General features: G+C 32.8%; 2 protein-coding genes across 2 annotated transcripts; both read left to right on the top strand.

Annotated features, from left to right (window-relative positions):
* Positions 1-43828: 43828 nt before the first annotated feature.
* On the top strand, positions 43829-135948 carry LOC124539459. Its single transcript, XM_047116855.1, has 8 exons — positions 43829-44036; positions 112056-112412; positions 113266-113762; positions 115055-115156; positions 118839-118947; positions 119777-119923; positions 125295-125429; positions 134347-135948. The coding sequence occupies exons 2-8, from the start codon at positions 112196-112198 to the stop codon at positions 134475-134477; spliced, it is 1338 nt and encodes a 445-aa protein (XP_046972811.1). The 5' UTR covers positions 43829-44036; positions 112056-112195; the 3' UTR covers positions 134478-135948.
* On the top strand, positions 76004-78758 carry LOC124539204. Its single transcript, XM_047116502.1, has 2 exons — positions 76004-76207; positions 76329-78758. Exons 1-2 carry the CDS (start codon positions 76100-76102, stop codon positions 78756-78758), a joined length of 2538 nt encoding a protein of 845 aa, XP_046972458.1. The 5' UTR covers positions 76004-76099.
* Positions 135949-144179: the final 8231 nt, after the last annotated feature.

Below are 144179 nucleotides of genomic sequence, written 5' to 3'. Positions count from 1 at the left end.
AAATACATTTTTTGCGCTTAAACTACAAATGCTGGACTAATAAAGATCGAAAAATTGAAAGGGAAGAGCGGGTCAAATAAATATAAATAGTTCAAAAAATTAGTACCTACTAAGGCTTTGAACAAGCTAAAGGGTAGGTATCACACATCATATATTTTAGCGTTCACACACACACAGATATAAAAACGGAATACCTACAGGCACAAGGAACATAACATGATATTCCATCTGAGTTCCCAAAGTTGGTGGTTGGTGATTGATATTTCTAACGATGGCATTGTTAATCAACGATGGTGACCACTTACCATTAGGAGGTCCAATTGGCCATCACCCTACTCAATCCATAAAGAGAAACCGATTCTGCTGCCTTTCTTTCTAGTTCTCTGAACTGAGGTTGCAGATTTTTGGTAATGAAACGAATAAGTATTTATTTACTTTTAAAATTGTTATAGTGTTACAGAGCAACCCTAGCCTTCAATACGGTGTTATGACATTTGATTCTATATCATAATTTACATCACATTATTATTGCATATATCAATGTAGCAGGGGCTATTGAATTTACTCTATTACATACAATTATTATTGTAATTAATTGATCAATAATTTGTTAAACTGTAATTAATATTATTTTATATAGCATGGAATTTAATACTGGCATGTAACACTATTTCTTATTTTAAATATGATTGAGCTGTCATTAGAAAACAATTGTACGATAGCGTGGAATTCTAACAAAAGATAGAGAAATTGGAGCATCATTGTAAAACGATAATATTATTTGGCCATCCCAAACTACTGAAATTACAATAGTGTGTAGAAAATTAATGTGATACGATTTCATTATAATTTATGTAAGCCTCAATGCTTCAACTTTTACGTTTAAGGTACCTAAAGGTATCGTGCCCTTATATTACTTTTGAAGAGAGAGCGTATTAATCTTTTAAATCTTGATTTTTAAGAACTTTCAGGTGGGTAAGAAACTAAATTTAAGTTTTTAAATAAAAAAAATGACATAAATTTATCCATGAAACACATCTTACATGACACTATAATTTTGTTACAAGCTTATTATTGTATAGTAAAAGGAAGCGTAGTGAAACATATTCGTGTACGATCGTCATTGTCTGACAGCTGATGGGAATACGAACAGCTGTTGAATTTTATTGAACACTTTATAAACTATAGAATGATTCAATAGAATTTGTATATTGTAATAATAAATTTATGTGAAGTCAGTGATAATAGTGTTGCCATTGTTGAAAATAAATGACCTAAAATGTTGTGTTTATCATATCATTTTAATGACATATTTAGCAAAACTAATAATAATAATGACCTAAAAGTGAGATAGAGCTGCGATTGCCCAGTGGTTAGAAGGCGTTCATCTTAACCGATGATTTCGGGTTCAAGCCCAAGCAAGCGTCGCTGAATATTTATGTGCTTAATTTGTGTTTATAATTGATCTCGTACTCGGCGGTGAAGAAAAATATCGTGAGAAAACCTGCATATGCCTAAATTCTGCCACATGTGTATTCCACCAACCCGCATTGGAACAGCGTGGTGGAATATGTTCGAAACCCTCTCCTTGATGGGAGAGGAGGCCTTAGCCCAGCAGTGGGAAATTTATAGGCTGTTACTTTAAAAGTGAGATAGTAATCATCTAAGCTATTTCCTTCTTCTTCTCTAGTCAATTAAACATCAAAGAGTTCAATTGACTAAGCGTTGATTGATCCGATACATGCAGACTTCTTCACGATTTTTTTATTCATCATTTATCATCGAGTATAAAATGAATAAAAAATATTTCATTTTATCAAGAAAGTAAATATAATTTTGTGTATATTTGAAGAAATACTAAAACCAATATCAATTCTATATTTAAAATTAGTAGTTATTCGAAATATATTTGTAATATTCTCTATATTTTTGTACAAATACATATATAATTAATCGTAGTTAAACACCTGTTTATATCAAAAGGTTTTGACGGAACTATGTTTAAATATTAATTACATTGATGATAACAGACTTCGTTCGTATATTTATTTATTGATAGACATTAAACTATTAATAACGAAATGTTACTCTTTGTTGTAAAATTAGTTGGTTTTCTAAGTTTTGTTTACATATCAGTTTATTAAACACTAGGTCTAAAAACTAATAATAGAAATTTCGAATGAAACTTCTATAGCATCTATATTTTAATTTGTATGTGTATTATTTATAAAGTCCGTGAAGGCGGACGGGCGTATGGGCCACAACATTTTTCACCTTCAGATAATTCGTCAAAAGTCCAAGTTTCAGCCACATAAGTAAGATGTCCGAAAATCTAAAACAGAGCAATTTTTAAGAGATTTTTATTCTCGCACAACCACTCTATGGATCGAACTTTCACCGACAGCTTTTCCGAACCGATAACTTGGGAACTTTCATCAAAAGTAGTATACCTACTCATCCTCTCAGGTTGGCAAGGCCCTGGTGTTGCAGAATGTCCAATGTAATCATTTGTCATCAGGTGAGCCTTCCACTCGATGACATAAAAAAACACTGCAATATTAAGTATTATTTAATGAAAGAATAAGTTGTACCAAGCAATCCACGCTAATGCAAAGCGGACTACTACGAGTAGAAAAATCTGAGTGCGAGAGATAAAGCATGTACATTATCCACAAAATATCTAACTATGAACATGTCCTACTTATTACTAGATAATCGTGAGTATAATGTTGTGGGTCTGATACGAAAGCGTGTGTGCAAAGCAACAAAACATGAATAATGAGTGCGACTATATTTTATACTATAGATATTTTTTATTGATAAAAATCAATTTGTGTTTACAAAGTTTTAATGTTATTCAAAGTTATAACAAAATTTCTTCTGGCTGTTATTAGTATTATCTTTAAAATTTACATTTTCTATTTTGCAAATAATAAAAATCAAAGAAAAGATGAAACATTTATAAGTCATTCTAGTTTAAATTAGTTTAACAAATGATTATGAGCGAAAAATACGTATAACATGTGGGCTAAAGAGCATGCTCCTTGCATCAAGGTTTTCATAACACATACAGTGAATATGTAAATGAGCACACTAGCAATCAAGTATGGTTACAAAACATAATCAAAATTTTCTTTATATATATAGTAACTTGTACAGTAATCATTAGCAATTAAGAAGGCCATAGTTTTTATGATGATATACATATGTTGTATAATATGTCTTGTGAAGTAGTTTTATTTTGAATTACTGAAGATTTAAATAACTTTTATTTTTATTTAAATTTGAAAAGCTATATACTGTATATAAATAGCTTCACAGCATTGAAGTGGATAAATCTTATAATATTACGTACATAATATGCCTTCTTGCTCAGTGTCCATATAAGCATATAAGAAAGCATGCTTGAATACTAACAATAAAAAAGCCTATTTGAATTGCCTCAGTTATTGACATAGGATCTTTTATAATGACACCTTAAAGTTGTGATCATACAATCATGAAAATTAAATGGAAAACTGTAAGACCATACATAGTCTATTTTATTTGGCGAATGAACAAATGAACTAGCTAATAGTACGTTGGCGATGTAAGATTCCATACATAACCAATACGCCAACAACATTGGCAAATAAGATGTTATGTCCTTTGTCCTATAACACGATCTTAATCTCAATTCAAACTGGAACACAACAATCTAGCTTTGATGTATGGCTGTGAGTATATAACGATGAGTTGGTGGTACCCAGAAGGGCTTACATAAATCCTACAATGATTTAAAATGAATATGGCATTAGTTCTGATAATGTAATTAATACATACAATTATTCAACACGTGTTCTTCATTGTTAAAACAAAGTTTTGACAAAATTTAGTTCAACAAAAACCACCGGTGAAATCTAATTTGCTCGTTGTGAATGCAATTATTTTAACATTTAATTATTACGATTCATATTTAAAATATATTTTGTTGTCAGCGGAAATGGACGCAGTATTAATTTAGTCAATTTATAACGTCATTGCTTTTAATATTAATGGATCCCAAATAATAAAATTATGCGGCAGTATATGATACGGGCTTGAATCACTTTTATTACATCGACGAGCTGTAGGTGGCAGCATAACCAGGTAACTACCATCACGTAGATCGAATCGAATCGTTTTTTTCTACGACGTTATATTGCTTTTTCAAATCAAATAAAAATAAACTTTATTCAAGTAGGCTTTTACAAGCACTTTTGAATCGTCATTTTACAATTAAGTGAAGCTACCACCGGTTCGTAAAGTAGATTCTACCGAGAAGAACTGACAAGAAACTCAGTAGTTACTCTTCTTCAACATTTAAAAATACAACGTCATGTTAGTTAATAGGTACAATTATTTAAATTAATATATCGTGCTTGGATGTCAACAGGTATTAACTCCACGCTTTTTCATTATCTATAAAATCTGGTATCGAATAATATGTTTTTTTACCAATGTATTTTTTAAAAACAATTTGAATTTCCGAACGGCAAAGTTAAAAATGTCTGCGGAATTTTATTATAGAAGCGGATACCTTGCCTCAAGAAGGGTTTATTGACTTTGCGGAGTCGGAAACTTGGCGTTGAAACTTGTTATCACAGATGTATTGTCAAAATTGTTATTGATAGTCAAAACTCAGCGAGATTTTCATAAAAGGAATGAATAAAGAATAATAATAATTTATTATTGGACATTTAATTTACACGATTGTTTATCATCTATAGTCATTAATTATCTTAAAGTCTCATTGGTTTTTGGAATCTAATAATAATAATAATACTAACCCTGTGTAGCACAATAACAGGAGTGTCAAATTGTTCTACGATCAATGGGTAAAACTTAGTAGGTTGAGTTTATATATTTATTTTCTCAAAACGACCGCTAATCAATTAGTCCCGAATCCCTTATAATACTTTTTATTCGTAAAAATCACGACGATTTGACAGGTATGCTAAAAGCCATATACCAAGTTCCACCACAAGGTATAAAAATATCGTAACGTTAAAATAATTGTCACACCTTATTGTTTTATTATCTGTGCATAATAAACTGTGCGCTTTGTAGCCCGATCGTAATTCTTTGTAATAGTCCATCAATGACATCGGTGCGTTGGATTCAATTCATAAATAGTGTTATAACTTCCGTTAAGATTAAATTATGTGTTTCGTTTTGTGAAATTGGATTTCTTAAGTGGAAAAAATTAAAATACCCGTCTGGAATTAATGTCTCTTTTGGTTTGTTCATATGGTTTATTCTCCCTTTGAAGAGTAGATTTGGAACTCCTACTACTCTACTCTAAAATATAGTGTTGGATACAAGTGTGAGAGAATTATAATTTTTTTTATTCAATTTAAGGTAAGACACAAGGAGGTTAGAGTATTTGTTTTTTTTTTTTTCAAGAAAAGATTTTTTTGTAATTAGCGATCGGCCCGGCTTCACACAGGTACATTACATTGATATACTACAGAATTTGTGTATATACGAAATAACATAAGAATTTTTTATAATTATCAGTGTTTCTTTACTATATTTATTAGGAAGAAATAAAACACGTTACTTCAACGGTGACTATCAAAGAACAACCTTATTTATTTTATACAGATTATTAAACATATATTATTGAGTGCTTACACACCTAATACACCACATGGCTAATAGATGGCGTTATTGGTTTCATTTGATGTATTAATTTTAACACCCCCACTACATCACATGAAACCGTGAAATAAAATAAAAATTAAAAATGAACAAGTCCCAAAGCTTCAATGCATTGGTAATGCTTTGTTGCACCAAGTGCCTTTGTAAGAACATCAGCTGGCATATCAATAGTACACATATATTTAATATTTATAAAATTATTATTGACAGCATCTTTTAGGAAATGATAACGAATGTCTATATGTTTACTTTTTCTATGTAAAGCATGATTAACAATAAATTTTTGAGCACTTTGACTATCATTGTATAAGGTAATAGGATATACATCTTGATTAATGACTTCAGATAACAATGTTCGCAAATACATGGACTCTTTACATGCCTCTGCCATTGACATGTATTCTGCTTCCATACTCGAAAGAGCCACAGTCCTTTGTTTTCTGCTTTCCCATGATATGACACCCCCTGACATGATAAAGCAATATCCTGTATAAGATTTACGGTCAATATCATTATTAGCCCAATCAGCATCAGCAAATCCCAACAACTCAGAGTTGCCCTTTACATACCTTATGCAATAATGTTTAGTCCTCTTTAAATACCTGAGAATGCGTTTAGCATAATTCCAATGAGTACTAGTGTAACAAGAATTAAATTGACTCAAAAAACTAACACTGAAGGCTATGTCAGGTCTTGTTAACACAGACAAGTACATGAGACTGCCTATTAATTGTTGATATGGAATATTAGTATCATTAACATTATCATTTTTATCAATATTTAGTTTTGTCTCCATAGGTGTACTAGCCTCTTTGCAATTTAGCATGTTAAATTTAATCAATAATTGATCAATGTATTGTTCCTGATCTAAGGTACAAACATTATTCTTACTATCAATATTTACTCTCATTCCTAAGCACTGCTTAACTTGTCCAAGATTTTTAATTTGAAATTTAGAACTCAAAACTGAAATTAAATTATCTGTTTCTATTTTACAATTTGAATACACAAAGAAATCGTCCACATACAAGGCTATAATAACTTTAACATTATCATGGAACTTTGTGAATATACATGGTTCTATATGACTTCTTTTGAAGTTTAATTCTGTCAAACACTGATCAACTTTTTCATACCATGATCTTGATGACTGTTTCAATCCATAAATAGCTTTATTTAATTTTACAATTTTCCTGCTATTATTACTATCTAAATCAATTTGTGGATAAGCCATATAAATATTTTCTTTCAAAATACCATTCAAAAAAGCAGTTTTAACATCTAAGTGAGTAACATTTAAATCTAATTGTACAGAGAGTGCAAATAACAATCTTAAGGTACTGTGACGCACTACAGGTGAGAATGTTTCGTCATAGTCTATTCCTGGTTTCTGGGTGAAGCCCTTTGCCACTAGACGAGCACGATATCGAATATTATTATCACTACCAAACTTTCTTTTATAAACCCATTTACACTGAACTAAAGTTTTTCCTTGAGGCACTTCACTCACTACTACCCAGGCATCATTCTCTTCAAATGCTTGAAGTTCCTCTTTCATCGCAGCAATCTAATCAAAATCAAAATGTTACTCTTCAAGTTTTCTTGGATTATGACATCCCTGCTCACAAACACACACTTCTTATTTGGGTCGTAAATCCTATACCCCTTGATGTTTTCAGCATAACCAACCAGAATATGTGGTTTAGACTTAGTATTCCACTTAAGTCGTTTTTCCTTTGGGATATGCACCATAACCTGACTACCAAAAATCCGGATGTGACTAAGATCTGGTTTTCTTTTAGTCCATAACTCAAATGGTGTCATATTCTGCAAACCTGATGCTGGTGACCTATTCCTAAGGTAAACAGCTGTATTTATGGCCTCAGCCCAAAAATGCTTGTCTAGTCCGGCATCAAACAACATGCAACGAGCCCTTTCCACTAAAGTTCTGTTCATACGTTCACTAATTGCATTTTGTTCTGGGGTATATGTGTTAGTCTTTTGATGTACTATACCGGCTTCAGCCAAGTAACTGTCAAACAATGCATTACAGAATTCCAGGCCATTATCAGTTCGAAGTATTTTAATCTTCTTATTCTGTTGATTTTCAACTAAAGCTTTGAATTCTTTAAAATATTTAAACACTTGGTTCTTGGCCTTCAAAAAATAAACAAAGGTCAAGCGTGAGTGGTCATCAACAAAAATCAGAAAATACCTGCAGCCACCAATTGAAGTCACCTCCATGGGTCCGCACACATCTGCATGAATGATATTGAGTACTTCACTGCTCCTTGTGCCCACATGATTGAATGGTAATCGTGACTGCTTCCCTTGGCAACACACAACACATGTACCTTTATCTATAACCGCTTTGTCCTTGAAGTCTATACCCACAACTGCACCTTTTTTCATTTTATTAAGGTCACTGCTATTCAAGTGGCCCATTCTTCGATGCCATAATTCGCTCTTCATACTATCAGATACCGTAAACAAACAGTTGTGTCTATTTTCCACATTAAGTTTGTAAACACCATCAACTAATCTGGCCTCTCCAACCAGTTGATTTTTACTGTTATAGATATAACAACAATTTTTCTGAAAATCCACTCTGTTCCCATTTTGGATCAATTTACTCACTGATATCAAGTTCGTAGCAACACTCGGCACACATAACACGTCCTTTACTGTGATCGAGTTTTTGTTTTTTGACGTGACTGTAACAATATCAACATCACCCGAGCATAACACAGGCATCACTGCTCCATTGGCTGCTGTAATCTCCTTTATACTCGTATTTTCTGATGTGTTCCGAATATTGTTTACATTTGAGGTTATGTGCACACTCGCACCGGAATCCAAATACCAATCATTCTTTCCGAAGTTTCCGCTTAAGAACACGGCAGTAAACACATTATAATTGTTTGTTTTTGAATCTTGAACTTGTGTACACTTATTTTTGTAGTGCCCAATCTGTTTACAGCGATAACACTTTATGACTTTGTTTTTGCTATTGCTGACATCTGACGCTACGCCATCTTTGAACGAGTTTAGAGTTTTATTGAACGACTTCGATTTTTGAATGACACGGTGGCGTCCTTTAGTATATAACGCTGTTTCCGTCGAATCTTCATTTCCGTTCATGTCTAATAATTTTGATTTTACAACATCCGCCGTAATGGCGATCCCTGAATGCTCGATGGCCATTAGCATTGGAAAATATTTATCAGGCAAACCCGCCAACATTAGACAACCAATCCATTCATCGTTCACTAGAAAACCAGTTCTTGATAATTTCTGCCCCGTTTCAATAATTTGCGTGATGTAACTTGTCATAGAATCTGAAGTTTCGAGACGTATTGATATTAAATTCCTCAATAACATAATTCTTCTCGAAAAACCGGAGTCATCAAACATTTGTTGTAATTTCTGCCATAGTTCCTTAGTAGTGTTAGCGCTCTTAACATGTACATATAGCGACGGATCTATAGTTAAAATCAACTTAGCTTTTGTCATGGCGTCCTCTGCAACGTTAGCTTCAACTCCTTCAGTCTTGAGAAAATTTAGCTTTCCTTCAAGTACTAACAGGTTTTCGGCGGCAAACGCCCACTCACTGTAATTCTCTCGACCTTTCAGTTTCGGCACATTTGCAATGAACGAATTCGTACTAAAAGCCATTTCTGCTAACTACTAAGACTATAACTTTACAACTTTTTACTGACTAAAGTTATTTCAAATGGGTCTGGGCCCATAACCTATTAGGAAGAAATAAAACACGTTACTTCAACGGTGACTATCAAAGAACAACCTTATTTATTTTATACAGATTATTAAACATATATTATTGAGTGCTTACACACCTAATACACCACATGGCTAATAGATGGCGTTATTGGTTTCATTTGATGTATTAATTTTAACAATATTGACCGTATATTACATACAAAAACCACCGTGTTAAATAACTTTATATATTAAAAAAAAAACTACATCAAAATCTAAGCATACATATGGACAGACAGCAGTAAGCGACTTTGTTTTATACTATGTATTGACAAAAAGCCAAGTTCATATCTTGAATCGAATTATAGAAACAATTATTGCTAAAATTGAGTTTTGGAAATAAAGTCGTAGAGACAAAGATGTTTTAACATATGGTATCTTATTTTCAAAATCGTATGTATCACTATCGAAATAAATTGAGGAAATATAAGAAGTGGGAAGAATAAATTTCCCTCAGACGTGTGTTAGCGGGAATAATCGAATTGCACACAGCTCTGGCTCCCTCACGGATATTGGTTCCTGCATTCGATGTTACATTTGTGTAAATGTTCGAATTTAGTTGGAATAATTCTGTTATTTATTTCCGACGAACATTTTTTTTTTTCTATATTGTTTTGATAATTGAAAATAGTTCTACAATTTTGTATTCGATCGTGGTGGTTATTTTTTTTCCTTGTACTATATATGTACCTCGTGGTACTGAATATACAATGCTATGTTATATAGGCCTATATATATTAGCAGTATTAATTAGATTGGTCTAAAGAATGGCAAATTTTCTTATCGGTACTAATATATATAACTCCAGATTGCTTAGCGGCTAGAACACGTAGAACCAAAGATTATAGATTCAAAGCCGGGTGAAAAAATAAAATATTGGGTTTTTTTTTACTGTAATGTATTTATCTATTATGTTTATATCTGCTATTACAACGTTACCTCCTTCTATATCTGTTTCTTACTACCTACCTTTGTATTGCCTGGAAAAAGTCTCTGTTTTAGCGATAAGGTCGCCTCTTGTGCTTATGTCTTTAACGTGACTAAATGATATGTTAAATGATGTATAACAAAGAGTATTATGATTTGAATTGATTTTAGGGTTTATGTTCTTAATCGTTGTTTGTAATTCGTCTCATGCTCGGAAGGAAAACTTCGTGAGGATTGCGATTGATGAAATAAGCATCAAGGTATCTGTAAAAGTAGACGTCCATTATCCAATTGGGGATATTGTTATGGCAATGTTTTGACAATTATCTCTAACCGTTGGGTTATGAACTGGGATGTTGTTAGTCCCTAAACATTTGTGCTGTTAACCCTTTAATTGACTGTGTTTTATTCAAAATTAATTCTTTTTTAAACGACTTCAAAAAAAGGAGGTTCTCATTTTCATTATTGTATGTATGTAGCTATGTGTGTATGTTTGTCCACGATTATCTCGCGTTCGGGTAAAGCTATTTGGATGCGGTTTTCAAAAAAGTACTTGTTACATTCAGGAGAAGGTTTTAGTGCTTTAACCGACTCGATAAAAAGGGGGTTCCTAGTTTGACCCATAATTATAATAATATTGATTATCACATAGAAGTTTACACATCATAATATAATTATGACGAAGCACAGAACTTTTATATAGGTAAGTTAATTTTCTTACATAAATAATGTTTCAACGAGGTTTATTCTCTACCTTCTATTGGATATATTGTTATTTACGCTCCAAGATTTTTATTTGTTTAACTTTAAAGGGCTCATTACAACATTGTCTCTTAAGTTGATTTATATCAACGTTATATCTCTATCTTTGTCTTTTTCTTATGTTTTATCTCTATCGTTTTAATTTAATTATTCAAAATCTCAGTTCAACCGCCATGATTATTTTTATTCTAGCCGTCGTATCGTTCCGTTGCTCTCCAATATTGAGCCATTTACTCCGTAGAACGTGTTCACGTCAATCCTTCGTGCCAGTTCGTTCCCACAATATACTAGAAATTTTATTTCTAGCTCAATATATTGTCTTTTATAAGTTCTGACTCGAAGTGATTGTTTGTGGGGTGAGATTTTCTTAAAGCATGCAGTGTGAATAATGGGACATGTGAAGTGGTCATCATCGACCAATAGTGATACTTATTTCGTTCTTACCAGAATAAAGGTGTCCTGTACAGGGTCAAAGTTAAAAATCTTTATCCATGCTAATATTATAAATGCGAAAGGAAACTCTGTCGGTCTGTTTGTCTCACTTTTACACCTTAACTAGGTACTGGACCGGTTTACATGAAATTTTGTAATCCAATAGTCTAGCCTGAGAAAAAATATATTTGTAAATGGTTGAAAAGGTTAATGAAAGGTTGTTTGAAAGTATTGACATTTTTAGAACTAGCAGCATAAAACTTATATTTTAAGCTGTTGATCTACACTTTTAAAATATCATATCATGACACCACTAAGGAGTTTTTTTATATTCTACGCGAGCAAAAATGCGGGTAATGGTTAGTTCAATATAAATGCGTTCCACTTGCTTATTGATAGTTTAAATTGTCACTACACAATTACTCTCCTTTCAAACTAAGACAAGCTTTTATAAGGCTCTACTAACAAGTAAAGTGAACAGATTATGTATTATTGAATTTTATATTGATTGAAATAGACATACACTTTGTACTTGATTGTAAATTCGCATATAATTAACAAAAGGGAACATACTAGATTCCAGTGTAAATAGGACCTACATAGAAAGTAAATTCAACGTAAACACAGATCTAAAAACATTCGCACGATGTACTATCGCAAACACAAAGCATGAGCTGTTGAAATAGACAATGCAGATATTAAATTTCTATCCATTTTTGCGTGAAGCGATGCATAGTACAATCGATTTCACAGTCGAATCGCTAGGTTTCTCAATGACGCTACAAATCGTTCTAAGATAAAAGCATTCATATTGTGTACCTACACAAGTGTAGGCCCGATGTTAATGAGTGGAAGACCTAGTTCTGATGTGTTAGTGTTTCATTGGGATGGAAATGTTTTAGATTTCTTTTTTTGGAAAACAGTCCAGTCAAACGAGGTTTTATATCTGGATAAATCGTTATTTATTTTAATGGGTAATAAATATTTTACATTAAAATTGGATCTGGTAGGTGTTGAATGTCGGTCATTTTATAATGTATTTTTTGGTCGGCGATCGCTGAAACACCTAGTAAATAACCAAGGATACCCACTAACCCACTTCTCCTAAGGCATCTGTTATATCAAATGGTTCCTTTGTTAACATTAGGTCTTCTATATATGATATATTTATTATTTATATAACTAGTTAGTAAGTACTTGATATTTTTTTATAATTGGATTTGAATCTTGTATATGTGTATATAGATTCGAATGTAAAAATGGACTTAAATAAAATGAATTATTTGATTGAGAAAACTTACAGTTATTTCAACAGCATTATAATATTTTGAACACATAACCGCTCCAAACTTCTTTAAAGGATGAAAATTACCTAACCAAAATAGCTTATGAATATTTTCACTCACAAAGACGCGTTCTTCCGTGTAAAATTATAATTATCAGTATGATTGATTGACACTCGACACACAACACACACTCGATAATGTCTGTGTGTGCGTTAGTCGTCTAAGAATAGGATAGAAAAATATTTTTTAAAGTGAATAGATTGAATAGATCTATGTTCTACTTGAATTATTGGAAACACAGATTTCTCTTTTTTTTTTTTAAATATTTAATATACTTATAGTTTTATAATATTTTATTTGTTTTGTTTATTGTAATGATGCCTAACCCAAAAAAAATGAATATGATGCGCGTTTCAGAGAACGTTTTCAGAGAATGTTATTTTATAACTAGCAATGCTTCCCAATTTCATCGGTTTCATTTACACTATTAATGTAACAAGCGTGAATGTGTTTGCTCTTGTAACACAAGTATATCGAAGTATGAGTCGTGTAGACAGTTTAAGAAATACATTTGTATTTTTTAGTTCTTATTAGTGTGTTCAAATATAGTGCAAAATAAAAGATAAAACCCTTATCACTGTCTGCTTTGAAGCCTAACATGACTTACTGTGAAATCTTGGATGGTTTTGTGCGTCTTGTTTAGCTATTAGTCGTTACTCAAACACAATTAAATAATAACAAAAAAAAAAACATATCATTTTTTGACTATTAATAACTACTACACTAGCTAGTTTGTTCTCATTTTTCGGGTTTAATTGTGTGGTTTTACGTATAAAAAGTAGTCTATTGTGTAACTTGGAACTTAGCCGGCGTACGTAATGAATTTCATCAAAAATAGTTCAGTCTTTTGGACTTGATAGAGTAACAGATAGATAGATAGATATAGGTCCTTTCGCATTTATAATCATTTCATAATATACCAAAAAGTCTTACCGCTGTCTGTTCCTATGTATGCTTAGATCTTTAAAGTTGCGCAAAGGATTTGATGCGGTATTTTAATACATAGAGTTTTTCGAGAACAAGTTTTTGTTTCAAGAGTGTTTTTGTATATAATATGTAGACAATATATTAATCACTGATCAGTTTAGAAGCTTCTAATGTTATGTCGTAAATTATAGATATAACAAATTCTGTAGTATATTTAGTATCAGAATTGCACTAGTTCGAAGCCGGGACGGGTCGTTAGTATTAGTATACATTAACTAAATGTTAATTCACAATTCAAATTTCTTATAAATATAATCTAAAAAAAATTGTAGGTCCAGAAATCTATAATTACATAAACAATTTGGATACTTGTGATAGATTTATGTAGAAAAAGCAAACAAATGTAACGATTTTAAAGGGTTTTATTATCGTACTAACTTATTCGAGACCATTCTAGAATACAAGTAAACTCATTTGGCACTAAAAAAAAAAAAAAAAACAGAAATCTATATAGCCAGTAAATATTATTAAAGGCCTATTTATTGATAAGTCATTTTGTTAATATTAGACAGCTCTAATAACTTGTACCATTTTTTAAAGATAATCTTTTGATTTTATAAAGATATCCGAGTGAATTAAAATTCGGGCGTGTAATATGAATTCTACCGAGCAAGTTAAATATGCTTTAATTTCCGCCCGTCAGCGTCAAATAGAGCTGTGACAGCCAGCCACAGAGACGGTGCTGTAATCGCGAAGTACTTGATGTCAGTGACCTAATTACAGAGGCACAGAAGAAAGAAAGTTTTGCCAAGAAAACCTCCCACTATTTCCTAAGGATCAAGCCACTCGATTCATATGATGTAAAGGTTGCTATACACAGCGGCTAAAGGCAACTGGACCTAAAGATGGTAAACTAGATAAACACAACTTCCTATTGGTCAAACAAGAAAAGTTGTTCTAGAGTTTTCGTACAGTGAACTGTTCCATATATTTTATCACTGCATGTTATAAAACAAAGTCCTCCGCTGCCTCTGTCGGTCTGTTCGTGAAAAACTCCAAAAGCAATGAACGGATTTCATGCGGTTTTCACTTATAGATACAGTGATTAGGTAGGAAGGTTTAGGTATATAATTTATTAAAGTTTTTGTGTAAATAATTTGAAAATAAATAACATAATAAGAGACAACATCACATACATTACTCTGATCCCAATGTAAGTAGCTGAAGCACTTGTGTTATGGAAATCAGAAGTAACGACGGTACCACAAACACCCAGACCCAAGACAACATAGAAAAGTAATGGTAATCTACATCGACTCGACCGGGAATCGAACCCGGGACCTCAGAGTGGCGTACCCATGAAAACCGGTGTGTACACACCACTCGACCATGGAGGTCGTCAAAAATGGAACGAAAATTGCTATCATGTCGGAAATAAGCTAGACGCCAGGGATTATATCCGTGCGAAGTCGGGACGGGCCGCTAGTAGACATATAAAAACTACTATAGTAAAATGTGTTTGACGTCGCAGCTTTTCCTCCTTCACGTTCCTAAGTCACCTTTGACAATTAGGATTGCTTGTAAGTGTCAATTAAAATTTGAAATCAGAATATACATCATTGAAATAGGCTCCTAAGAACACTCGAACAGTCATTTAACAAGATTAAATTAAATTTAAAGTTACAAACAGTTTGTTACGTGAATTGTATTGATAAAAAACGGTAAGAAATTGAAACGAAATTAAATACAATTAAAAAGAGTATTAAATTATTAAATATTAATTTTCAGTTTTTAGTATTTATTGTTATAGCGGCAACTGAAATATATCATCTGTAAAAAAAAAACAGTTTCTAACTATCACAATTCATGAGATATAGGCTGATGACAGACGGACAGATACACAGTGGAGTCTTAGTAAGTAGAGTCCGTTTCACTCATTGAGTACCGACCCTAAAAAGAAAGATAGTTGAGAAGTATTAAATCTGTATCCAACTATTTATGGAAAACGTTCGTGTTTTGAAATCCAAGTAAGAACAGATTCCACAACTCCCGTTTAGCGTTAATCAGTGATTCCCCTATCGTCATTTCATCCATTGGTCGCTTCCCCCAACGACATTTGTGTGAAGATTACAAGTTATTTATTACAGCGAGGGGACGGGACATTGTTCTGCTTAATTCTATGCTTGTTCACGCTGGGTGTTTAATTTGTCGATTGAAAATTAATGTATTGGTTTATTATACAATAGAACACACCAACAAAAACATTTCTTGTAAACAATACATTTTAAGAAGGTAACATGTACCAAAGTTAAAATGAAACGTTTGCATAAATATTTTTGTTACACTGTTCTTTTATAGGTATAATTTAAACATAAGGAAAACTACATTTATTTATCTACTTGTTTTGAGAAATATAGAAACGTTTACAAAACGCCTAATATGAAAAAAGCCTAAAAGATTGTTAAAAGTAAAAGCGTCGTTTCAAACTGTACTTATCTTTTTTATTTCCTTGACCGCCAAAAATATATCTTAAAGTCGATTCAGCATTTTTTATTCTGACTATCCATATACACTAGCGACCCGCCCCGACTTAATACGGATGCAATAATGAAATTAAATATACTACAGAATTTGTTTATTTACGACATCACATTAAAAACTTGTAAAATTATTAGTGTTACTGTACTACATTGTCCATGTATTATATACAAAACCGTTCCTCTCAAATCACCCTATCTATTGAATAAACCGCATTGAAATCCGTTGCGTAGTTTTAAAGATTTAAGCATACATAGTGACATAGATACAGAGAAAGTGACTTTGTTTTATACTATGTAGTGATAGCTAAATGGTTTATTCATTGATAGAAAGCATTTAATCTTGTTTCAAAGTAACAAAGAAAAATAAAAAAAGATTTTGTAACACTTTTAAGATCACTTCAAAAGGAAAATATATTTAATTCTTTGAAAGTATTCTTTTGAATGCACTGAAGAATATGAAAATTGGATTTTTATCAAGTATATTTTTTGTATTAATTTATTGTAGTTCGTGTAAAACTGACTGAAGATAGAGCCAATAGACTTCCTATGTTTCATTTATTTTAACAACCCAACTCGTCAAAAATGGTATGTCTTTTAATTAGGTATTTACAAAAATATATAATCGACATATTAAGTCTATTGTAATAGATTATACACATATAGAATTTTTGATACATAGAATTTTGTTTTTATTATAAAGGTGGCTGGTAAGTGGACCAGACAAGTAGAAGTGCTCTAGGAAAGACCGCGATATTTGTAACGGTCTTGATTAATGATTCCTTACATCGCTAATGCACCACCATCCTCGGGAACTAAGATGTCCTTTATCTGTAGTTTCACTGGCTCACTCAGACTTCAAACGATGACAATAAAGATTGTTGTTTTTCGATAGAATATATGATGAGTGAACCTCCTATCCAGATAGACTTATTCAAAGCCTATCACCAAGTATAAAAGAGTTAATATTACAGTTATTTAGTACGGGAGCAAAGCATTCATAGAAAATGAAATATCGAGCCCCACTAAATAAAACTAAAAAACATCCATATAATATGTATAATAAATATCTCTTATTAAATAACTGTAATAATAAAAATAACCATGTTAATTTAAAAACTTATAAAGAGTTAATATGTTCTAGAGTTTGTAAACCAATTTAATTATTATTAGTGTGTTAATTTTTTCTTTATTAAATATGTTTCAAGTAACAATGTGTGTTGCAAAAAAAGTTGTTAAAAATTCCATATAATACTTTTTTTTATAATAATGGTATATAGCAACGAAGCCTGTAGCAAACAGGTCAGGTCACGAAGGCAACAAAGAGGGACATGATGGCATAAGAGAGCATCATGCCGTTTGCTGTCATGTCATATAATTCGGTCTTACCCCTAAGGGTTAAACTATTAATCAAAATATAAATTAATTACACCCTGATTATATCGTTTGTCCAATTAAGAATTTCCGAACGCAAAACTTTCGAAGTTTCAACTAACAAATTAATATCTTTGATCATTACAAAAAGAATTTAAATAGGTCATTCTGATCAAACATAATCTTCAATATTCACAACTTTCTTGTTTGTTGACTTTAAAATATAGTTTCTGAACGATTGTAATTATTTTCGAATGTATATATCAAACAAGACGTTGAGAATACAGACTGAAGGCTATTTAAAAGTTTCGATTATCGAATGTAAATCGTAAATAGACAATTAATTTATGAGTTTCATTTTCATATTAGGAAATATGATTGTAAAGATATATAAAAGCTGATCTTTATCAGGACAATAGTACAGTACAGTAATAGCCTGTAAATTGCTATTGGAGCTGATTCATTTGATGGTGAATAAACATATAACAGAATTTCGTTGAAATTAGTCACATGCAGGTTTCCTCACAATATTTTCCTTCACTATCGAGCACGATTGCATTATAAACACAAATTAAGCACATGAAAATTCAGTGGTGCTACCCTGGATTTGAACTCGCAATCATCGGTTAAGATGCACGCGTTCTAACCACTGGGCCATCCCGGCCCATTCATCAGGATAAGCCATTTCTTTAATATTTATAATACAGGCGAGTCTTCAGATGTGGCGGTTGCAGTTAATTACGCCACAATAAAAACGGCGTTCAAGATATCCCGTAAACAAACCATACGAAGCTGTCAAATCTTGTATCCTCGTTATTGAAAAGATTGCGTTAGCTATGACTCGTATATATATAAATAGTACAGTCAGATTAAGAAAACCTTCGTCAGTTTTCAAATTCATTCCCTTATCAAGTCTTTAACTCTTAGTACCGTTTGAATCTAAACATCAATTCATTGCGACGCAATATGTCACTCAAAACAGATTATCACTCATACTGAGCACACGAAAATAGATCTTAAGGTGACGAACCTTTTCTTACCCCGACTGTACAACGTTTCGTAAGGGAGGATTAGGATATTGGGAGTCGTTATAGATCTATTTAGTCAAGAAGGTGCACTTCACGTTAAATTATTATCGATGTATGTGTGTGACGCTCGTGCTTACAAGATGTCTTAGTGTGCGTGACACGACTAACAGTAATTATATTATAATAATAGGTTGGGGAAAAAGTTTCTTCGTATTTTATATGAAAATTCAAAAAGTTTTTTTATAGTTTATTTACATTTGACTAAAGTATGTAGGTGCCATTTTGTTCCATAACTTTTTGCCATCTTGTTGGTAGTGACATGATCCCATTGCTGTAAAAATTTTGGGGCTTCTGATCGAAAAACTGCGACAAGTGGTTTTGGCAGTCCTCTCGTGATGTTAACCTGACACTGCCTAAGGAATTCTGCAGAGACCGAAACAGATGAAAATCTGAAGGTGCAAGGTCAGGACTATACGGCGGATGCATTAATACCTCCCAGCCAAACTCTCGTAATTTTTGTTGAGTGGCTAAAGATGTGTGAGGTCTAGCGTTGTCATGGTGAAAAACCACACCCCTTCTGTTGATCAATTCTGGCCGCTTTCTCTCAATTTCTTGCTTCAATCTCATCAATTGTTCGCAATACAGTTCTGAATCAATGGTCCTGCCGGGCGGTAACAGCTCATAATGAATGATGCCCTTCCAATCCCACCAGACACACAGCATTACCTTGTTGCGAGTTAATCCGGGTTTTGCCACAGTCTGTGAAGCTTGACCGGCCTTTGACCACGATCTTTTTCGCACGTTCTTGTCGTATGTGATCCACTTTTCATCACCAGTTATCAGTTTCTTCAAAAATGGTTCGGTTTCATTACGTCGTAATAAAGAATCACAAATGAGTACACGGTTCATTAGGTTTCTTTCAGTGATTTCATGAGGCACCCATATATCGAGCTTTTTTGTGTACCCAGCTTTTTTCAAATGAGTCAAAACGGTTTTGTGGTCAATTGCCAGTTCATCAGCTACATCGTAACTACTGATATGCCGAACTTGCTCCACTTTTTCAAAAATGGCATCAATTTTGTCCGTAACAGGGCGACCAGAGCGAGATGCATCTTTGATATCAAAATTTCCGGCTTGAAAACGCTTAAACCAAACTTGCGCTACTCTCACAGATACTGCATTAGGTCCATAAACATCACAAATTTTTTTCGCGGCTTGAGTTGCATTTTTGCCTTTTTATAGTAAATTTTTAAAATGTATCGAAGTACTTGATGTCAGTGACCTAATTACAGAGGCACAGAAGAAAGAAAGTTTTGCCAAGAAAACCTCCCGCTATTTCTTAAGGATTAAGCCACTCGATTCATATGATGTAAAGGTTGCAATACACAGCGGCTAAAGGCGACTGGACCTAAAGATCGTAAACTAGATAAACACAACTTCCTATTGGTCAAACAAGAAAAAGGGTCTAGAGTTTTCGTACAGTGAACTGTTCTATATCTTTTATCACTGCATGTTATAAAACAAAATCCTTCGCCACGTCTGTCTGTATTTTTGCGAAAATCACCAAAAGTAATGAACGGATTTTCATGCGGTTTTCACTTATAGATACAGTGATTAGGTAGGAAGGTTTAGGTATATAATTTATTAAAGTTTTTGTGTAAATAATTTGAAAATAGAACGACGATTTTTATCATGTCGGAAATAAGCAAGCCGCCAGGGATTATATCCGTGCGATACGGGACGGGCCGCTAGTAGACATATAAAAACTACTATAGTAAAATGTGTTTGACGTCGCAGCTTTTCCTCCTTCACGTTCCTAAGTCACCTTTGACAATTAGGATTGCTTGTAAGTTTCAATTAAAATTTGAAATCAGAATATACATCATTGAAATAGGCTCCTAAGAACACTCGAACAGTCATTTAACAAGATTAAATTAAATTTAAAGTTACAAACAGTTTGTTACGTGAATTGTATTGACAAAAAACGGTAAGAAATTGAAACGAAATTAAATACAATTAAAAAGAGTATTAAATTATTAAATATTAATTTTCAGTTTTTAGTATTTATTGTTATAGCGGCAACTGAAATACATCTATAAAAAATCAAGTTTCTAACTATCAGGATTCATGAGATATAAGGCTGATGACAGACGGACGGATGGACAGTGGAGTCTTAGTAAGTAGGGTTTTACACATTGAGTAGCGAACCCTAAAAAGAAAGATAGTTGAAAAGTATTAAATCTGTATCCAACTATTTATGGAAAACGTTCGTGTTTTGAAATCCAAGTAAGAACAGATTCCACAACTCCCGTTTAGCGTTAATCAGTGATTCCCCTATCGTCATTTCATCCATTGGTCGCTTCCCCCAACGACATTTGTGTGAAGATTACAAGTTATTTATTACAGCGAGGGGACGGGACATTGTTCTGCTTAATTCTATGCTTGTTCACGCTGGGTGTTTAATTTGTCGATTGAAAATTAATGTATTGATTTATTATAAAATAGAACACACCAACAAAAACATTTCTTGTAAACAATACATTTTAAAAAGGTAACATGTACCAAAGTTAAAATGAAACGTTTGCAAAAATATTTTTGTTACACTGTTCTTTTATAGGTATAATTTAAACATAAGGAAAACTACATTTATTTATCTACTTGTTTTGACAAATATAGAAATGCTTACAAAACGCCTAATATGAAAAAAGCCTAAAAGATTGTTAAAAGTAAAAGCGTCGTTTCAAACTGTACTTATCTTTTTTATTTCCTTGACCGCGAAAAATATATCTTAAAGTCGATCAGCATTTTTTATTCTGACTATCCATATACACTAGCGACCCGCCCCGACTTAATACGGATGCAATAATGAAATTAAATATACTACAGAATTTGTTTATTTACGACATCACATTAAAAACTTGTAAAATTATTAGTGTTACTGTACTACATTGTCCATGTATTATATACAAAACCGTTCCTCTCAAATCACCCTATCTATTGAATAAACCGCATTGAAATCCGTTGCGTAGTTTTAAAGATTTAAGCATACATAGTGACATAGATACAGAGAAAGTGACTTTGTTTTATACTATGTAGTGATAGCTAAATGGTTTATTCATTGATAGAAAGCATTTAATCTTGTTTCAAAGTAACAAAGAAAAATAAAAAAAGATTTTGTAACACTTTTAAGATCACTTCAAAAGGAAAATATATTTAATTCTTTGAAAGTATTCTTTTGAATGCACTGAAGAATATGAAAATTGGATTTTTATCAAGTATATTTTTTGTATTAATTTATTGTAGTTCGTGTAAAACTGACTGAAGATAGAGCCAATAGACTTCCTATGTTTCATTTATTTTAACAACCCAACTCGTCAAAAATGGTATGTCTTTTAATTAGGTATTTACAAAAATATATAATCGACATATTAAGTCTATTGTAATAGATTATACACATATAGAATTTTTGATACATAGAATTTTGTTTTTATTATAAAGGTGGCTGGTAAGTGGACCAGACAAGTAGAAGTGCTCTAGGAAAGACCGCGATATTTGTAACGGTCTTGATTAATGATTCCTTACATCGCTAATGCACCACCATCCTCGGGAACTAAGATGTCCTTTATCTGTAGTTTCACTGGCTCACTCAGACTTCAAACGATGACAATAAAGATTGTTGTTTTTCGATAGAATATATGATGAGTGAACCTCCTATCCAGATAGACTTATTCAAAGCCTATCACCAAGTATAAAAGAGTTAATATTACAGTTATTTAGTACGGGAGCAAAGCATTCATAGAAAATGAAATATCGAGCCCCACTAAATAAAACTAAAAAACATCCATATAATATGTATAATAAATATCTCTTATTAAATAACTGTAATAATAAAAATAACCATGTTAATTTAAAAACTTATAAAGAGTTAATATGTTCTAGAGTTTGTAAACCAATTTAATTATTATTAGTGTGTTAATTTTTTCTTTATTAAATATGTTTCAAGTAACAATGTGTGTTGCAAAAAAAGTTGTTAAAAATTCCATATAATACTTTTTTTTATAATAATGGTATATAGCAACGAAGCCTGTAGCAAACAGGTCAGGTCACGAAGGCAACAAAGAGGGACATGATGGCATAAGAGAGCATCATGCCGTTTGCTGTCATGTCATATAATTCGGTCTTACCCCTAAGGGTTAAACTATTAATCAAAATATAAATTAATTACACCCTGATTATATCGTTTGTCCAATTAAGAATTTCCGAACGCAAAACTTTCGAAGTTTCAACTAACAAATTAATATCTTTGATCATTACAAAAAGAATTTAAATAGGTCATTCTGATCAAACATAATCTTCAATATTCACAACTTTCTTGTTTGTTGACTTTAAAATATAGTTTCTGAACGATTGTAATTATTTTCGAATGTATATATCAAACAAGACGTTGAGAATACAGACTGAAGGCTATTTAAAAGTTTCGATTATCGAATGTAAATCGTAAATAGACAATTAATTTATGAGTTTCATTTTCATATTAGGAAATATGATTGTAAAGATATATAAAAGCTGATCTTTATCAGGACAATAGTACAGTACAGTAATAGCCTGTAAATTGCTATTGGAGCTGATTCATTTGATGGTGAATAAACATATAACAGAATTTCGTTGAAATTAGTCACATGCAGGTTTCCTCACAATATTTTCCTTCACTATCGAGCACGATTGCATTATAAACACAAATTAAGCACATGAAAATTCAGTGGTGCTACCCTGGATTTGAACTCGCAATCATCGGTTAAGATGCACGCGTTCTAACCACTGGGCCATCCCGGCCCATTCATCAGGATAAGCCATTTCTTTAATATTTATAATACAGGCGAGTCTTCAGATGTGGCGGTTGCAGTTAATTACGCCACAATAAAAACGGCGTTCAAGATATCCCGTAAACAAACCATACGAAGCTGTCAAATCTTGTATCCTCGTTATTGAAAAGATTGCGTTAGCTATGACTCGTATATATATAAATAGTACAGTCAGATTAAGAAAACCTTCGTCAGTTTTCAAATTCATTCCCTTATCAAGTCTTTAACTCTTAGTACCGTTTGAATCTAAACATCAATTCATTGCGACGCAATATGTCACTCAAAACAGATTATCACTCATACTGAGCACACGAAAATAGATCTTAAGGTGACGAACCTTTTCTTACCCCGACTGTACAACGTTTCGTAAGGGAGGATTAGGATATTGGGAGTCGTTATAGATCTATTTAGTCAAGAAGGTGCACTTCACGTTAAATTATTATCGATGTATGTGTGTGACGCTCGTGCTTACAAGATGTCTTAGTGTGCGTGACACGACTAACAGTAATTATATTATAATAATAGGTTGGGGAAAAAGTTTCTTCGTATTTTATATGAAAATTCAAAAAGTTTTTTTATAGTTTATTTACATTTGACTAAAGTATGTAGGTGCCATTTTGTTCCATAACTTTTTGCCATCTTGTTGGTAGTGACATGATCCCATTGCTGTAAAAATTTTGGGGCTTCTGATCGAAAAACTGCGACAAGTGGTTTTGGCAGTCCTCTCGTGATGTTAACCTGACACTGCCTAAGGAATTCTGCAGAGACCGAAACAGATGAAAATCTGAAGGTGCAAGGTCAGGACTATACGGCGGATGCATTAATACCTCCCAGCCAAACTCTCGTAATTTTTGTTGAGTGGCTAAAGATGTGTGAGGTCTAGCGTTGTCATGGTGAAAAACCACACCCCTTCTGTTGATCAATTCTGGCCGCTTTCTCTCAATTTCTTGCTTCAATCTCATCAATTGTTCGCAATACAGTTCTGAATCAATGGTCCTGCCGGGCGGTAACAGCTCATAATGAATGATGCCCTTCCAATCCCACCAGACACACAGCATTACCTTGTTGCGAGTTAATCCGGGTTTTGCCACAGTCTGTGAAGCTTGACCGGCCTTTGACCACGATCTTTTTCGCACGTTCTTGTCGTATGTGATCCACTTTTCATCACCAGTTATCAGTTTCTTCAAAAATGGTTCGGTTTCATTACGTCGTAATAAAGAATCACAAATGAGTACACGGTTCATTAGGTTTCTTTCAGTGATTTCATGAGGCACCCATATATCGAGCTTTTTTGTGTACCCAGCTTTTTTCAAATGAGTCAAAACGGTTTTGTGGTCAATTGCCAGTTCATCAGCTACATCGTAACTACTGATATGCCGAACTTGCTCCACTTTTTCAAAAATGGCATCAATTTTGTCCGTAACAGGGCGACCAGAGCGAGATGCATCTTTGATATCAAAATTTCCGGCTTGAAAACGCTTAAACCAAACTTGCGCTACTCTCACAGATACTGCATTAGGTCCATAAACATCACAAATTTTTTTCGCGGCTTGAGTTGCATTTTTGCCTTTTTATAGTAAATTTTTAAAATGTATCGAATTTCTTCTTTAGATTCACTCATTTTAAGAACAACAAAAACAAATGAAAATCACACAAATTCCTAATTTGAATTTGGAAGTGCCTTCTTTAAAATTAAAACTTTTTAATGATACCAAAACCAGCCAGATACAAATGGTATAGCCAAAAAGATTTTATTACAAGATCATACATACTATATGCGAAAAGACTTTTTCCTCAACCTAATATAATGATGACATCATATTAGAAACTTCTTAAATTATCAGCGATGCTTTATTATATTGTGTATGTATTATATACAGAACCTTTGTTCTCGGATCAATTGAAAAACTCACATCAAAACCCGTTATGTAATTTTAAAGATCTAGCATGCATAGGGTCAGAGAGCGGCAAGCGACTTTGTTTTATATTATGTAATATAGTGATAACGAAAAATATAACATAGATGAATTTGCCTCTGCGAGTCATAAAAATAAATCGCACCGTATAGAACTATATTTTGGTGGATACATTACGTGTATTAGCCACAAAAATACAGCAGTAGCGAGATATTGATTATTTTAAGAATCGTTAAAATTCGATGAGTATATTTTAATGGCCAGTTTAAGACAACTTAAGACTGATTTATTATTATTCGTTCAACTATTTTAACGACTTCTGAATTAGAAGAACAGTTTTAAAATGAGGTTTTTTCGTTTTTTATTACAGCTTTAAATATAATTTGTTTTTGTGGCGAGTGTGCTTTGTTTTACTGTCATATTATAGAATAAAGATTAACTGGCAATTCTGAAGTTATAGTTCTTTATGAAAAATAATGTGCGTGATTTTGTCATGAAAACTTCATGACGCCAATTAAGTCAGGCCTTTCGAAATAGACAACTTATCATACGTTACTCTGAGTTGTTTGTTTTTGTTTTTCATTTTAACTTTAAATTTGAAGATAATCATGAAATACAGAAGAATTTGTATTCATAAAAATTATTATTATTATTTTATTGTTACGGTTTAAGTTATTAATGTATATATTTCTTTGTAACAATTATTAAAATTAACATATTAATCTTGATGAAATCAGAGATGCAACTTAAATATATTAGTATACTTGCATGCAATTAAAAACTATTTATAATTGCGTCGAACAAGTAGGAATACTCAGGTATGTATTTAAGGACGCACTTTATATTATTCAGCTTGGTGCTTTTTAATTACTTTTGAATCTTTATCTAATAAATTTACATAGTAAATCCGGCAAATAACTCATAATTTAAAATAAGAAGAAATTCTACGGACTTTTAAAAAAAATTTTAATGAAAATAACTGTAAAAATGTTAATAGAGCTTATTCGAATCTAATTCATAATTATCAACAAAGATAAGAGTTTGTTTAACATTGCGACTCATAAATAAGAAGATCAAAAGACTTCAAACGTAAAATGAATGTTTAATACGATTTAAAGTAGTTTTATTAGAGGGAACTTCGCTCTTAACGCTTTTTATTCGCAAAACCACTGATTAAAAGCTAACTACATTTTATAATTTTCCCAGGAGCGCGTTAATAAAATTGCAATTAAAATCTTTATCGTCACTTTTATAATCTTTCCGTTTACAAAAAGAAACTCTTCATTGCTACCAAGTTTCTTGGAATTTCAGTTTGAAAAAAATGAGAAATATTTTTAATAGTGAAAAGTAGACTTTGATAATTCAAACTGAATTTAAAACTGTTATTTCATTAAACAGGAAATAGTATACGTATTTCACGTGTTCATGTTTTTTATGATAGTATTAAATATATGATTTGTTTATTTATTTTGCATAGATGTAAAGCAATATTGTAGGCGAATTCAAATAATAAAAAATTAAAATCGATCCAATTTGATATTATATTATAGTATATTCTATGCTGAGATGGCCCAGTGGTTAACACGCGTGCATCTTAACCGATGATTACGGGTTCAAATCCAGGCAAGCACCACTATATGTGCTTAATTTGTGTTTATAATTCATCTCGTGCTCGGCGGTGAAAGAAAACATCGTGAGGAAACCTGCATGTATCTAATTTCATCAAATTATGCCATATGTGCATTCCACCAACTCGCATTGGAACAGCGTGGTGGAATATGTTCCAAACCCTCTCCTTAATGGGAGAGGAGGCCTTAGCCCAGCAGTGGGAAATTTACAGGCTGTTACTTTACTACTTTACTTTACTATATTTTATGATACGCACAAGGACATTGGCGCTTTAATAATTATGACCCATTCCTTTTAACACCAATGCACTGCCAACCTTTTAGGCTAAAATATTATGGCTTTTTTTCCTGTAGTTAAATTAACTCACTCACCGACCGTATGACATTTTTTCATTTTGACTAAACCAGTATACACTTGTCAAATACCAACCAATGTCTCTAAAACCTTTAAGGAAGTGTTCTATACGGAATTTGATTACTGTCGGAAATGAACGTGACATACCAGTATGCTTTCGTTTCAGAATACAATGTGACAAAGCGAAAAAACAAAGTACGGACGCGGTATATACTGACTTAAAAATAATAATAAACATCTATTGAGCAAATTACACTACTTTCACACAACATAAAAAACGAAACATAACAAAATATCACTTATCCTAAAATACATCAAATAGAAAAAAAATAATAACTAAAAATACAACTACAACATAACAAGTTTGAGAGTAAAAATTAATAATTAAAATAATATTAAACAATAGTGTGCAGCAGTGTAATTTAGCCAAAAGAAGATCCACTCAGTGAAAAATAGAAACATAATTGCTTCTACACTGATTTTCAGTGACTTCGTATATACATGGAAATGAAAAGTATGGTTTGTTAATTATTCAAGAAATAAGCTATGGACATCATGACTCGTAATACAGTATGGTAGAGTTTTGTATATTCTGTGCGAGTGGGTACCCATTTGTCCCCTATTATTTTACCATACAATAATGTGTCATATGAAACAAACAGAGGTAACTATTTGCTTGATATGTCGTAGTCTTCATTAAAGTAATTGGTAGTGCCACGCTGTATACCTTCGGGTTACAGCCGAATGGGCCGGCACGCCCGGGGAAGTACCACTCTCTCACTTAAAATCGGCGTAAAGTGGTAGCTATGCTACCGCGTTTTGTCCGGTAAGTGAGAGTTCCGGAGGCCCAATCCCCCTCCCCCCCAAAACTTGATGGTTGTGCAGAATTTGGTTAAATTACCCCAGGAGGGTACCATCAGCGACAGCGGTGGAGAATCCCTCTCTGGGCATCCATGCTCAGGACATACACCACCTGAGCAGGGATGCCCAGGCTGCCCTCCGAATTCTGGGGGGGGCAATTTTGCGCTCGCCACTGTTCGGGGCAAGCGGAGCAAGCATCATAAGGCAACCCCTACCACCCTCGCTGTGGACTTCTGCAACAAAAGGGGACTCAACTCCAACCTCAACGCCGTTCACTACCATCTGGAAACGGCGAAGCCGGCCTTGCTCTTTCTAACCGAGACCCAGATATCTTCTCCTGCCGATACGACTTTTCTCTCGTACCCTGGGTACAAATTGGAACATTCTTTTATACCACGAGCTGGGGTATGCGTTTACGTCAGAGATGATATCTGTTCTCGACGCCTCGGCAGCCTTGAAGGACAGGACCTATCGATTATCTGGCTGCGTGTAGACTGCGATGACCATCCGCGAATCTATGCGTGCCTTTATAGGTCCCATAGCGGTAATACCGAAACCGACCGACTGGTTGAGCACGTCCAAATGGCTACAGATTCCGTACTGCAGCAGATTCCATCCGCAGAGATCATTATTCTGGGTGACTTTAATGCTCACCACGCAGAATGGCTCGGCTCACGCACCACCGATCATGCGGGTAGATCTGTTCTGGACTTCGCTCTAGCATATGATCTGACACAACTGGTCAACTCGCCAACGCGAATACCGGATGTGGAGGATCATACACCTTCCCTGTTGGACCTTCTGCTGACTTCGCATCCGGATGGCTATCAGGTTATCGTCGATCCCCCTCTGGGCTCGTCTGACCACTGTCTCGTCCGGAGTACAGTGCCGGTTGTGCGGTACTCACGGCCTCGCTTTGTTGGGTGCCGCCGAGTATGGCACTACAAGTCAGCAGATTGGGATGGGATGCGGTCTTTTTTTGCATCGTACCCATGGGGGCAGATTTGTTTCTCGCCGGATGATCCGAACGCTGCTGCTGACTCTGTTGCCGATGTGGTGCTTCAGGGTATGGAACTATTCATTCCTTACTCTGCAGTACCCATCGGTGGCAAGTCCCAGCCTTGGTTTGGTCGCTTCTGCAAAACGGCATCCCGCCGAAAGTGGGAACGCTATCAAACCTGGGCTAATGCATCTGCGTCTCGTGATGTAAATACCAGCGCATTCAAAAAGGAATATAACTCTGCCTCTAGGTTCCTCAAAAACGTGATTGCTAGGGCGAAGACGGAGTACATTGGCAGAATTGGCGAGAGACTGGTGCGTCTCCCTTCAGGAACACGAGCGTTCTGGTCTCTCGCTAAGGCTGTCTTAGGGAATTTCTGTCAGCCCTCTTTTCCATCTCTGCACAGGGACGGTGAGTCATTGGCCCATACCTCGAAAGAGAAAGCTGATCTTTTAAGCTCTCTCTTCGCGTCGAACTCGACTCTGGATGACCAAGGAAAATCTCCACCAACAATTCCGCGGTGTGATACCACGATGCCGGAGATTAAATTCCGCCAAAGTGCAGTTCGTAAAGTGCTTCTTTCTTTGGACATTCATAAGTCGAGCGGACCCGATGGTATCCCTCCAATCGTGCTACGGACATGTGCTCCCGAGTTGGCACCGGTATTAACGCGTCTTTTCCGGCAATCCTACACATTAGGCGTCGTCCCGAATTCCTGGAAGACAGCTTTGGTGCATCCGATCCCTAAAAAAGGCAACCGCTCAGACCCGTCCAATTAGCTCCTGCAGTACCTAATGGAGAATCAGCTGATTAGTGACCGCCAGTACGGTTTCCGTCGGGGTCGCTCAGCCGGTGATCTTCTAGTTTACCTTACTCACAGGTGGGCTGAAGCAGTTGAGAGTAAGGGGGAGGCATTAGCAGCCAGCTTGGACATAGCGAAGGCCTTCGATCGCGTATGGCACAAAGCGCTTCTTTCGAAGCTTCCTTCCTATGGGCTTCCCGGGAAATTATGCAATTGGATTACCAGCTTTTTGGCAGATCGGAGCATCAAGGTCGTTGTCGACGGTGCATGCTCTGACTTAAAATTCGTCAATGCTGGTGTTCCACAAGGCTGCGTTCTATCACCCACTCTGTTTCTTCTGCATATCAATGATTTGTTGCAAATCGGGAACATTCATTGCTATGCAGACGACAGTACCGTTGACACCTTATACACCGGCCGAGCTAATATTTCTCGGGAAAACGTCGAAGAGAACCGGAACAAACTTGTGTCTGAAATCGAGTCTTCATTAAACGAAGTCTCGAATTGTGGCCGGCTAAATCTAGTCCATTTCAACTCCAAAAAGACCCAAGTTTGCGCGTTAACCGCTAAAAAAACACCATTTGTCGTATCTCCTCGATTTGAGAACATTCCGATAGCCGCTACAGGTAGTATCGGAATACTTGGCGTTGATATTTCGAGCCTCGTTCAGTTCCGCGGTCAATTGGAAGGCAAAGCCAAATTGGCTTCAAAAAAGCTGGGCGTGCTCAGCAAGGCGAGATAGTATTTCACGTCGGCCCATCGCCTAAAACTTTACAAGGCGCAAATTCGGCCTCACATGGAATACTGTTCTCACCTCTGGGCGGGTGCTCCCCAGTACCAGCTCCTTCCATTTGACCGCATCCAACGTAGAGCGGCTCGAGTTATCGACGATCAAGCCCTTTCCGATCTCCTTGATCCTTTGGCTTTGCGTAGAGATGTCGGATCACTCTGCATCTTCTACCGAATTTTTCACGGGGAATGTTCCAAGGAATTATTCGGATTAATCCCGGCTGCTGAATTTCACCTTCGGACATCTCGCCAAAATTCTAAGTTTCATCCGCACGACCTTGATGTCCGAAAATCCACAACAGCGCGATTTCTCAGACATTTTCTGCCTCGCACAACCACTTTGTGGAACCAGCTTTCGCCGGCGGTTTTTCCGAACCGATACGACATGGGATCCTTCAAGAAAAGAGCGTACTCCTTTTTGAAAGGCCGGCAACGCACCTGCAAGCCCCCTGGTGTTGCAGATGTCCATGGGCAGTGGTAGTCACTTTCCATCAGGTGAGCCTCCTGCTCGTTTGCCACCTATGCCATAAAAAAAAAAAAATACTAACGGAAATCAATATCACTATCTTCGGTAATGAATGTAAAATTTTCTAATATAATTTATATTTTAAATCTATATTAATAGTGTAAATGTAAATGTAAATCTATCTGTCTGACGCTCATTCACGGCTGGCTCGAATTTCATGCAATTTGGTATGAAGGACACATGAACTGCAAGAAAGGACATAGGCTACTTTTTTATCTATCACGTGACAACCAACACCCTTAAATGCGTGCAAAGCCGCGGGTAACTACTAGTATCAATATAAGTTAGCGATAAAATACCAACTTAGTAATGTCTATATTTGGTGAAGAATAATATTTACCTGAGTTAATATTGCCTTCCTATCTATGCACACATACATAATAATAACTTTAGCACAGTTGACGGCAAGGACTTCATAACTAACAAATATCATACACATTTTAATAATAAACATTCAGTTCTTTGATGATATAAACATATCCTCTCCAATCAAACAGAAATAAGACAAACATCAACTGAAATACGATCACTAGGAAACTATAAAATACAAAGTGAACCAATAGATACATATCATACGACGCTACTAACTTTTGCCGACATCAAGCGCCGACAAAAGCCGACAAAAGCCGACACCGAGACTGTTATCTAAAATGTGATCAGTCATGTCGCTTAATTGGAAGCCACATATGATGTTCTTAATAACAGTGTATGTAGAAGATTATTTTTTGCGTGAAGCAACAATCAAAAGGCCTTAAGGTATAGGTTTTTAAGTAAGTTTGATGGTTGTTAAGACCTTTATATTTGTGTGTAGTATACGAATAAAAATTCCAAATTTGAATTTCTTGATTTCATGCAAGAAGCATTTCACTAACTTATTGATAGTCAAAGTGAATACCAACGCAGTTCGGAAAGGTACAACCCAGACTAGAAAATAAAGCGAAAAAATCTCAGCAGGATTTTTTCGCCAGACATTTATATTGCATATATTATAATGTAGTCCTGACCGATTTTGGTCACGGGTGCTAAACTCAAGGGATACCAGCGAACTACGCAGTGCATATTAAAGTACACAAACATACGAGCACACTTTATTTTCTTACTCTCACAACTCGATGGAAATCCGATTGACGAGAAAACATCATAGAAATAGTTTCAATCCGAATATTATGAGTATCAATAAAAATGACCACTCATCGCTAATATTTAGTATGAACGAAATTTCGATTTTATTTTGCAAGTTTTTTTTTTTAATATCATATTCTAATACTTTATAAACTCTGGCAAACTTTTAGTAATATATCTTGACTGGTATTTTTTATTGAAGTCTTACAATTTTAGAAATAAATAAAATCGATGTCTTTGTCTGTTATGTCAAACCATTTTTAAAATATAAGCAGTACCTATGTAACAAGACAAACATTTCTTGTTAGTCAGTCTGTCTGTTTGTTTGGGCAAATTTTAAAAAAAGTTGGACTGATTTCATTGGCTTTACGTTGGCAGATAACTGACGTTGTCCGAATTAATAAAAACTAGTTATATTTCAGAAAAATAATTAGGGTTTCGCGCAAAAATTTAAAACCCCAACCAATTCTTAATTAAATCCGGTTCAACAACGACACGTGAAAAGACGCGGGCCTCAATGGTTTATATGTTAACACACAGTCAACGCTGAAAACGTTTTGAAAATAAAAGTGGCCAACTGTTGGCCTGTTGGTTTGGTAACTACTAAAGTAGTATGACGTTCGACGAGCAAGCGTTACGTTCAAGCGTAGCTGTCACGCTACACGAACAAAATAAAGTTTACCTGTTTATTTTAGTGCTTTCGTAGTGCGACATTCTATCTAGATATATAAATAATCAAAGGTCACATGTAAAACTACTGCCAATATAAATGTTCTAATTTTAAATGTTAACATTTAAATATAGAATGTAAATACATTGTGAAGTATTCTGCGAAATGCTCTACCCATACTATTCGCAATTCAAAAACATGTCATCTTTTGAAAATGGAATACAGGGCTATAATAGCCATTAGAATAATTTTATTTCTTCTAAATTAGGGACTCTACGCTATCTTTTTCAATTCTAGCCTTATTTGTAAGTAATCGCTTTTAAGTAATAAGGTCGTGTCTTTTGAGGTATGTAATTTTGTATTTCTTCTATCAGTATTCTATTTATAAGCTTTATTAGGTAGACGTTGAAATGGTATTGGTGAGTTTAATACATTTAAATTGGGGTAAATAATAATGCTTAATAGCGCTCTGTGGAGCGTTTTAAACCATTTATTTTAGCGGCGAATGAGTTTATTACATTAACAATTTGAACAGGGAGCCAGTTTTAATTTCGAGTGACCTTGCTTCTATAATAAAACACTCGTCGCTATAATGATTTAATATGTTCAAATCAAATCAAAATGTGCTTTATTTTAGAATACTTTTAGAAAGATTTTTTGATTCGCTATACATAAACTAAAAGTCTGGTATAGTACAGTATAGTATATAACCCTATAAATAAAAATAGTCATTATAAAATGAATGAGCTGAGATGGCCCAGTGGTTAGAACGCGTGCATCCTAACCGATAATTGCAGGTTCAAACCCAGGGAAGCACCACTATATATATGTGCTTAATTTGTGTTTATAATTCTTCTCGTGCTTGGTGGTGAAGTAAAACATCGTGAGGAAACTTGCATGTATCTAATTTCATCGAAATTCCACAATTGATGACCACGTACAATTAGTAAGCCCATTCGCTGGTCAACCTATTTAAAATATATATATATTCAAAAGTAAAAGTGTAAAGTAATTTACTATTAAATGTTTGTTGATTTTTACTTTTGAATATTAAAAATAAATTTAAAATAAAAAAATAATAGTTCTATAAAATCATGATTCAAAAGTTCTTGTTTAATCTGACTTAAATAAAGTATATTTTATATTTATTAATATTATCACCATTTAAAAGTGAAACTCCAACGCGTCAGAAACTCAGCAGTTTCTAAATAACAGTAACAGTTAGTCACAAGATACTCGTATATATAGATATACGAGTATATCCAGTAAACAAACTTAACCAATTGATTTCTATCACCCTCTACCCGGAAAGAATAAGATAGAGTAGTTGACTCAAAACGTCGTATCTATTTACTTCGAAAATAAACAAACTCACTGTACTTCACTTCAATCGAAACTTTGATTTCTCTACTTCTAAACTATTCTTTATGGAATTTTAGATTAATATAAGATAAGAAGTTACTAATATTTATTTTTGTTTTGATTCCAAGTTCTTGCTTAGAGCTTGTGTCACTTTTTATAGGTTAAAAAACTCGGCCAATTGCATGAAGGATATAGAGAGATAAGATATTTATAAAAGATAATAGCAAAAAATCGCGTCTATTGTATATTGTATATATCCCTCCTAAGTACTTATCCTGCTTTTTTAATGTTTGTTGTTATGGCGGTAGATGGACAACGGAAGGTAGAAACTTATTTAAAGGTGTGATTAATAGTTGATAAAAAAAAAAATAACAAAAAGTAAAACCGATTTCAAACAAAACACTATTTTAAAACAAATAAATATGCACTAAAAAGTAATAAAATAATTGCGTTTTAACATATTTTTTAGTCATTGTTATCAAAATATAGCAATAGTTATAACTACATTATATAATCGTGAATCGACTTTTAAGTAGTCTTATATTTTTCATTCCATTTAACTTAGGAGGACTCTAAAAATGTTGTAAGAACTATTTACTAACTCCTAGTAATTGAGGATTTACACCTTTCATCATCAGCTCTTCTAAGAATTAAGGCCTTAATATAATTGAAGTCGCTTAAAAATATAAATATTGTTTTGAAGTGTTATAGTTTATGTTTTGATTGAGAGTATATATTGTTTGGTTGCCGAAGCTGTTTTGAAATTGCTGTCACGCACGTGAAAATGTGGTGGATGATAAAGGACCAATATACATTTGTATACAATATTGTTCATTTCGCAATGAAGAAAATAATAAAAAAAAATCATTCATTTTCCATATTCAGGGATATTACATGCCGAGATGGCCCAGTAGAAGACGTGCCTCTTAAACGATGATTGCGGGTTCAAACCCAGGCAAGCACCACTAAATATTCATCTGCTTAAATTGTCTTTATAATTCATTTCGTGCTCGGCGGCGAAGGAAAACACCGTGAGGAAACCGGCATGTGTCTAATTTTATAGAAATCCTGCCACATGTATATTCCACCAACGCGCATTCCAATAGCGTGGTGGAATATGTTCCAAACCGGAGAAGGTTTCAAAGGGAGAGGAGGCCTTAACCCAGCAGTGGGAAATTTACAGGCTGTTGTTGTTATTTTGTTCAGGGATACATTAAACATTAAGCTCTCTCAGTTATCTAGTGACTGGCTTACAAGATAAACCTGGGTTCAATCCTTGCGTCAGGGCACTGAAATGTTATTACGAAAAATTCTCAACAGCAGCCGGAACTTTAAAAGTTTGTCGGTTAGTTTGTTAGTTTGGAAGTTTGAAGTTAGTTATATGGGAGTGTTTACTCCAGACTGGAAGTGTTAAGTGTAGTACCGTGTTCCGGGATGTCGATAAATTAAATCTATCAGAGGAATTAATATTTACTGCCGAGCCGAGATTAATCATTGGCTAGGCGGCGTGAATGTTGCTCATCCTGGCTAGCAGCACTGATTTTCTAGAATGAAGAATATTTGTAAAACTTTGCGTGTCGTATACATGTATGCATTTTACTTGGTGGTAGGGCGTTGTTTGCACAATGGTTCCACCCACTCATCAGATATTCTACCGCTAAACAACAGTATGCAGTATTGTTGTGTTCCGGTTTGAAGGGTGAGTGAGCCAGTGTAACTACAGGCACAAGGGACATAGCATCATAGTTTCGAAGGTTGGTGGCGCATTGACGATGTAAGGAATAGTTCATTTTTCTTACAGCGTCATTGTCTATGGGTGATGGTGGTGGATGATATAAATATATATGTATCCACCAACTCGTAGAACAGCTTAGTAGAGAAGGCCTTAGGCCAGCAGCGTTATACAGTTATATTTATGTTTTCTTAATGAATTCAATAGTATTTTATATTAACACTAGTTTGCGTTCTTGGCTTTGATTGCGTTTCAGGGGTTGGTTATTAAAGTAGCCTATGTCCTTTCTCGGAGTCCAAGCTTGTTTCACAGCAAATTTCACCGAATTCGGTTCATTGGTTTGGTCCTGAAAGAGCGGCAGACAAATAGAGTTACTTTCACATATATAATGTTAAATATAAATTAGATCATATGTATGGTACGTATACCAAGATTGTATTTCTATTTCATAAAATTAAAGTGCCTCGAACGTCGTTCACTCAGCTCGATTGTATTAGTGTAGAGTGTTCCAGCTTCCAGTCAGCCCGTGGTAAAGACAGGTGCAATTTTGTTGAAAAGTTTGCCAAAATAATAAAAAGGACATAATCGCGGCTGAAACGCAAGTAAACATAAAAAAATTATAACTTACTAAGGTAAAACTAAAAGCGTACAAGCCATAGTGACTTCTATTATGCACTATGACCATGATTTATATGTTTAAACTATAGATTAAATATAGCTATTTTGTGGATACTGTGATGTGTCATGTATATGTTTATATTTTAGGGGGCAAACGAGCAGGAGGCTCGCCTGATGGAAAGTGATTACCACCGCCCATGGACATCTGCAAGCAGTTAGCTTGCAGGGGCGTTGCCGGCCTTTAATATGTATGTATGTAATTTTTTTTATTGTTTATATATAAGTATGTATATTGTTTTGTAATTTCTAATTATGACCTTCATGGTTTTCTGATTGACCTAAAGGTTGACAGATATTGCTTACAGTAATTAAATCCACTATTTGTACAATTTATTTTGTAATGGACAATAAAGTGTTTATATGTATAAAAAAAAATAAAAAACAATATTTCATTTCATTATTATAATAATGATGAAGATTGTGAAGCAGTGTGCAAGACAAATTATAGTTCAAAAGTGTGTCCACCAACACATTCTCTGTTTTTTTTCTCATAATCTAACGGGAAACTGAACGGAACTTTTCGTTTTTTACTAAGAACGTGAGTATCATGAATTTTTTGACGGAAATCTCAAAAATGTTTACTTACTCAGAGATCGCAGAGCCTCGGGCCTTTTAAATGAGCTACTAGACTGCGCAGACAAATAATTTTAATAAACGTGTAATGCGAGCGCATAAATTAATTTTAATTTATTTTGAATCAATGATTTCCGAGAAATTAGAAATGACTGAAATTATAACATAATGCTATGAATTATAAATAACATATTACAAAATATGTCATATTATGTATGTGTATTTATTTATTTATATATATGTGTGTGTGATTATAATAATCCTGTACGTATACCGGCTGCTTCAATTTTGAATTTTTTTTTTTGTGTTAGTGGATGGGTTGCTTTATTTAGTTTAGACTCAGTACGTGGGTATTATATTAGAATAGGCAGCCATCTTGCCAATGTCGTCAAACAGAGACATTGACATTTTCTTTCAAAATATGAACCATTGCTTAAAACAGCCTGTAATATTACCACGGCTGGGCTAAAATCTCCTCTCCCAGTGAGGAGAGGAGGCTTTAGCCATACATATTCATTGGTGCTTTCCTGGGTTTAAACCCGCAATAATCGGTTAAGCATCAGCTAAGGGTCAAATTCGTTCCAGAAGATTAGTCGTGAAAGAGCAGCGGACATATTGATTTAGAATCGCATTTATAATATTATAATATATTACTCATTTATAACATATTAATATAGATGATAAACGGTGTATTCTACTTACCTAGAACTGGACTAAATCCAAAGCTCACAATGAGCTGAGCATGGAAGCATCAGAACAATTCATTTATCTCTATGTTATGGTTGATTTCATAATACTATTGTGGAAATGTTATGTAGAAGCGCAATTTGTTGGCATTTAATTCAAACAATGTCGTAGAATTGAATCAATAAAGCCATTCGAGGAAAATTTACCATTCACCACCAAACAAAATGCCATAAATAGGTAACTGAGATCACACAGTTTCAATTTTTTACTGCTTGTTGTCTGTTTTTTGACGGGTCATTCACTGGCAGATAGCTAATGTTTATTAATAAGGAGTAACTTAGGCTACTTTAATTTAAGAATTATATATAAAAAAATAATAAAGTCAAGCTGCAATGTACAAATACTGTCTAGAATGTCAGTATTCCACTGACAAAAAACATAAAATAGAAATAATAAGTATTCTAGCCTTCGAACTGAACCATAAATATTTTGTTAAATTCAAAGGCGCATAAAGGTGTAGGCAAATCTTGTAACAATTATATATATTTTCAACCGACTTCTTGTTTGTTACCTCATAACTTTTCACTGGGTGGACCGATTTTGATAATTTTTTTTTTGTTTGAAAGGTAGTGCTTCCCGTGGGGTCCCATTTTTTTTATTTTTTTTTCCGATGATGGTATCCATGTGAAAACGACATAAGTCTTAAATTTGCCTTATGTATATGCGCGACAAATAGGTGAATAACTGAAAATCACGTTAACCAATTTTGGTAATTCTTTTTTTATTATAAAATATATACTTCTAGGGTAATTTGGTGAAAGTTTGGTAAGGTTCTGAGCACAGGATCCATGACAAAGTAACGGAACGGAAGGGAACGGAACAATTCTGAGGAGCACGTTAGCGATACTCGGTCGAATCTTTTATTTATAGGTTATTTGGATATTTGAGTCACCTTCCGTAATGTGGTTATGTTTATGTAATAATCATAGTCGAATATTATAATCAACTAGCTACCCACCCCGGCTTCGCACGGGTGCAATACTGATACTAAATATACTACAGAATTTGTTTATATACGACATCACATCGCAAACTTCTAAAATTATCAGTGTTTCTTTACTATATTGTTCATGTATTATATACACAAACCTTCCCCTTGAATCACACTATCTTTTAAAAAAAACCGCATCAAAATCCGTTGCGTAGATTTAAAGATATAGGGACAGAGAAAGCGACTTTGTTTTATACTATGTAGTGATGGAACTCCTATACGGCTCGCAGTTAGGGTGCGATATGGGGCAGAATTTCTTACTATCTTTAATCAAATTTTGTGTATGTGATGTGATGTCATATGGTGTACGAAATATAGTTGGTCTTTTTCAAAGTTTTTTTGCTGAGTTCGATTACAGCTCTTTCGAGGGATCCTTGTAGTTTACGCCGCGTGACGTATTAAATCCGCATTTTCGAAAGTCTATTTTTGCTTTATTCGCAAGTTTCCTTTGAAATTGTCCTCGAAGTAGTTTCTGACTCATATAAACGGAACGCTTAATCTATCCATATTAAAAAAAATTAGTTAGTCAACATCAGTTTCACTTAAAATCAAAAAATAAATAAAATTTTAACAAAAAGAAAAACCGACTTCAAACAAAACACTATTTTAAAACAAATGAATATGCACGAAAAAGTAATAAAAATAATTGCGTATTCAACATATTTTTTAGAGTCTTCCTAAGTTAAATGAAATGAAAAATATTAGACTACTTAAAAGTCGATTAACGATTATATCATGTAGTTATAATTATTGTTATATTTGGAGTCGGTGTCAGCCAATAAAACCCTACAGTATATCTATCAAAAAAACAATACGAGAATACTTTAACAAATATGTTTTTTACAAATTACCTTTTACACAATAATATACTGGATCAATCAAGGGGCTCGTATCGCTTCTTTCTTTTGATTGTTGGGGCAAGGGCACCGTGGCTGACACCGGCTCCAAATATATCAATAACTATAACTACATGATATAATCGTTAATCGACTTTTAAGTAGTCTAATATTTTTCATTTCATTTAACTTAGGAAGACTCTAAAAAATATGTTGAATACGCAATTATTTTTATTACTTTTTCGTGCATATTCATTTGTTTTAAAATAGTGTTTTGTTTGAAGTCGGTTTTTCTTTTTGTTAAAATTTTATTTATTGATTTAGTTTTCAACCGACTTCCAAAAGGAGGAGGTTATCAATTCGTCTGTATTTTTTTTTTTTTTTTTTTTTTTTTTTTTTTTTTTTTTTTTTTTTTTTTTTTTATGTTTGTTACCTCATAACTTTTCACTGGGTGGACCGATTTTGATAATTTTTTTTTTGTTTGAAAGGTAGTGCTTCCCGTGGGGTCCCATTTTTTTTATTTTTTTTTCCGATGATGGTATCCATGTGAAAACGACATAAGTCTTAAATTTGCATTATGTATATGCGCGACAAATAGGTGAATAACTGAAAATCACGTTAACCAATTTTGATAATTCTTTTTTTATTATAAAATATATACTTCAAGGGTAATTTGGTGAAAGTTTGGTAAGGTTCTGAACACAGGATCCATGACAAAGTAACGGAACGGAAGGGAACGGAACAATTCTGTGGAGCACGTTAGCGATACTCGGTCGAATCTTTTATTTATAGGTTATTTGGATATTTGAGTCACCTTCCGTAATGTGGTTATGTTTATGTAATTATCATAGTCGAATATTATAATCAACTAGCTACGCACCCCGGCTTCGCACGGGTGCAATACTGATACTGAATATACTACAGAATTTGTTTATATACGACATCACATCGCAAACTTCTAAAATTATCAGTGTATCTTTACTATATTGTTCATGTATTATATACACAAACCTTCCCCTTGAATCACACTATCTTTTAAAAAAAACTGCATCAAAATCCGTTGCGTAGATTTAAAGATATAGGGACAGAGAAAGCGACTTTGTTTTATACTATGTAGTGATGGAACTCCTATACGGCTCGCAGTTAGGGTGCGATATGGGGCAGAATTTCTTACTATCTTTAATCAAATTTTGTGTATGTGATGTGATGTCATATGACGTACGAAATATAATTGGTCTTTTTCAAAGTTTTTTTGCTGAGTTCGATTACAGCTCTTTCGAGGGATCCTTGTAGTTTACGCCGCGTGACGTATTAAATCCGCATTTTCGAAAGTCTATTTTTGCTTTATTCGCAAGTTTCCTTTGAAATTGTCCTCGAAGTAGTTTCTGACTCATATAAACGGAACGCTAAATCAATCCATATTAAAAAAATTTGTTAGTCAACATCAGCTTCACTTAAAATCAAAAAATAAATAAAATTTTAACAAAAAGAAAAACCGACTTCAAACAAAACACTATTTTAAAACAAATGAATATGCACGAAAAAGTAATAAAAATAATTGCGTATTCAACATATTTTTTAGAGTCTTCCTAAGTTAAATGAAATGAAAAATATTAGACTACTTAAAAGTCGATTAACGATTATATCATGTAGTTATAATTATTGTTATATTTGGAGTCGGTGTCAGCCAATAAAACCCTACAGTATATCTATCAAAAAACAGTACGAGAATACTTTAACAAATATGTTTTTTACAAATTACCTTTTACTCAATAATATACTGAATCAATCAAGGGGCTCGTATCGCTTCTTTCTTTTGATTGTTGGGGCAAGGGCACCGTGGCTGACACCGGCTCCGAATATACCAATAACTATAACTACATGATATAATCGTTAATCCGCTTTTAAGTAGTCTAATATTTTTCATTTCATTTAACTTAGGAAGACTCTAAAAAATATGTTGAATACGCAATTATTTTTATTACTTTTTCGTGCATATTCATTTGTTTTAAAATAGTGTTTTGTTTGAAGTCGGTTTTTCTTTTTGTTAAAATTTTATTTATTGCTGTCTTTAATTACGTCGTCGGAGAAATAATAATTATTATTGTAATTTTATTTTGTAGTTACCATATTACATTATGTTGTACGGCTAAACTAGTTAGTATTGTTATGTCTTGCCTTAAAGGTCAATGTACTCACAGGCACAAGGGTTGAAATTTATTAGCTTGATGATTTAAGTATAGTACGACACAACTTAGATGTAGCATAGGCAAAATTCGTAAAACCGTTTACTGGCGATTTACACTACCAATAGAAATAGCTCCCTATCGCGCCTTTCGACGTTATTCGTCGCTATAGATTCTCGCGTCAGTTCAACCCGAGAAAGCAAGTGCACGTAAATCGACGTGTCAAATATATTTGGTCATATGATATTACAATTACGTTTGTGTAAAGATCATATTCACATAAAAAATAAATATTGCTAATTTGGGACGGCGTACTTAATTCGGATGTGAACGGTTTTACGAATTTTGCCGATGCTACATCTAAGTTGTGTCGTACTATATTTACTTACTATTAATTCGTAATTTCCTAAAAATAGTACAATTAAATTACAAGATTTTCAGAAAATTCAACTCTGAGTTGTTTTGGAGTCCTCTTTTGTTTTCAAATAAATATATATGCAAATTATATTAATGTATTTGGAATAATCATTACAGTAATCTTTTCTAAAGGATACATTTGAGATGCTATTGAAATATAAGTTCCATGAGCACTCTTGCAAAATACTGATACAAATTTATCTGTAATTGAATGTATATTGGAAAATAGTAAAAATTATAATTATGTATAAACAGTTAACTTTATAATATGGCATGTAAAAAAGGCTGAAAAAATAACTAAACAATTGCTACGACGTCTATAGATATATTTGTAAGAAACAGTAATAATATGACATCATCACAATATTAATTAAAAAAAAAGCAAAAACAGAAATAATTTATAGATATAATAAAATAAGAGTGTCTGTTTGTAATGTTAAAATAGACGGTTTTTACTAAATGTAAATGTATAAATGTATACGCGGTATAATAAATGGTAAGCTTTAAATGTGTCCTCGGCACGGTACGTATACCAAAATAACATTTTTTACAATTTTTATCTGTCTATCTGTTCCAGCTAATCTCTGGAAAACAGCTTGGCGGGACAGATAGCTGTATAATGAGGAATAATTTTTGCTACCAAGATAACTTTTTTGTTAAACTCAAACGCGCTCGAAGTCATAGGAACAGCTTTCAATAAAGCTAATAAGGTATAAAGCATAATTTTAATCGTCTAATTAATAAATTATTATTTTTAATTAACCATTAGTAATATAATAATATATAAATATAAGGTTTTAACGTAATTTGAGTGATTGCGATTATGAGTACATACGCGTAAGCTACACACATCTCGTCCAAGAGCTTCCGTATTACTTGGACAGTTTATAAGCTATATGGATCACACCCTTGCGTTTAAAATACGTCTGTCTCGCTCCCTCACTCGTATAAGCGCACCCTATTCAGTGCGTTTCGAACTCTCGAGCCAGAAGGACGTGTATTCGTCCTCCGTAAATATTTGCGCAATATTACGATGTATTAAAATTGTGAACATATATTTTTTAATTTGTGTAATTTCTGTGTTGTGTGGGTGATTTTTTTTCCTTGATAGACTAGATTTTATTATCATTTCTAAGTGAATTGTGTAAGTGTTTAGTAATATGTGATATTAAATTCGAGATATATAAGGTAACTTTTTATATTTTCTTGTTAATAATTAAGTTTTAAGAACTGAATTGTAGATTAATGTTTTAGTAGTATAATATCGGTACTAGTTTTTTTTAGTTTTGATAGTTAATTAAAATAGTTATCGGTTTGTACCAGAATAAAAGTTATTCATTAAAAATGATTGAAGTATCGAAACGCGATGAAATTCTTTATAATTTATTTTATTGAGAGTTTTAAATAGTAAGCATGTAAGGCGATAAGTGCATGAAAGGAATAAATATGTTAAATAATGCCCATAGTACTTAGACAATACTTATAGTATTGCATATAAAAAGTAAAATATTAATTGAATACAACTTACATTTATAGAAATTAGTGTAATTTGAAATAATCAATGTTATATTATAACTTATGTCCCTAGTTGTAAATAAATTGGAGAGGAAAAGACTATGATGTGATTATGTGACAATATGTTTTTTTAACTCTTAAACTTGTAAGTTAATTTTTATTTTACACATAATTTGAATTATTTTAGAAAAGTAAATCGGTTATAAAAATCAATATAGAAACCGTGCCAGGTTATAACTAATTGTTACGTATACTGTATAGAGAAGCGAGTGTGGTCTATTGATTTTCACATAATAATGATAATTTTCATCAGAAGTTTTCTATGATAGATAATATCTAAAATTTAATATATTATTAAAATGACATAAATTAATATTCTTTTTATATATAAACCATATTAATAAAACTTATGACCTCTCAAGTGTATATATTATTTTTATTTAAATTTACATATATATTTTTAGTATCGTGAATACTTGTGAATTTAAAAGGAACAATATACACCCAATTATTTTGTTGCTCTTTTATATTTATACAGCTTTGATAGAATATATATTGTTACTAGTAAAATTAAATTGTTTTTTTTTTTTAAATATATATGTAATATATATATTAGTTGAGTGTAAGAATAATATATCTTCGATTAAAAATCTATATAATTTATCATAGAAATAAATATTATGAGCATTGTCATATAAATAGATTTGTTTTTTTTTTAAGACTAGAGATCCTATTACTTGGAACCTATACTTAAAAATTTAAAGTTCTTTTATTTATTCCCTATTAAATTTTCAAAGCTAAATAATGAAATCTTTATTACGTAAAAAATATATTCATTATTTGGCTTGAATTGCATTGACTTAGAATTTTTATTTTTCACAATATATTCCCACGTTTGTTTTACTTTTCTTTTACTTTTCACCTATTGAACTAAATTATAGTCCTATTTTAAAGTCTTGAGAAGTTTAATTAATCTTGTTAATGGCTAAGGCTATATTATAGGTTTTTAATCTTTTTTATTTAAAATAAGCCAGCTAGTAAATGTTCCCTCTGAGGATAATCTTGCACTATAAAAAATATTTTATCCCCTATGAGATGAAGTGCTTAAATATATACAAATTTAAATTAAAAATATTCATTGACCGTGGTGATTGGTGGCAAGAATGCTAGCAGAATTTCCCCGCTGAAATGCAATTCCTCTCGACTAAAAACGAACCAGCCCTCCTGACACCAGTGGAGGCAATAAGGGGAGGTATTATATTTTTTTAAAGAATGTTAGCCCTTAAATTTATATGATCAATACGTCTTCATACTTGGAAACTAAGATGTTAAAGGTCAAGTTGTTACACTAGCTTATTCATTTTTGAATTTGGAACACAACGATACTAAGTACTGCTTTCGCGGTAGAAAGTAACACCCAAGGTACTAAGAGCCCCTTGTAGAGAGCAATGCCAAGTAAAATAATAAATAAAAGCAAAATCGTTACATACATTCGAACGATTCGTATATATAATGATATCTTCCATTCGAAATCTTATACAATTTTAAATAAGCCATCACGAGAGACATCGTTACCGGAACACAATTTTATCTGCGCCCTCAGGGAAATTTGGTAACATCGATGTTTCAAAGTTACATCCCAGTACATTCGACTCAAAGATAACATATTGTTAATATAAAATACTAGATGATTTTTATAAAATCGTTTTCTTTTACTGATAATGTATTTATATATACTTTCATATATAGAAATGTATAATCTATTGAATGTAACTGCCTTTAGCTATTTTATCTTTTAGTAGTAGAGTAGAGGATTTCATACATGCTATTCCTATTAGGGTTTGAGAACACAAAATATCGCAGAAGCGCTTTGTGCGACTCCGTTTAGGTAGGTACCACTAGTGAGTCTGATGAGTGCATCAGATATTGTACCGCCAAATAACAATACTTAGTACTGCGCTCTGGTTTGAAGGGTGAGTGAAATAGTATAATTGCAGGCACAAGAGACATAATATATTGTCTACCATGTCATATATTATGATTAATATTTCATATAGAGCCAGTGTCTATGAGCGATGGTGACCACTTACTAATAAGTGTTCCATGTACCATCCATTACATAAAGAAGTAAAAGATTTTTATCTGAAACATGCCGTGTTCCTTTCGAGTAATTTAATAATAAACTCAAGATTGAACCTTCGTCGATTTAATTATTCTATCCAATAGACCATCGCGGCTCTGAAAATCTTTCTCTGAAAATAGTAATCATATAAATAAAACCTTGACATATACACATCAACACCGTCTACGGATATTTTGTATAAAGTTCTTAAAAACAAAAAATCCTAGCCAGTTTTAAAATCTTTCGATGAAAGAATATTATGTAAACCTTTTTGGACGATCCTAACTTTGAATTTGAAAAAAAAAGAACAAAATATTTACGCAAAATAATGGTAGCGAATGCCGAAAGTTTCGTTTACCTACAGTAATATTGAGATTTAAGTTTTACAACAAGTTATCGAGAAAAATTAATTGTTAGTTTTACCATTATATTACGTTTTTTCTTTATTTAAGTATAAAATTGTTTACGCAAAATAATAAGGTTTATTTTTTATTCTGGAGTTATAAGCCAAATAAATGGGCTTTACAAAAATATAAACATGTTGAATGTTTAATGAATATCTTTATACATTTTGAAATAATTAAGTTAATTCAATATATCCCTAGACAGTGTTGATGTATGTATTTTAGAAGATATTTTGTCTGCAAAGGTGGAAGATTTACGACGAATATTATACGTCTGCCAGTGCCATTCTACGTAAAGCAAATCGAATTTCATTACCTACTTCTAAGAATAAGAATTTAAAGACAGTTTAGTTTAATAAATGTTTTGGTTTTCTAAAGATTTTTGATTTTATACGAGTAAAATTGTATTACAAGTGCATGGCGTTCGTCGCTCTTACTAAACGTGGCCACATTATTTCAGGCTCTCGGTATACCGAGTATGTTCACGTATTCATATGTCTAATTAATTAACACGTTAACACTTTCTGACACAGTAAACGCGTATAGACGTAATAATAATTATTTAGCTGTTGTGTTTTGTTTTAAAAATAATTTTATTATTATTGTAGAAGGATTAATTACGAAAGTTATAAGCGATTGGCTCTATGCAGTGTTATTAAGAGTTTGTCCTGAGAATCTTAATATTATAAATGTGAAAGTTTGTTTGCCTGTCGCTCTTTCACGACCAAACAGTTGAACTGAAATTGAAGAAATTTGCTATTAAGCAAACTCTAAGGAAGAACATGGGCTACTGTTTTGCCTAACACGTATCAACCAACACCCTAAAACGAGCGAAGCCGCGGCCTATTACTAGTGTCGTTATATACAATATATTTTGCCATTAACGCATATAATGAGAGAGTCGAGCTGGCCCAGTGGTTAGAACGCGTGCATTTTAACCGATCATTGCGGGTTTAAACCCAGGCAAGCAACGCTGATTCATGTGCTTAATTTGTCTTTATAATTCATCTCGTGCTCAGCGGTGAAGTAAAACACCACAAAGCGTGAGGAAACATGCATGTGACAAATTTCATAGAAATTCTGCCACATGTGTATTCCACCAACCCGCATTGGAACAGCGTGGTGAAATATGTTCCAAACCTTCTCCTCAAAGGGAGAGGAGGCCTTTAGCCCAGCAGTGGGAATTTACAGGCTGTTTTTGTTGTTGTTGTTGCATATAATGAGCGCTAAGCGGCAATATTTTGTATTAAACTGTCTCAGTTTTGTATTTAACTTACCATAAAGAAGACATCTTGGTTAATTTCGTTAGGCAATTGGCAGTGTGACTAAAAAATATTTAATGTTTCTCACCGTGCCAAAGTGTTTGTCAACCATGGAATTTTATATTTACACGTTTGCCAACCAATTCCAAATTTAAAAAAGCAGGCTCAGTTTCGCTACGCTAAGCTCAGCTGTTATTGCGTGATCGTTACGAGGTTACATGTTGGATAAGCCAAATCTAATCGAAGTATTTTACTTGGAAATAAGCGAAATATACGTTTAGGTTTGAAGGTTGATTATACATACACCAAATTATTTTGCCGTTAAGCAAATACTAGCTACAGCGTTATATAAAATTAACAAGTACTATATTGACCTATGTTGTGTCAAACGGATTTACTTTTTAAAAGACGATTGAACCTAAATTGTAATAAAAAAGTAACAAGTACTATTTGTACCAATGTTGGGTCAAATATTTTCTCATTTAAAAGGACGATTGGACCTTAATCCACAATGTATGGTACACATATATAGGTATGTCCGATTATCATCGAGGTTTTGTCATTTTACATAAGAAAAATCACAAATTTATTTTAGTAATGAGATTTTTCTATGATTTTGCTTTTGTACAATGTTTTTTTTTATCATCCTTTTGTTTTTTAATGATATAAACTTTACTTAATAATTTAAAATTCGAATAGTTTTTTTTTGTAATGTATTTATTCTGTAGTGTCATGTCAATAATTTAAATTTAAAGCGTGTGTAAATGGGACACAAATACCTTTAGGTGTAGGTGATATGTGTACAAGTTTAGTTGATTTATTAGTGAGACATGGTACGTCTCTTTTAATGGTAGATATATTAATTTCTGAATTGACAATGAAATAGATAAACATTATGAGCATGATATGTTCTCTTTAAGCACATGTTTTTTTTGACGACCTCCATGGTCGAGTGGTTTGTACACCGGTTTTCATGGGTACGCCACTCTGAGGTCCCGGGTTCGATTCCCGGCCGAGTCGATGTAGATTACCATTAGTTTTCTATGTTGTCTTGGGTCTGGGTGTGTGTGGTACCGTCGTTACTTCCGATTTCCATAACACAAGTGCTTCAGCTACTTACATTGGAATCAGAGTAATGTATGTGATGTTGTCTCATATTTATATTATTATTATTATTTTAAATATGTATATTCAGTCATAATCGATAGTTTACAGGTGAATGTGGATAATTTTTTATCTTGTTATTATCCTTTATTGTATTATGTATAAGAAAGAGCTGAGATGAACTAGTCTTAACCGAAGATTGCGGGTTCAAACCCAGGCAAGCACCACTATATATATATATATATATATATATATATATATATATATATATATATATATATATATATATATATATATATATATATGTGCTTAATTTGTGTTTATAATTATTTTCGAGCTCGGCGGTGAAGGAAAACATCGTGAGGAAACCTGCATGTGTCTAATTTCATCGAAATTCTACCACATGTGCATTCCACTAACCCACATTGGAACAGCGTGGTGAAATTGTTCCAAACCCTCTCCTTAATGGAAGCGGGGGCCTTATCCCAGCAGTTACTTGACTTTACTTTTGTATTACGTATTAAGCATATTTAATGTTAACATAAAAACATTGATACATAAAGGCATACTACTCAATACAACATTTTAATAATGATCAAAAGTGTGTGTGTTCTAAGTAAAATATACATACATTTTATTGAACTTTATTGACATACTCTGGAATTAAAATGGTGGAAAAGATTAACTATTAAGTTCTACCAGTTATTCTTCTTCCACTTTCCAGACCGGTGGAATCTACATTTAAATAAACACTGTATGACGATTCAAAAGTGCTTTTATGAAATTGAAAAACGTATATTTTGATTTTTCATTTTATATCAATTATATAAATATTATATTACATTCAAAGTATAATATATATATATATATATATATATTCGATTTATCATGTAAACATAAGAAAAACAATTTGGAACAACTTGAAGAGATATCTGTAATCTCCAGCATTCAAATGAATTTGACATTGACCCAATTTGTATAATTCATTCTGACGTATTTACGGGTTCGAAATTTCGTAAGATGAACATTTTCTTTATATTTTGCTTTCACGACTTGCCCTATTTAAGAAGGATTTATTAAATTATATTTATATATTTAAAAAGCGAAACGACTTAGTTAGAACACGTTAATTGCTATACGATTATTATGGACTCGTATCAGTCAATGGCTATGGCAGACTTTTGTCCTCCTTGACATTTTTTATGACTTTTAAGCATGTCTTCAATTGTTTTTTTTTTTTTAATACGTTCTGGGTAGACGTACGATTCCGCAACACTTGATGGTAAGTGGAAGTGGAGTCCAAACGCGAAGAGGATCAGTACAGTCAGTAAGAATGTGCTGCACTAGTTAACCTCGCCATACCGGCACGGAAGATGCCTCTTCACGTTACATTTGAAGGCAACCAGGCTATAAGAGGATATCACAATCAAACATTCTCAATTAAATACAATTACCATATTGCTTTATTACCTGCCTATTTAATTACCAGATACCGGATATTCTAGCGTCAAACAGCACAATACTTAGTATTAGAGCGACGAGCATATGGGCCACCTGATGGTTAGTGGTCACCATCACCCATAGACAATGAAGCTGTAAGAAATATTAACTATTCCTTTCATCGTCACTGTGCCACCAACCTTGGGAACTAAGATGTTATGTCCCTTGTAGCTGTAGTTACTGGCTCACTCACCCTTCAAACCGTAACACAACAATACTGAGTACTGTTATTTGGCGGTAGAATAACCGATGAGTGGGTGGTACCTACCCAGACGGGCTTGCACAAAGCCCTACCACCAAGTAAAGATAGTAGTATTGTTTGAAGGATGTGCAATCCATTGTAACTACAGATACATAACATAACATACAAAGGCTATGTACGGAATATTTTTTAGAGAATTTGTGTCTATGGACGTTGGTGATAATCATTAGATGACTCATTAGCCCATTTGCAAAAAACGTACTAATAAAACTTTAAAAAAGGAACAGGTGTTCTAAATTTGAACTTGCATTGGGCTTAGATTCATCAGTTGAACAATGTAAGATAAGCTTTCCTAGGTTCATTGTAAACTTGCTCTTCGAGATAACAAAGGAAACCAATAGAATGTTACGATAGTGTAGATCCGTAATGAGTATAATCTCAGTGATTAACGAAGACATCTGTTGATGTTCCCATTGCAATGTACTTATGTCACCGTAAAAGTATAAAAACAGTTAAATCTTAATTTGTCTCGTTAGATAGTAGACTGTCGAAATGTTTTGAACCGTAACATATAGCTATCAATTTAACGCATTATTTTTAGCAGGTATTATAAATGAAATAATTGCAGTTGTATATAATATCACATAGTATAAAACAAAGCCGCTATCTCTATCCCTATGACCTTTTGTATGCTTAAATGTTTAAAACTACGCAATGGATTGTCTTAACAGATAGAGTGTTTCGAAAGGAAGGTTTTTGTATATAATACATGGACAATATAGTAAAGTGATACTGATAATTTTAGAAGTTTGTAATGTGATGTCGTAAATAAATAAATTCTATAGTATATATATATATATCTACTATAGAATATATATGTATATATATATCTAGAATCAGTATTGCACTCGTGCGAAGACGGGGTGGGTCGCTAGTTATTAATAAAAAAATTTGAAACCTAACCGAATGGTTTTAAAATCGGAGTTTGAAATTCTACTATAAGGAGTGACATCCCTACCATAATCAGTCCACCTGTTCAAAACTATAAAACGCGTACGATTCTATGACTAGGATTACTTTCATTCTCGCGCTCGTGTTAGGCTGTCGTCTCGTTGTGGCACGTGAGCTAATTAAGTGTATCACATTTTATTAGTGTAAATAAGATTATTGCGTTATTTTCTATTTGAAAAAATAATTAATAAATTTAGAGTGATTTGTGATGATAGATGTGATGAATAAAACTAGTTATTACGGATTTTAATCGCGTATATTAATTATTTTGGACATCCCGACGTTTCGAGCACTTTACAGCGTTCGTGGTCACGGGCAGACTCGGGATAGAAACGTCGGGATGTCCAAAATAATTAATATACGCGATTAAAATCCGTAATAACTAGTTTTATTTAAATGTGTAATAATCGCGAAAATTTAAGACAACATTAGATGTGATGAAATTAGCACTTCTGATTCTTATGCTACATATATTGATTTTCATTGACATTTAAATGGCAGAAAATGCAGCAATTCTTTCTTAACATAATTTAATATCTGCAAGCTAAATAATATATAAATAATCTGCTTAAATACTAAAAAAATCAGAAGAAAAAAAATAAAAAATATCCTACAAGTAAATACAAACGTGGGAAGCTTTTCCTTATTCTGTTTTAAAAATACTCCGCTTTTTATAAAACATTCCATTGAATAACAAAACGAAGCGAACGAGATCAAAATATGAAATAAAGGATGTATGTATTTCTATATGCTTTGATTACCGATTTATCAGACAGTATATAGACTAAAAAATGAGTTCGATTAGAGATATAAAGATTCTATCTATTCACAGCAAAGATAGACGTTATGATGTGTTACTTTATAAAGAGTAACTACTAAGTTTCTTACCAGTTCTTTTGAGTGCATAGATTCGACTATAGAAACCGTTGGTTGCTTTAAAATTAATTTAAATCGAATTCATGATGTTTTAGGATTGTCATGAGTCAGGCAAAAATGTAGCCTATGTTCTTCCTCGGAGTTTATGTTTGCTTCATAACAAATTTCATCAAAATCAAAATATTTAACGAATATTTTTATCAAACACTGCGAAGTAGGGCTTGCTGTTAGTTAACACTAGATGTCAGCACGTTGTCTGATAATGTAACTAATTGCAGGACACGTAATTACCTTTCTTATCTTACCTGGTACACTTTACCACTTGATAAAGGTCGTATGTAAAATTAGTTCTTATTTGTAACCGCAAAGAGTCGTATTTACCGTAAAAAATTCAAGAGGCGAAGATAGGCTCTTAAAGCGTAAGAAGATTGCGGGTTATTTGTTGTGATCATTAATCTCTAATTTTAATTATTCCTGAATATAAGCGTACCTTGACTTCCCAAAATGTCCAAAATTTCATCATATATATTGAAGAATAATGATATATTATAGCAAAATAAAAGAAAATAATTAGCACTTTGTCTGAATATGTATAAATATATAACTTTATATCAAAAACGTACACACAATCGTACATACGACCTTTTAAGCTAACAGTAGGACTCTGTATTTTTTATTAAATTTACATTGTGACGTACGAACGTAATGACATTCAATGAAATGTTTATGATAAAAATGTCGTATGTACCTCAAGCTTGTTCAAATCTCAGATAGAATAAATTCAATTAAATTACATTTTTAAGATTGGTAAAAATTATTCCTATGTTACCGTATTGATAAAAATGTTTACGCAGCAATAATCGCTTTACCGTATTAATACTATTATAACGTTAAGAATATTTAAAATATATAAAGCGCTTTAAGAGCTGGTTCACGTTAAATTCACGCAGTAAAGATAGTCTCTTCAATAGATTTTGTAAGGTAGGGTGATACCTACTAAGTCAGACGTAGCCTACTTACCAGTTAATAAGGATTTTACGTGTATAAGCACTATTGAATCGTAATTTTACAAAACTATGTTAAGTAACCTACCACAGCTTACCTACCAGCTATAATTATTACTCATTCTGCTAGTTTTCTCCAATTTTTAGTTTTAATGTCGTTGAGTATGAGGAATTGATGACCTCAGTGGTTGAGCAGTGTGTACACCGGTTTTCATGGATAAGCCACTCCGAGGTCCCGGGTTTGTATCCCGGCCGAGTTGATATAGAAAAAGTTCATTAATTAATTATCTATGTTGTCTTGGGTCTGGGTGTTTGTGGTAATGTCGTTACTTCTGATTTTCCATAACACAAGTGCTACTTACATTGGGATATGTGATGTTGTCCATATACTATTATTACATATTTATATCTATCTCGTTCTATCTTTTGCTTACATATAATCAAATTACATTAAAAAATTAGCAGTTTATCCACCTAAAAGGGAAAGCTTATTGCTTAACGTTACGTAATTTTTTCCACATTACATTTTAAAAATCGAGTAAAATAAAAGTGAGAACAGAGCATTGTTTATTAATTGAATCGATAGTATTCTAACTTGTAACTCGTGGATAAAGAATTCTATAACAAAATATCGTTGTTGTAAGCACTATTGAAATTCCGTATTTTCGTACATAAAAATTTCAGTACAAATTTTTGAACCAATTATTCCTGACAGTTTGTCTCTGTTTGAATTAAACGAGTGTATTGACGCTGAAAAAATCGGAAAAAATCGCGAATTGTGTGGATTTTTCACTTTATTTCTGACGCTTTTTATTTGTATATATTTTGTTGTGCTTTGGATCGGACGGACGAACAATTCGGGTAAAGTGTCAATTGTTCTTATTATATAAGAAGAATGATATATAATCTATCATTATTCTTGTAGTCTATGGCGTATGGTATTAAATTTTAAAAAGAAAAAAGGCATCATCAATTGGCACACAGTAAATTCGTACAAAGTCTTATTCTAAGAGTAATAACTCGTGTGCCACATTTTTTTTATGTGATTTATTTATTACTAGCTGTATCCACGACTTCTTATGCATTTGAATTTAATTAAAAAAATGTTGTTGGAGCCTAAATTACTCCTTATTACATCAGCTATCTGCTAGTGAAAGTCCCACCAAAATCGGCCCAGCCGTTCCAGATATTAGCCGGAATAAATATAAGTAATAATAATGAAAAAAATAACTCGATAAATAAATAAACATACAACAATACAAAATATCTCGAGGAAACTTGCATGCAACCAAGTCGTATCGAAGAAAGGTGATAGAATTAACTCCTAAAATTCTCTTTAAAAAATGATAATTCCAACAGGTATCATTGGCAGACTTATACATATATTATATATTAGATACAGAAGCAATGTATCTCTATTACCCATTAGTTATTTAATTAAATACCTATAACAAGTGTTTATAATAGTATTTGCATTGTAATATAAGACTTTTAGAATTCTCTGAGACTGAGTTGACTAGACTAGAGTTGAATAAAACCTAGCTATGTCATTATTTAATTCGATTATATTCTTGGTAATATGAACAAGAAAGTTTATTAATTATTAAACAAATCGACTATTTCTGATAAATATTATAGTTTATAAAGCCACAGAGTACAACGTAATTACAAAGAATTGTTACATCAACATTCTGTATGTTATATTGACTGGTACACTTAAATAGAGAACTTCTCACACTTATTCGATTTTCTGCAAATATTTTTTTAATTTATGTATGTATATCAAAAATTGGTGAGTCTGTTTTTAATATTTCAACGACCACTTCTTACTGAATGCAAATAAATGTATACACCGTACATGATATACCAATTCAGCATTTTTTACAAGTTTTATCAGTCTGCCTGTATATTCCGGCTAATTTCTGGAACGGCTTGATCGATTTTGGTAGGATTTTCACTAGCAGAAAGCTCTCGTAATAAGGAGTAACTAAGGCTATAACTAATACTTTTTTGTTAAATTCAAAGGTTGCGTACAAAGGCTCAGGTACAGCTAGTAAAAACACATTCATATTACAGTTGAAAATGATTTTATAAAAAAATTTGCTCTAAAAATGTTGACCTGCCAATTAACAATTCGAATACAAAAGCCGATACAAAACCTATGACAGTAAATTACTTCATCAAGAGATGAAAATATATACAGTTGTATTGAAAACCACATATCATTCAAATGCATGCATAAATACGTTCGATATTTTAAATCTCGTAACTGAAATTACATTTTGAGTAAAGTAATTGTAAATAATTATTTCGAACGTTTTCTTTAAATTTAAATTTCCGTTCACAATTTCGAGAAATGTTTTTGGATTTATAGAACGCGTAAAATAAGCCGAGGTGGCCCAGCGGTTAGAACGCGTGCATCCTAACCGATGATTGCGGATTCAAACCCAAGCAAGCACCGTTGAATATTCATGTGATTAATTTGTGTTTATAATTCATCTCGTGCTGGTGAAGGAAAACATCGCAACAAAACCTGCATGTGTCTAATTTCATAGAAATTCTGCCACATGTGTATTCCACCAAACCGCATTGTAACTTCATGGTGGAATATGTTCAAAACCTTCTCCTCAAAGGGAGAGGAGGCTTTAGCCCAGCAGTGGGTAATCTACAGGCAAGAATCGGTTGGTTGAATATTTTATACTGGAAAATGTAATAGTGTTGGCATCGTTGGCAAGTGGAAAGCTCGTGATTCGAGACTAAAAAGTTTTTACTGCTAGTGTTAACAACTCCGTGTCATGGAAACCACCTGAACACCCTTTAGTGGTGATAGATTGCTGCTTAATTAAATTAATGATTATAAGAGATTGCGTACATAATCTAGTAATAAAATGTCTTCTGAGATTTTCAATTAAATTCAATGTTTTTTTGTTTATTTAGTAATTAAATCAATTTTATTCAATTAAATTTCACAATGAAGCGTTTTTGAATCGTCGATAATTAAATACTACCACCGTTTCGGAAAGCAGCTTCTAGCGAGAAAAACGGCAAGAAACTCGCATAGTTGCTCTTTATAGGAAACATAAACACATGCTTTCTTATTCGGATTATTTATTTTTATTTTTATGCTTAGTATTAATATCATCACATATTTTATTGGAAAAACTTGAAGGTGTTATTTTTATGACAAAGGTAGTGTTATCATCCAAAAAAATCAGTTACTTTTATTTTCTAATTTTACACACGAAGGATGCTTATTGTTTTTTAGTTGAACATTTTCTGGGGTTCTGTTGTAAAAGCTAACCACTTCAATTAATTGGAGTTCATTATTTACGTAAACATATTATCGTTTATGTTTTTTTTAATAATAAAACCATAGAAATGACATAAGATTACATCTATGTTTGATAGCCTAAAATATATCTGTTAATTTTATAAATGAAATAGAAAAATGTACCAAGAAAAGATCCTTGAGGAACTCCATTTACTCATCCAGTCGGAAATTACTTTATTGATGGCGGCTTCTATTATGCCGTTGTGACGTAACTTCCTGACCAGTGTATCATGTCGCACACAATCAAAGGCCGACTAAAATTAATTGCTTGTATTCGCAAACTATTATGTCCACTGAAACGATGACATAAATAATCTTGTGTTAATCAACTGAGTAACTTAAGAGGCTGGTATATTGATTAATATCTTCAAAATAATTTCATAATCAATTATTACAATTAAATACAAGCGATCCGCATGCCTTCGCACGGATCAATTCTCGTTCTAAATATACTACAGATTTTTCTTGTTTCTTTACTATATTGTCCATGTACTATATACAAAAACCTTCCTCTCGAATCACTCTATCTATTAAAACAACTGCATCAAATTCCGTTGCTTAATTTTAAAGATCTAAGCATGCATAGGGGCAGACAGCGGTAAGCGACTTTGTTTTATATTACGTAATGATCATACAAATATGTTTATTTGAATTCAATCTGTCAATAGTTTATAGTAAATATATTGAGAAAACATAAATAATAGTTTAAGGGCTAAGAGATGGCCCAGTGGTTAGAACGCGTTCATCTCAACCGATGATTGCAGGTTCAAACCCAAGCAAGCACCACTATATGTGCCTAATTTCTGTTAATAATTCATCTCGTGCTCGGCGGTGAAGGAAAACATCGTAAGGAAACCTACATATGTCTAATTTCATCAAAATTCAGCCACATGTGCATTCCACCAACCCGCATTGGAACATATGTTCCAAACCCTCTCCTCAAAGGAAGAGGAGGCCTTATCTCAGCAGTGGGAAATGTACAGTCTGGTACCACTTTACTACTAAAATAAAGCTTTATGTGAGGCGAGTATTTTCATAGAATGAAAAAAATATATATTAAAGCAAGCAATAAAGTTTACATAAAAAAATTCTATCTAAAAGATTATAATTGTGGTTTTATACAAGAACGAATTAATGAAATGAGTAACTCAGGCTGTGACATTTAGCTTTGAGATATATTCTATGTTAATGCATATAATTATTTGCGGTGTATGCATTTGACTACATAGTTAAACCAGCACTAACCACGATCAGATCTTGACCTGAGATAGAAAGCTTCGACCTTTATAATACACCGTTAAATAAAATGCGGTAGGAATACCTAAACGTGTCAGAATAAATTATGCCACGTGCATTTGCAGCAGAGAATAAGAACGTTATAGAATTAGCTTCCAAACCTTTTTCATATGAGAGGAGACACATTGAAAATTTCGTAGAGCGACGAACGCAGAGGTCAGATGGCAATCTAGCAAAGGTCAAATGTTATTTACTAAAGCTAGAAACTTGGAAAATCTAGGTTAGAATACAAAGTGACCTGTTCACTACTGAGTGAAAAATATACTAACAATTTAAATACAGGGTGTTTGGCATATGCAATATTCTCAAGAGACTTTTATACGCAAAACTTATTAAGGCTGCTCTATTGTTGTTTCTCATTTCACAAAGTGGAAATGTTTTGTATTGTAGGCTCTTATTTTCATATTTACTTAATACATTATAAACATCTGATTAAATTTTCTACTAATAATTATATTTATAATTTTTTAGTCTACAGTTTATTGCCTGAGACTGCCACTGCTTTATTTTTATTAATTTTTTTTATAATAGCTTAGAATGTACTGTTTGAATTACATTTTACAGTAGTACAGCTTATATCCCGAAGCTGGGCAATAGCTTCCTTTCAACAAAACTCTCCTTAAAGCTATTTCTTTTTAATTTTTTTTTTTTATAAAAAAATCTTGTTTTTTTTTTGCTGGAACAACGCATTAACGCATTTCCTCACGGTAAAGCGGTAAAGTGCCTTAGACTCACTGGTGTCGAGTGCACTGGAATACTTTTAAAAAGCTAGCTCTATCCACTCCATTTCTTCATAGGACGTCAAGTTATTACGCCTGTCATAACGCCCCGATGGTTTGTCCGCCAATGCGACCTTACCTACTTATCTGTTGCCTTCAATAAATAGATAAGGATATAACAATCGAGAACTTTCAACTGACTTCAAAATAATTTAGTTATCATTTCAGTTTTATTTTCTTATCTGTTGTCTCAGAAATACTCCGTTTATGAACCAATTTGGAAAATATATTCACTTCCTGTTTGGTCCAATTTGAAAGACATTTTTGTAGCTTATTTTGTTTGTATTAAAATTGTCATAACTCACCTCCTTTGTGAGTTGATTTTTTCTTGGTGTTCTTAATATAAAAAAAATAGAAAAAAATACTTGTAACATATAAATTTGTACATTTTTACAGTTGAGTTTTTATGACTGATCGACCACTCCTATATTTGGGTACTATTGCCTTATATTAATATAAAAAAACTAAATATATAGCTAGTCATAAAACCAAATAAATAATTTAATACGATTACGAAATGCTTTTATAAGGCTATTTATAAATGTGTATTTCTACGTTATTTTAATAAATTGCCTGAGTTCGCAAATCTTTTATGGAGAACTTAAGAACTTGCTTTTGTTATCATTGGGATTCAATGAAACCCACGCACTTTGCGAATGAGTCACGGACTCACTATATTAATTCTCTCTGCTCTATCTGTAGAATTTGACCTTTTTATGTAATTATCTAAAAAAATAAGTCACTCAGGATTTTTGAAATTAGTTTCAAGTTATTTTTCAAACAAAAATAAATTAATTACAAAAACAGGTTTACTTTCTTACTATATCTTCTTTGTTACTCTTTTAGCTTAATACATATAATATAGTATATATATGTACATGCACATTTGCTATATTTATTGATAGACTTTCTTCATAACATTCTGTTTCTTTTCAATTATTTATATTTCAGTTACTTTCATTTGAATAAGTAGCATAATTAATGGAACACTTTAGTAATTAAGTCACAAAAATGTTCTTCTCTTATTTAAAATTAACAACCATAAGAATAATGGAGCGTAAAAAAAAGATTTTACAGTCTTTCCTATTGGCTACTCCGGAGATACTACGAAGTCCGTTCATTTTAAGATAATTGATATTGCAATATAACAGGAAAATTCATCATCTATCAGGCTCTTAGTATCTTAAGTAGTTATATTCTGGAAATCTGTTCTTATATAATTTCTGAAAATTGTGAAACATATATACATTAAATGGATAATCCAATCGAATCAACACTTTTCAAATTTAAATTACAATACTTTATATACATACTAGCGACCCGGCTTCGCAGGGGTAAATTATATGACGTCACAGTAGAAACTTCTAAAATTATTTCTTTACGAATTTGCCCATGTATTATACATAAAAACTTTCGTATTGAATCACTGTATCTATAAAAAAAACCGCATCAAAATCCGTTGCGTTCTTTTAAAGAATTAATCATATTAAAGGATATAGAAAGTGACTTTGTTTCATACGATGTAATGATTTAAATTATAATATAAAAATGACGAAAAACCATTACGTTATAAATAGTAGTCAAAAGGCCTAAGACAAAACTTGTAATTCACAATTATTTTTAACTTATAGCCTTTATACGTAGAACGGTATTCAAATTTGGATATAGAATGTAAATGCCTATGAATTGTTTGCAGTATAACAAGATTACGCTTCTGGCTTGAGACAGAATGTTTTGCATACGAAAGCCTCGTATAAAGAATTTAGGGGTTAAATTAAGTTATCCCTTTCGAGAGGCTTCGATAAAATTGGCTTCAGTTTTTTAAAATTCTGCTGTGAATGTTATTTGAAAATGAAGAGGAAGGTAAATGAAATAAGATTTCGTGAACTTGATGTTATATATTAAGTTAAAGAGCATACATAAATAAAAAGAAGTAGGTTCAAATCCAGGCAAGCACCTATAAATTTACATGTTTTTAATTTGTGTTTTAATAAATTATCTCTAATTATAATTTTAACGCAATTGTGCCACATGTTAATCCACCAATCCGCAATGGAGCAGTGTGGTGGATATTCTAGCAAACCTCTCCAAAGGAAGAGGGACCTTAGCACAGCGGTGGAAGATTTAAAGATTGTACTTCTTATATGCGATGAGAAAATGAGCTACTAGTTGCCACGTACCCCTGTTACCAATATAAAACTTTGTCTGTATCACCAATACTCCGCTAACCTAAGCTGAGACTTAGACTATCTCTTGTGCCTGTAGGTACTTGGCTCAAATTTCAAGTACAAAATACTAAATATTTCTATTTGGCGGAATAATATCGTGCTTCTATAAATTTAAGTTTAATTTTAAAATGAGAGATCTGAGATGGCTCCGTGATTAGAACGCGTGTATCTTAACCGTCGATTGCGGGTTCAAACCCAGCAAACAAGCACCACATATATATGTGTTTAAATTGTGTTTATATTTCATCTCGTGCTCGGCGGTGAAGGAAAACATCGTAAGGAAACCTGCATGTGTGTAATTTCAACGAAATCCTACCACATGTGTATTCCACCAACCCGCATTGGAAAAGCGTGGTGGAATATGTTCCAAACCCTCTCCTTAATGGAAGAGGAGGCCTTATCTCAGCAGTGGAAAATGTACAGGCTGTTGCTTTACTTTTTTTTAAATGAAATATTTTTTTTAGTACAAATAACTTTTGATAAACAAAATATATGAACCCCAGTATTCACATTTATCGGGTACGTATGATAAACCACTAGACCAAACTATCGAAAAACCAAAAACAAGAATCCATCGATATCTAACCGAAATCGATCAAAACATATTTTCCCAACTCTTTTTAAAATCTAACAAAAACTCAATTATTTAACGTGATATAGCGAAACGTTAAACTTCGTTCGAAAAACATTCTAAGAATTTTTAAACGGTCCCAAAAATCCTTTTAATAATTCTCCGATGTCTGAAGTTCATCTTTTTATATAGAATGGATCATTGACATTAAGTATTTTAAGGATCTTAAAACATTCATTACGTTATACAGGAAGGAAATTTTAGATTGGACTTCTCTAAATCTATTTACACACAGTCCTTCAAAGGAAGCGGCATCGCCGCAACGCTGGTCAACTCCATCTGAAAAGTAATAAAAGAAACTCAAACATTTGTTATCTGGCTTCACCGCCGTCCCCTGATTAACGGTATCGCAATTCAAAGGCACATAAATGCCACTAAAAATGTTGCAATACTTTGGGGATCGTACGATACATTGTCCAATGCAAATATATTATTGGAAACTATGTGTGTGTTCGTAAATATATTCACACGCTTATAAACTACGTTCTTAAGACTGTCAAATATAAGTTATAATGATTAACACAGTTACCATTTTTTTTATTTTAAGAAAATAGTGCAATCAGTATTTTAGACCGACATCCTGTTTTGATATATGTATATATCTGCTCTGCTTCTAATTTAAATAATCCAGTGTAAGATTTTTTAAGAACAATATAGCTTAGCTTACTTTTTTTCTTTATTTAACCTCTATCCCTCAAAAATAAAACATAAATACTCATGTCCAACCGACTTTCGTATAAGTGGAGACAAGTGTTCCAATGCAATATAAAATGACGTGACAAAATATTTTCATATCATTAACATTTATTTATTTAAAAATCGAACGAATTTAAAAATTGAACAGTAATCACTGACATAATTATATTATGACCAATAAGGTGATGGCAAATTCGAAAATTTTGGAAAATTGCTCTTCGCTTTTGTGTCATATAACGAGATTTCGCTCTGATCCACACATCGCAGCTGAGTGGCTTTAATTTCGAGGCTGCTCTCATTTTCGACATTACGAACTACTGAATGCTTCATTTGACATAACTGAAAACGTTGGCACATAACTGTAGGTATGATTAGACCCTTTTGGATGACAAACGAAATAGTTATGCAAGAGTATGTATCTACTATACAGATCATATTTTGTATTTAATTGATATTTTATGTGTTTGTTCATCAAGATCTAGAACATTTGAATCTTGACCGTTCTTAGTTCCTTTTTTAAAACAGGAATAAAATAATCCCAATGATTTCCATTGCTGGTTCTTCTAAAAACTGATCGTAGGCTTTTGACAATCAATAAGCAATTTCAACGCTTCTTTATTGAATAAAGATTGTCACGTTGACTTTGAATAAGCTCCAATTATTTTCCTCAAGAGACAATAAGCCCAGCAGTGATATATTTACAGCCTGTTAGTTTATGTTTTTGTCGAGCATACGGAGCATTCAAATATTCGTCTTTCAAAAACCAATTTTTCAAGTACATAACATTCTGTACATATTTTGTTTGAGATTAAAATTCAAAAGATAAATATATATTGTGAAAAATTGCTTTTAAACTGAAAAGTTGTTGACACCAGCTAGTTTTAAAGTAAACGAAAAACTGAAAAACCGTTGATCCATAGAACAAGACGATATTGAAAAATGATACGAGTTTTTCCACTGTCAGCGGTTCGATCCGAAATATCAACGAACCACTTCGACTTCTTTGGACTTTGAAGCAAGCCAGCAAAAGTTTAAACTTAAGCTTTGCTTTAGAATGAAAATGTCTACGATAACTCAGAATAAATTCAAGATGGACGATTATTGAGACTTTTTGAAGACAATTTTTTTTTAATGAACTGAAAATCTAATTTCTTTGAACAGTTAATTACAATGATGTATTTACGAATAGAGATTCTTAAACGATTTAAAAAAGTTCTTATGAAATGTCATGAATATTAATTTGATGAATAAATTAACACTTGAATTTTAAATGCAAACCAAGAGTTCGAGACCTCACAAGCCCCATTGAATTCTGATGTGTATTGAGCGGATTTGTGTGTTGCTTTACCTCTAGTATCAATATGTGATATAAATGTATTCCAAATCAAAATGAGGCAGATTGGAAGGATGACCCTCTAGAAAAGCGGAGGATTTTGGCTATCAGTGGGGAATTTTAAAGTTGTTAATTTATTATATTTACATACACATAGGGCATTTTCACACAATCTTTAAGCGAAGGCACCTTTATAAATCACCTAATCTTGATGTAATGGACAACACAATCTAAAAGTCAAAAATTACCATAATATTTACAGCGTAATATGATAAACCAATCAATAAAAACATTTCCAAGCACAGTCAAGTTCATATTCATGCAAATGCTTTGACCAAATATAACAAATGCCAAGTTTTTCGATGACTCACAAAACGTATATTCAAGAAGTGAAAATTTCTGTCTAACTGCAATTCTCTTTATAATATCAACTTCTCGTTCGACGCCCTTTTGAGAACACATGAAACTGCCATATCGAACTTCATGAAAACGTAATAGTTCGTTTATTATGATCCTATCAGATTTGGTTTTAGGGAAGGAATATGTACATGTATGCATAAATACGTGTAAGTCTTCCCTAAAGCTAAATATAAAAAGAGAAGAAAAATAGTCAATTAAAATCAGCACACAGATAATATATTGCGATATATTACAAAAAAAAAGTGATTAGGCTTCGTGCACTGAGGGTTTTGTACCATCAAATAGATACACAAACAGACAAATGGACAAAAAAGTGATCTTCAAAGACTTTGTTTTTTAAAAAAAGGTGTGGAATTCTAATAAAATTAATGGTATCAAAAATGGAATTTAATAATTGATTTCGACTACACGAATACTAAATCTTAAATCGCATAAAAAACACACACACACAAATACAAACACGCACACATACAAATCACGAACTCTTGGGTTTTCAGCAAGTGATCTGTCAAAGTAAACATAGAAATAGAAAACATCACTGAATATTTAAACAACATGCAGCCCTAAAAAATGTTCTATTTTTTAGTGCGAGTATCTCGCCAGCCGCTGGATAAATGTAAGGGGACGTGTTAAGTGTTTTCCACTCACGGTCCTACAGCATTGTGTCATCTCCGAAAATTCTGGAATCATGCCAAATACTAATTTAGTAACTACGGTTTTCGTGAAACTTACCATGGGGACGCCATTACGCGATACTTAACCTTAAATTATAATGTACTAACGACCAACCCCGGGACGCACTGGTGCTGTGCTCATACTAAATATACTACAGAATTTATTTACGACATTACATTACAAACTTATAAAATTATCAGTGTTCCTTTACTATATTGTCCATGTATTGTATACTAAAATCTGCCTCTCGAATCACTCTATCTATTAAAGAAAACCACATCAAAATCTGTTGCGTAATTTTAAAGATCTAAGCATACATAGGGACAGACAGCGGTAAGCGAATTTGTTTTATCCTGTAATGATGATAATTACTATGTATAAACGTGTATCATAAAGAAAGAAAATTAATATAGGCAGTGTAATTTGATAATAACGCTGTTATTCCGAATGTAATTATATAGGGATACGAAAATATATCAAATTAATATAACCTTCCCGTATAATCGCGTCTGTGAAATAACAATTTGAGCGAAATTATGACTTTTATGGAGCATTTTGTAAAGACATCAAATTATTCATAGAGTAATTTAATGTTGGTTCAAATCACGATGGAACGTTAGAAATAAAAAAAAGCTTAAAGGTTCGAATTCTGAGTGTAATCAAACGGATTCTCAGTGTAAATATTAAGTTTACCTTTCATCTATACTAATAACATATACCATAATTAAAAAAAATTAAATTAAGTAATAACCTGTACATTTCCCACTGCTGAGATAAGACCTCCACTTCCATTAAGGAGAATTATAAACACAAATTAAGCACATATATATAGTGGTGCTTGCCTGGGTTTGAACCCACAATCATCGGTTAAGATGTACTCGTTCTAACCACTGGGCCATCTCAGCTCTCGTTAAAGACAAACACTCTTTGAAATTTTGTAGGGAGAGATGTTAGTTAATATTTGAAAGCGTTAAATGGGCCAGAATTCCACACTTCATCAATCTACTGACGTTCTACGAAAACCAGTAATAGATTTCGAAACATGTAAAAATCTATTGAGGAACCCGAAGTTTCTCATGCTACCCACTCAAATAAAGACGGTAAAATTCGCATATAATAAAAAAAAACATGTAATAATAAACATTTTTCGAAATTATTAGCAACGTGCATAAGCATGAGTGATTGACACTTGTGTTGACAAGACATACATACATGTGTGCGTGAGAAGACTCAGAGTAGGGATAGAAAAAAAAAATTGTGTTGATCAAGTTTATTTTATTAAAACGCCGTAAGTAACGTATATAGGTGCTCTAGTGAATTGATATACACGGATGAATAGATTGGTCAGCGATTATTTATACCACATTGGAAAAATTGCAGGCATAAAATCCTTATTTTACTCGTATGAATTTGGGACGGCTTGTGTTTTAAAAAGAAAAAAATATCGTATAAAAAGCACGTATCGGAATAAATGTTAAAAGAAGCGACTTTGTATACTGTATATACATATTTAAAATGGATAGAGGTACATGCTCAGCTCAGGTAAGTCTTAGTGTTGTTACTTACTTCAAAAACATATATAACGATAAATTTCGTTTTTATAGTAATAAGCTTTAAACAATTATCACTTTCAATCGTTAATTACTTATTCAAAACAGAGGTTACAAATATTTTAAGGTTAATTTGTTGAAACAATTAATTACATTTCTATAAAATTATATTTTATGTCGTATTAATAGCATTTACTTACTAATGAAAATATTATCAATATTTAAAGGATTTTTTTGTATTATTATTAGAGCACCACCCACCTCATATTCTATGAGCTATCTTAACCTACAGCGTTGGTTGTCTGGAAGAGATCGCTGTGTAGCGATAAGGTCGCCAAAATTGTACGCCCCTTTTATTTAGGCTGCCTTCATTTATTTATTTTCTCTGTGTCATGTACAACAAAGTATAAAGTAAAGGACGTAGTCGTCTTCGTTTTAATATACGAGGATGTCTCTGTAATACTTCAAAATTAAAAAGGCATATCTGACAACAGTATTGAATCAATTATGCAACGTATTACCACTAGTATTAAACGATATCTAAGTGGCCTTTTACGTGTAATGCGATTAAAGTGCCCGTGGGTATTAACATATTTGTACGCAAATGAACGCGTGAACCGTGGTTTGAGCCGTTTACGAACAGTTCTGAGCCGCACTCGAATATTTTGAGCCATTACAGAATGAGGTGAGCCATTATAATTGTTGATTGTGGTTTGACACGAGTTCGCGTGGACATCGATTGTAGAGATAAAAGTGTTATGACTATTCATACGGAACCTCTTTGTTTCACGGGATTTAAATTATTTAATCTGTTATATAAAATAAACTTTGCTTGTTTTTATACGGATTCAATTTAAAACGTACTAAATTGATTTGATATAGAACTTTCATATCTCTAATATTTTAGTTTATAATTCCAAGGAAGTCGTGAGCCTGTAATATACTAGCGACCCAACCACGCTTTGCACGGGTGAACTGCTGATACTAAATATACTAGAGATAGAATTAGTTTATTTACTAAAGACCAAAAAGTACATATGTGTTTTTTGATAATATATCATCAAAAAGCACTTATGTACTTTTTGGTACCTATATATAGGTAGATAGGTGTATCGACCTATCCACCTATATAGGGGTACCAATGGTAAATGCTCACCACTAACCAAATAATGGAATTTGGTATCATCATTTATAAATCATACACATTAACTTGACTTCAGCTTCAGACAGTTTCAAATGAACTACAAAAACATATATTAAAAAATTAACATCAACCCACAAATGAGCGTAAAATAAAACGTGTGTACATTGATATAAACTTCGATTTGTCTTACGTCTAATGGGGTCAAGATTATACTACCAAAATTGTATATGCGGCTATGCATACAAAATTAAAATTATCCTGCAACTTACCACGAAGAGGCTTAATACTATATGTACATAGTATGTGTGTTGGTTATATTGGAATTAAGTAAAACCGTGCAAATATGCTGTAATTGTTACGCGTGTCAGCGATAACCAATCGAAAAATGGATTAACCCACATCGCTGGCTCACCGCACGTTTGATTTAAATTATAATATTTTTAACACGTTAATATCTCTCATGTAAATTGTACACTGTTTTCAAAACCAATATAGTTTAATGCGAAAAAGGTAATTTCATTGGTTCATTTGAATTTAGAACTTTATTAGCGAGGCTTCGTTTATTAACCGGTATTAGGGTTTTAGTATTGTTATTATAATTTTAGCTTTAATGTTTACATTTATTTAAATAAATGTGTGTGAGTTTGTTTGTTACGCTTTCAACTTCTCTTCTTTCAACTTCTCAACTATTCAAAATCAATATCAAAATAAACTTTATTCAAGTGGGCTTTTACAAGCACTTTTGAATCTTCATTTAACAATTAAGAGAAGCTACCACCGGTTCGGAAAGTAGATTCTACCGAGAAGAACCGGAAAGAAACTCAGTAGTTACTCTTTTTCAACATATTAGTTAAATACAATTATATATGTATGTAATGTATCCTGCCTGGAAGTCAACAGGTATTAATTCCAAGCTTTTTTATCATCTACAAAATCTTGTATCGAATAATATGCCTTTTTTACCGATGTATTTTTTATAAATGATTTGAATTTACGAATTTATTCAACCGACTGTCACAAAATTGTATACATGCTGATGTGTGTCTTGTATTTTATATTGCTTACAGAAAATACATAACGTTACATATTATATTTATATTATGTAACGTTTTGTATTTTCATCATCATTTGACCATAAAACGAACGCGAAATTCCGAGTGTCAACAACTTATTAATAATGATGACTCTTGATTGTTTTTGTATAGCAAATATAAAATGGCATTTATACTAACTTTTCTATTTTTCTCTTCGTAATTTGAAATGTTTGAAATTTTAATTATGGATACTTAATTTTGACGTTAATAAAAGAGTAAAGACCATGAGCATAGAGGACGGTGAAAGACTACGACTTGAGAAAACATGGATGGAATGTGTGAGTAGGGGTGTGAATGATCAGGTAACGAATGATAGAGGATAATGGAAAAAAAAACTGGAGACCAGGGAAAAGAGGTTTTAATAGTACGTGTATCCTGAAAAAATACAAGGAGTTTTTATTCTTAATTTTGACGATGCGTATAAAAGATGTAAAAAATTATATTAAGTGAATTTTAATTTACTATAAGTTATGTTTATTATGTATATTTGAGTCCAATCAAAATGTATTTTCATTTCACTTGTCACAGGAAATACAAAATACAAATATTTCCCAGTTCAACCCTTATCAAGATTGATAACATTGCCTCGTTATCATTGGAAAACAATAAAATAATTTCTTATACTAACAATTAAATGAATCAATAAACATTACAAAAGTATGTGATTTTTATTATCATAATTTAAAAACACACACACACACACACACACACACACACACACACACACACACACACACACACACACACACACAAGTACTAATTGTACCTTTATATTCAATCGTTATTTCAGTGTGACGATTTATTTAACCAATCAGATGCCTTGAAAAATATACGAATAGTCTTAAGTCAAAACAATGCTATGAGATATATTTTTATACTGCAATACTGTAATAAATCAATGCTTAGTATTGTTCCAGATAAGCTTATTTAATTCAAGCAATAATCGACATAACATCTAAGATGTATTGTCGTCTGTGTCGTATTGACAATGTTAGCAATTGCTTTTTTTATTAATCAATGTATATGGGCGAAGGCGACAACCTTTGATGCCCTAATTCCCCGCCGTTTCTGCTATTAATAAAATTAAATACTGCGGTGCTTGTATAAGTTATTCCTAAGAGGACGATAAATCGAGTTACATATTTCCCGTATTTCTATAGTATAGAAAAAGAAGTGAAGTAACAGCCTGTAAATTACCCACTGCTGGGCTAAGGCCTCCTCTTCCATTAGGGAGAGGGTTTGGAACATATTCCACCACGCTGTTCCAATGCGGGTTGGTGGAATGCACATGCAGAATTTCGATGAAATTAGACACACGCAGGTTTTCACCAATATATATATATATATATTGGTGCTTGCCTGGGTTTGAACCCGCAATCATCGGTTAAGATGCACATGTTCTAACCACTGGGCCATCTCAGTGTAGATATTTGTAAATTTAATCTTGTAACTTTATCGTCATCATCATCATCAGTGTGTATCAGTCCATTGGACTTTTAAACAAAGATTATATTTTTCGTTGTAATATGACTTCTTTTATGAAATATATTTAAAAGACAATATTTGACAAAATATTAAATTTGATACGAGCCGAAATCTCATTAATGTGTAATTATAATTCGTTCCATTCGTTCGTTCATTTGGGTCAATTTGTATCAATAACGTAATAAATTTCTTAATAATGAAGACTCTTGACCCGACAAAGGAACCGTAGTTCAATTATGAAGAGCTACTAGAAAACCGTTGGGGAAAACCATCTCGACTTTTTAATTAATAAATCGTAAAACTGTAATTGTCAGCACTCTAAGTTGGGTTTGATGGCTAAAGTTTTCACAACTAAAATTATTTTCAACCGACTTCCAAAAGGAGGAGGTTATCAATTCGTCTGTATTTTTTTTTTTTTTTTTTATGTTTGTTACCTCATAACTTTTCACTGGGTGGACCGATTTTGATAATTTTTTTTTTGTTTGAAAGGTAGTGCTTCCCGTGGGGTCCCATTTTTTTTATTTTTTTTCCGATGATGGTATCCATGTGAAAACGACATAAGTCTTAAATTTGCATTATGTATATGCGCGACAAATACGTGAATAACTGAAAATCACGTTAACCAATTTTGATAATTCTTTTTTTATTATAAAATATATACTTCAAGGGTAATTTGGTGAAAGTTTGGTAAGGTTCTGAGCACAGGATCCATGACAAAGTAACGGAACGGAAGGGAACGGAACAATTCTGAGGAGCACGTTAGCGATACTCGGTCGAATCTTTTATTTATAGGTTATTTGGATATTTGAGTCACCTTCCGTAATGTGGTTATGTTTATGTAATTATCATAGTCGAATATTATAATCAACTAGCTACCCACCCCGGCTTCGCACGGGTGCAATACTGATACTAAATATACTACAGAATTTGTTTATATACGACATCACATCGCAAACTTCTAAAATTATCAGTGTTTCTTTGCTATATTGTTCATGTATTATATACACAAACCTTCCCCTTGAATTACACTATCTTTTAAAAAAAACCGCATCAAAATCCGTTGCGTAGATTTAAAGATATAGGGACAGAGAAAGCGACTTTGTTTTATACTATGTAGTGATGGAACTCCTATACGGCTCGCAGTTAGGGTGCGATATGGGGCAGAATTTCTTACTATCTTTAATCAAATTTTGTGTATGTGATGTGATGTCATATGATGTACGAAATATAGTTGGTCTTTTTCAAAGTTTCTTTGCTGAGTTCGATTACAGCTCTTTCGAGGGATCCTTGTAGTTCACGCCGCGTGACGTATTAAATCCGCATTTTCGAAAGTCTATTTTTGCTTTATTCGCAAGTTTCCTTTGAAATTGTCCTCGAAGTAGTTTCTGACTCATATAAACGGAACGCTTAATCTATTCATATTAAAAAAAATTAGTTAGTCAACATCAGCTTCACTTAAAATCAAAAAATAAATAAAATTTTAACAAAAAGAAAAACCGACTTCAAACAAAACACTATTTTAAAACAAATGAATATGCACGAAAAAGTAATAAAAATAATTGCGTATTCAACATATTTTTTAGAGTCTTCCTAAGTTAAATGAAATGAAAAATATTAGACTACTTAAAAGTCGATTAACGATTATATCATGTAGTTATAATTATTGTTATATTTGGAGTCGGTGTCAGCCAATAAAACCCTACAGTATATCTATCAAAAAACAATACGAGAATACTTTAACAAATATGTTTTTTACAAATTACCTTTTACACAATAATATACTGGATCAATCAAGGGGCTCGTATCGCTTCTTTCTTTTGATTGTTGGGGCAAGGGCACCGTGGCTGACACCGGCTCCAAATATACCAATAACTATAACTACATGATATAATCGTTAATCGACTTTTAAGTAGTCTAATATTTTTCATTTCATTTAACTTAGGAAGACTCTAAAAAATATGTTGAATACGCAATTATTTTTATTACTTTTTCGTGCATATTCATTTGTTTTAAAATAGTGTTTTGTTTGAAGTCGGTTTTTCTTTTTGTTAAAATTTTATTTATTTAATTCCAACAACTATTTGATGAATAAGCAGCAATACTTAGTACTGTTGTGGTCCGATATAGAGTGTGTGCCAGTGAAGCACAACCTAGCTCACAAGGTTAGTGACGCGTTGGCACTGATTAATATTTCGTAGCTATTGTCAATGGAATGTGGGAACCAATATGGTGTAGTGTGGTGGCAATGTGCTAGCGAATGTATTAAGATGATCTGTTTGTAACTATATATCAAATTATCAACTTACCTGCGATTAAAAATTTGAAAATAAAAAAAAAAGTCTTAACATATTTCATTACTCCACCTTTTTACTTGTAATATATGTGTTTGTCTGTCTGTGTATCTAATATATTTTGAAACATTTATTTATTATTCGGTTCTTTGAATAGAATTAAAAAAATATGTTTAAATCAACAAATTACTTGAACATATCAATTCTCAAACAACTTCGAGCGCGCAATATTATTGAAACCTTAAAAGTTTTTCCACTATTTTGCCAGGCTTGCTGCCACCTCTCATTTACTAAGTTTTGTTGTGTTCCTGTATGAAGGATGAGTGAGCCAGTGTAACTACAGGCACAAGGACATAACATCTTAGTTTCCTAGATTGGTGGCGCATTTGTGTAAGGAATGGTTATTATTTCTTACAACATTAGTATCTATGGATGTGGTGAGCACTTACAATGAGATAGCTATTTTTTCCAAGCCTACCAATTATACAGTTTACACTTTATGTATTAATAAATGGATTGTTCGTTTTGGTGTTTGCACGTTAAATAAATAAATATTTTCATTAGTTTGAGCTACTATTTGTAATGGCTGAACCAATTTTCGAATGTAAACAGGACTTTAAATATAATAAATCGAGGCATTTTTTTATCTAAAAATATTTGAACGGTTCTGAAAAATTGAACATTTTAATAAATTTAAGTGACAAGTTGATAGGAAGTGGATGAGAGGGGTTAATAATTGGGATCAGTGGTGCGCCTTGGAGGTCAGTGTCCACCAATGGACTGATACACACTGATGATGATGATGACGATAAAGTTACAAGATTAAATTTACAAATATCTACACTGAGATGGCCCAGTGGTTAGAACATGTGCATCTTAACCGATGATTGCGGGTTCAAACCCAGGCAAGCACCAATATATATATATATATTATATATATATATATATATATATATATATATATATATATATTATATATATATATATATATATATATATATATATATATATATATATATATATATATTTTCACCCCGGAGTTGATATTACGTCCTACATGGCGGTTTTTACCGATGATGTTGCGTCCGACTGACTTTTTGCATCCTATATACGGACGCAAGATTGACCATCTCTCAAATTCAGCCAGAAGTAGTGCAAAGGTTAGTACAATGGCTGGGTGAAATATTGGCATGGACGTTGTTTCGTCACTGGAGTGCCTTTCGGCGTATTACTTAGTTCCGCTGTTTGGCGCGCGAATTTTGGAGGGCGCTCCTTTGCGTCGTATATCAGTGGCGTATATTCGATATTTTGTTTTCGTATAGCACGCCGATAATGTGGCTTCTGTATATATTTAAAGTTTTTATCAATTCTAATGTGTGATTTTATTGCGTCACACAAAACGACATCGCCCGGAGGAGACGGGGGGTGTCACAGAGGTGAGGGGGCGGTGTTCGCACGCGACATGCAAGCGGTATGTTTTTGTTTATATTTCTGCCGGCCAGCGCGGACGTAATAACGCTTATGGTATAAATATTGCATAGTTGAAGTAAAATAACAGGCACTATGAAAAGAAGTGCCAGGATACTCGCATTAGCAAGTAAGTATTCCATTAAGTATATTAAAAATAATGATTAGGTAAGTACCTAGTACCTAAGTTTTAAGTTATAGGTACTTAGTTTGTAAATATAAATTATCGTTATTATCTATAATGAATAGTATTAATTCTGTATAATAGTTTTAATTTGTTTTGTACATAAAGAGGACGGTATTTGATTATAATACAAGTTCACAATAATGATGAATGTTCTTTGTAGGCAGTAGGTTAACGCGCGCGCGTAAATAAACACGACGCGACGTTGCATTCTGTGGTGGTGTGGTAGTTCATCATGGTCGTGGTGATTGATTTAGATCGTTTTTTTAAAAGAAGTGATTTTAAAACCTATTTTAAAGACAATTTAAAATGGCTTTGGCCGTCGACCCATTTTGTAATACAAAAAAAAATGTTTTAAGTGTGGTGCGGCGATCAAGAATAATATCAATATTATTACAAATCATTTTGTTCTACCTATGAAACGAAAGAACATAAAATCGCTCTATAAATCTTCATTTTTCTGGTGCAGCATTTGTGAATATGCAATTTACGATCATTATCCTGACGAGGAGTGTCCTGTTTGTTGTTGAACTGTTTCATAGGTACTTACCTGTCTAAAAGTATTTTGGATGGATTATATCAACTATGTCCCTCCCTACATACCTACGTATATAATTTACGTTGATAAGTAACTATTGTACATTTTAAACAAGAGCCCATCAGTGACTAACTTTAGACCGCGAATTGGGACTATGTATTTAAATATCTAACTACTTACTAATATTGTAGTGACGAAATATTTAATCGATTGTTTAAAACTATTTAACTTACGAGACTACTGAACCAATTCAAATAATTCTTTCGCCATTAGAAAACCACGGCAATGAGAAGTAAAATAGTCTATACAAGTGTCTCGAACCTCAACGTCAAGTGGTTTCCATGTGATGGGCTAGGCTGTACAGTGTTATAAGAAAATTTTAAAGTCTTGACTTGGTGATTTTGTTCATTCATAATACAAATATTTTTGAAAATTAAAATCGACACCCTTGACAAGGTTTTTAGTCACTGTGATTGACACTAGATTTTAATTTGTTTTTTTATATACTGCATTCACAAAATAAAGAGTATGAAGCGATAGAAAAAAAATAGTTTCATAAAATCTTACCAAAAACAGTATATGTACTATGCTAAATTTGAGATTTATTTTCGCAAAAAAATGTAATAAAGTACTGTAGGTAAGTTATTAAATAAATTAACCCAGCTAATCAAGAATTTGTGGTGGTACGACACTTGGTACTTACAATACAATATTTTAATATTTTTTATTTTTATTAACATCACGGGTATTGATTTTCATCAAAATCAACCAAGAAGAGACAAAAAATTTAATTTTTTTTTTCAGATCAGTTACAGTCTAACCCGTCACCCAGTGACCACTTGACGTTGGGTTTCGGGACACCTGTATGATTTCAAGCAATTGGATGTTGATATAAACATTATTTTAACTGTTTACTATTAAGTTTTAAAAATATCTTGAGTAGTCTTTACACAGATACGTATGATTTATTTAACTGAATTTATTGTTTTTCTTTTAGGAGGAAATAAAGAAAATTCACTTGATTTATTTGATTCAACGTTGTTCAATGAGGTTTGTACCTACATAAATCTAAATGAATTTTAATTTTTTTTAATAACCGTAACCGTTTCATGCTTACGTCTTATTTAACGACCGTGTGTTCTTTCCAGGAACAAATATCTGTTTCAAGTCCTGATTTTTCTGACAATGATTCCAATTATACACCGCCTGCACAAGATGTTAGTAGAAGTTTAAATAACCTACAATTTATAGTTAAGAAATTTCATATTGTTGTTAGTCATATTGTAAAAACTTAATAAATTAAAAACATAAATCTTTATGATAATTTCATTTTTGCAGGCTTCATCTGATGAATCTTACTTATACGATGACAAGATTTTGGATCGAGCTTGCTCATTTGACAATACACCTCATTTACCAGAAAAGTTTCATCAGAAGAACTACTCATTATTAGAACTCAAGCCCCTATATAACAAAAACATTGAGCAGCCTTTAAATGAAGAAAACTCGGTAATCTGTAGTGATAGTATTTTAAGTGACATTAGTAACTCACCTGGCGTAGCTCTTACTGTGGATAGTAGATTATTAAAACCGACATCGACAGATAAAACTAATTCAGTTGTTTCGGGAGACAACGCAACTGTTAGCATTAGCAACTATATCCAAGAAGATGAGCTTACAAACAATGATGATGATGTTATAATAACAAAGAAACCACCTAAATGCACCCGTGTTATCCGAGGTAAAGACTACTGTTTTTTTTGTGAATGTTTTGTTTTAAATTTTGCCAGACATTTAACTAGACATCATGTTTATGAACCTGAAGTCCAAAAAATTTTATCGGTGCCCAAAAAAAGTCAAGAAAGAAAAAACCTTATCATGGCACTACGAAAAAAAGGAAATTTTATTCAAAATTCAGTAGAAATTACTAAACCCATGCGAAAGCAAAAATTTACAGATTATTTGCCCTGTACAAACTGTCTGGGTTTCTACTCAAAGAAACTTTTGTGGAAACATAAGAAAAAGTGCACACAAAATTCGAATAAAACTACTGCAAATATTCAATCTGAAGCCCAAAACCTATTATTAAGACATTTAAAAATAGATGCTAAACTTAAGGATACTGTATTTCTGCGAATGAGAGCCGATAAAACATCATTTGTTGCCAAATCAGATGTCCTAATATGTTCTTTTGGATCCCAGTACATGAAAACCCACAGGGAAAAACATTTTGTTAACGTAATCTCTCGAAAAATGAGGGAATTAGCGAAATTATTGCAAGAAATGAAAAAGATTAATCCTTCCATAAAAGATTTATTTGACGCACTTAGACCGATACACTACGACACCATTGTGGCAGCGACAAAAATAGTGGGAAAATATGACTCTGAAAAAGATAGATTTGAATCACCTACATTTGCTATGAACATTTCTACTAGTATAAAACAATGCTGTAATATAGCCATTTTATTTGCATTAAAAAAACAAGGACCTTACATGGAGACAAACACGGCAGAAATAGAGGCAGACCTAAAAACTTTAATTCAAATCATTGACTCTAATTGGAAATTTGATATATCTAGCCAAGCAGCATCTGATCTTAACACAAATAAGTGGAATAAAGTAACTATAGTCCCGTTAGCTAATGACTTAAAAATCCTTAAAGAATACCTCGGCAAAAAATCAGAAGAAGCTGCGAAAAAAATCAAAGAAGGTTTATTTAATGTTGCGACTTATATTCAGCTATTAGAGACTGTATATTGTAGGGTTTTGTTACTGAACAGACGCAGACCTGGAGAGCTTCAGAGAATCAAAGTTCACGATTATTTAGAATCTGGTAATAATGCTGCTGATAAATACGAAGAATTTGACCGGGCTCTTACTGTATCGGAAAGGATCTTGGTACAGAAGTTTAAAAGAGTTGTTATTAGGGGCAAGCGTGGGCGTGGGGTTCCAGTTTTATTTAATAAGGAGGTTCAAGAGGATATAAAATTATTGCTCTCGATCAGAGACAGATTTGTGTCAGCATCAAATCGTTTTTTATTTGGTAATCCAGGTTTTGAAAATACAATATATGGTTACAAAGTACTAGAAAGGCATGCGAGGCTATCTGGAGCAAAAAATCCGAAATCAATTTCATCAACAAGGCTTAGGAAACATTTAGCCACGTTATCACAAATATTCAGTATGTCTGAAAATGACATGGAACAGTTAGCTACATTTATGGGCCATACACATGATGTACACAAAAAATCATATCGGCTACCGGATGATGTTTACCAAACTGCCAAGATATCTAAACTACTCATTCTTATGGAAGATGGGAAAGCAGACGCTTTCAGAGGCAAAGCCCTGGATGAGATTGAACTTGATTTAGATGAACAATTAGATGAAGGGATGACAGAAAATGACGTAATTTTAGATTATGATGTCGAGTCACCTGGACGAGCGCAAGATAGAACAGACGGAAATACGTCACGACTATCGCCTACACCTACACTACGACTACAGCCAGGACCATCTAGCCTTAAAACAAATACCTCGGAGTCTGATCATCACGTCAAGAAAGGCAAAAAGAGAACCCTAATACCATGGACTGCAGAACAAAAAAAAGTGTGCTCTGCATTTTTTAAACATCATATAAAAATCAAACAACCACCTAAAAGACATGAATGTGAGGCTCTTAAAGAAAAGCACCGAGACCTCCTGCATAATAAAGATTGGCTCAAAATAAAAGTATTTATACAAAACATTTACGCTAAGAAATAGTAGCTTGGGACTGATTTAAGTAAAGCATAATCTCACTAAATATATTGTAACGTTTTAGTTTTTACTATATTTTATTTTTATTATTTTTGTTTGTTTCCAAAGTGATTTGAATATATATTGTCATTTAAGTAATGACTGACTTGTTAGTTAATAATTATGTTTAATATTTATTGACATGAACCTACCTCAATAACAGTATTAGTACTTTTTTTATTTTTGACTGATTTATTTTATTTTTTATAGTTTCGTTAATAAATCAGCCTCTGAACTAGTCGTTCTTAAAATTGTTAATTTTTTAAATTACTTTTATGTTCTGATTTCTGTATATTTGATTTGTCTGACACTTTGATTATTATGACTATGGGTTTATTATTGTACCTTTTTGAGTTGTAAACAATAAAACTTAAAAATACTTACTATCGAAACAATTGTTTTATTTTATGTTCATACTTAAATTCAGAAGAAATCAGTGCACATAAATAAAATGCTCCCGCATAAACCTAAATATCATATCCTAAATATTCTTTAATTAGCCTAGTGGACTTAGCTTATTGAAATTTAAGATTTAATTAATGTATATAATATAGGGATAACTTTTTTTTAATGTCTGTTATGTACTCCAAGTTATATAAATAAGTATTTTATTTTAATCGACTTCATAAAAAGAGATGACTCTCTATTCATACATAAATACATGTTGTCACTCCTGTCCCCCATTGGGGTAGACAGAGACCACGTCACGCAATGAATTTATTGGGATCTATTATATACCTGTGTATTTATCGATATGCGAAACATCTTAGCAGTCCAAGGATTCGCCGTGTGTGTGCCGTGCAAATTGCGTTGTAGAGAAAGGTATTCGAAATAATCAAGAAGCCTGGGAGTTGCGACCCAGCTGTAGGTTCCCACTACCGCCCCCCACCCGAATACCCTTCCCTACCTAATCAAATTTAGTGAAATTCCGCTTCAAAATCAATGTACTCATCGAATATTTCCTAAACTCAATTTTTTACGCATATTTATGATAAGGAGAATATGTATTTACTAGGTTGCCTAACAAAATGTGGCCGCAAGTGTTTTTAATTAAATTAATATTATTGGTTTTTCGTAAAAAAAAATTATTGACCTGTTTTTTATTAGGCAACCGTATATCGTATGATATACAGAAAAAAAATTGCTTTCATTTGATGTGCAAATCATCAATGTACGTTATGAGCGTACGAACATAATAAAATCATACTTGTCTTTACATAATTATGATATACGGTACCGATAAAATCTCAAATATAGTAAGGAGTCATTTAATTAGCAGAATGCATGGAATTAATACAGTACAATATACGGTATCAATATATCCATACAATTAGATGGATGTAGGAAAAACGATTAAATGCATGGCACGAATACAAAAATATACAATGTGTCACATGATTTCCATCGAGAACGGACGCAAAAAACCAGCAAGAATTATTTCAAATTGAATATCTAATTTTCGTACCTAAACAAAATTTCTCGTCGACAATAGAAATCACATGACAGCAATGTAACTATATTCGTTCGAATAACAATTAAAAAGTCATTGCAAATGGTGGACGCCATAGGGTTCGATTTTGAAAAGCCGCAACAAGTCTTGGGCGATTTAAATATATATATATATATACACTGAGATGGCCCAGTGGTTAGAACATGTGCATCTTAACCGATGATTGCGGGTTCAAACCCAGGCAAGCACCAATATATATATATATATATTATATATATATATATATATATTATATATATTATATATATATATAATATATATTATATATATATATATATATATATATATATATATATATATATATATATATACATCCTACAACATTTTTGGCGTCATGCACGTGGTGCATCATTACGACGTCCCCAAGTTCCCCTTAGTTTTTTGATTTCCAGGTCCTTGGGATACATTGTTTTCTGATAAAAAAAAAATCCGCGATATTCATCTTTCAGTCAGGCCCAAACATTTTTGAACCCCTAACCATGATGATACATTTCAGGCATCCGCGATATATCGATCATAATTTACCTATGGCATCGATTATTTAGCGTCCTCACAGGATGGACTGTATTTGGAAGTGCGACGTTGCCAGCTTTAGGTTTGTTATCTCTTTCTTTTCCTATCGCTGTTCTGTACAAACAGTTCAACGTTTATTTTGTTCCAATATTCGTAAGACTTCTACATGTATACGGATACCCAATATGTTATAATGTGTAAATACGAATTTACTTGCTATCCTAGATTACGCCGACGACTGTTATACACATCTCACGGAGGATCAGCGAAAAACTTGGGCGATTTCAAAATGGGATTCATATTTGGTTTGCGTAAATATGATCGTGTCTCTCATTTTCGCTCTTAGCACAAGTGGCTCTGCCCATAAAACTTCATCGGAATAATTATGTCCTCTCTATCACATTATTTTGTTGTTGTATTTGTTATCTCCTGTGTTTTATTTTTCCTGTATGTCATAAAAATCTACCTACCAATTTTCATATTTACAATAATAAAATGATAGTATTTATAATAAAATGAATTTACTGGGAACAGTGCTTTCATTTTATAGTTGGTAGCTTGCAGCCACATATACCACCTCAAATAATACTGTATGCCTCAAGATTACTATCGCTCTGCTATTGTACAAGGTTCAATTTTGGGTCCCTTTCTATTTCTGGTATATATAAATGATCTTTCTTTCTATATTAAATGTATTTGTGATATAGTGTTGTTTGCTGACGATACTTCACAGATTTTAAAGGTTGACAAAAAAAACTGACTATGACAACGTTAACGGTGCATTATCACAGATACACAATTGGTTTACAGTATATAATTTAGTTTTGAATGCTCAAAAAACAAAATGTGTAGTTATTACCCTACCCAATGTCAACATTGGATAGGGTAATAACTACACATTTTGTCTACACGTCTTGATGTAGCCGATACTACGGTGTTCTCAGGAATAGAATTGGATTCCAAACTTCAGTGGAGTCCTCATTTATCATCCCTAACAGGAAGACTCAGCTCCGCAACATACGCGGTTAGAAAAGTTAGACAACTAACTGATGTTGATACCGCTCGTCTAGTATATTTTGGTTATTTTCACAGTAATATGTCATATGGCATATTACTATGGGGTAACGCTGCAGATATTGAATCTATCTTTATTTTACAAAAGAAAGCAATACGGTTTATTTATAATCATGAAGCTAGGGACTCTCTTCGGGGTGTTTTTAATAGAGTAGGAATACTCACTGTTACGTCGCAATATATTTACAACAATATAATGTATATTCACAGTAACATTGATCACTTTGATAAAATCAGTGATAATCATTGTATGTGCACTAGAACTGAAGATAAGCTTATAACGCCAAGTTTCCGACTCCGCAAAGGTAATAAATCCTTCTTGGGCCAAGGTATCCGATTCTATAATAAAATTCTGCAGACATTTTTTAACTTTGCCGTTTCGTTAATTCAAATCGTTTGTAAAAAATACATTGGTAAAAAAATCATATTTTTCGAAACAAGATTTTATAGATAATAAAAAAGCGTGGAGCGTGTAATACCTGTTGACTTCCTAGCAGGATATATTAATTTATATAATTGTATTAACTAACGTGACTTTGTATTTTTAAATGTTGAAAAAGAGTAACTACTGAGTTTCGTGCCGGTTCTTCTCGATAGAATCTACTTTCCGAACCGGTGATAGCTTGATAGCTTCACTTAATTGTTAAATGACGATTCAAAAGTGTTTGTTAAAGTCTACTTGAAAGTTTATTTTGATTTTTGATTATGTTTTTTTGATTGGGCGTTCATATACAGCTATTGAGCGTCCGTATACAGCTATTGGGCGTCCGTATACAGCTATTGGGCGTCCGTATACAGCTATTGGGCGTCCGTATACAGCTATTGGGCGTCCGTATAAAGCTATTGGGCGTCCGTATACAGCTATTGGGCGTCCGTACACAGCTATTGGGCGTCCGTATATGGCTATTTAGCGCCTGTACAAAGTACTAAGCTTTACGCCGGTTTGTTTACACAGAAGATTTAACAGTACAGATACCAATCACGATTGATATAGATGTTGTACAAACTTTCACCACCTTTTAGTCCCTTAGAGGATGATTTCGTGGATGGAAACTATCCTATCTTTATATCAAATTTAATTTAAATCAGTTAAGCGGATATAGATTCCCTGTACAAACTTCTACTTTCCTTTTTTACCTCGTTAGGGTATGATTTTGGAGACAAAATTATCCTATGTTCTTCTCTACAATGTCTCCATACTAAATTTAATCTAAATCGGTTTATGCGTGAAAAGATAACAGACAGACAGACATACTTTATGTTATTATTATGAATAATTAATATACATATTAATTATTGTAAAATATTTAAAAATTTTCTTCCACGAAGTCCTTGGGAATTCATATATTCATTATTAATATATTTGATACAACATTAAATAAGTTTCAATAACAGTTTATTTCTACACACTGATGTAAAACAAACAATAATAAAGCACCGAATAGGTATTATGCAAGTCGTAAGTGAAATGAGCGAGACGGCAACGTCGCAATTTTGGACGCCAAATAAGCGAATCCGTAGTCAGGAATTCCCCTAGATATACTGTGTGCGATATACGCGCTGCGGCAGCGCCTCACCCGCGCGGTGATTTCTTCGGGAACTTTTCAATATTTTATTTCAACTATTTTAAGCGAATTTTAGCTTCCGTCGATTTTTGTACTACGGCTAGCTAGGATGAATAGGACCTCAATGCCACCGGCTAAAAAAGTGGCGTCCGGTATACGGACGCCAAAAGCAGGTGGACGCCAGTTTAAATGCATTTTCGCCTTCAGTGGACGGCCAATTGTTTGCGGGATAAATATATATATATATATATATATATATATATTATATATATATATATATATATATATATATATAATATATATATATATATATTGGTGCTTGCCTGGGTTTGAACCCGCAATCATCGGTTAAGATGCACATGTTCTAACCACTGGGCCATCTCAGTGTAGATATTTGTAAATTTAATCTTGTAACTTTATCGTCATCATCATCATCAGTGTGTATCAGTCCATTGGTGGACACTGACCTCCAAGGCGCACCACTGATCCCAATTATTAACCCCTCTCATCCACTTCCTATCAACTTGTCACTTAAATTTATTAAAATGTTCAATTTTTCAGAACCGTTCAAATATTTTTAGATAAAAAAATGCCTCGATTTATTATATTTAAAGTCCTGTTTACATTCGAAAATTGGTTCAGCCATTACAAATAGTAGCTCAAACTAATGAAAATATTTATTTATTTAACGTGCAAACACCAAAACGAACAATCCATTTATTAATACATAAAGTGTAAACTGTATAATTGGTAGGCTTGGAAAAAATAGCTATCTCATTGTAAGTGCTCACCACATCCATAGATACTAATGTTGTAAGAAATAATAACCATTCCTTACACAAATGCGCCACCAATCTAGGAAACTAAGATGTTATGTCCTTGTGCCTGTAGTTACACTGGCTCACTCATCCTTCATACAGGAACTCAACAAAACTTAGTAGATGAGAGGTGGCAGCAAACCTGGCAAAATAGTGGAAAAACTTTTAAGGTTTCAATAATATTGCGCGCTCGAAGTTGTTTGAGAATTGATATGTTCAAGTAATTTGTTGATTTAAACATATTTTTTTAATTCTATTCAAAGAACCGAATAATAAATCAATGTTTCAAAATATATTATATACACAGACAGACAAACACATATATTACAAGTAAAAAGGTGGAGTAATGAAGTATGTTAAGACTTTTTTTTTATTTTCAAATTTTTAATCGCAGGTAAGTTGATAATTTGATATATAGTTACAAACAGATCATCTTAATATATTCGCTAGCACATTGCCACCACACTACACCATATTGGTTCCCACATTCCATTGACAATAGCTACGAAATATTAATCAGTACCAACGCGCCACTAACCTTGTGAGCTAAGTTGTGCTTCACTGGCACACACTCTATATCGGACCACAACAGTACTAAGTATTGCTGCTTATTCATCAAATAGTTGTTGGAATTAAAAAATAATTTTAGTTGTGAAAACTTTAGCCATCAAACCCAACTTAGAGTGCTGACAATTACAGTTTTACGATTTATTAATTAAAAAGTCGAGATGGTTTTCTCCAACGGTTTTCTAGTAGCTCTTCATAATTGAACTACGGTTCCTTTGTCGGGTCAAGAGTCTTCATTATTAAGAAATTTATTACGTTATTGATACAAATTGACCCAAATGAACGAACGAATGGAACGAATTATAATTACACATTAATGAGATTTCGGCTCGTATCAAATTTAATATTTTGTCAAATATTGTCTTTTAAATATACTCCATAAAAGAAGTCATATTACAACGAAAAATATAATCTTTGTTTAAAAGTCGTTTAGGATATGATTTGATGAAAAAGAAAATGTACTGAAATGTTGATTTATTTCTTTTTTAAAATTCAATCTGTATAAAATAAATAAATAATTGGACTAGCAAACAAACCGATGGTCACCACTGGTCATAAATATGGAAACTAAGAAATATTAACCATTCCTCACATAGCCAATATAACACCAATCTTGAGACTGTCAATCTTCAAACCTTCAAACTGCAACACAACAATATTAAACATCGTTCTATCTATCTATCTATGTATGTATATCTGACTAACCTGCTTCATTTGTCATATATTTTTTTCTCAAATGTACTGTGTGTGTACTGTGTTGTGTTTGTGCTGCGCAATAAAGTATTTTAAATAACATAAAATTGCTGCTCGGTGGAACTTATAATGAGTACGCAAACCCTAGACGGACTTGCACAAAACTTGCCACTAACTTTTATTATTCTAAATATAATAAGTGATAAATTAGAAAATATCTACAGAAATCATATAGAATTTATGGCTTAATGCAAATATGTTCGTAATATTTTTAATTTGTAAGTGTTATTGTCAAAATTAAAAGTATTCATGGTGTTTTATTATGTTATCAAATCAAATAACACAAACGGTAAACATTACTGTGTAAATTTTCTATTTGAAAACAGTAGAACAAATATACTTTTAATTTTAGCGTTTCGTTCTATAAATAATTTATTTATTCAGAGAATAATTTTAGTTTTGAAATCAAATTGACATTATATTTAAGTTTTCGTACGTTTAGTTGCAAACCATTTGGGAAATTTAAAATATGACGAAATACTTATGTACGTTATATAAAAATAATGTTAAGCAATTTAAATAATAATTCGCTAAATACAATGCCACTTTCGATTTAAGGTGCGATCTTTGTTAATATCATGTTACAAACAGAAAAACATATGTATATTTAGATTAATATTTCTATTTGACCTAAATATAAATATGTTACTATAACAATCAATTAAACTAATTAAAACCTCTCGAAAATACTCCTGAAAAATTTTTAATTCATCAAATTAAAACAACTAAAATACATTTCAATTAAATATAAATTGTGCCAAACTTAGAACTTCTGAATTTTAAAATGGTTCTAGAATAAAAAAACATTTATATTCCCATACACTACATAACTAAATTAACAATGGTGTCAAACCTAACCTTATACGTATAAAAACCAATAATAACATTACACAATAGGTATGTATATTTAAATTATTTTATGTAGTTCTGGTGATAAAAAGCGGTCATTACTACCCACAGTAAATACTAGTGACTCGCCAAGGCTTCTCAGGGCTGCAGAGATATGACATCACAGTATAAACTTCTTAAGTTATCAGTGTTTCTTTACGAAATTTACCATGTATTATATACAAAAACCTTCTTCTTGAATCACTCTAGCTATAAAAAAACCCTATTAAAATATGTTGTATAGTTTTAAATATTGAAGCATATGTACATAGAGATATAGGGACAGAGAAAACGACTTGTGTTACACTATTTAATGAGTTACTGTAAGAAATATTCACCATTCCTTGTACTTTTAATGCGGCATCAACCTTGAGAACTAAGATGTTATCTATTATATCTGGCTTACTCACCCTTCAAACTGTAACACAACAATATTAAACATTGCTACTCAGCGATAGAATAGCTGCCTAAACAGCCTTGTACAAAGACCTACCACCAAGAAAAAATATTGCAACAATAAAAAACAAATGAACCACAGTCTCAAATATAAACTACTTTAAACAAATCGTTACACTACAAGCATTGAATCCGTTTTCGTTAAACTTGCCAAAGGTTATTTGCCAATTAAACAGAGTATTTAAGTACCTGTAGTGACGAAATGTTAGTTAGATACTTTTGATACTGGAGCTTAAACTTAGTTACGACTCATACAATAGCTGTATTGACAAACAAACACAATGAACCATTCTAAAACTATTTATTTACATATTAAATCCAAACAGATAAACCGCAACTGCATAATTCATATGCGCTTGACACTTTATTTATATTGACATATTCAAAAATACACTTGTCCTTGTTACTCATTACTCGAAAAGCAGTCTATCTCACTCACAAAACGAAACTCATGAAAATGGAATATCGAATATTCGATAGCAATTTGACGAAAATGCCCGAACATTTCGCTCTATGTCCGGTTTAGTCCGGTTTAGAGACAAAACAGTGGCATTACAAAAGATGCTCGATCCTATTGTCACACGAAATTAAACTGTATCCCATTGAGGTAAAATTCAATTTTCCTTGTAAATTGTCGCTCCAATTTTCTTACTCCAAAAGCCAAATTCTGAGGGCTTGTCTTTGATTAAGCTCCGAGATGTGTCTGTTTCAACCGCTTCACTTTCAATTTTATTTGTGAAATACTCGTAATTCAGAACACAGTATGTTTTTATGTAATTTTTAAATAAAATGAAAATATTTCTAAAAACTACGTCACATATAAAAATATGTGATTTTTTCTAATAAATTACTTTAACGTAGTGACGTATATATCGTATAAATATTACAGATCTTATATTTCTGCAAAAATAATTCAAGGAGCGATAGAATTTTTAGCAATCTGCTACCAAATATTCAAGATGAGTCGAGATGGCCCAGTGGTTAGAACGCATGCATCTTAACCGATGATTGCGAGTTCAAACCCAGGCAAGCACCGCTGATTCATGTGCTTAATTTGTCTTTATAATTCATCTCGTACTCAGCGGTGAAGTAACACATCGTGAGGACTTGCATGTGACAAATTTCATAGAAATTGTGCCACATGTGTATTCCACCAACCCGCATTGGAACAGTGTGGTGGAATATGTTCCAAACCTTCTCCTTAAAGGGAGAGGAGGCCTTTAGCCCAGCATTGGGAATTTACAGGCTGTTGTTGCTTTTGTTGTTAATATTTAAGATATTGCTCCTTCTCGAATACCCCGTAACAGCATATAGACTATTTAATATTCCTACATTAAAATCTAACTTAGGACATAACCATTCTGTTCCAAGGCTTTATAGACAATATAACACACTTTCTAAGAATAATAATGACCTGGATATTAATCATTAAAGCTTGTCCAAATTCAGAGTATTTCTCATCTAAATTTCCATTTAATGAACTTATTTTTAAATTTAAGTTTCTAATTGAAAATTATATATATTTTTCTTTTTATCGAAGTTGTGTTTAATTTTTTTTGCTTAATCGTGAATTCTGGTCTGGTCTCCTATAGTTGAAGGGGCAAACAATTTGTAAACCTTATATTTTTTAACATAGATATACTTAGTGTGTATCCTTTGTTGGAGAGTCATAAAAGATCATAGAACATTCTTTGAAAATAACAATTTAATTAAAAACTTATGAAAGCAATTACTGAAGGGTGTACCTTTAAAATTGTTTCGAATAAACAAATCCCTTACTACTTAATTTCTCTGAACTGTAGTTGATTTATAGCAATAATATTTTTAAATGTGAAACGTCACTTTATATTTTATTTGTGTACAATATGCGATACGGTTGAGAGACTACATACTGTTCGATGTAAAATGTATTTTGACTCAACAAATGTCAACACAAACTTTATAAAATCAACTAAATAAATACGTAGCATATACCTACATAAAATAATTTAAAATATCCATATCAAAAATCCGTATATAGCTACAGTATCGTTTTCAGCGAGCTCTTCATTACCAAGATAGTATAGGCAAACTATTAAGTTTTTTTTTGATAAGGTTCTAAACATAAATATGATGATATTCTCCTGACAAATCCCAGCTTTGGCAGCCGTCAGTATCAACGAAAAATAACCAACTATACTGCAAATAAATTATATTATTATTGTAGAGTACAAATGTGTCTACAAACACAGGCGGATACTCGATTCCGTCTTTAAACATGGAACAATTTCGATATAAAAGTATTTACGGCGTATAGTATGTTTTAGGATTTATAGACAAACAAAGAGAAATTCTTGTTTCTTCTAATTATGCTAATACGAATTTTCTTCTACTGTGAATTCCTTGAGTGATTTTCGAGGATTTGAAGCATTGAAGCCGGGATGACTTATAATGTCTATAGTACTTACATACATACTTCACTATCGTGGTAAGAGTATCTCTTAAACTCCGTGTTAAAGTTTTGTTCAACCGTACATCACTATTAAAAAACTACTATAATTTAAATAGAAAATCAAGAAGTCGTTTTGTTCTTTAATTCCGCATAAAATTCACTCGATTTTAGACGACGAACAAAAGATTTTTAAAGTAGTTATTGTACTTAAGACGTTTTAAGCAAGTATAATGAGCACAATTGAACCACGATTTATCTTGGAAATTAAATGAACACTTGAAATTAATTCAGAAAAAGGTGGTTTAAAAAATTAACAATTATGTATTATGTATATAATCACTTTTCTATAAATTAAAAAAAAAGTAACAGCCTGTAAATTTTTCACTGCTGGGCTAAGGCCTCCCTCTCCCATTAAGGAGAGTGTTTGGAACATATTTCACCACGCTGTTCCAATGCGGTTTGATGGAATGCACATGTGTCAGAATTTCAACGAAATTAGACAAATGTAGGTTTCCTCACGATGTTTTCCTTCAACGCCGAGTATGGGATGAATTATAAACACAAATTAGGCACACATATATAGTGGTGCTTGCCTGGGTTTGAACCCGAAATCATCGGTTAAGATGCACTTGTTCAAACCACTGGGCCATCTACTTTTTTAAAGCAGTAGCATTAAAATTGTAACTACTTTGTATTCAAATGCATAGTAGAATATTGAGAAATCCGATTCGAAACTCTTGTTCTACCTTTTTTGTAATGAAACTTCTTTGTCAATGCGAGTTAAATTTAAAATTGGAATTTGAGAGCATGGTCCACAAATTAGAACGGTTGTATCGTTATAGTTCTGTCATGTATTGCGAGTTGTAATCATTAATTTGATTAATAACCAGATTTAAAACAAATTATTCCTCTAAATAGACCATTTGGTAAAACCTATGTAATGAATGTTTGCAAAAATCCACAATCGTGGAAACTTTTCCTTACATACATTATTTATGGAGGTTTCTTATTACATATTTTTATATTTGTACCGTGTGCAATACTTTAAAGTATTAGCACTATTGCACCCACTTGTAACAGCGATAATTAATTCCATATATACTCATAGTAATTTAACACAAATCTCATTTGAGTTTTTGACATTTTTTTTTAAATAAATAAATATGAGACAACATCACATACATTACTCTGATCCCAATGTAAGTAGCTTAAGCACTTGTGATATGGAAAATCAGAAGTAACAACGGTACCACAAACACCCAGACCCAAGACAACATAGAAAACTAATGATAATCTACATCGACTCAGCCGGGAGTCGAACCCGGGACCTCGGAGTGGCGTACCCATGAATACCTGTGTACACACCACTCTGATACACTTATGCATCTAAACATGTACACATTTATATAGATAATATTTTATTGATGATAATAAGTAATTCAATACAACTTTTTTGTTTTTAAATAAATTAATGAAACCTGAATTAAGGTTATACCAGACTTTTTACTTTTCCAATACCTTAAAGTCAATCGCTAAAGCGTAAAGCGTTAAGCGTTGCTTTGCAGTTCCCAACTCCAAAACTACTGAACGGATTTTCATGCGGTTTTCACTGATAGACAGATAAATTAACAAGGAAGTTTTAAGTTTAATATTTAACATTAACATTTATTTAGGCTTTTGTGTGAATAAGTTGAAATAGAACGATAATAATCCAACTAATATTATAAATGCTAAAGTTTATGAGGATAGATGGTGTGTATATTTGTGATTCTTTCACGAAAAAACTACTTAACAGATTTGAATAAAAATTTACAATAACATAGGTTATACATAAGAATATCACATAGGCTATAATTTATAATTATTTTATGTAATTTGGTCATACTTATATAACGATATATATAAAGTACCCTGCGAAGCTGTGGCGAGTTGCTTGTTATATATAATTTCAGAATTAATATTTTACCTAACATGACTTCAGACTGATAACTCCTGAGATTTGTACGTACAGACATACAAATTTTATAGCTTTACATAATAGATTAGTTCATCATGGGTAAGTTTAGTAATAAACTAAAATAAACCTACAATATACATTACATTATATAATGAACAAAGTACTTTGTTATATTTTAGAGGATTATACGCAAAGTTTTGACGGATTTCATACAAACATTTGTTCAGTGTTTAGGACACTTCATATAATTAGTTTGTGGTCTTTCCCTATGTCAGTTGTAGTGTGGACGTGTGCTGGCATCATGATACTTTGTTATGAATTAATTTTATTAACTTGCGACAAACTTTCGTCTGGCATATATTTTCATATATAATGTAAGTTTTTCATAATTATATAACATATTCGTTCTGATTTATGAAGATTCGTCAGGAATATTGTTTAAAAAAAAAAAAGCTTTTTTTGTGATGCTTTTATTTGTATGTGTAACAATTTTAAGGAATGAACGTATAGCAGACAGCATACAAATATTTCGATTTACAACGATGAAGTCAATGACATTTGTGTATGGAATGTCATTGGATGAAGTGAAAAAATTGTTCTTTTTTCAAAAGTTTCAGCCCAAACGGTTGAGTGAAACTGCTTTAAAATTATACATAATCATTATGATTTAACTGAATGTGTAGGTGTTGGGAAACATTAAATATAACTTGTGGTTGTCGTCGTGTTATATGCTTGTAGTATTTTAGTACGACATTTCGTTAATTCAAGGCTAGATTTTATTTTTAGCTACTTTACCTACACATGAATTATTTTTCTAAAAATGATCTGCAATAGTGAAGAGTGTGACGTCATTATCTATATACTACCATAATGACGTCACACGGGTCAATACAAGGTATTATCAACTGTATTTTTATTTGAATTCGCCCTAGGTCATTGTGATACATTGTAAGTTTCAAATTCCTAAATTCCGGGTTCAATCCCAAGATAAAGAAAATTAAAAATTAATTCGTGTTAGCCAGTGTTTTTAGTACTAAATTATTTTTGGTTGTATCGTAGTTTCCGTTCCATTCGATCATGAGCATAAAGGAATAGAGAAAAATGTTGACACAAATGTATAATTGCAATAATAATTTTTTATGCGTTTATTTAAATATAGTGTTGTATTTATTTTTGTATGCGTTGATTATTATATATTAGGAATTAAATAATAGTATCGTTTAAATGATATGATAGATTTTTATTAAAAAATCTGTACAAAAGTTTAGATTATAGTACATGAACTTTATAAAATAGAAAGAGAGAGAAAGGGAAGGTACGGTGAAAGGGGTTTAACGTTTTCTCTTCGTAACGATCCCCACTGTACAGTCCGTAAAATAACTTCTTCCCAAAAATGTCAAATAATATTTTTATCATTTAAAACGAGTGTTCGTAGCTAACGTATATAAATAAAATTTTAACAAAAAGAAAAACCGACTTCAAACAATACACTATTTTAAAACAAATGAATATGCACGAAAAAGTAATAAAAATAATTGCGTATTCAACATATTTTTTAGAGTCTTCCTAAGTTAAATGAAATGAAAAATATTAGACTACTTAAAAGTCGATTAACGATTATATCATGTAGTTATAGTTATTGGTATATTTGGAGCCGGTGTCAGCCACAGTGCCCTTGCCCCAACAATCAAAAGAAAGAAGCGATACGAGCCCCTTGATTGATCCAGTATATTATTGTGTAAAAGGTAATTTGTAAAAAACATATTTGTTAAAGTATTCTCGTATTGTTTTTTGATAGATATACTGTAGGGTTTTATTGGCTGACACCGACTCCAAATATAACAATAATTATAACTACATGATATAATCGTTAATCGACTTTTAAGTAGTCTAATATTTTTCATTTCATTTAACTTAGGAAGACTCTAAAAAATATGTTGAATACGCAATTATTTTTATTACTTTTTCGTGCATATTCATTTGTTTTAAAATAGTGTTTTGTTTGAAGTCGGTTTTTCTTTTTGTTAAAATTTTATTTATTTTTTGATTTTAAGTGAAGCTGATGTTGACTAACTAATTTTTTTTTAATATGGATAGATTAAGCGTTCCGTTTATATGAGTCAGAAACTACTTCGAGGACAATTTCAAAGGAAACTTGCGAATAAAGCAAAAATAGACTTTCGAAAATGCGGATTTAATACGTCACGCGGCGTGAACTACAAGGATCCCTCGAAAGAGCTGTAATCGAACTCAGCAAAAAAACTTTGAAAACGACCAACTATAATTTGTACATCATATGACATCACATCACATACACAAAATTTGATTAAAGATAGTAAGAAATTCTGCCCCATATCGCACCCTAACTGCGAGCCGTATAGGAGTTCCATCACTACATAATATAAAACAAAGTCGCTTTCTCTGTTCCTATATCTTTAAATCTACGCAACGGATTTTGATGCGGTTTTTTTTAAAAGATAGTGTGATTCAAGGGGAAGGTTTGTGTATATAATACATGAACAATATAGTAAAGAAACACTGATAATTTTAGAAGTTTGCGATGTGATGTCGTATATAAACAAATTCTGTAGTATATTTAGTATCAGTATTGCACCCGTGCGAAGCCGGGGTGGGTAGCTAGTTGATTATAATATTCGACTATGATAATTACATAAACATAACCACATTACGGAAGGTGACTCAAATATCCAAATAACCTATAAATAAAAGATTCGGCCGAGTATCGCTAACGTGCTCCTCAGAATTGTTCCGTTCCCTTCCGTTCCGTCACTTTGTCATGGATCCTGTGTTCAGAACCTTACCAAACTTTCACCAAATTACCCTTGAAGTATATATTTTATAATAAAAAAAGAATTATCAAAATTGGTTAACGTGATTTTCAGTTATTGACCTATTTGTCGCGCATATACATAACGCAAATTTAAGACTTATGTCGTTTTCACATGGATACCATCATCGGAAAAAAAAAATAAAAAAATGGGACCCCACGGGAAGCACTACCTTTCAAACAAAAAAAAATTATCAAAATCGGTCCACCCAGTGAAAAGTTATGAGGTAACAAACATAAAAAAAAAAAAAAAAAAAAAAAAAAAAATAAAGACGAATTGATAACCTCCTCCTTTTGGAAGTCGGTTGAAAATACACTGGTAGGGCTTTGTGGAGGCCGATGTGTGCCAAACGTCATTCATTAGACCGCTAAGCAGTAGTACTAATTATTGTCGTGTTCCAATTTGAAGGGTGAGTTAGCTAAAGTAACTACAGTCATAGGGGACATAATATCCCAAAGTTGGAGGCGCATTAGCGTTGTAGGGAATGATAAATATTGCTTACCGAGCCATTGTCTATGGGTGGTGACCGCTCCAATTTTTAGACGAATATCCTATACATATCAAATAACTTTACATAATCAATTGCGTATGTATTACATAACATAATACATCTGTTCTGCAACATGTTATTTCATTGGTTAAAGTCAAACAAATGTAACAAACACGTTTGCTATATTTCAAACAATGTAAAAATATAATAATAAAATAACGACTACATTTTAATTAATATGTATTTACAAAACGGGTTTAATTAACAAGTAAACAATTGTAGTCAATTCAAATAAATCTTGATTCATGAATAATTTGTATGAAATACATTACACGTATATTATTACTGTTAATATGGTGAAATCATCATTATCATGCTCATTCAGCCAATGGGAGTTCGCAACTGGCCAATCAGATTCCGAGACGCGAGAAAATTTAATCGACAGTAACCAATCATATGCGGAATATTTTCCAATCTTCTTCACCCGAGATGGTCCATTAGTTAGAACGTACATACATCATAACCGGTGATGCTTCAAAGTCAGACAAGCACCACTTTATTTTCTTCTTCCTAATTTGTGTTTATAATTGATCTCGTGCTCGGCGGTGAAGGAAAACATAGTGAGGAATCTTGCACGTGTCTTATTCCAATCCGGATTGGAACAGCGTGGTGTAATATGCTCTTATTCTCCTCTTCGAAAAGAAAGAGGATGCCTTTCTCAGCAGTGGAAAATTTAGACCGTTTATTTATCAAAACAGTAACTTACAATAACAGGAAAAAGATTGAAAATATAACATTTGAACTAACATTTTATGTAATACTTTATAAATTGTTCTTTTGACGAAAAAATACTACGTAATTTCGAAACGGTCGTGATGTCGAATCGACTACGTTAAGAATATTCCCCTATAATTTGGTAAAAGGAACGATAAAAGATTTTTTTTACATCTCTGAATAGATAAATTGAATTGGTGGGATTTTCTACTAAAAATCTTTTTATTTTTTTGTCAGCATATCTCGTAGCTACTGTTATCAGATGACCTCGATAGCTATCTCGCTCTTCCATATGTATAGTGATAAAGATAGCGATATTCAATCGACTATAAGAGATTTCATTTAGATTATGATCAGTGCAACGATTTTGCTGCGTTTTTTCGCTTGATTCGTTCGCTTCATTCGAATTTTTCTTATTTGATTTAATTTTCGATTCGATGCTTTATGATTGAGTATTGTAAACACAGTTATGTCTTGAAATACAAACATTTCAAAGATTATATAAACATATTTGTTATTTCAATGTGATTATCTAGAACATTTTGTTAGAAAGATAATATAAGTTGACATTGTATTATTTTTAATAGACTGTTAAATATATATCTGTATATCTCATCAAGTATATGATAATTGTATTAGTGTATTATTGTATGTTGTATGATATTTTTAACCGATTTCAAAAAGGAGGAGGTCCTCAATTTGACTGTATTTTTTATGTTTGTTACCTCATAACTTTTAACTGGGTGAACCCATTTTGATGATTCTTTTTTTAATTCGAAAGCTAGTGCTTCCTATGTGATCCATTTTTTTTTACTTTTTAGTGCATATTAATTTGTTTTGAAATAGTGTTTTATATTGAAGTCGGTTTTCTTTTGTTCAAATTTTAGTTTTTCGCCTAAGTAGTAGTAATCATTAATAAAAGTAAAACTTTGGAATAGAGCAGAGCTTTTGTATTACTGATAACAACAGCCTGTTACTTTCCAACTGCTGGTAGTCGGAAGATTTAGAACATATTCCACTACGCTGTTCCAATGCGGGTTGGTGGAATACACATGTGGCAGAATTTCTATGAAATTAGACATATGCAGGTTTACTCACGATGTTTTCCTTCATCGTCGAGCACTAGATGAATTTAAAAACATAAATTAAGCACATGAACATTCAGTTGTGGTTGTCTGGGTTTGAACCCGCAACAGTATTCTAACCACTGGGCCATCTCGGCTCTTCGTTCTAGGATCGGCATACACGAATCTTTACAAACTACACACATAGTAGAATGAAAGACGAAACCCCAAATAGTAGCTTGTATTGTTTCAAACTATATAGGTAACAAACTTTTCAAAACTACGTACATCCACTCGGAATGTTTTAGCACTTTCAAAGATCTTGGCCTTTGAGATGAAAATCTTATTCATCATGCAGGCCTCGGGCAACTCCTTTACATGTACAGAACAATCCAATTAGTCGCGAAGCTACACTATGAGTATATCACAATATATATTCTTCATATTTCGTTGTAATCATAGAACAATAAAAAAGGTAATCCATCATTGATTGTTTGATAAAACTATGCGAATAAATTGCTTTTTGTTAATAATCTTAAATAAAGTTTTTTTTTTAATATCGACATAGCGCTACCCTCTGCCCAGCCAGTAACTTATTTCAACTCTCTAAAATTAATTATTTGTCAATTTGTAACAATTTAATGAATTATAATTAAGAGTCATCTTTAATCAATCAAAATCAAAATATACTTTATTCAAGTAGGCTTTTACAAGCACTTTTCATTTAATAATTATATTAAGTGGAGCCACCGGTTCGGAAAGTAGATTCTCCCGAGAAGAACCGGCAAGAAACTGTAGATACCTGTCATATCAGAGAAATACAATTATATATGTATGTAATATACCCTGCCTGGAAATCAACAGGTATTAATTCTAAGCTTTTTTATCGTCTGTATAATCTTGTATTGAATAATATGCCTTCTTTAACAACGTATTTTTTTACAAATGATTTAAATTTATGAAAGGGCAGAGTTAAAAATTTCTACATTCTGCACATCTACATCTACGGTTGGTTTATACTGAAACTGCAAAAGAGTTATTCAGGGAGCTTAAGCGGTAGAACAACGCGAGCAATAAATATGGAATGTAAATTTCCAGCGGTCGGGCATCAATGTCTCTATAGCGAGCTTCACCTTTATCGATTTCATAAAATAATTATACGAACAATTTATAGTACGACACAACTTAGATGTAGCATCGACAAAATTCGTAAAACCGATCACATCCGATTAGATGCGCCATCCCAAATTATCGATATTTATTTCTTATGATGAATAACTTGTAATATCATATAACATAATATATTCGTCAATTTACATGCTCTTGCTTTCTCGGGTTGAACTGACGCGAGAATCTATAGCGACAAATAGCGTCGTAAGGCGCAATAGATGTTTCTATCGGTTGTGTAAATCGGTAGTAATCGGTTATATTGAATTTGCTGACGCTACATCTAAGTTGTGTTGTACTATAACAGCACTTCAAGCGATCGCATGTAAGTTATAAAGTTACCGCCTCAGTTAGAGATACCCAACTATTTATCGAATCAAAAGACACTCGAGTACTTTCATTAAGAAAGTTTAATCATCAATTATTATTTATTTTATTTTAGAACTTTGTCATTGGGAGTAAGATATTGATTTGTATATTACTGAACTTCGTTAATGTCTTGTCTCTTGAATAGAAATTGCTTTGTATAATCTAAGTAAATTTTTAATTATAATAAAGAAACTGAAACGAGATAACGTTTTTTTTACAAAATCCTAGAATAATTTCTTCTAGAATCATCCTAGGATCATTACAAAATCCAATAAAAAGTATCATCAAAATCGATCCAGCCGCATAGTAGTAGTCAAGTAACAAACACATATATCGAATAATTATATATGTTCATGAAATAAATTTTTCACAGACGTTTAAAATTGAGCCTCGATGAGAAGACATTTTATGTGACGTCACTTCCAAATCGACCAATGAGCGACCGGCTGTAAGCTGACATTGTTGTTTTCGTCTATAATGTTTTACTTCTAAGAACAGATAGCATATCTGGTAAATAAACATGATTCTGTATAAACAAGCGATTGATACAGTTATGAGACTTAGTTAGGAGCGCGGTACAGCTCGTTAACGTACTACTAATTAATATAATATATCTAAACTGTGATAACAAACATCAAAATATACCAACTATTCCACTGTTGTGATATGCATGATCATGGTGAAATCTGTAGTGTCTGTTTGTAATATTAAAATAATCCCTTTTTACAAAATCCGTATGTATGTATACACGGGACATATACTAAAATGGCATTTTTTACATTTTTCCCTATCCGTCTTTTTGTTCCGGCTAATCTCTGGAACGGCTGGACCTATTTTGATGGAACTTTCACTGGTTCTACTTTAGCTAAAGAAAATGTGACATAATTAAAAAAATTATATGAAAATTAGTAGCTAGTATAAAAAATATAACCTGCTTTTTTAAATTATTTAGATTGCATATAATATATTGATTATAAGACAGTTTGATTGTAATAACAGTACAAGCGTTGCTCTAGCAATCCGTAAAATAGATACGTTAAGATTTTAGGAAAGATAATCTTTATCTTCAAAACCAACTCATATGAACTTTATCTGTAAATTAAAAAAATGAGTGTCACTGAAAATGTTACATAGTTACCTCAGATCAAACAATATCAGTCAAGTAAATCTGAGATGACGTCATCACAAGGGAGACTAATACAGCGACCGAGATCAAACCACATCGTTCCTGACCCCACGACCAGTCATTAAGAATCCTCTAGAGTATAATCAGTACAGCGCTCTCACGATACCGCAAAATTTTACTTAATAAAGTCGGTAAGGTATAGCTCTAGTTGCAGTATAACTTCACCAGATTAATTTATACTTTTTTTTTAAACAGTATTCTAATTAAAACAACGACGACCTCCTTGGTCGAGTAGTGGGTAGACCGCTTTTCAAGGGTACGCCACTCCGAGGTTCCGGGTTCGATTCCCGGACGAGTCGATGTAGATTATTATTAGTTTTCTATTGTGTCTTGGATCTGGGTGTTTGTTGTACCGTCGTTACTTCTGATTTTCCATAGCACGTGTGCTTTAGCTACTTACATACATATGGATCAGAGTAATGTATGTGATGTTGCCCATATTTATTTATTGTTGTTATTAAAATAGTACATATAATTAACATGAGGTTTTAGTATGAACTCTTCAGAATATTCGCTCCGTAATTAGTTTTTAATATAGAGTTAAAATTTCTTTGACTATGCCCAATGTAAGTCCATCTATCACGAGTATATATGTATTCATAAATATACAATATTATTTTTGATTAACTTAACACCTTATTAATAATATCTTCATACATAGCTGGAGTCAAACTGTTATATAATATAATAGTTAGCTCAGTAAGAAACCACTCATCAAATATTTTACCGCAATCGTACTGTGGTTTACCGGTCGGAAGGGTTAGTAAGTCAAGGATATGTCTTAGTTCCCATGATCGATGGCTGATTGATATTGTACAGAATGCTTATCACATCTTATGATACCATTTGTTATGGAAAATTGTGACCACTTACCATAAGACAAAGCATTAACTCTATTAATTTTATACTATATATGTGTATGGCCACCTGAGATAAATGCGTCTTTATAATACGATATCATCGATTAGTCCTTTGATAATATCGTAGAAATAAAACTCTTTATAACTACCACTCCTCTTTTTTATAATGACAGTGTTTTTAAGGCACTAAACTTATGTATGGTTTTAAAAAGTTATGTTTTCATTTCATTATAAAAAGGCGCATTTACCTCAATAGGCACCTTTACATCCGAATTTAATACACGTTTATAACTACGCCATACGTATAAACGTTATAGGGTTGACGGTAATCAATCGTTGAGCAGCATACATCACACATTAACGATAATACGCTGATAAAGTTCAGTATTTCCAATATTAATAATTCTCTTTTGCCCATCCCTAACATCACAGCAAGTCGCCGAGCATGTTGACTTATATTATTGGCTATAACTATTATGACATTCGGCACAGTGTTCCCAGTATTTATCGAAAAAAAAGACCCTGAACATAACGCTTACTGGCTTATTTTTTCTCTTTATAGGCTCTCATACGACTATTACATAAACTATTATCATTAAATAATATAAAAACTATATATAGAATGGTCCATTATTAGATTATATATAATATAAAATATTCTATTGTGTTCATATATTTCCCGGGTTTATTATTTAACTACGGAAAAAAGGTAAAGCCGTTTGTTCAATACAGCACCACTACCTCACAATATTGTTACAGCCGCATCGTATAAAAAAGGGACTAATTCCGTTTCTTATACATAAAAGAAGTTATTAAGGCGATAAAACACTTAACAGGGACCGGGAAAGTAGAACCTAACTAAATATACCGTAATACTTTAAGGATTAGCCGTTCTATCTAAAACGTCGCTGGAGGCTTGGTTAGTGTAGATAACAATCTCGTGAGTGAAGCTCTTATCTCGTCGATAAAATCGTTATAGTAAATCTTTATAGCAATAACCTACATCGAGACTATATAGTCATACAACTTTATTACTAAGGTCTTGCACTAGTATTATTCTTTATAAAATAATAATAAATTTCGACTGGATATATAAAATGATTTTCTCAACGATCAACAGCTGGACTTAAGCCTTATCTACTTTGGGGAAAAGATTTACAGCACCCACACAACTCCAACGCGGTTTGTTAGATTCTAAAACGGTAGATTTTTCATCCAAATTACAGATTTGTTCGTCGTTTTTCTTCCTCGTCAAACATGAGACGTCTTACAAACACAGACATAAGATGATTCAATGGTCCTTGTCGGTAGTTGAATAAGCTCCGATCTTTAACAGAAATCGAGCTCTTTGTCCAGTAATAGATTCGCTGAATGGTGCTTGAACATTTTTTAAGGAAAAAAACATAGCGTTCGGTTTCGAAACGCATTTATAAATCAAGATCAGATAAAAATGTTTGTACCAGGCACGGGGGTGGTACGAATATGTTACATCTATTTTCCCCATCTTTTCCCTAACATGAATTAAACATTAGCGTCCGGCAATACGTTGTACGGTAAGTTGTTTTCGTGACCTTCAATCCGAAACTGAGATTGCTTTCCCTTATTCAAGCTGGAACGCTTTAACGGACAATTAAACATGTTTTGTTTTCTAGTCGAATACTTCAAAGGATTCTTTTGTATAAATACAGAGGTCGGTTCGGATGAATTTCATTTGGAATGAATTGCATTAAATAACAATGGAACCGCTACGTTTGGTTTTGCTTTTAGTATTAGAAGATCAAAACATAGAACTAAATATAACTTATTTAAAACCGCTATTATAAACACTCATTAAAGCATTTTTAATTATATTAAGAAGAACCGGTAAAAATGCCATTCTCTTTTGACCCTATATCATCATTCAAAAATATATTTATTCTAAATAAAATTTTCTATATTCAGTTTCAAATATATTTAAGAAGTAATTTCGATATCTCGCCACCACAGATAAACTAGACAAATTCTTTATTTAAAAAGAACGCATTCTTATTAAAAAAAAAAAAAAAAAAAACAAATTTATAACCGTAAATTATATAAACAAGAAGTTTTTTTTTAAATTTCAAATAGGTAGCCAATTTTCCAATATACCTGAGATCAACACTGGTCAGATATTGGCACTATAAGAAATATTAATAATCTTTTATATCCCCAATGCACGATCAACCTTAGTTACTAAGATATTATGGCCCTCGTGCTCACTCACCCTTCAAACCGAAACACATCATGTACTGAATATTGCTCTTCCGTGATAGTATATAGAAATAATATACTTACCTAAAAAAATATGTTGAACTGATTACACAACAACGCTATAAAATTTTTTAAGAATAAAAGAATAAATTTTAAAAATCAAATTATTCTTTCCCTTATAATTGATTTAAAAAGTATTAATTATGAATGTATAAAATAGTATTAAAAATGTTAATGTTCTGCAAATAGATTTTGTTAGCGTTTATTAAAACCCTAAAGTAGGTTAGCAAAATAATATGATTATTTTACAGTTAATTTCATTTAGTCTGTAATTTAAAGTAAATAAAAAAATAATAATACATTAACTGACATTAATATTAAAAACTACATGTCAATTATTAAAATTTTATTTCAATTATTAATTATTGCTGTTGAAACGCTTGGCCCTTGGAGTATTGGTGCAAAAAGCTTCATCAAAAGTATAACACCTCGCCTCATTGCCTCCACTGGTGACAAGAGGGCTGGTTCGTTTTTTGCCCAGAGGATCGGAATTGCGATTCAACGGGGAAATGCTGCTAGCATTCTTGCCACCATTCCACGCGGTCAAGATTTATACAGTAACTAGTTTTTGTTCATATTTGTATATATATATATATATTTAAGCATTTAATGTTGTTAATTCTTATGTTAATAAACTGTTATACAGATTATTAATTATTATTAGTAATAGTTTACCAGTATTCTATTACTTACTAGGTGATATATGCATGTAGTGATTTTCCATTAGCCAACTGTAACTACGTCAGTTAAGTCAACCGTAACTGGCAGTCTAGTATACTAATTAGGCGTAGTTAGCATGTTACTTGTGATGCTTTAATGTGTCGTCACTTGCTGTATACATTTTATCGACTGGGTCTTTGGTCTAGTGGTTACATATACGTGAATCAAATCTTTAGTTCTTGGGTTCAAATCTTAGTTGGGTCCGATATTTTTTAAAATACACATCTGTGCCTCCGAAAGTGTGTGAAACTGTTGGTTCTCTAAACTCTTACCGATAGTGTTCGTGATGGCGGATTGCTGTCCCATGGGACTATGAGCGTGAGGGAATAGAACTAGTAGGTGAATTATATAAATATGTCAATGCACTCGCTTGTGCACTATAATATGATTCTTTTTTATGTTGGCCTAGCCGGTGCCCTTAACGTTGTCAGGTGCGCCCCGGCATACCCATAAATATAAAATAATAAAAAAAACAGTGGTAACTTCTATCTTTTCACGGGGGGGGGGGGGCGTATCAGGATCTTTACTTTAAAGTTTCCTGCTTAGTTGACTAGCCTTCCTTAAGATGTACAGCTGTAGCCGAAATTGGTCTGCAAGGCATCATCATTTAATCAAATCTATGAATCTTGGTCAAATCAAAATTCATTCAAGAATAATCGTTTTACACGAGATTTAATTAAATTTTAAGTTACCGTCGGTTCGCTGTGTAGATCCTTCGGAGAAGAACAAACAAAAGGTTACAACTTTACCAACACGAAGTGCTCTTTTGTAAGTTTATTCAGATGCTGATTTTTTTTTTGGCAAAGTTTCTAACATTTAATTCTATCTGCATTCTATATTAAAATTAAACATAAAATGCATTTTTATTTATTTTGAATCACTATAATTACGGTAACTTTCAAATTGGACAATCAGTAATTGTCCAATTTGAAAGTTATCTATACATATAATAAAATTGGAGTGTCTGTTTGTATGTTTGTATTTGTTTTGTATATTAAAATGGCCCTTTTTTATTCAATGCATATATATACACGGTACATATTCCAAAATAACATTTTTTACATTTTTTGTCTGTCTGTCTGTTTGTTCCGGGTAATCTCTGGAACGGCTGGATAGATTTTGACGGCACTTTCACTGGCAGATAACTGATATAATAAGGAGTAGCTTAGGCTATAATAATAATTATTTTTTTGTTAAATTCAAACGAGTACATGGTCGCGGGCAAAGCTAGTCAATAAATAAAGCTATATACCACTATGCAAGGCCATATATAGTTTAGGCCCAAATTTGTTCTAGTTTTGTTTTTTTTTTTGTATTTATTTATACATTCAGTCAGTAGATTGGAGAATACATAGATGATAAAAAAGTGTGGAGTTAGCTTTTGGTGATTTCAATAGAGGATAAAATATAATAATTCGATTATTCATGCTAAAACATGAAATTAGATTCTAGCAAAATTATTTTTATGTGGATCGTAAATAATTATTCATAATGGTGTAATATATTTCAGAATTTAAAATATAACTAGTATATAATTTTAGCGTTATAAATATATTTATTTAACCGATGTTTTTATGATTAATATGGTATAATCAACAAAAGATATGATATAATATCAATATGTAAATTTATTATATTTGCTAAACTAATCTGTTAAAAATATTGTGGTGTTAGTAATATAATATAAACATATGCAATAATAAATCATATTTAATTGATTATTCAAAAACAACAATAATACACACAACATTACAACAACATCTTAAGTTTTAGGAAATAGCGTGTTTATTCACGGAGAAGATAAGACCCACTCCTTGAGGGTTATAAGGCGAAGTTTTGGTTTGAACCAACAAAAACGAACAACAGTAAGATAAACATATATGATAAACTTAACCTTCGCCGAAATCTTTATGCCAAATACGTAAAGATGTCCATATTTATGTACATTAGTGGTTTTAAGTAGTATTTATTTTCTTATAGTTTGTCCGTTCTTACTTACATTTTTTAAATTTTTGTTATCTAACTGTAAAATAAAAAAAGAAAGCAGAAAAATAAAAAAAGAAAGTCGTTTCAGGAACAAAAGAAATAAAGTAGAATTCCAGTGGGATATTTTGGATTTTAGATGTTTGGAATCTCAATATTTTAGTTGCAAAATTGCGTATCTAAGCTTAAAGGTAAATAATAAGAAATCATTAGGTTTACAAGCGCGATGTGGCATGCGAGTTGTCGTAGCACATTGTCGTAGCGCTACGCTTACTTTTGTACGGTCGACTAGTTTTTGAATCTGTTACGAAACATTGTTATGACTTCTATTTGAGATTATTTTTAGTAATATTTTATAAATACTACTGTATTTTGTTTGTCTATAAGTAAACGCAATCGAAATTTTTGTTAATCTCTTATTTAGTAAAATTTTGGAGTGTTTATAATTGTATAACATTGCGGGAGGCTTCATAGTACACGTAGCAGTATCATCACACTATAAGAGAAAATCTGGGAATCCGAATGTGGATTATATATTTGTATGGAGATGAGCAGCTTACCTTAGATATTTTCATTCATCATAGAGCACAAGATAAATAATCTCTGAACGGATTTAAACTCGCAATGTTAGATAGAAAATCTTACAATCTGTGTATTGCGCCATCTTAGTTATTACATTTTAATATTAAACAATTTCTAGAATACCTTTTGTCTTGTCTTGTTTACTTAAAAGTGACATCAGGAAATATTTATGTTGACCTAAATCCTACATTAGTATAATAAGTTCACCTTGACCCGAGCTCTCTAGATCAGAATAAAGGTCAGATGACTGTGAGCGAGCGAAAAATACTCTCATTTTTATCCGATTAAATTGTTTTTCAGACGACTGGTTTTTTGCACCCTTAGTTTAATCATTAAGATTTTTTCTTTATTTGCATTTCACTTTAGGTTAAAAGAAAAACTCGAATTACGTAAGACATTTACGGATACACTCCGTAAGGTTATTTATTATTACTTTTTACTCGATTACAGATTTAAGGATTATGTATGTGTGTCAACTAAGTGGTCTTTAATAAGTGTTTGGATCTTGCGCTGGTTACAGACTATGTGACGTCACTCTAAATTTAATAAACATTGATTTATTTTGAGTACCTTGTGGGCTTATCTGTTAGATATAAGGTCGCAGCGTCGATGTATTGAGTTCGAGCCCGATCTAGTCGATCTGATGATTACTTACCATCATGTGCCCATTTGTCCGTTTGCCTACCGATTTTATAAATAAAATACCCAATAATGTCGTTGAAAACAGATCTTTATGAAACATCTTTAACGAATATTTGGCACTAATAAAAAAAATTCACAACTTATGTTCTTTTTATCAATTCAAGCACCCTTATCCGCTGTTTGTTTGTTGAATCTTATAAAAATCTGACTTTCTTTTTGGCTGTACATTTTTTCTTTGATACTTATTATAAATTGCTTACTTAAATGTATGGACCAGCTGCGCATTTGAGGAAACGTTTTTCTGAAAATTTATTGATGAAGTATTCTTGCTCTGATTATTCTTAATAATTATGTACTTTTAGTACTTAGGTACCGACCACATATCACATATACTAGCAAAACTTAGTATTGCCGTGTTCTAGTATTTATTTTGCCATTTATTGTGCAATGGTAACCACAGCCTCAAGAGACATAACCTCTTAATTCCTAAGGTTTGTGGAAATCTTAAATAAACTCGCCAAATTCAATTCTGTGGCATCTTCAATAGTTTATCTGTGACACGAATCGAATTAAAATTACATTTTATAAACATCGTCAAGTTTGATTCATTCATGTATAACAGACGCGTTATACAGATTTTAATAATCGAGTAAATAGTTTAAACATCAATCGCATTACGCAACACAGATTTGCGTTCAATAGATTTCTGTACGATCATTATCGGATCGTTTGCTTTACCGTAATTAATGGATGCTATTACAGTCAATTAGCTAGTGATCTGATAATACCATGAATATCCGAAAATCTCTTATGTAATTCGTATATAATAGTGTTATAAATGTGTGTATTTACGCTATTAATGTGATGTTATAATTTACCGAATTATCATTTAATTTTATCGCATGATCGAAATATTGAACTTGAATGGGACCTTTGCGATGTTAATGTTCGGAAATTACAAGGTACATAATTAAAGGGCTTTACTGCTTATTAATTAATTGAAGAGGATTTTGTTATTCTATTTTCAAAATTTCGAACACGTATTTTAAAATGTTAATAAAGGACGCAAACATAACGAAGTCTCGCGACACATTCAGGTCTTAATTTTAAATAAAAAAGGTTTTATATTATATTTTACGAGAGTGAAACGAAGCGTGTTATAAATTCATTATAATTTATTGAAAATAAAGAAAAAACTGGATTCGTTACTTTTAGAAATAAATTTATTTTACCTTACTTTCGTTCGCCCTTTGCTTCTTTTAAAAAAATGTTTTACAACTCAAAAAAAACAATCACAAAGAATAAGAAAGTCTTTTATCTTTTGGTTACCTTGAATATATTATATTTAAAATTATTCGCCTTTCTCCTTTGTTATAGGCAGGTAAGTAGTTTAGATATTCGTTTGATTATAAATATACATCTTTGAAACAAAAGAAAAGTACGTAGTTGTTAAATTAGATAAGGTTTCATATACACCGGCGCAAAATAAAGTATCAAAACCGCACCGCGCCGGTACCGCGCTGGTGCTGCATGCCGTATAAATTGTTAATCTTACATTGAATAGTAAGTAAGGCTTCTCGGTGTAGTGGGGCTATATAACTTTGCAAATTAATAAACTATTAATTAATTTTATCTCTCACGAAGGAATTAAATGGTGAGCGAATTATTTAATTTTCAATATAATATAATAAGAAATAAAAATTAAAGCACTAATGCTGTGGAAAATCAGAAGTAAAAACGGTACCACAAACACCCAGACACGAGACAACATAAAAAAATATTTAAATTTTTCTACATCTACTCGGCCGAGTAACCGGGACCTCAGAGTGGCGGACCCACGAAAACCGGTGTACACACAACTCGACCACAGATGTGGTCGAAACTAAAAATTACCATTGAATAATTAATATAATTTTTACCATGATTTTTAGGACAGTGTTATGACACAGCGTAACGTGTGTCATAATTGTTTACGCTTTGCTTTTAATCCGAACAATATCAAAAATTTTCAGTGTCATTGAATGGAAGCTCTTATTTATATCAGTTAGAATTATTATAGAATGTAGAACGTTTACAAATAATTAATACTCTCTTTTTATTTATCTATAAATATGTGCAATTTACAGATACATAAAGAAACTATTAACTGTATTGGAGCTTAGCGTAAAATAATAGAGGGAGCTCGTTTCAAATTGAATTTGTTTCACCGTATGAATTAATATTTTAAGACACTGTTAAAGAAAATGTTTAAATTAACAATTATTTTAAATAAGTATAAGTAGTCAGTAGCAGGCAACTGTTTTATAGTAAAGGTTATATAATGCTTTTCAATAGAGATTAAGTTTTGCCTATAAAAGTCATTTGACAATCCAATAAAATTTGAAAATTAAAAATTTCACTTATTCGATATAGTAGCATACTTAAATTAAAACTGAAACTCCAAAAGCTTGCAAACATCCCAGCTGTGAAAAGACCGCTTCCAACTTTTAGTACAATACAAACTACTGGCTAGAAGGCAAAAATTTTGAGATTTGGTGTCGACAAACACACTCTTTAAACTTTATCACACACCAATTCCAATTTTCTGATAATTACACCTGAAAATATTGTACAGCTTACGAAAGTTACCATCTATACCAACAATTGAGTCATAAGCTAATATACAACTAGAACTTATGTATGTATGTTGGCTCAGTAGTAACAGCTGAAGATTTAAAGTGTTTCGAAGAAGGTTTTGCTATAGATATAGCTTTAGAGTATCTCCCGATTAGTGCTTAGACTATTGATGTCACAAGCGTTAATTTCTTGTTCTTACTTATAAATACCTACCTGACCGAACTTCGCAAGAGTGCAATTTATTTTTTGTGCGCTTACTAAAAACTTACTATTTATGATTATGTATATTAGAAAATCTTTATCTATCGGTTTATATAAATATTTGTAATTGAAAAATATCATACGACTGTATAGCTGAAAAATTGGTTTGAATCATAATTTTTACTTATAGGCTTATCGATTAAAATTTGATTAATATTAACTGCCAAGGTCAAAATGTTATTGGTAAAGTTATCTAAGGTTACCACCATTATTGAAGCTAACAATAAATTGACTGTTTGTAACACAATATCTGTATTCTTCTAAATCATACAAGCTATGCAGTAAGATAAAAGTTATAATTTATATCAATTGCATTTTAAAGTGAAGTAAGTTATCCAAATAAGAATTAATCAGTCATTAAACAAAAGTCTTCACAAATAACCTATAGCTTTTACTTATGTCTAAAAGATAGAAAAAGTTATTATAAATGTACCTCAGAAGATATGTCATTTATAACTTTTCTGGGGACCTTTTCATGACCTAAAATTTTCACTAAATAGACACCATTAACCTTCTTCTAAGATGTTGCCAGCAAAAGCCATCTTAGTTGTTCATCATTATTTGTCATGTTTCAGCCATTTCGTACAAAATAGTTGTTTTTTTTTTTAAGAAATAGATTGGCGGATGAGCTTATAGGCCACCTGATTGTAAGTGGTCACCATCACCCATAGAAAATGACGCTGTAAGAAATATTAACTATTCCTTACATCGTCCATGCGTCACCAACCTTGGGAACTAAGGTGTTAGGTCCCTTGTGCCTGTAGTTACACTGGCTCACTCACCCTTCAAACCGGAACACAAAAATACTGCGTACTGTTGTTTAGTAGAATATCTGGTGAGTGGGTGGTACCTACCCAGGCGGGCTTGCACAAAGCCCTACCACCAAGTAAAAATTGTAAATTACATATGAAAACCACTTCCATTTAACGTTTTTTCTTTTTGTCAAAACTGTCCCAAAAAATCATTCAATAGTGTAAAAGTAGCAGAGATACGTATAGATTCATCAATTGATTTTGTCCTATAAAAGTTATAGTCGAAGAAAACAATTAAATTATAACTAAGAACGGTATTGTAGTTTCTTTTTAGAATCAGAATTTAAAAGGATTAAAAGCGTTGAATCCAATGTAACAAGGTACATAACTGCCCTGAATACCTAAATAACTCGTTAGACACGATCGATTCAACTGGAATAGGACTCATTAAAATGTAAAAGGTCTTTGATTTCTAAATCAGGTTAACATTTTGTATTGAATTTATTATCAATCAACTTTTAATTAAATTGAGTAAATTTTGTATTAAATCATAACTCACGTCATCATAAACCGCTTTTCCAGTTTCTAGTCTTTAAAAAAATTAACGATTTGCTGATCCGAATTAATACAATATTTCCTTATAATAAAACCGACACTTTTTTCTTCTCGCTGGAAAAATGCTTTAAGCGCTTCCCCCACGTGATGGAAAGTGGGGGGCACTCCCCGGTTCCCTGGACGCCGATTGCGCCCAGGTCCACCGAGTTTGCCCAGTAAAAAACCAGCGGTACCTTCTCCTTCTTTCGACGAGCGCCACGGGATCGCTTACGCATGCTACCGTGACGCCCTGACTGCCCGCCTATGCGGACTTACAATACCTAGGGGTGATTCCCAAGGTACTGAGACCTCTCTATTCCCTGCGCACCTGTTGAGGTGGGAAGAGATGATGCGCGTAGCGCCTTTTTCTCCTCGTCGTCTTCCGCGGAGCGAGTCAGCGGTGGCATTCTATTCCCGCTCCCGCTCCGCGGCTTCCTTCTGTAACATGACACTCTCGCAGAAGGAACGCATCACCGACCAGCACATCTCGCTACCGAGCATATAATAAAACCAACACTAGAATTACAACGAACGACAAGATCCGAGATGGTCCAGTGGTTAGAACAGCGTATATCTTAATCGATGATTGCGACTTCTAACCCAGAGCACCACTGAATCTCCATGTGTTTAATTTGTGTCTATAATTCATCTCGTGCTTGGCGGTGAAGGGAAACCTCGTGAGGAAACCTACATATGTCTAAGTTCAACCAAATTCTGCCACATGTGACTCCAACCCGGATTGGACCTGTGTGGTGGAATGCTCCAAAATCTTCTTTTCAAAGGGAGAGGAGGTCTTAGCCCAACAGCAGAAATTTACAGGCTGTTATTAATTACGAACGATAATAATCAAGAAAAAGCACCTTATGTGTATAGAATCCTTAAACATTTCTCACTAATATCAATAAAGTACTGAAAAACCGCTACAAACAATAATAATAATAAATACAAAGCTTCATAGAAGCATAATGAAAACTAAATTATTCATTACGTAGCAAATAAACATTATTTTTCTAATGGGTATCAGATATTCATAAGTGATTTTATTTTGTAACAAGATTTTTCGTAACATAATCGATAGAGAAGTCAAAATATTTACTATTCTTATACGGAACTATTATTCGGAATAATTGAGTGAAAGTAAGATAATTAATAATAAAAAAAATCTTATTAGGGTTTCGCACCCAAGAGGTAGAACGTGACCATATTACCAAGTTGTTACTGTATGTCCGTCTATCTATCCGTCCGTCTGTCACTATCAGACTGTATCTCATGAGCTATATACTTAGTTGAACTTTTTACAGGTAATAATACAAATAAACGAATAAATTAATATTCAAGGGATCTTCCAAACAGTAAACGATTATTATATACAATGTACGAAATTCGTGTGCGATTTCGTCTCGAATTTAGTCGGTTTTTCCAAAATAATACTGAATAAAATAATATGATAATTATAAAACAATAAGAATAACGACATTTATGACGTCATAGATTACAAATAATATATATTTGAATTATTGTATCTTTGTTACAGAATGCAGAAATTGCGGAATCATCAACTACCTCAAAGAAGCTAGCGTACTCTAATTGAAGCAATAATGACTATAAATTTAAGTGCGACGAAATGTGACCAAGTTTCCCAAATGTGACTTTCACTACATTCAGTGCCAAACAATGTTTTGCTGTAAAGAACTTAAACTACTCTACGCCACTGTTGTTCTTTTACTAGAAGCTGAATTATTGGTGAACACAGGAGCTATGGAGTCGAAGAGGTCTTCCATTCTGGTCACACAAAATGCAGACGATCTAAAATCCTTAGAATTGTGTACAACCAGAAATCAACAAAGATTGGGTAGTGTGTTTGGAAATTTTACTCGACACCATAAAAAAGGTAAACATTTATCATTTCATATGTTTATATAGCTTAACATTAATTGTTTTAACAATTAAACAAGAACAATTACAATATGTTGTGGCCGTAACACATAATTATGATTCAATGTTATGTTAAACATTACTAATTAATTAAAAACAGGTTAAACAGCTGCACTTGAATAGCTTGACAAAAATAAAATACAATGGCTAATGTTAATTAACTTTTAATAGCAGTGAATACGGCCAGTAATTATAAGCCCAATAATTAAAAATTAACCACAGTAAAATTTGATGACCAAATGAAAACAGTTGAACAACAAAAGCGTTTAAAATGTTAAACAAAGAAAATTACGTTTCTGTGTAAATATGAAATATAATTATACTGAATTAATTATATACTTCTGCATACATTCGTATCACAATTCATCTAACAATTTAAAACAGAATATTGTTGCTGAATTAGTTGATGTATTTTGTAATTTCAGATAAATGAGCTAATTACACAAATGACGTATAAATTTGTCTTATAAATGTATTTGATATTAGAAAATGGAGTTAAGTTCACTTGGTGGTAGGGCTTTATTCAGTTTGGGTTAGTACCATCATCTCATCAGAAATTCTACCGCTAAACAACAGTATTCAGTATTGTTGTTTTCCGGTATGAATGTTGAGGGAGCCCGTGATTTTACAGGCACAAGGGACATAACATCTGAGTTCCCAAGATTGATAGCGCATAGGTGTGGTGTGTTCAATGCAAGGAGTGGCCAATATTTCTTACAAGAAAGGCCTGAAACATTATTATTATTTATGCTGAATCTGATCTCTTGATAGATGAAATCATCGGAATCAACTTAAATGAATTTTTGCAGGTCACAGAAGAAGGACTACAACTACTACGTCATCAACACAAACAACAATAGTTTACACAACTATCGACACAGATGAAGATTCAACCGAGTCTTATACGACGAGTGCCTATAATATTAGCACAACCACATATCCTAAATTACCCAAACCACTTCGTTTGTCCTCTGAATTAGATAAAGATATAAATGAAGATGTATATAATATAGATAATGTACTAGAAGAAGCTAAGGAAGTAAGTCGTGAAAGACATCACAATAAACATCATGAAAGGTTACAAGATAAGGAAATGATTACAGAGTTAGACGAAGGTGCACTATCAAAGTCTTTAAATAAAGTTAAAAAAATGTATAGGGATTCGACCGCGTCAGCTGTTAATAAGCTTAGTGGGAAAGGTTTAAAAACCGGTATATTTTTGACAGAGAATTGTACTACTGTTATAGCTCAAATAGGAACAACAGCAATATTACACTGCGAAGTTAGTGATATCACAGAAAACACGGTAAGTTTCCTTTGTAATGTACGTCATATTAACATCCCTATAATGAATAGCATCTTTACTTTTATTTTTTTTATACTGAGCGATAACACACATATATATATATATATAACTACGTTTATTTTTTGAATTATGTAAATTAATAGTCAAAATACAATAAAATAAATAATTATGCGCCCGTATCTTGTTATATAAATTAATCATCAGCTATTCATCTGGAGAGCTCCGAACAATTAAAAAAATAACGCCAAACACCTTGTACCTTAAAATTTGGAGCTATGGTCAATTTAGGAAATTTCATAATTGAAATTATTTCAAAAATTGACAAATAAAATGTTAGATTTGCTTCGAGTTTTTACTTAATCAAAGATTTCAGATAAAATAGTTAAAAGTAAGCAATGTCTTTCATAAAACTTTTGAATAATTGTGACTTATATACATAATAGAATTCACATAGTAGGTATATTTGCATAACCCATCAATGACAATTTAAAGACAGCAGCAACGTGTAGGCAACAGAAATGACTATTATTGACTTTTAGGTAATATAAAACCTTTTTTCAAACATTTAAAGTATCCAGTTGGAATATCGCATCGAATATAGTGAAAACATGTCTAAGAATTTATTAACGTGTCGTAACTGACGTGTGTGACTAACTTGGACTTGTTAAATTATATCAGATTTAATAAATTACGTATATTTATATTTTCCTTCGTCAATACTTTTAAGCAATATTAATATATTTTTTCCATTGGAGGTTTTTACTTCCGTACATATAAAAATCATATACTCGTATCTTTTCTAAAAGTAAAGCTATTATCGTAACAAAATATTTATATAACTTGGAAGATGAGTACATAAAAATCGTACTTTTTATGGAATTGTAATTTTCGCATAAGCCATAAAAACGCAATAAAATCGAAATGTACTTATTACTTATACTATTAATTTTCATATTTATGTTTTATTATCCCCAGAGTGACTATTTTGTGCAATAATCATTATGTTATACTAAAAAAATTGATTTCGTACATAAGAATTAATAACATTAAATGCTTAAATATATAAAAATATGCACTAACACCAGTTACTGTATATATCTTGACCGCGTGGAATAGTGGCAAGAATGCTAGCAGCATTTCCCCGTTGAATCGCAATTCCAATCCTCTGGACAAAAAACGAAACAGACTTCCTGTCGCCAGTGGAGGATATGGGATTTTGTTGGTTTACAATATATTATGATCCGAGAGTCGATGATATTTTCTTGTTTAATATCGTACGATTTTAATTTTAGGTGACGTGGATAAGACGGAAAGATTACTCGCTGTTATCCGTCGGTCTCGTCACCTACAGCGCTGACAGCAGATTCTTTTCAGCTCACGGGAGACACGTCAAGGTAATTTTGTTTATTATTAAGCCTTTATGTACAAACGGATGTATTGTTAAAAACCGTAAGTTAATCTTTCACACCTTTGACTTTTGTCCTTAAATTAGCTCAGTAATCATTATCATCTTCATCATCATTATCAACTATTGATATTGCTGTATCTGTTACAGATGCATTGTCATATTTCACTACTTAAGATTTTGTAATCAGAGGTTGACTAGTGTTTTCAAAACTTTAAATCTCACTCAAGATTGGTTCACGGGTTCAACTTCTTTAGTAATTAAAAAAATTAAATCTTATACTTTACGCGAGTAATACCTCATTTGCATCAAAATAATTTTAAAATATTTTTATACTTCGATTCTGTAATAAACTGAGTGAAGTCTTGACGCAGAATTTAATACGCAAAAAGTTCCTTTATCATTCATTAGATCTTCTTGTATGCTATGCAAACTTTAACGGTACTTCACATCTCTACTCTTCATTTGACAGTCTAGTGACATGTAAAGTTGTAAATCTCGAAGTTCTGTGTTGGTATGTAAATATACATGACTAAAATGTCCAGTAACAGTGGTGTAAGACCATTTTCACTACTAGATACTAATAACTACTACTACGACTAACACTTCTAAAAACGGACGTACAATATCCGTTGATCCTGCTCTTAATCTTACTCTCTTTTTTTACTCTTCGAATTCTAAGAGTAAAAAACATGAAGAATTTTATTAAATAAAATTCAATAAACCTATTTTTAATTTTAAAAGAAAATGTAACATTTATTATATACACATTTCAATAATTTATGAATACCAATTTACGTTTATAATATTAGGTCTTATTAAAAATCTTGCAAAAAACCAACAATATATTTCTCATAAATCATTCGAAAAAGGGATTCTTATTCATTTATTAATATAAAATTCAATTTCCATACCAATATTTTACTTTATAACGACTAGGTTTACTTTTATATGAGTTTTCTCTACTACTTTTAAGAGTTTTTTATGAATAATGTAATACATTTTATCTTGAACAAACCAATAAATAAGATTAAGGATGAAGTTCTCGATTCAATTATACTATAAACAAAACCATTGTCGTATTATAACTCAATTTTGTCAGGAGTAAGAATTTCGATTACTTTATAAACTTTGAAATTATAAATTTAGAAAGCTTCTGATTCTTTGATTATCTGATAACATTAATGTTTGAAAATCAAAATAGAATTCTGTTTGTTGATAATATTAACTTAGTTTTATTTGACATCTGTTTATTTGAGGAAGAATGATAATTGAACCGAGATTTCCTAGTGGTTAGAACGCGTGCATCTTAACCGAAGATTGCGGTTTCAAACCCAAGCAAGCACCGCTGAATATTCAGAAACCTGCATGTGTCAAATTTCATAGAAATTCTGCCACACGTGTATTCCACCAATCCGTATTGGAACAGCATGGTGGAATGTGTTAAGAACCTTCTCCTCAAAGGGAGAGGAGACCTTAGCCCAGCAATGGGCAATTTACAGGCAGTTTGTTGTTGTTTGCTGTTGATAATTGGGGTAACAGTGGAAATTAGTCAACTTTTCATAATAATGCTGATACAGTGTGCTAGTACAGTTTCTTATTCTATCAATGGATTACTAATCATTACTAGATCTATGGTGTTATATCTCTTGTCCTTGTAATTATGCTAATTATACAAATGCTTAGTTATATATATACCTATCAGTTGATAATCCTTATCCTTTATAGTGAAGGACTTACAGGTCGTCAAAGGAGTTTTTATATAATTAACTTTTTATGATACTACATGCATAAATTCGCTTGATATTAAATATTATAAAATGTGATTCCTTGGTTATATGCTTTTAAAATATTTACGCATGAGCTGTTTCGATAAAATCTTATAATATTTAATCATAAAAAAAACTAATGCAGTTATTGTGCTTAATTTTATTTGTCAGATTATAAGCGACTGTACATCGCCTATTATTAACTTCAAATCTATCAGTACAGCAACTTTATTAAATGAATTTCCAACATACAAGATGACAGATAAAGAAAGTGTAGTTATTTCATTTCCATACAAAATATAAAAGATTAAATTGTACGATTGATAAAAAGTGTTACTGAGTTTACTAGTTACTCAACGAATTTCAATATGGAGAATCAATTTTCTGAACAAGGTATAATTTCTTGGTGGTAGGGCTTTGTGCAAGCCCGCCTGGGTAGATACCACCCACTCATCAACGCTAAACAACAGTACGCAGTATTTTTGTGTTTCGGTTTGAAGGGTGAGTGAGCCAGTGCAACTACAGGCACAAGGGACATAGCATTTTAGTTCCGAAGGGTGGTGGCGATGTAGGGAATAGTTCATATCTCTTACAGCGTCATTGTCTATGGGTAATGGTGACCATTTACCATCAGGTGGCCCATATGCTCGTTCGCCAACCAATTCCATAAAAATCGCGATTCCAAACTTCTGTGTAAGAAGTTCATTGAATACGGCATATTCATATATCTAGACCATGCTTTCTAAAATTCGAAAATTTTCGAAATATAGAATAAGAAAATCAGTTAGATTGTATAAATTCACTTTATATGATCTAACTGATATTTATATTCTGTATTTAGGTGTATAATTTTTCAAATACATTTTCATCCAATCCAAATAACAAAAGCAACCTATTTTCCCAATTTCATACTCCAAGCTCCAATTGTTTCGGCCGCACATCGGTATCTCAGTCAACATTCTTTTATATATGTATTATAAATATATATATCAGAATCTACGGAATTTCTGAATCCCTAGTATTCTTTTGAAAGACGAACAATATAATGTATACGAAACAAATACTCGATCTGTTTGACTTGGATAAATACTAAATACTCAATAATAAATATCATAAAATGAATTTACGTGTGAGTGAGTGACTTATCGACCAATGACGATAAAGAATAAATATTACATGAATAACACGAACAGATAAAAAAAAATTGAATTTCGAATTAAGTTTCCCGAAATTTTAAATGATCTCAATATACTAACTTTAACTTTAAAACGCACGTACAAACATTATTTCAAATAAATGTCAGTCCCGTTCAGCACGTGCTTGTTTCCTCACGACGTTTTCTTTAACCACGTGAAGTGAATTATACATAAAAAACAACATTATTCACGTGAAAAGTGATTGTTGTGTGATCAAACTCAAAATCAATGTAGAAGCATTACACTTACTTACTGATGGTCAAATTGAACACTACCACCAGTGAAAAACAAACCTGCTGACCTGAAGAATCAGCGAAAGAAACTTATCTGGCCTTTATTTGTCGAATTAATTAAATATATAATGAATATGAATATAAATAGCCAGGAGTCGATCGTTTCATTCCTAAGACCAGTTTTAGACGTAAATTCACTCTTAACCTTTTTTTATTGATATGTGATGCCCAGATAGGACTGTCAAATAGGTCATCTGATGGTTAATGGTCACCACAGTACATAAAAATTAGAACTCTAAAACGACCTTGAGATTCCCGAAGATGGACATTTTATGCACCTTTTACTTACCATCCATATAACTATATATAGGTGGTAAGTACACGAGGTTGCACAACACCAGTTTTGAAATTTTTAATTAAATTCATTTTTATTCTTATTCTATTTTCATTTTAAAATATAGTTTTATTTGTAGGACTGGGCTCTGCACATACGCTTTGCAACGTCGGCTGATGCGGGCTACTATGAGTGCCAAGTGCCAACTCATCCACCTACTAGTATCTTTTTTAAGCTCGTTCTTGTCGGTAAGTGTACCTTTTTCGTATCTAACCTTTTTAGTGTATTATTATTCATCAAAACGTAAAAAGGCATATGTTATTTCAAAGTCAACCCTTATAATATAGCGAAAAAATACTTTTTAATTTAATAATATTGTTAGTAAAAATAAATTAAACAAATCAACTCTCATCTTTTAATGGTACTTAAGACATTATTTACTTAGTATTTTTATTGATATAAAACAGTTCGATTACTCTTTATTGTATATTAAAATTGTAACAGTGAAAAAAAAGATAAAATACAAGAAAAAAAGACGAGCGATTATATTGCTATCTCTTTCAGACTTTGAGAATATGACACGAATTATAAACGTCGGTTATGAGATTTAAAACCGTTCTAAGGTATTGAAGTTTAACCAAGTACAACATACTTCTTATTATATTTTTTTATATACGACCTTTTTCGTTGACACTTTTTTTTTATTTAAATCTCGAACGTAAAGTATCAGGAAGTGACATGCGGTATTGACTCCAATAGTTATAGCAGTTATAGAACACATGAATCTAAACCGAATACCGTAATATTTTACGAGAGAGACCAAGTCTATTCGGACAGAATCGTACCAAGGATAAGCTTTTGGTATAATAAATCTAACCATATCTACCTACATAACTATATGTATATATTTGTATTTAATATTTCAATATAAACATTGAAAAAAATATAGAAATTTTATGATATATGTATGTAGTAACAAAATAAGTTATAAAAATTTCGTTTAAGCAAAGGGGGCGAACTAATTTCAAAATTAAGCAAGCCAATAACTATGAGTATATAAATATTTTTTTCCAACAGCCGCTTACGCAGAGATAGTAGGTGAGTCGGAGAAGATTATCCATGAAGGTTCCATGCTGAAACTCGTGTGTGTCGTCAAGAGATCCACTGAACCACCGTCTTACGTATTCTGGTACTTCGAAAACCGAATGATTAACTACGACCTGAGTAAGTATATTTATTAATACATTACTTATTATTATATAATACAAAAGCCGAGATGGTCAGCAAAAAACACATATTACAGTAGAAAATGATTTTATAAAAAAATTTGCTCTAAAAATGTTGACCCGCCAATTAACAATTCGAATCCAAAAACCGATACAAAATCTATGACAGTAAATTACTTCATCAAGAGATGAAAATATATACAGTTGTATTGAAAACCACATATCATTCAAATGCCTGCAGAAATACGTTCGATATTTTAAATCTCGTAACTAAAATTAAACTTTGAGTAAATTAATTGTAAATATTTTGTATTTAAAGGAAATATTTGATAAACATTTAAGGCTTTCCAGCTCTGATAAATATAATATTATAAAAAATTACTTTGAACGTTTTCTTTACATTTAAATTTCCGTTCACAATTTCGACGAATGATTATGGATTTATAGAACGAAAATAAGCCGTAAAATAAACCGAGATGGCTTGGAGGTTAGAACGCGTGCATCTTAACCGATGATTGCGGGTTCACATCCAGGCAGGCATCACTGAATATTCATGTGCTTAGTTTGTGTAAATCATTCATCTCGTGCTCGGCGGTGAAAGAAAATATCACGAGGACATCTGCATGTGTCTAATTTCATAAAAATTCTGCCACGTGTGTATTCCACTAAACCGCATTCGAACAGCGTGTAATATGTTCCAAACCTCTAAGGCAGGAGGCATTAACCTAATAATGGGAAATTTACAGGCTGTTGTTGTTTTATATAATATGTAGTTTTTTTCCTCCTAAAAATGAGTTGCAGTTGCTCTATGCATTCGTCGCCCTCTCAACCTTTAATCCAATTGTAATGAAATCTTAATGAGTCTGCATACATCAATGGTTCTTGGAAAAACAAAAAAGAAAAACCTTGTGCTTCAATAATGGTGCTATGTAGACTCGTGACAATCAGTCAGCTCACACTCAGCTTTATTATGACTCTATTATTTATAGTATAATATGTTTGAAATATATAACTAGAAGCCCAGGAGGTTAAAACGACATAAAAAAATATAAAAGTTAGCATAAGAGAAAAAAAAAAAAAAAAAAGGAATTAGTAAGTGCTATTGATATATAGCTGAGATGGGCCAGTAGTTAGAACGCGTGCATCTTAATCAACGATTGCGGGTTCAAACACAGGCATACACCACTGAATTTACGTTTGCTTAATTTGTGTTTATAATTTATGTCGTCGATTGATGGCATTAACGGAAGAAATTGTGACCTGTACCAAAACCTGGATGTGCCTAATTTTAACGAAATTCTGCCACATACCAATCCATGAATCCGCATTTGAGCAACGTGGAGGAATTTGCTACAAATATTCTCCTTAAAGGGCCTTAACCCAACAATGGGAAATTTACAGGCTGTATATGTTCTCATGTTATTGTATATGATTTCTGTTATACTATTGGCTATACTTTTGCAAAAAATGATATATAGCTCACAGAACCTTGTAAAATTTAACTACGAATTAATCTTGTGCTCTACAGAAATATAAAATATACATGCTTAAATATATTGAAGGTTCTTGTATTTTACTAATTAAACTTGAGCTTGTGGCAACTTACTTTGGACTAGAGTTCGACTAAGTTGACACAACCATTCAAACGATCGATTTCATATTAAGGTCGTACTATTAATATTCGTTATGTTTGCTGTATGCGATACGCTGAACATTTTTATCGCTATAAACAATCCAGATCGATATTAAAATGTATGTTGATTCATTATATGTTTGAGATTAGATATAGATACATTTGACCAATTACACTGACAAATTAATGGAGCATGTTTTTATTCCATATTTTTTTAAAGAAAATATATATACCTACTTAACAAACCTAACCCAACAAAGTGTTTTGTAATTAACCTATTTATATTTTACACGACCTCTATGGTTGAATAGTGTACACCGGTCTTCGTGATTACGCCACTCTCGGAACCCGGGTTCGATTCCCGGCCTAGTCGATGTAAAAAAGGTTGATTAGTTTTTGTGTTGTCTTGGGTCTAGGTGTTTGTGGTACCATTGTTACTTCCGATTTTCCATTACACATGTGCTTTAACTATATATATTGAGATCAGAGTAATGTATGTGATGTTGTCCAATATTTATGTTTATCTTATTTATATTTAAATGCATAATAAGCAATAATCCCCAAATTATTGATATATATATATATATATATATATATATATATAGTTAGATATTTTGTTTATTGGGGATCATCATATAGAATAACAGGTCAATTTAATCACTAATTCTACCTGAAGTTATTACAATTGAATGTTTCGTTTACAATTATTCAATGGTTAAAATCTGACTAAATTAATTTTAAACTAACGGTAATTAGAATTAGCAGTAAAAATACATTTTAATTGACATGATAATTGGTTAACTGTTATAGACGTTAGCAAGTTGTAACAAAGTTATTGTTAATTATTTTTGTTTCTTCCAAGTTTGTTACGATTATGATTCGTGTTATACACTATTCTTTGTTGTAATTAGTGGCAGGAACTTAATTAATAATTGCTTTGCTTTTTCCATAAAAACATAACATTACAAAATCAACAGTCAATATATTTATTCCTTTGAATTTATACGTTAACGATTCTTTAGCTCTAGGTTTTAATAGTATTATATAATTATTAAAATACATCAGCTATTCCTTACCAGGTTACTTTGCTTTCGAAAATGATAATAACAGGAGTATCATTAAAGTAACAAGATCAAGTGAGTCAAAGTAACCTTATAATCAAATATGCAACATAATCAGTATAGCGAGACTTCATTTGATCTTAATTCCCCGAGTGCTAACCAGAAATTCTGCGAAACTATTAATAATAATTTCCCAGAGTATAGCGTGATAAAATCACGTGGAAAGTTTTCCAAGGAGTATATGTATTAATAAGAAACCTTACTTCTTAAGAGGCACTAATGAATTAATATTTGTTGGTTGCCTATAACAATGACCGAGTATAATCCTTAGTATTTTTATCAGAAATCCATTCTTCTTTTATTTGTTTTAAATTTGGAATATAAAACGCCTGATAGTAAGTGCTCATGATTGCTCCAAGATTTGGCGGCATTGGCACTGTTAAATATATTAACATTCCCTTATGGCCAACGTACGACCAACTTAAGGAATAAGATATTATGGCTTTATCGAATAGGCCAATATAAGGAATTGCTTTTTTTGTACAATATGGTTTGGCGAATGAGCAAACGGATAACCTGATAGTAAGCAGTTATTACTGCACTTAGGTATGGTGATGTAGGAAATTTGAACCAATTCACAACCAACCTTGGAAGCTAAGATGTTATGTCCGTGTAGTTCGTGTAGTTAAATCGCAACAAAGAAGTAGTCCTTTCAGCGCCAGTGTGTAGGCAGCAGTGACCATTTACCATCAGGTGGTCTTTCCTTCATCCGCTTATCCTACCTTAAAAAAAAACCTACATAATCCATCCTAAAACTATTAAAACTATTTTTAAAACCATTCAAATTAATTTCATTAAACATAATCTGATAAAGTACAGGAATCTATTTAATTCACAAACCGGATGCAAGTAGCATATTCCAAGAAATAAAATAAGTAAAAAATTTGGTACAAAATAATTGTTTAATTATGTAATTACTCATTGTACGGGCAAATTTCAATTTATGCATACGTAAAATGTTTTTCATTACAGTAGCATGATTTACGTTTGCTTTATGCCATTTGCGTTTTTAATTTAGCCATAATTGCGGTGTTCACGACAGTTGTGGATTATTCAACACTAGTAGTTGCCCACAGCTTTGCTCACGTTTCAGAATGTTGGTTATCATGTCTTAGGCAAAAAAGTTTGGCCCTTTTTGAAGTTTTGTAAGTGGAAGTGCCACGCTGTATACCTTCGGGTTACAGCCGAAAAATACCTAAAATCGGCTTAAAGTGGTAACTATGCTACCGCGTTTCGCCCGGTAAGTGAGAGTTCCGGAGGCCCGATCCCTTCCCCTGTGTTGCAAATGTTCATGGGCGGTGGTAGTCACTTTCCGTCAGGTGAGCCTCCTGCTCGTTTGCCACCTATATCTTAAAAAAAAAAACCTTCAAGTTTCTTCATACCAAATTTCATCAAATCCGGTTGAGCGGTTTGGACGTGAAAGAGCGACAGCCATACAAACAGACAGACAGAGTTGCTTTCTCGCCTATAAACATTATTATAGATAACTCAGGACAAATAATACATGTTTTATTTGTAACGTTTACACGGCTTACGGTAGGTTTAATGGCAGCAGACGTCACGTAAGGAAGAAAGCGTTTTGAACGTTTCCTCTTTTTCTGTTTTTATTTACAATATACGATTTAAAGCGTTCAATCCGTAGCGAGGTTTAATACGCCTCGTTTGTCTCCCTTGCTGTGTGTCTAAGAAAAACATAGACTTCTTTGTCGTCACGTACCGCACTGAAGAAATAAAACTCGATCACATAACATCATCACCCCCACATCGAGTTTTTGTTTCTTAAACGTTACGGGGTCTAATAAGCCCCGTACCGGAATTATAATATGAGCAAAAACTAGTTACGTACATGTATATTAGCAAAAAAACTTGGTATTGATGTGTTCTAGATTTTGAGGACATGTGTGACGGTGTACCACCAATCTCTATGAGCTGTGGCAATCACGTAGTCAAAGAACCAACCCCAAACCTATGACATGAATAATAAAAGAAAAATATACAAAATTCAAATTATATATAGAATAATATTTAAGATTTATCTTGGAGTGATTATAGAAAACTCTATTTATCAATATTGTCTAGTTTCCGAAACGCTGATCAAAATTTGATAAAATAATTTGAATTCGCATTGGTCGATGAGGCAATAATCCACGAATGAGCTTTTGGTATTTGGTCAAATTAATAAGCAACCAATGAGCATTCGTTACTTAGTCAAACTGTATATATAATGTCAACAACTGTATAGTATGACATAAATTAGATGTAGCATCGGCAAATGCAATGAAATGAAAATAAAAACGATTACTGCCGAATTACAAGACCGACAGAAATAGCTCACTATCGCGCCATTCGATGCTATTCGTCGCTATAGATTATCGCGTCAGTTCAACCCGAGAAAACAACTGCATATAAATCGACGTGCCAAATTGACGAAAGTATTAGGTCATGTGATATTACAAGTTATTACGTTTGTGTAAAGATCATATTCACATTAGAAATAAATATTGATAATTTGGGCTAGCGTACTCAATCAATCAAGTTTTACGAATTTCGCCCATGCTACATCAAGTTGTGTCGTACTATACTTATAAATTTAATATTGTTTTTAATTTGTCCAGATGGCGTTAGCGTTCACAATGGCCGTCAAACGAGCGAACTCATCATTGGCAAAGCAGAACCTCGACACTCTGGCAATTATACCTGCGTGCCAGCGAACGCCAGAGCTGCATCCGTCACTGTACACGTTGTACAAAGTAAGTAAACATAACGAATGGTTTGTCTGTTTTTAAACATCGATCAATCCACTGCAATTTGCCAAAGGATTGCTTTTATTTATTTATGACAAACATTTTTTTTAATGTTCCCTCAAATGAGTAACCTCAATATATTTGTTACTATATTGCTCATACACTACCAACATTATGGTGTGAGATGTTATGTCTCTTGTGTCTACAGGTACACTGGCATACTTATACTTCATACCGGACCCAACATTACTAAATATTACTGTTTGGTGGTAGAAGTGCCTACCGAGACTTATACAAAGCGTCTTACTTCTCTATCATGAGCTCATTAACAGAAGCCTTAATAATAATTTTCATACAAATTTTCATCTCCTATCAAACCTAATTGGTGTATAAATTTTCTTCCTCAACGTTCTATTAGGAATTTCTGCGCAAGTATGATTTTGTAGAACACAGTTAACAATTAAAGCGGGCGACCGGTATAAGTACACTATATTTATATAGAAATTAAAAACATATTAATTAGGAGCTCAAACAAATTCACGTTATAATCTATATTAATATGATAAATGTCCCTTAAAACTAGCGAAGCCAGGCATGACAAAAATGTATTTCGAGCATAAAACACAAACTAAATGAAAATAAAACGCCCTTGTTATATTTACTCTACCTCATATATTGTAACTATATATTTTGTTATAAAAGAACACTAATACATAATTGAAAAACTACACAAATAATAAACAATATAAATGATTTATATACATACTCGTGCTCCAATATAGTCAGTAATGTTCGTTTTTTGAAATAAAAAAAAAAACCTTAATTTATTTTCTCGGTAAATACGGATCGCTGGATGTATCACTATGGAATTGGACGTTGTACACAACGTATTTGATCAGTACGCCATTATTCGGTTCGACGCTTTACGGCATTACACCCGGCTGATCTATAAATAAGTTGGTTTAGAATTTGAAACGAGAATTATCTGGTTAGGCTACGCCATTAAGAGGCTCCACAAATGTTTGCGATCGGACGTAGAAAGGTCGCTTTTGAATTGAATTCGATTATATTATAAGCTGTGATGTCCCAGTGGGTATTATATTTGTATTTTAACCAATGATTTCGGGTTCGATTCGAGCATAACGAGTTTTTACGTTCTTGATTTGTATTTGTATAACAGGAACGAATGATAAGGAAATCTGATTGTATGAGATAATATAATATGTCTTACTTAACCTTCTACATACAAGGAAGGCTTTCTAGCGGAGGGATATTTATGTGTTATTTACTGTTAACACACATTATTATAACATACAATGAACGAACGCGTATATAATCAATTATTGCGGGTTTAGACCCAGGCGAACACCACTGAATATCCATGATTTTAATTTGATATTTTACTTCATTTCGTGCTCGACGTTGAAAGAAACGCATGTGTATGCATTAACCGGCATTGGAAGAGCGTGGTGGAATAAGTTCCAAATGTTCTCTGGAGGAGAGGAGGCCTTAGCCCAGGATATATATTACCAGGATATATATTAATAGCTTAGTGTTGTTGTATGGGTTTAAATTTGAATAAACATTTTAAAGAGTGGTTGTCACATTCGCGTGGTATACTAATTTGTCTCTATACATAATATAACATATAATATACATATAACTAAAACGTCTGTTTTCTATATTTAAGGAATCAATATTGTATTTCAGTGACGATAAGTTTTATGTCATATATTATGTCATTAAGAATATTAGGATTATTCTTATAGTATTGCATTTTAATCATCACCATCATCATCAACAGCCTATTTTTGTCCACTGTTGGACATAGGCCTCTCCCAGTGCACGCCACTGTGGTCTTTCTCCGGCTACTCGCATCCAGCTCCTGCCTGCCGCCTTGCGTATATCGTCACTCCACCGTGCCTGAGGACGTCCTACACTACGTTTGCCGAGACGCGGTCTCCACTCTAGAACACGTTTTCCCCAACGGTTGTCGGTTCTACGACAAATATGACCAGCCCACTGCCACTTCAGCTTACTAATCCGGTGGGCTATGTCGATGACTTTGGTTCTTTGACGGATAACCTCATTTCTGATGCGATCCCTCAAAGAAACGCCGAGCATAGCCCTTTCCATAGCACGCTGAGCGACTTTAAGTTGGTGGACCAGCCTTGTCGTGAGTGTCCACGTTTCGGCTCCGTATGTCATGACGGGTAGGACGCACTGATTGAAGACTTTCGTCTTAAGGCACTGTGGGATCGACGATGTTAGGATTCGACGTAACTTCCCAAACGCTGCCCAACCCAGCTGAATTCTTCTATTCACCTCGTCCTCAAGGTTGTTTCTACCTAATCGCAGAGTCTGCCCGAGGTAGACATATTTTTGAACAACTTCGAGAACGGTACCGTGTATCGTAGTCGGTTCCGGTAGAACATGTTCATTGAACATGACCTTGGTTTTATCCAAGTTCATCCGTAGGCCGATACGCATAGAAGAATCAGCCAGCTCGTTCAGCATTTGTTGTAGGTCCTGCAGCGTTTCTGCCACGATGACGATGTCGTCTGCGAATCTCAAGTGAGAGATGTATTCGCCATTGATGTTAATGCCACGTCCTTTCCAGTTCAGCGTCTTGAACATATCCTCCATTGCATTAGTGAACAATTTGGGGGAAATAACGTCCCCTTGTCTCACTCCTCGATGCAATGGTATGGGATTTGTTTGCTGATTTTGTACTCGGACGGACATGGTGGCAGCTTCGTAGAGACATCTCATCACTTGGATGTATCGCCAATCAACTTGGCAACGCTGCAGGGACTCCAGAACAGCCCAGATTTCAACCGAGTCAAAGGCCTTCTCATAGTCCACGAATGCAAGACACAGGGGCCGATTATACTCATGGGACTTCTGTATAATCTGTCGCACTGTATGGATGTGGTCTATGGTGCCGTATCCGGTCCGAAACCCGGCCTGCTCCGGGGGTTGGAATTCGTCGAATCTTCGCGCAAGACGGTTCGTGATCACTCTTGAAAACAGCTTATAGACATGGCTCAGTAGGGATATGGGACGATAGTTCTTCAGCAGGGTTTTGTCTCCCTTTTTGAAGAACAGGACGACCACACTCCTACTCCACGCCTCCGGAGTTCTCCCTTCGAAGAGGACAGAGTTAAAAAGCGTCTGAAGTTCCCTAAGTACCGGTTTACCTCCCGCTTTTAATAGCTCTGTGGTAACGCCGTCCTCTCCAGGGGCTTTTCCATTTTTAAGCTGTCCAAGAGCAGTCTCGATTTCGCCAATACTGACTTCAGGCAGGTCTTCGGAGAAATGGCGTGTTAATGTAGCTCTAGGATCCTCATTTTCGGGATCAGGTCGAGATGCATGCGATGCGTATAACCGGCCGTAGAAGTCCTCTACTTCCGAAAGTACTGCCGGCTTAGAAGAAACGACTTCTCCACTTGCTGTGGTCAACTTCGTCAGGTGGCTCCTTCCAAGAGATTGTACGAACACCTTAGACCCCCGATTCTGCTCAATAGCTCTTTTTATTGCAAGAGTATTGGAGCACCGGAGGTCGTGTCGTACGCGCCTGCTGATCTCTTGGTTTAATTGCCGTTTCTCTGACGAAGTGACAGGTGGGTTTTCACGTCGTTTCTTCATGAGCCCCAAAGTCTCTTCCGAAAGGTTCGACTTCCTGCCCTTACGCTGCATGCCACAATATCTCGTGCCTTCTTCCCTGAGAATTCGAACTACATTTTCGAGGTTCTGGTTTACGTCCGTTGTGGTTTCCACGGCAGCGAATCGGTTCTCCAGGATTGACTGGAATGTTTCAGATCCCGCAATGGTTTGGAGCAGCTTTGGTCGGAGCGTGGACTTCATCAGACGGGCGCGCTCGGCCTTAAAATTGATATTCAGAGAGCCTCGGAGGAGTCGGTGATCACTACCGGTATTGAACCTGTTAATCACTGAGACGTCTCTGAATATATGCCTCTTGTCCGTCATTATGAAGTCGATCTCGTTTTTCGTCATAGTGTCGGGGCTTTGCCACGTCCACTTCCTTTGCGGCTGCTTCTTGAAGAAGGAGTTCATCAAGAAGAGCCCCTCCCGTTCGAGGAAGTTGACAAGCATTTGCCCCCTATGATTCCTGCTTCCAAGTCCATGGGGTCCTACTACCGATTCGCTGCAGTTCTGTACTCCCACTTTAGCGTTGAAGTCCCCCATGACAACGTTGTAGTGGGTTTTCGTGGTGAAGTGGAGGGCCCTCGATATGTCATCGAATAATTCTTCCACTTCATCGTCCGAGTGTGTCGAGGTCGGTGCGTACGCTTGCACCACCTTGAGGCTGTACCTCTCGGTGAGCTTTATAATGAGGTACGCTACCCTGTTCGACACACTGGAGATTTCCACCACGTTGTCAACTAGGGACTTATTTACCAGAAACCCAACGCCACCTTGGGATTGTTGGTCACCCTCTCGGAAGTACATTAGGTGGCCTGATTCGAGGGTTACGGTGTCCTCTCCCTCTCTACGGACTTCACATAGCCCTAATATGTGCCACCTAATTTTCCCAAGTTCTACCTCAAGTTGCGCTAGATGCGAGTCAAGCCGTAGCGTGCGTCCGTTGTACGTCGCAAGGGTCAGTCGGTTGTGGTGGCCTCCCGTAGCCCGGTGATTCTTAGCACCCCCCGTCCCGCCGTTACCATCGTCGCCACCATGACGAGGAATAGCGGGGCTGCCGGGAACTGGGGGCCGTGGCTTGCGTGTGTGCTGTATGTGGAGGTTGTGCCCATAATCGCCACGCTGGGCAGGCGGGTTGGCGATCGCAGGGCGTAGCTTCTCGCACCGGTGACGCTGCTGCCCGTCACCGGCCTGTGGTATTTAGCTACGCCTATTATGTTTATGGTTATACCGCCATCAGTCGGTCGCCAGAGCCTCGTTTGCTGGTCGGCAGGATGCACCACGGGCAGGTGAGGTTGGCTTGGGGCACTAAGGTGTAGTTTGCGCCCCCTTACATCCCTTGCATTTTAAGCATTTCGATTATTCGTAAGTTAAAATAAATCGATTTTAAATATAATAGAATGGTTTACTAGCCAACTATGGAAAACTTTGATAACGTTAAAGTTTCGATAATTCTTGTTAATAACTATCCCTTGACGATTTTATTTAAAATTTTTCGAATAAATAAAGGACTTTAGGTAAATAAATTGAAGATAAAAGGCAGTCAACTCGTACAATCTGTCTCCTGGGTCTTCTCCGCACCTGACTCTAATACGATTTTAGCTTTCGATAATATTCATCTTTCGATAATCCTGTCCCTGATCTTTTGTACCAATCTCGTTGAAATGTGACGTCCTTTCAGCTCAAAACTCTTTGGCAAATTCTCCAAGTTTAATTTTCGATATTTCAAATTGATCATTTTTTTTTTGTATAAAAGCAAGAGAGTTCGAATTTTCATAAAAGTTATTGTAGTAGACTAAGTTACTCCACATAACATCAGCTTTCTGCCAGTTAATGTGCCGTCAAAATCAGTGTTGTTGCATCTCTCTGATTGAATTTTAAAATAAAATAACAGCCTGTAAATTTCTCACTGCTGGGCTAAGGCCTCCTATTCTATTAAGGAGAGCGTATGGAACATATTCCACCACGCTGTTTGGCGGAATTCCTATAAAATTAGACACATGCAGGTTTCCTCACGATGTTTTCCTTCACCGCCGATCACGATGAATTATAAACACAAATTAAGCGCTTATATATAGTGGTGCTTGCCTGGGTTTGAAACCGAAATCATAGGTTACGCACGAGTTCTAACCACTATGCCATCTCGGCGCCAGATTGAATTTTACAGCTTGACAACTACTGATATTCCAGTTAGATGATTCGACTGACTAGTAGCTACAAGACTACAAATCCCGAGCTCTTGAGTCCAAGACAAGAAGACAAATAAAATTATTATTTTTTTCTTAAATAAATCTCTATAGTCAGCTATAGAGATTTTTCATAAAGCCGTGGTTCCTGCCCTTGATCTCTATGTCGTGTTAGATTTTCCTTTCAATCGGATTATGATAGTATACACATACACTTTAGCACTGTATAATAATCCTGCGTGGTCGGCTCGCACTTAAGATAGGCCCCATTGACGAAAATCTGATAAGAGGAAATATGAAATGTCGAATAAACTCGAGTGACATATTTTTCCTAAACTATCACTTATTTGGGATAGAGCTATATCAATAAAATAAACAAATACACAAAAATTTGCTGAATTCACGATTTTCCTCGCGCTAAATATATAAAACTTCTTAACAAATAAACCTCTATTTTATTCCTCGAAAAAAACCCTTGTCCTTCTCCTGGATTCAAAACTATCAGTATACGAAATTTCTTCGAAATCGGTTCAGTGTTTTTAGCGTTCACAGGTAAAAGAGTTATTTTTAAATTTATGAGTAAGGATTATTACAAGTACTGTGTGTTATACTCATACAATTTAGTATCGTTTTCGTGGGTTCCCTTTAATCGCAATTCCTTAAGGGCCTGTTGACGTAAAAGTCGCATTCTCGAATCTGACCTCTTGCCCTATATAACTGTCATTCGCACTCCTGACAGCTTTACTCATATTTCGAGTGGAAAATATGAGGAATTCTTTAATACAACCATTTTTTGGTATTAAAATAATCCCAAATATACTCTTCTAAATAACATTTGACTCAGTAAACATAAGGTTATCGTAAACTTTTATTTCTCTTATGTTTCAAAAAAGAAACCATTTATATCAAAAGAAACCTGTTCTCTTTAGATCTTATAAATAAAACTTCAGAAAAAAATACGAAATAAATCACTGGACTCGTAAAATATTATTTTGAATGATAAAACATTTTCAAACGATTTGGATAAACATTATATAACATTAATATAAAATCATAAAAGAAAATCTGATAGAATACGAAAATGTAAGAAAAGTATATTTCCATTTAATTTTATATTATATTTTTTAAGAGATAATTTTACCTTTTTAATATTAATTAAATATCGTATAATCTTTATTGAACAAGAAAAAAATCTTTTGATACCATTAGCCTTGGATATACATAAAAAATGTCTTTCGTGTAATTAGATGTCCTTTTCATCTGATACAGAATTAATAAAATAAATCGAGTAATGTAGACTACATTTTGTTGAAACTAGCGATCTGCCACGGCTTCGAATTGTCATTATTGAAAAATATATTTTTAGCAATCAGAAGGAAAAATAATTTAAAAAAAAAAAAACATTTGAAACAACCTATAGCTAGTTTATTTAAAAATAATTTTAATTTTTAACAGTAATTAAATATATTGAGCAATCACAAACAATCTCTAATTTCAGATATGACAAATATATAAATAAACACAAAACCACAATTATAAATAAACGGTCTTACTTGCTAAGTAGTGAAAGTACCGACACTCTTACCGACCGACGACTGATGAGAAAGTGACCTGCAGTCTATCGAGCGTTCGTTTTTATACGAGTCGCTTCCGACTCGTAAACGTCGCCATCTACCCGCAATACGTTCGGCTTATAATATAATTTTATGCAAATAACATGCAACAACAACAACAGCCTCTAAATTCCTCACTACTAGTCTAAAGCCTCCTCTCCCTTTAAGGAGAAAGTTGTGGAACACAATCCATCACGTTGTTCCAATGAGGGTTGGAATACACATGTGGCAGAATTTCTATGAAGCAAGACACAAAATAAGCACGTAAATATTCAGTGGCGCTTGCCTGGGTTTGAACCCACAATCATTGGTTATGCACGCGTTCTAACCACTGGGCCATCTAGCTCAAATGCAACAAAGGCCCATACAAATAACTCTTATTATACGAATAATTGTATGAATATAATGTATTATTGTAGAAATGTTAGCATTGATATATTGTTATCGATAAATCATTATGTTATTATGGTTACAATATGCTGTTATGGATACCACTTGATGTCAAATCAACGGCTTTTTGCCTTATTTCAACATATAATTAGATGGGCTGTCCTTACAAGCAATCTACTCCGTAGAAAATTATGAGTAATGTTTTACGAGCCTTTCAATCGAAAGTAATTGTAATGATTTCCTACGAATAATATATTATTATGGACGTAAATAAATCAGATGGAAACCTGACCGTATAAATATAACAACAACAACAACAGCCTGTAATTTTCCCACTGCTGGGCTAAGGCCTCGTCTCCCTTTGAGGAGAAGGCTTGGAACATATGCTACCATACTGTTCCAATGCGGGTTGGTAGAATACACATGTGGGAGAATTTCTGTGAAATTAGACACATGCAGGTTTTCTTACTATGTTTTCCTTCACCGCCGAGCACGAGTTGAATTATAAACACAAATTAAGCACATAAGTATTCAGTGCTGCTGTGCCTGGTATTGAACCCGCAACCATCTTTTAAGATGCACGCGTTTTAACCACTGGGCCATCTCGGCTCTAGATATAAAATTATACTAAAAATAGCTCTGTTGTGTAGCCGTGAATTGAAATATAAATCAAGCTCTGCTTTGGCGTGTGAATTCAACTATTAATCTTCCAGTTTCATCGACCCTATTCAATTGAATACGTCAATTTTTTTTACTGACCTCAGCTACGTTTTTAGAATAATGAATTCATTTTAAATACATTTAAATTTCGAACTCAATATTTGGAATACGTATATCTTAAGTTATCTTAAACTAACATGGGGATATTGAATGTTTAGTTCATTTTATGCTAGACTTAGGGTTGAGACTTGAAAATTAAATTTTAAGCTACTAGAGAGGTGTAGTCTTACAATTTGATTGGATAAATATTTGGTAGGGCTTCATGCAAGCTCGTCTGGGTAGGTACCACCCACTCCACCAAGCCATATATGATTAAGTGCGATTATTTATATATATTTTATTTTTCAGGTGAAACACCAGCCGCAATGCAGCACGGTAACAACTCATCAATGAGATCTTTTCATGTAAATTTAGTAGAATATATAATACTCCTCTCGTTATTACTTAATATTGTACAAAGTTTAGGCGAATTCGGATAACAATATGATGTACAGTTACCAATGTACCCTTTCGGATGATGTTTTCTAGTTGAAAATATGTACAAATGTATTTAAATAAATAATTTATATTCAAAATATTATCGCTTCGATAAGTGATATGGCTTACATTTGAATATTACTATATTTTCGTAATAAATACTGATCTCTGTGTAGGCAATTATGATTTTATTGGTTTTCAAATAATTGTAGATTTTTTTAACAATCATTTTCATATTTTTTTCAGTTAAAAATTAAGCTAACACCACTGTTTAAGCAAAATATACAATTATTATTTATGTAAAGTAAGTCGTAATTAGTTATTGTAATAAAAAAACAACAATTTAAATTTTCGATTCCTTTAAAAAAATCCAGATATTTGTAATATTAAGATTGGTTTAATTTCTTCATAATGATTTACTGTAAACGTTTTGAATTGAGAGAAACTCGTAGGGCGCCATAAAGTAATACATACAGATTGCTATAGGCAGAACTAACGACGCGGTATTAAAACATCAATTTGTCATTTATTGTCTATCTTCTTGATGTGAAACATCAATTAACGCGCTTTGGGGGTGAGAGGTACTGACGACTACCAACGTTTCCCCTTCCCACTCCCTACTACCTACTCCCATGTCACAAGGGAATATATACCACGAATTTACCTTGTCGCTATACATCTTTATAATAATAAGATAAATTCAATTTATTTACGAAACCTTGCTTTATTTTACTATGTATTAAATTATTACTGATTTTCTTAAATTTCATAATTTTATGGTAACCAATATTTTGATATTTCATATCAAGGGACGGTTAGGCTATTCTGTAACAAGAAACTCGAAACTCACCGCCGAACACGATCTTGAAAGGTCAGAATGTAATATCCGACATTGAATACAACACTAATTATAAAATGTGTAGCATACACGTGTCAAAATTACTTATTAAGTGATAAGTTGGTTATGTTTCGAGTGAGAAACGAAGCGTTTCCTTACAGAATCGCACTGCTGTGACGATTTTTCTGTTTCAGTACGACAAATGACAATGACAAAATAAAGAGGCATTATTTTATTAAAATATAAAATCATTATGTATACTAAAATGTATTTTATTTGTGACATTAACAACAATTGAAAATGTTAAACATTTTCCATAAAACTATTCACTAGCAACACAGACTTCGATGACAGTGACAGCTCACACTGCACTCAATGACATTGACATAAAGGTTTGTTGACCTTTAAAACAGAACAATAAAAACTCCTTTGTTATAAAATTTTATATATAAAAAAAACTTTCAAACTGGAAAACATCGTGTAAATTTGAACATTTTATTATAACAGTTGATAAAAAAATAAAGTATACCAATGAAGTACAATAATATTTGATGTAAATAAGCTGTGAGATATGTTCACATATAAGTGATAAATATGTAAAATTATCTGTAATGGTTTTAAGAATAAATAAGATTTTGAATTTAACGTGCCAAGTTTCGATGTGTTTTATTTATCGTCTTAAACAATATTTTACTTAATTAGAACAGATAATTGTACCAAAATATGGCAAGCAGTGTCAAAGGTGAAAGTAACCAGGGTACCATATTAAAGTCAAATTTTAATAAAATTATTAATTACTCTTTTTAACATTTCATACAAAGAGTGAATATAAAAATGAAACTTTCACACTTTCTCATCAGTCGTCGGTCGGTATGAAAAAAAAAAAATTAGTGTCCCCTATCTATCGGTGCCAGGCCTCCAGATCTTTAAATCCGGCTCTGATGGTAAGTATTCTTTTTTTAAATATCTCCAATAAATAAGGAAATTGTGAGTATGTACTAGTATTACTATTGTCTTGCTTAGGGTTTGGTTTAGATCGACGGGGATACCAACTTAATTTTATTGATTATATTTTATTCAAGTTTTTTTGTAAATAGCTTTATTTTTTTAATACAATCACGTAATAAATTGAACGATAAGAGTTTTATAAAAGAGTAATATTAACGTGACAAATATTATAATAATTCGAAATAAATTATTAAAGAAATTTTAGAAAGACTTAATAAAAAAATTGAATTAAAGAAAAATTGAATAGTACCCGGAGGAACAGCTAATCTGCGACTTTACAACACAAGTTTTTCACCTCGAAGGCTTAAAATATTCCGGCTATTTATTTTCGGGATTAAAACTAGTTCCATGTAAATTTCATCTAAATCGCCTCAGCGGAGTAAGCGTGACTTGTACTTCCGCATTTATTAGTTTAGTTTAAAAAATTTGATAAATATTGGCTCGATAATAAAGTAAAAAAAGTAAAGTAAAGTAACAGCCTGTAAATTTCCCACTGCTGAGATAAGGCCTCCTCTTCCATTAAGGAGAGGGTTTTGGAACATATTCCACCACGCTGTTCCAATGCGGGTTGGTGGAATGCACATGTGGCAGAATTTCGATGAAATTAGACACATGCAGGTTTCCTCAAGATGTTTTCCTTCACAAATGAATTATAAACACAATTAAGCACATATATATAGTGGTGCTTGCCTGGGTTTGAACTCGCAATCATCGGTTCAGATGCACGAGTTCTAACCACTGGGCCATCTCAGCTCTTCACGTCGGGCTCGATAATAATTGTCAAATAAATTCAAGTGAAATTGTGTATCCTCGCCACTATTCGGCGACTATATTCTATTTTCAAATAACTGTCAATTGCTGCTTTTATCTATGTTTGGTTTATGATTATTTATTTGATGGCAACCCACATCTGTGGTAAACAGGTGTACGAGTAATACGATTTCGAAGTAATGCCATTCTAACACTAACTACCTAACTTTAGATTACTACTGAGAATTTTGCGACAGGATCACTCAAATATATTTTAATAGCCTTAACTGGATTTTACTTTTTGGTACGGGTTTAGCAAGCTCGACTGGGTAATTTCCACTCACTCAACAGATATTCCAAGACCAATTAACAGTAGTCACTTAGTATTACTGTATTCCGATTTTACGGGTGAGTGAGCCAGTGTAACTCTATGAATTAATATTATAACATTACATATTAGTTCCCAAGTTTGGTGGCGATGGCATCTTGGTGATACTTGATGATACTGGTTTATATTTCTTACAGTAGCGTTGGCTATAAATGGTGGTGACCACTTACCATTAGGTAGTGCACACATATAAGTATTGACATCGACAAAATCCTTCAGTGGTTCGAAGACCACATAAGCTAAATTAGTAAATAGTTTTTAGTTTAAAATGTTACGAAATTATTCAAAAATGACAAAGTGTTACTTATTACGTTAATAACTATCTCAGTAATGATGTAATTTTCGAAACGAAGTTCAAGTACAGTGGAATTGTCTTTGTAAATGATTGAAAAGGAATGAACATTTTGAATATTTGCGAAATTTCGCGAGCTACATTCAACGACTGTTGGCATGTTCTAGCACTTTCGAAAGTTCTTCAACTTTGAGATGTAAATTGTACATGCATGCTACGGGTGACCTTTTTACGAGTGCAGAAACCAATCAACTTGACTTTATTTCAACTGTTACGTTTGTATATTTCGTTATGTTTTATTGCGACAAAGTTCTTCGAATATTTGAAAAATATATATCGTTGTGGTCTTCGTCGTATGTTTTTAAAATTACGTTGTAAAATGTTAATAAAACGATTACTGATGAAGCATCTACTGATCTATCAGGTAATAAATTATCTATTTTCGAAATTTTATTTTATTTGCTCGTAAGTCTAAGATTTTGTCTAACATTATTGCATGCATTATTGCCTTGATTGTTCATTGATCTTCTATCTATTTGATTGAGATGTTTTTCTACAAATACTGTATAGTGTTATGTAATTTACCATAGTTTACTCATGTGAAAATATACATTTAAAAAATGAATAAGAGTGAAACCGAAGCGGTGTTAGAAGACGTATCAGCTGCTAAAGTATCTTATTGAGAATTAGAAAATTAAAACGAAGAAGATGAACCATCCGCATCAACCAGATTGGACAGTGATAGTGATTTAGTGGTTTTTCAATCAAATATGTCAACGGAAAATATCTACTGAAAGAGCTTCGAGAGAAAACATCATCAATTTTATGCCAAGTTTGACTTGTTTTGTTATAGGATTACTTCTAAAGAACGACCCAATTTTTCACTGTGTTACTCTATACTGACTTTTTTGAAATATTCTTGAGTCTAGTGAAAATGAACATATTCTATCAACTTCGGACCAACATGAGGATTCATAATACAGGTTTAGGTAAATAAGCTCCAAAAAGAAGGTGCTGTCAACTATGAGGCAAATCTGACAATGAAAAGCTATTAATTTGGATAGATTCTAAAAAGATCGTATTTGAATGTACATTCTAATAGAATGTATATAGAATCGTCAATATATGTAAACAATGTATTGAGATTTAATTCGACTTTCGTTTGAATTTTTAATATTTTTTTTGGAAAAATACGTCACGAAATTAAATTCTCATATTTTGGATAAAAATCTCACGACACATGTTTCTTTATGATTACAGATCCCATTTCAGAAATATTCTAAAAGCTCTTAATATCGTATATCCGAAAACTCATTCAATAGACGAGGTCAGTTCGAATGCCAATCAAATGGAACGGCGAGATCAACCCTTCAATCGATCTGATTGATGATTGTTTTCTAACTGAGTGGTCTGCTGTGGACACGTTGAAAGTCTTTGTTTCCTCATCCATTCAGTGTTGGAATCATTCCGTAAGGGTTTGGCGTGTTGACAGCGTGACCGACTTTTAACATTTGACGTCTATTTTTTTTGTTTTACATCCAATTTTAATTAATTTCCGGTGTTTTTTGGGACCAATATTTTTATTTTATCATAAAATTTTCTTATAATGAGAAACGGTTTAACGTCTAACTTGGTGGTAGAACTTTGTAAAAACCTTGAGATAGCACCCATTTTTTGTGCATTGTCGTTGAAAGTAGTGGCATTTAAATGGTTACAACGCTAATGTCTATAAAAAGTGTTAGCTACTTACAATTAAGTGCCTTATTTGCTCGTTACGAATGAGATAAAACACCTCAATGGAACTTTTATTTCCATTGATATAGTTACGATACAAAGGCGAGAGTTACAAGCCTCAAATCAAACTTCATTTGTAATATAATTTGTATGTTTGAACAAATATTTTTCTTTGTTTTCATGATAATTTTTGAAATGGGAGTAATATAATTATCTCCAAAGTCCAATGTCAGTTTTTTTATGGTTATAGGCTGGCAGACGAGCATATGGGCCACCTGATGGTAAGAGGTCACCATCACCCATAGACAATGACGCTGTAAGAAATATTAACTATTCCTTACATCGTCAATGTGCCACCAACCTTGGGAACTAAGATGTTACGTCCCTTGTGCCTGTAGTTACACTGGCTCACTCACCCTTCAAACTGGAACACAACAATACTGAGTACTGTTATTTGGTGGTACAATAACTGATGAGTGGGGCCTACCCAGACAGGCTTGCACAAAGCCCTACCACCAAGTAAAGTTTAATTCATAAAGGAAATTGTTAGGAATTTTTGAAGCGTAAAATGAGACAAATTTATGATTGACGAGAGTCGTTTTAAAATAAAATCGGTTCTTATTTTTAAATATTGGAAACGGAAATTAAAAAGGAAGTAGGGGTAAAAGGGCCTTAAGCGTTTCGATTGGAAAGACTGGTACGCAAAAATATACGAACTAGGAGAGAATTTAATGTGTGATACTAAAGATTTCTGCGCACCCCTTTTAGGGTAAAAGCGTTATGTTATGTTTAGTGATTGCATAAACAATGGCTTATAAAATAAATGGCGATAACAGCATTTGCTCACATTTGCGAAGAGTTCGATTGTTTATTTCCAAAACTAATCAGCAGAACTAATGGCTGAGTGGTGTGTACACCGGTTTTCATGTTTTCCCACTCCTAGGTCCAGGGTTCGATTCCCGACCGAGTCGAAGTACAGTATCATTAGTTTTCTATGTTGTCTTGAGTCTGAATGTATGTGGTACCGTCGTTACTTCCGATTTTCCATAACACAAGTGCCTTAGCTACTTAAATTGGAATTAGAGTAATATATGTGATGTTGTTACATATTTATTATTTATTTATAGACCTCTTCGAAATTTAAATAGGATCATGAATAAGGAAAAATTTTCACATTTATATGCCGAGATGGCCCAGTGGTTAGAACGCTTGCATCTTAACCGATGATTGTGGGTTCAAACCCAAGCAAGCACCGCTGATTCATGTGCTTAATTTGTCTTTATAATTCATCTCGTGCTCAACGGTGAAAGAAAACATCGTGAGGAAACCTGCATGTGACAAAATTCATAAAAATTCTGCCACATGTGTATTCCACCAACCCGCATTGAAACAGCGTGGTGGAATATGTTCCAAACCTTCTCCTAAAAGGGAGAGGAGGCCTTTAGCCCAGCAGTGGAAATTTACAGGCTGTTGTTGTTGTTGATGATGTACGTAAAAATATAAACCACATTTGGGCAACTCTTTCATTGTTGATGTTGGTTAAGCATAAATCTTATTTAGTATGTCAGGTCTATCCATAGCAGTGTAGCTGAAGTGGAATTGGATCTCATGTGTCACACAACCATTAGCTATTGTTGAAGGTGAGCAATTGAGTGGAGACCACATTTCAGCAAGTCTTAGAGGAAGTGTACAATAGGTGGGGTGTCAACGGAACATTAAAAATAGCTGCTGGTTGTCGTGAAGAAAGAATAGAGATTTTGTAAAATCTTTATGAAATTAATGGTATAGACAATAATATCTGACAATTAATAATAATATCGAGCTGCGATGGCCCAGTGGTGAGAACACGTGCATCTTAACCGACGACTTCGGGTTCAAACCCAGGCAAGCGCCACTATATATATATGTGCTTAGTTTGTGTTTATAATTCATCTCTTGCTCCGCAGTGAAGGAAAACATCGTGAGGAAAACTGCAGGTGTCTAATTTCACAGAAATTCTGTGAAATTAGACACACACATGTGCATTCCACCAATCCGCATTGGAACAGCGTGTTGGAATATATTCCAAACCCTCTCCTAAATGGAAGAGGAGGCCTTATCCCAGCAGTGGGAAATTTACATCTGTTACTTTACTTTTTTTTATTATAATCCCTTTTTATACGACGCTTGTCATGTGAATAGTCTAAATTTAAAGCAGTTGATACCACAAGACAAAACTAGCGTGTATAGTATAATCTTAAGCATTATAAATGTTTGTTAATACGTTGTAGGTACTGATTCCTCAAATACAGTTAAATCTAGTGTAGGCCTCAGAGCCACTTTATAGAATAGTAACTTGCAACACATGCAATTATGATTATAATATTATTATTATTAATAGTAAAACCTCCTCCGATCGCGCTACTTATTCTGGTACAAGTTTGATGTTTTTTTTTATGTAGAGTTTACATTACAAAAAATCTAATGTATCACTATGAAATAAGTTTGAAAAAAAAACGAATTCACAATTTAACTTATACGAAATGTGTACAACATTTTATAAATATCGTTCTTGAAGTCCTTGAATTTATTTTGTTGTGTATATATTTTTTCGAACTTCATAATTATGACTGACTGATGTTCGTTCGTTCATTATAACTTATCAGAAAACTTTCTGTATGCCACTCGTCATTAAAACATTTTATTTTCCTTTTCAAATACAGACAGTGTATTTCCATCGTGACCTAATAGATTATTTTATGAATACTAATATTTTATTGGGTTACGTTTGTTTATATGCAGGGGTAATAAACACAATAACAAAAACATCCTCCTCTCCCTTTGAGGAGAAGGTTTGGAGCATGATCCACCACACTATTTAAATGCGGATTGGTGGATTCATATGTGGCAGGTATCCTCGTACATTTCCCTCACCGTCGAACATGAGATGAATTTTGAACACAAATTGAACACATAAAAATTCACTGGTGCGTGGCTGGGTTTGAACCCGCAATCATTGTTAACAAGTACGCCCTCTAACTCTTAGGCCATCTTGGATCTGGAAATCATATACAATACAATTTAATAAAATTGTCTATCTGTACATCAGTTGTGAATTTAATGAAATTTGTACTCAAGCAAGCTTGAACCCCATGGGAGACTACTTTTTACTTATCACCTGACCACAAACCCCTAAATTACAAGTGACCCTATATTACTACCCGCCAATGACATCGAGTTGGATATGAAATATATTTATATTAAATCATTTTCTTTGTAAATTAATTGACCCTGCGTGAAGGCGGCCCGTCCGCGAATTATTAAAATTTTAAATTCTCGAATTACAACGCGTTATTTTCTTGTTTTTTACGTCAAAATAAAACAAACGCTTGCTTATTTGCGTTGTATACATTTCTAAGCCATTCATCTAATTGTGTTGAAGCTCAAATGTTGTTTTGCGTACTTAAAAGGTCCTGGGTAAAAAAAAGGGTTTTTTGGATGTTTGAACTTTAACACAAACGTTTTGTGTAGACCGTTATTATACCCAAATATTAAACCGGGTCTGGTAGCTAATATGCTATAAATAAAAAGAGGCCAATTGTTTCATGTGACATTAATTAACAGAAAATAAACTTTGTCTATGGACAAAAATGTTACAAGTATAAAACATTTCTTACTTTTGTATTTAATATTACACTATAAACCATGAGCTCTAAGATGATAATGTGTGTCATGGGTAAATCATTACTATGTAGTTTCATTTATAAAACAAATTAAATAATCACAATTTTTTCCATAATTATGATCGTTCACGAGGTAATCGTGAAAACCTTTGACCCTGTATAACTTTCTTAGGCACATGGATCAATGGGGATTTTTGGAACCACAAGGGGAAGGTTCATCTAAAAATCAGGCTTTCCCCTAATTTTTTCGAAGTGCAATGTCTTTATTCACTATAAAGTCGAGATCGCCCAGTAGGCGAGCGGTCGTCGTGTGTACAGAAAACACCACAGATATATTGTATCCACGAGTATTTATGTATATTAACATACCAAACATTTTATAATAATGGGTAAACAAATTACAACAAAATTGTTATTGATTGTATTCCAACCGTTACGGACCAAGCAAAGAATTAAAAAGTCATATTTTTAATCAATTATTCTATAATCATAGCTATCAATAGTTTTTTATTTATAAAACTTGTAGGAATATAACACTTTTCTCTGAGACCAGAACATGTGCCCGAAATATTTAAACCGAAGATTGTAAGTTGAAATAGAAACAAAGGCTGTGGAACTCTTATTAATTATCGGTATAATTTCGTGCAATAATGAATCAGCCTCCAGCATGGAAAGAGTTCTACTCTCCTTATTTAATTAGAATTTAATTAGAAGTATGGCATGGTAGTATAGTTAATTATAAGTTATTTTTGTATATTTAGTTAAAGTTATTTTTCCGCCAAATAACAGTACTCAGAATTGTTGTGTTCCGGTTTGAAGGGTGAGTGAGTCAGTGTAACTATAGGCACAAGGGACATAACATCTTAGTTCCCAAGGTTGGTGGCACATCGACGATGTAAGGAATAATTAACATTTCTTACAGCTTCATTGTCTATGAGTGATGGTGACCACATATCATCAGGTCTATATCTTCGTCCGCCAAATTATACCATAAAAAAAATTTGCTATTTTTTAAAATCCAGGTAAATCCAA

This window comes from Vanessa cardui, chromosome 22, assembly GCF_905220365.1.
Source record: "Vanessa cardui chromosome 22, ilVanCard2.1, whole genome shotgun sequence".
Taxonomy (NCBI): domain Eukaryota; kingdom Metazoa; phylum Arthropoda; class Insecta; order Lepidoptera; family Nymphalidae; genus Vanessa; species Vanessa cardui.
This window is presented reverse-complemented; position numbering and strand designations above follow the sequence as displayed.

What these genes read in the sequence shown, in the direction of transcription:
- LOC124539204 (XM_047116502.1), top strand. Translation starts at nt 76,100, where the DNA reads ATGCTTACGTCTTATTTAACGACCGTGTGTTCTTTCCAGGAACAAATA. An exon ending in ATACACCGCCTGCACAAGAT is followed by an intron (nt 76,208 to 76,328) that starts GTTAGTAGAAGT and finishes TCATTTTTGCAG; the next exon opens with GCTTCATCTGATGAATCTTA.
- LOC124539459 (XM_047116855.1), top strand. Translation starts at nt 112,196, where the DNA reads ATGTTTTGCTGTAAAGAACTTAAACTACTCTACGCCACTGTTGTTCTT. An exon ending in CTCACGGGAGACACGTCAAG is followed by an intron (nt 115,157 to 118,838) that starts GTAATTTTGTTT and finishes TTTTATTTGTAG; the next exon opens with GACTGGGCTCTGCACATACG. An exon ending in AATGATTAACTACGACCTGA is followed by an intron (nt 119,924 to 125,294) that starts GTAAGTATATTT and finishes TAATTTGTCCAG; the next exon opens with ATGGCGTTAGCGTTCACAAT.